This window comes from Corythoichthys intestinalis, chromosome 1 (assembly GCF_030265065.1).
Source record: "Corythoichthys intestinalis isolate RoL2023-P3 chromosome 1, ASM3026506v1, whole genome shotgun sequence".
Classification (NCBI taxonomy): domain Eukaryota; kingdom Metazoa; phylum Chordata; class Actinopteri; order Syngnathiformes; family Syngnathidae; genus Corythoichthys; species Corythoichthys intestinalis.
Window position 1 is genome coordinate 16,276,661 of NC_080395.1, and position 144,179 is coordinate 16,420,839.

General features: G+C 38.7%; 1 protein-coding gene across 2 annotated transcripts; it reads right to left on the minus strand.

Moving 5' to 3' along the window:
• Nucleotides 1-19,546: 19,546 nt before the first annotated feature.
• On the minus strand, nucleotides 19,547-115,967 carry LOC130922331 (collagen and calcium-binding EGF domain-containing protein 1-like). Of its 2 annotated transcripts, XM_057847062.1 has the most exons (11): nucleotides 115,864-115,967; nucleotides 114,235-114,315; nucleotides 32,161-32,213; nucleotides 29,538-29,672; nucleotides 23,556-23,693; nucleotides 23,226-23,347; nucleotides 23,033-23,150; nucleotides 22,539-22,678; nucleotides 22,394-22,429; nucleotides 21,935-21,970; nucleotides 19,547-19,799 (listed from the first exon to the last, which is right to left on the minus strand). In XM_057847062.1, exons 1-11 carry the CDS (start codon nucleotides 115,965-115,967, stop codon nucleotides 19,617-19,619), a joined length of 1,146 nt encoding a protein of 381 aa, XP_057703045.1. In that variant the 3' UTR covers nucleotides 19,547-19,616. The 2 variants fall into 2 exon arrangements, with proteins under 2 accessions (XP_057703045.1, XP_057703054.1); XM_057847071.1 differs by lacking the exons at nucleotides 114,235-114,315; nucleotides 115,864-115,967 and adding an exon at nucleotides 97,336-97,420.
• Nucleotides 115,968-144,179: the final 28,212 nt, after the last annotated feature.

The following is a 144,179-nucleotide window of genomic DNA, read 5'->3' on the forward strand; positions in this document are numbered from 1 at the left end:
GGAATTTACATTGCATTGATGCCATTGACGGCCATGCATGTCGAATCTACTGATGCCAATGTACTTGGATTCAAGTGACTATATGGATGTCGATGCCATTGACTGCCATGGACGTCCAAAATTTTTCCCATTCATTTTCAATGGGGAAAAAACAAAATTACCCCAAATCAACAGAAAATGACCAGATATCAATAGGACGTGTCCCCCAAACTTCCCCAATTCCATTGACGCTTATGAAGGGTGCCGCCATTGACTTACATGGACGTCCAAAATTTTTCCCATTCATTTTCAATGGGGAAAAAACTAAATTTCTCCAAATCAACAGAAAATGACCAGATATCAATAGGACGTATATCCCAAACGTCCCCAATTCCATTGACGCTTATGGGGGGTGCTGCCATTGACGTCCATGGACGTCCAAAATTTTACCCATTCATTTTCAATGGGAATTTTTTTTTTTTCCCCAAATCAACAGAAAATGACTACATATCAATAGGACCTGTCCCCCAAATGTCCCCGATTGCATTGCTGCTTTTGGAGGGTGATGCCATTGACATCCAGGGACGTCCAAACTTTTTCCCATTCATTTTCAATGGGAAATTTTTTTTTTCCCCCAAATCAACAGAAAATGACTAGATATCATTAGGACGTGTCCCCCAAATGTCCCCGATTGCATTGCCGCTTATGGAGGGTGATGCCATTGACGTTCATGGACGTCCAAACTTCCCATTCATTTCCAATGGCATTTCTTCATGTTTGTTCATTCTTTTGATGCCAATGTACTTGGATTCCATTGACGCTTATGTAAGTTGATACCATTGACGTCCATGGACGTCCAAAATTTTTCCCATTCATTTTCAATGGGAAATTTTTTTTTTCCCCCAAATCAACAGAAAATGACTAGATATCATTAGGACGTGTCCCCCAAATGTCCCCGATTGCATTGCCGCTTATGGGGGGTGATGCCATTGACGTCCATGGACGTCCAAACTTCCCATTCATTTCCAATGGCATTTCTTCATGTTTGTTCATTCTATTGATGCCAATGTACTTGGATTCCATTGACGCTTATGTAAGTTGATACCATTGACGTCCATGGACGTCCAAAAATTTTCCCATTCATTTTCAATGGGATTTTTTTTTTTTCCCAAAATCAACAGAAAATGACTAGATATCATTAGGACGTGTCCCCCAAACTTCCCCGATTCCATTAACAATTATGAAAGGTGCCGCCATTGACGTCCATGGACGTCCAATTCTCCCATTCATTTCTAACGGCTTTTACTTTGTTTTTTGCCAATGACTGGCATTATGATCCATTCTATTGATAGACCTGAGTGGGGCTAAGATCTGTATCTCCACAGAGGAAAGACCAAGGTGTGTAATTTCTCCCGAAATTGCAGTTTCTAGTTTCTCCCGAAATTGCAGTTTCTAGTTATTCATCTTATTCTCCGCGTTTTTTCGTCCCGCCGCGCAGCCCGAACCGTTGCACCGATCGGCACCGTTCAAGTATCGGCACGACCGGAATTTTCGTGTGACCGTGGCTTTTTGTCAAACGGCCCCGAAAAATTTTCCGTTCGCCCGTAAACGGCAATTTTCCGGAAAAAAAAAAAAGTTTCAAAATGTATCTAGTCCTACAATTTTTGACCAAATCAAATAATTTGGGCATCAAAAATTCCGGGACGGTGAGGGGCATAAAAGTTGTATACAGAATTTGGAAAAAATTTACGGTTCCCCGGATATTTGCCAAAAACTATCCCATTCATTTCTAATGGGAAAAGTTCCCATTCACTTTCAATAGGATTTCCAATGGACTTTACATTGCATTGCCATTGACGGCCATGCATGTCGAATCTATTGATGCCAATGTTCTTGGATTAAATTGACTATATGGATGTCGATGCCATTGACGGCCATGGACGTCCAAAATTTTTCCCATTCATTTTCAATGGGGAAAAAACTACATTTCCCCAAATCAACAGAAAATGACCAGATATCAATAGGACGTGTCCCCCAAACGTCCCCAACTCCATTGACGCTTATAGGGGGTGCTGCCATTGACGTCCATGGACGTCCAAAATTTTTCCCATTCATTTTCAATGGGGAAAAAACTACATTTCCCCAAATCAACAGAAAATGACCAGATATCAATAGGACGTATACCCCAAACGTCCCCAACTCCATTGACGCTTATGGGGGGTGCTGCCATTGACGTCCATGGACGTCCAAAAATTTTCCCATTCATTTTCAATGGGATTTTTTTTTTTTTCCCCAAATCAACAGAAAATGACTAGATATCAATAGGACGTGTCCCCCAAATGTCCCCGATTGCATTGCTGCTTATGGAGGGTGATGCCATTGACGTCCACGGACGTCGAAACTTCCCATTCATTTCCGATGGCATTTCTTCATGTTTGTTCATTCTATTGATGCCAATGTACTTGGATTCCATTGACGCTTATGTAAGTTGATACCATTGACGTCCATGGACGTCCAAAATTTTTCCCATTCATTTTCAATGGGAAATTTTTTTTTCCCCCTAAATCAACAGAAAATGACTAGATATCATTAGGACGTGTCCCCCAAATGTCCCCGATCGCATTGCCGCTTATGGAGGGTGATGCCATTGACGTCCACGGACGTCCAAACTTCCCATTCATTTCCAATGGCATTTCTTCATGTTTTTTCATTCTATTGATGCCAATGTACTTGGATTCCCTTGACGCTTATGTAAGTTGATACCATTGACGTCCATGGACGTCCAAAATTTTTCCCATTCATTTTCAATGGGAAATTTTTTTTTTCCCCAAATCAACAGAAAATGACTAGATATCATTAGGACGTGTCCCCCAAATGTCCCCTATTGCATTGCCGCTTATGGAGGGTGATGCCATTGACGTCCATGGACGTCCAATTCTCCCATTCATTTTTAATGGCTTTTACTTTGTTTCGTGCCATTGACTGGCATTATGGTCCATTCTATTGATAGACCTGAGTGGGGCTAAGATCTGTATCTCCACAGAGGAAAGACCAAGGTGTAATTTCTCCCGAAATTGCAGTTTCTAGTTATTATTATTATTATGCAATGGTTTCTCCGCGTTTTTTCGGCGCGCCGCGCAGCCCGAACCGTACCACCGATCGGCACCGTTCAAGTATCGACACGACCGGAATTTTCGCGCGACGATGGGAATTTTTCAAACGACCCCGAAAAATTTTTCGTTCGCCCGTAAACGGCGATTTTCCGATTTTTTACAACTTTTTCAAAACGCTACTTGTCCTACAATTTTTGACCAAATCACATAATTTGGACATCAAAAATTCCGGGACGGTGGGGGGCATAAAGATTGTATACAGAATTTGGAAAAAATTTACGGTTCTCCGGATATTTGCCAAAAACTATCCCATTCATTTCCAATGGGAAAAGTTCCCATTCACTTTCAATAGTATTTCCAATGGACTTTACATTGCATTGATGCCATTGACGGCCATGCATGTCGAATCTATTGATGCCAATGTACTTGGATTCATTTGACTATATGGATGTCGATGCCATTGACGGCCATGGACGTCCAAAATTTTTCCCATTCATTTTCAATGGGGAAAAAACTAAATTTCCCCAAATCAACAGAAAATGACCAGATATTAATAGGACGTATACCCCAAACGTCCCCAACTCCATTGACGCTTATGGGGGGTGCTGCCATTGACGTCCATGGACGTCCAAAATTTTTCCCATTCATTTTCAATGGGGAAAAAACTAAATTTCCCCAAATCATCAGAAAATGACCAGTTATCAATAGTACGTCTCCCCCAAACGTTCCGAACTCCATTGACGCTTATAGGGGGTGCTGCCATTGACGTCCATGGACGTCCAAAAATTTTCCCATTCATTTTCAATGGGGAAAAAACTAAATTTCCCCAAATCAACAGAAAATGACCAGATATTAATAGGACGTATACCCCAAACGTCCCCAACTCCATTGACGCTTATGGGGGGTGCTGCCATTGACGTCCATGGACGTCCAAAAATTTTCCCATTCATTTTCAATGGGAATTTTTTTTTTTTCCCCAAATCAACAGAAAATGACTAGATATCATTAGGACGTGTCCCCCAAATGTCCCCGATTGCATTGCCGCTTATGGAGGGTGATGCCATTGACGTTCATGGACGTCCAAACTTCCCATTAAATCCCAATGGCATTTCTTCATGTTTGTTCATTCTATTGATGCCAATGTACTTGGATTCCATTGACGCTTATGTAAGTTGATACCATTGACGTCCATGGACGTCCAAAAATTTTCCCATTCATTTTCAATGGGAAATTTTTTTTTTTCCCCAAATCAACAGAAAAGGACTAGACATCATTAGGACGTGTCCCCCAAATGTCCCCGATTGCATTGCTGCTTATGGAGGGTGATGCCATTGACATTCATGGACGTCCAAACTTCCCATTCATTTCCAATGGCATTTCTTCATGTTTGTTCATTCTATTGATGCCAATGTACTTGGATTCCATTGACGCTTATGTAAGTTGATACCATTGACGTCCATGGACGTCCAAAATTTTTCCCATTCATTTTCAATGGGAATTTTTTTTTTTCCCCAAATCAACAAAAAATGACCAGATATCAATAGGACGTGTCCCCCAAATGTCCCCGATTGGATTGGCGCTTATGGAGGGTGATGCCATTGACGTCCATGGACGTCCAAACTTCCCATTCATTTCCAATGGCATTTCTTCATGTTTGTTCATTCTATTGATGCCAATGTACTTGGATTCCATTGACGCTTATGTAAGTTGATACCATTGACGTCCATGGACGTCCAAAATTTTTCCCATTCATTTTCAATGGGAATTTTTTTTTTTTCCCCAAATCAACAAAAAATGACCAGATATCAATAGGACGTGTCCCCCAAACTTCTCCAATTCCATTGACGCTTATGAAGGGTGCCGCCATTGACGGCCATGGACGTCCAATTCTCCCAATCTTTTCTAATGGCTTTTACTTTGTTTAGTGCCATTGACTGGCATTATGGTCCATTCTATTGATAGACCTGAGTGAGGCTAAGATCTGTATCTCCACAGAGGAAAGACCAAGGTGTGTAATTTCTCCCGAAATTGCAGTTTCTAGTTATTATTATGCAATGGTTTCTCCGCGTTTTTTCGGCGCGCCGCGCAGCCCGAACCGTCCCACCGATCGGCACCGTTCAAGTATCGACACGACCGGAATTTTCGCGCGACGATGGGAATTTTTCAAACGACCCCGAAAAATTTTTCGTTCGCCCGTAAACGGCGATTTTCCGATTTTTTACAACTTTTTCAAAACGCTACTTGTCCTACAATTTTTGACCAAATCACATAATTTGGACATCAAAAATTCCGGGACGGTGAGGGGCATAAAGATTGTATACAGAATTTGGAAAAAATTTACGGTTCTCTGGATATTTGCCAAAAACTATCCCATTCATTTCCAATGGGAATAGTTCCCATTCACTTTCTATAGTATTTCCAATGGACTTTACATTGCATTGATGCCATTGACGGCCATGCATGTCGAATCTATTGATGCCAATATACTTGGATTCATTTGACTATATGGATGTCGATGCCATTGACGGCCATGGACGTCCAAAATTTTTCCCATTCATTTTCAATGGGGAAAAAACTAAATTTCCCCAAATCAACAGAAAATGACCAGTTATCAATAGTACGTCTCCCCCAAACGTTCCGAACTCCATTGACGCTTATAGGGGGTGCTGCCATTGACGTCCATGGACGTCCAAAAATTTTCCCATTCATTTTCAATGGGGAAAAAACTAAATTTCCCCAAATCAACAGAAAATGACCAGATATTAATAGGACGTATACCCCAAACGTCCCCAACTCCATTGACGCTTATGGGGGGTGCTGCCATTGACGTCCATGGACGTCCAAAATTTTCCCATTCATTTTCAATGGGGAAAAAACTAAATTTCCCCAAATCATCAGAAAATGACCAGTTATCAATAGTACGTCTCCCCCAAACGTTCCGAACTCCATTGACGCTTATAGGGGGTGCTGCCATTGACGTCCATGGACGTCCAAAAATTTTCCCATTCATTTTCAATGGGGAAAAAACTAAATTTCCCCAAATCAACAGAAAATGACCAGATATTAATAGGACGTATACCCCAAACGTCCCTAATTCCATTTACGCTTATGGAGGGTGATGCCATTGACGTTCATGGACGTCCAAACTTCCCATTCATTTCCAATGGCATTTCTTCATGTTTGTTCATTCTATTGATGCCAATGTACTTGGATTCCATTGACGCCTATGTAAGTTGATACCATTGACGTCCATGGACGTCCAAAATTTTTCCCATTCATTTTCAATGGGAATTTTTTTTTTTTTCCCCAAATCAACAAAAAATGACTAGATATCATTAGCACGTGTCCCCCAAATGTCCCCGATTGCATTGCCGCTTATGGAGGGTGATGCCACTGACGTCCATGGACGTCCAAAATTTCCATTCATTTCCAATGGCATTTCTTCATGTTTGTTCATTCTATTGATGCCAATGTACTTGGATTCCATTGACGCTTATGTAAGTTGATACCACTGACGTCCATGGACGTCCAAAATTTTTCCCATTCATTTTCAATGGGAATTTTTTTTTTTTCCCCCAAATCAACAGAAAATGACTGGATATCATTAGGACGTGTCCCCCAAATGTCCCCGATTGCATTGCCGCTTATGGAGGGTGATGCCATTGACGTTCATGGACGTCCAAACTTCCCATTAAATCCCAATGGCATTTCTTCATGTTTGTTCATTCTATTGATGCCAATGTACTTGGATTCCATTGACGCTTATGTAAGTTGATACCATTGACGTCCATGGACGTCCAAAAATTTTCCCATTCATTTTCAATGGGAATTTTTTTTTTTTCCCCAAATCAACAGAAAATGACTAGATATCAATAGGACGTGTCCCCCAAATGTCCCCGATTGCATTGCCTCTTATGGAGGGTGATGCCATTGAGGTCCACGGACGTCCAAACTTCCCATTCATTTCCAATGGCATTTCTTCATGTTTGTTCATTCTTTTGATGCCAATGTACTTGGATTCCATTGACGCTTATGTAAGTTGATACCATTGACGTCCATGGACGTCCAAAATTTTTCCCATTCATTTTCAATGGGAATTTTTTTTTTTTCCCCAAATCAACAGAAAATGACAAGATATCAATAGGACGTGTCCCCCAAACTTCCCCAATTCCATTAACAATTATGAAGGGTGCCGCCATTGACGTCCATGGACGTCCAATTCTCCCATTCATTTCTAATGGCTTTTACTTTGTTTCGTGCCATTGACTGGCATTATGGTACATTCTATTGATAGACCTAAGTAGGGCTAAGATCTGTATCTCCACAGAGGAAAGACCAAGGTGTAATTTCTCCCGAAATTGCAGTTTCTAGTTTGTCTTGTTGTTTATGTTATTTTGTAGAAGGAAAACATAATTCAGATGTTTGGGATGTCACAACAGCAAAAAAATAGCTGTGTTATAGTCAAAGTTATGTTTGAAATGTATGCTTTTACAAAAAGCTCAATTTCTCTGTTTTTTCATCAGAAATTGGAAAATTGCTAAAACTAAGCTATTTTCTAATGCTGATTTCTAAAGAATGGAAAAAGATATGAACTAACATTTTTTCCTACTGAAAGAAGAGAGTCCAATCTTTCTTTTGGTGGGTTCCATGTTTATATAGCAATAGAACAGAATTTTTTGTGGGCCTTGCAAAATCAGTCAAAACGGCCGGGAGCGATGGGGGTTGCACCAGTGAAAATGGCTGGGAGTGAATGAGTTGAATTACTTTTTAAAGTGTTCTGTGACAACACTAAAAGCAACATTGTTTATTCTCTCTGACATTCGTCTCGTTATGTTTTAGTCCCCAAAAACTCGTTAACGTCATGTCAACGTCATGAAAAAGTGTTCGTTGATGAAATATTTTTGACGAAAACAACACTGCCATCCATTTTCTCCTGCATTAAATAATTTTCAAGGGATATAAAGTAGTTGTCTATCATATCAAAGAAAACAACACTGATACGTTTGTTCACTTGTTTAGGAGATTTAACTAGAAAAAGATGATAGAAATTACGTGACATTTCATAAGTAGTTGAAATAGATACAGTGTAAACAACATCATTTGTCATCCATCTTACTTTGAACTGGAGGTGTGGCGCACCCTGACCTCGTAGCCAGCCAATCACAGTACTTCTCTTACTATTATCATAATTTTCACAGTCCCTCCGGCACCCCCGCAGGCCGAGAGGCACACCTACAATCCCATAACAAGAGGCCCACCTGAATGAGCTCACCGCTTGTGTTCCTCCTGCCGTGTGACATGCTTACTTACTTACTTAGCGAATTATTTCCTGTTGTTTTGGGGCCCTGACTGTTGATCGCCATGGCAACCAGTGCAATACGCCTGTCATGCATGGCACACACACGCACATACATTACACAAAAGCTTATATTTAATGTCAATATTACTCAAATGTATCTCCTGTCAGGCTAATGCAGGTTATTTTATTACACATGCACTAGGATTAGAAACAATATTAAGCAAACAGGCCGTCACGTATCAGACATTGTGTGTGCTTGTGTGTGTATTTTGAGGAGTGGTGGGTGCGTGTCCGGGCAAGCCCCCTCCCACCTTTCTCTTTGTAATTATCCCCCCAGCTGTTCTTACCTCTGACCTTTGCTACCTACACTTTTCATAATGACACCTAGCCATGCTATGGTTCAACAGCATGTGAAGATTTACATGTTTTTGGAGAAGAAGGGGAATGAGTATATATGGCCTGTCATTGGTGATGGCAAAATATGCACATATGGTAGGGTGGGAGTTTTCTCCTGCATTTCTTCGGCTGAATTTGAAGTAACGTACAAATACTATGCATTGATAAGAAAAATGGAATGAAATATATATAATAATATTAATTTGGGCTGTCAAACGATTAAAATTTTTAATCGAGTTAATTACACCTTAAAAATTAATTAATCGTAATTAATTGCAATTCAAACCATCTATAAAATTTGCCATATTTTTCGGTAAATTATTGTTGGAATGGAAAGATAAGACACAAGACGGATATATACATTCAACATACGGTACATAAGTACTGTATTTGTTTATTATAACAATAAATCAACAACATGGCATTAACATTATTAACATTCTCTTAACGCGATCCACGGATAGAAAAACTTGTAGTTCTTAAAAGATAAATGTTAGTACAAGTTATAGAAATTTTATATTAAAACCCCTCTTAATGTTTTCGTTTTAATAAAATTTGTAAAATTTTCAATCAAAAAATAAACTAGTAGCTTGCCATTGTTGATGTCAATAATTACACCATGCTCACTCCCCAAACCCATAAAATCATTTGGACCCAAGCGCCAGCAGAGGGCGCCAAACAACAAAAAACAAGTAACAAGCGGACATTACACTGCTGTCATTTTAATCTGTTTGAGCGGGGTATGTGCGTTAATTGCATCAAATATTTTAACGTGATTAATAAAAAAAATTAATTACCGCCCGTTTTCGCGATAATTTTGACAACCCTAATATTAATAAGAATTAAAAATGCAATTTCTGGAGAAAATGCGATGGTAACTTTGCTGTGTTGGTTGGTATATCGCGTAATTTCCTGTTGATTTGGGGGCATTTTTGAGTGACTTCCTGTAGATATCGGCTCACTTGGGTTTGAAATCAATAGGAGTGAATGGAAGTTTTTGGGCTGTTGAAATGAATGGCGAACAAGGGCCCTGGAAATCAATGGGAAAATTTGTCTGATAGAAATGAATGGGTAAATTTTTGGTAAATTTTGGCCGAACCGTATGTTTTTGGCAAAAGTTTAATAGAAGTTTTGAGCCCATGAATGCATGTGTCCTGATATTTTTTTCTAGGTATATATGATGTGATTTGGACAAAAAATTGTGGGGCAAGTAGCATTTTGAATGTCACTTTTTTTTTTTTTTTTTCAACAAAACCCGTTGTGATTTTTGGTGTGTCAAACGAAAGAGAGCCCGCGTCGCATGGGACCGCTGGTCGTTTTGGTGAATGCACGGTGTCGGTCGGTCAAATGGTCTTGACTGTGCGGCGCACCGAAGAAACGCCAATAGTAGCTTTTGCATCACTTGCAAAGCAATGCTAGCTTTTGCATTATTTGCAAAGCTACCATCAGTAATGTATATTGTGAAAAACACAGAAAAGGCTGAAAAAGCAGTTTCTGCTCTTGCACCCCTCTTTAAAACAAAATGCTGTATTTTAAGCCAAAAGACCTGTTATGTTTGATAGAAAAATATGTCTATATGCTGCCATAGCAGTTTCATGGCGCATTAAGCCGCCGAACTATTCTTAATTTGTCCGTTTTACCCTGGAGACCCCCGTTTACAGACATCGCGCAACCACATTTGTTTCAACCGAGCCATAAAAAGAAGGTAAGCAATTATATTTTTTATTTGAAATTTCTATCATATTTAGCTTAGAATCATTCATGAGTGTCTAATATTGAGTTAAAAAAAAAAACTACTTTATAAAATTACTCACTCGCGTATTTTAAACTTTTAAACAAATTACATCACAATTTAAAAAAAAATAGTTTCTGTAAATGGGTCACGGATATCTACCTCATAACAATCGCTTAATTGTATTATATATGGCGGAAAACACAGACAAGACTGAAAAAGCAGTTTCTGCTCTTGCACTCCTTATTAAAAGAAACTGCTGTATTTTAAGCCAAAACAAATGTTGTGTTTGATGGAACAATATGTCTATATGCTGACATAGCAGATTCATGGCGCATTAAGCCCCCAAACTCTTTTTAATTTGTCCGTTTTACCCTGAAAACCCCCGTTTACAGACGTCGCACAACCGCTTTTGTCTCAACCCAGCCATAAAACGAAGGTAATTAATTATATTTATTATTCAAAATGTCTGTCGTTTATAGCTTAGAATCATTACATGACGTCTCATATTTCGTTGAAAAAAAAAAAACGACTTTGAAATATTATTCAGCCACGTATTTTTAAACTTTTAAACAAATTATGTCACAATGAAAAAAATGGCGTCTGTAAAAAAAGTCACGGATATCTACCTCGTAACTATCACTTAATTTTTTTTTTTTTTTGTTACTGTCGCATTTTCTCCAATATGTTAGATGATAAATAATCAATCCAAACAAAGAAAAATTGAAAAAAAATGTTTAAAAGAGTAAATATATGAAAAAGAAAATCTCGACCACTCCTTGATGTCTGCAATTTCTGCATCGCGACCCTTGTTATATTACCGTGTTTCACCCATTAAATCCCTAAAAAGTCCCGCTGTGGCCATTCACAGCTGTGTCTTGACACTCGGTGAGACATGCTACATGAGGTTTTTGGATTAAAACAAGGTAAGTACGCGATAATATCTCGTTAAAATCATGATGTTTTTAATTATGCTATCTCATGCTCTCACCTCGAGTTAGGGTTTAGGGGTTAAAACATTAAAACAAATAAAAATGCCCTCCTGTTCAAAATTTTTCTTCCCCCCCAAAACATTTTTAATGATGTATCACACATGCATATCGGACAATTTGAAATTTGGCCAAAATTAGGGGTCTCACAGCAGAACTTCAAGTCACCTGAGTGTTTTCCGCCATATACAATAATTTTACAAATAATGAAACTACTGGAACATTAACTGAAGAAACATTTATCACAAACCAGGAGGTTTGGATGTTATTTACATCTGTAGTACTGCAATGCATGCTGGGAGGCGTGTCAGACAACAAGTTTTGGCAGTAGAAGTCTGTTTCTCCCAAGGAAGCCGTGATTGTTTTTGCTAGCCCTTTTAATTTTCGTTAGTCATATTTTACTCATTTCAAAATGCGTTCATCTTCGTTCACTTTTTGTCAACAAATATTAGAAACGTTTTTCTGTAGTTTTAGCCAACGAATACTTAAAATGCTATCGTCTATTGAAATTCAAAGGTTGTCGTCAAAAATAAATAAATGTTTTCCATTAATTTCAAATGACCATTGACAGACAAGCACATATTGTTGTGACTACAAGGACAACGCCAAATTTGCGACAGATTTCCAAAGGAAGCAATTATACCGTAAACTGTAGTCGACACCATCAAAACAAAGACAACACAACACCAATTTAGGAAGATGCCCGCTATGCTAATGCTAATGCAAATGTAAATGTCATGCTAATGCTACGAGGCACATTTCGTGTGTGACGATCACTCAGTAGCCATTTAAAGGCTAAAGAACCATTGCATATCCTCTCTCTTTCTAAAAAGTGGAGGATAAAAGGTGTACATTTACGTTTAGTTTTTGCTTTATTTTCCAAGAATTTTTTTTTTTTTTTTTGAGAATTTTGAGAACATTTCAAGTTTAGTTAACTCATTCACTACCAAAGACGTATAAACAATGTTGTTTATGATGTTCAACTGCTCATAACTCATGACCAGAGTGTAGAAACAAACTTCTTTTTTATTTTGAAGGTTTGGAATCAAAATTTTATTTTTGTAAGTTCAATGTTATTGTTGAAATACAACACAATTTTTTGTGGTGCTTGAAAGAAGGGGATGTCATGTGACATGATGTTTGGAAGTGAATGAGGTAAGAGTGCTTTTTCTTATTTTTTCAAGATTTTCTTTCAAGCTGACAAAAATAGATTTACAAGCTTGTAAGGAAAATATGAAATGTGTAAAGTTACAGCAAAATGTCAAGGAAGAGGTTAGCTTTTGCCATAAATAATACAGAAGTGTCAACATCAACTTTGCCGTGGGCCACATCGTATTTATGGTTTCCTTCAGAAGGCCATTAATTTCTTTTTTTTTCTTCATAAAAAAATTGTATGGGCTCGTCCGATCGTGGTCAGACCAACCAGTCAAAATGGATTGGACACCTACCGTCATCCATGGCAGTGAAACATGGTCACGCAATGCCAGCTATAGACCCCAATCACGTGACGTCACAACTCCGCCCCCTGACTGGTGTGGCCATAATGTCCATCAGCTCATCGTGTTTACATATTACCGCTACGTACATTTCTCCTATTACTGCGTGTTTTTCTGCTTGTCTAAGAAATCACCGTCTAGCAAACGAACCCAAAAACCTTCCTGACAATCGTTAACATTTATTAATCAAAATGGTGAAGGCATGTGTGGCGGTTGATTGCAGTAACAGAGAAGATAAACGGTCATTTTAGTAGTTGCTGTGTGCCCATTGTTAAAAGGGCAAATCTCGAAAGCAGCACGGTTTGTTTATCTCGGTCCATGTTGCGTTTGTGTCGACAGCCATTAGACAGCGGCGAAAACATCAATATGATGCCAACACGATCGCAGACATCATCAGACGGAGAGTAGAAAGTTAATTAAAATATATTTTTAAAATAAGAAATCATAATGATAAATCATAAGGAAGTATCATAATAAAATACATACAATTTTGCAAATTATCAACAGTAAAAAAAATGAAGCTGCTGTGATCTGGAATGTGAGATTGATTTTGTTATAGTGAAATGTATCTAATTTTAAAGAAAAACTGATCAATTATCAAGAAAAGAAAAATCCCAACCATAATATTGTTTGTATTATAAATAGTATTTTCAAGACCGAAATGGGAAACGTTCTTTTAAGAATAAAAAAGCTACAACTTTACCAAAAAAAATTGCATCAACCAAAAAGTGACTAGAAAAACATAGTTCAACAAGAATAAATTAACATTTCATAAGTAATTTTAACAATTTCATGGGAAAATAAGTTTTAAAATGTTGAGGGAAAAAATGCATCTCCTCTTTTTTGGGATATTTACATGTTGAATTTGTCATACCAGACTTACAACAATATTTGTTTTTATTATTATCAGCCATACTTGTTGTTTCGTTCATCCTGACAAAAAGCAAACAAATCAGTGCAAAACATTTCCTGCGTCAGCCCTTCAATTTGTTGTTTGGCTTGGGGAAAACAATGATTTTAGTCTCAGTCTTCTTGATGGTCACTGATGAAAGAGCAGAATGTTTAAACCACTGAAAACAGGATGTCAACGACATCAAATCTATCTGAGTTTTGTCTGCAGTGCTTATCTACAAAGCTGTATGTATGTAATTTACAGTACATTTTCTTCCGATGTTACACCACCAAAGATATGAACACACTTAAAACACTGAAAATTTATTCATGAAGCATTTTTCTCAACTTTTTTTCCGCTGTAAAAATACATTATTATTGTGGATTTTTTAAATTTCAGATATGTATATGTATATAAAATATGAGATTTTCTTTAAAAAAAAAAATAGCCACTTATTCTTGAGCAAGGAAACATTCACATCCTGTAATAGTAATTGCATGTACTTCTACTACAAATATGTGAACTTGTGTGTATTGGTACTACAAATACGTGTACTTGTGTGAAACTATTAAGGGTGTAACGGTACATGTATTTGTATTGAACCGTTTCGGTGCGGGGTGCTCGGTTCGGAACGGAGGCGTACCGAACGAATTTCTGACGTAATGTAACCCTTACTTTTTCGAGGCTGTGAGTCGACTATAATGAGGACCAACACGTTAGGACAGTATAACCCAGAAACGTCAACGGCGCGACAACGTGGCCGCCGCGAGAACGCAGTGAAACGCGGGCGTTAAAGTCAATCAGCCAATGCACACCAGTCGCAGTGCGGCCGCGTGTTAGACGCGTCCCAGAAACAGCTCAACACGACGCACGCGAAAAGAACGGCAGAGTTTATTATTTTATGCGAGACGCAACCCTCCTGCGTCAATACTACTACCGGTAGCTAGGATCGGGCAGACCGGAAGTCACTCGTGTAAAAATACGGTGGATCCGGTTGATTTTCAAACTAATACGCAATCGTAACCCACTTTTTGAGTCCATCAGATCTCTTGAGTGGTAGATCCGGGCACATTTGACTTGTCGTTGTTGATTTACTGCTGTCTTCTCTGCTATAATTAACATATAGCTAACAAAACCCTCCTACCACAACAAAACAAGTAGGAACTAATATTCACATAGGAACTAAAGTTATACAACATAAAATATACAATATAAATGAATAATACATCACATTTGTAAAATGTAAACACATAATTAAATAAATAATAACCCATTTAAATAAAATAAATGGAAATGAGCTAAAACACCTGTAATTAAATAATAAGAATAATACACAGATCCTGCTTACACAATTAAATTTATTAATTTCTGTGTGGCGCTTTAACTTGAGAAAATCCACCAATAAAGCTTTTGAAAACCGTTCATAAGAAAAAAGAAAATGATTCATCGAGGCATTTCATTTGTAAAATACATGTTAAAATCTTTGTCATTGGGATTGCTTTTCTCTTTAGCACAGGACTTCTTTTTTCTTCTTTCCTTCAGAAAGAAAGCTGACCCATACGCGGGGCCTGAATGGCAAATTGTTGTTGGATTTTGTTTAAATACCCGCAACTTTTTGAGCAGAATTCTAGCTTTGTATAGGCTAATGTTCCTGCTGTTGAAAGCACAAAGGTGTGTAATAAACAACTCGCAATTTATATTTTGCATTTTGTTTTCTCACTGTACCGAAAAAGAACCGAACCGTGACCTCAAAAGCGAGGTACGTACCGAAACAAGATTTTTGTGTACCGTTACACCCCTAGTAACTATACTAAAAAATACATGGACTTGTGTGTAATGAGACTACAATTATGTTTATTTGCGTGTATTAGTATTACAAGTACAAGTACTTGCGCGTACTTGTAGTTTAAGAGCTTGTACTTGTAGGTACTACTAAAGATATGTGTACTTGCGTGTACCTGTTCTACAAGTACATGTCCTTGCTTGTACTCGTACTACAATTACAGTATGTGTATTTGCATGTATTGGTATGACAAGTACGTGTATTTGCGTGTTCTTGAACTATAAGAACTTGTACTTGTGTGCACTACTATGGATATGTGTACTTGCGTGTACCTGTACTACAAAATACATGGACATGTGTGTAATAAGACTACAATTATGTGTATTTGTGTGTACTTGTACTATAAGAACTTGTACTTGTATGTAGTACTATAAATATTTTTACTTGTGTGTACCTGTACTACAAATACATGTCCTTGCGTGTACTGGTACTACAATTATGTCAGTTTGCGTGTGTTGGTACTAAAAGTATGTGAATTTGCGTGTACTGGTACGACAATTCACATGTATTCATGTGTATTGTTACTACAAGCATTGTTGTTAATAATGGCGTTAGAATATAACAGCGTTACTAACGGCGTTATGTTTTTTCAGTTGTGAGTAATCTAATTAATTACTTTTCTCACCTTGGAAACGCCGTTACCTTTACTGAGGTGGGAAAGGCGTTCGTTACTATGCGTTACTATGTTGGTTGAATGACGCAAGAAAAGTCTGAGACAGACGGACTCACGGAGACGAGAGAGCAGAAAAAGAGTGGTGAGGAGGCAAGGGAGTTGTGACGCCGTTGCAAAAGCGCTGCTAGGTGCCAATAATACCTGACTGTAGCCGATAGCCTTCAAACTACGCCCACATGATGCTACGGTAGATATCAGATATTATAGAACTAGATGCAAATGGCAGACACGGCGGCATTAGCAACATGTATAAAGAACTAGATGCGTTAGTAAACAGCCGCCTTCTTAAAGCAGTAGACTTCTCAGGAAGGCTCTGTTGTAGAGAACCTTCCTAGCGAACCTAAGTAACTTTTGATCTAAAATGCTCCTAAATCGGCAAAATCTTGACTTAAATCTATCTTTAAATGGTGAAACAGTTTTAAAACTTACACATGTTGAAAGTAGACAGAAGGGAACTAATGCAATAACGGGAGCAATTTTAACAACTTTAACGATTGATTCACAACATTAAATGACTTCCACACATAGCAAAGGTTACTATCTAGTTATCGCAATATCCGCAATACCCCTGTGTCTAGTTAAGTTTAGGGTAAAGAATTGGGCTAGGGCCAATTGTCCCAAAAACCCTTTAAACTTCACATTGTGTGACCTGTTTTATTTTATTTTTATTTATTTATTTTTTTCATAAAAATTGTCACCAGTTACTTTGCCAAGTAACTAATTACTCTTACATTCAGGTAACTGAGTTACTAACGCAATTACTTTTTGGGAGAACTAATTTGTAACTGTAGTTAATTACTTTTTTAAAGTAAGATTAACAATACTGAATACAAGTGCGTGTACTTGCGTGTACTGGTACTACAATTACATGTATTGGTATTACAAGAACTTTTACTTGTGTGTACTGGTACTACAATTATGTATACTTGCATATACTGGTACTACAATTATGTGTATTTGCATGTATTGGTACGATAAGTGTGTGTATTTGCTTGTTCTTCAACTATGAGAACTTGTACTACAAATACATGTACTTGCGTGTACCTCTACTAGGTAGCAAGGAAACATTCACATTTTGTGATCGTAAATGCATGTACATCTATTACAAATATGTGTACTTGAGTGTATTGGTACTACAAAGACGTGTATTTGTGTGTAACTGTACTGCAAAATACATGGACTTTTGTGTAATGGGACTACAATTATGTGTATTTGTGTGTATTGGTACTACAATTACTTGTATTGGTACTGTCAAGTTCTAACACAAATCATTAGGAAGACAGTATTACAAGAAAACTTGTACTTCTTTGTACTGGTACTACAATTTACATCTTGCGTAAACTGGTTCTACAATTATGTGTATTTGCACGTATTGGTACAGCAAGTACATGTATTTGCTCTTGAATTATAAGTACTTGTACTTGTGTCTACTACTACAAATATATGTACTTGCATGTACCTGTATTACAAATAAATGTTTTTGCATGTACTGGTAGTACAGTTACCTGTATTTGTATGCATTGGTACAACAAGTTTGTGTACTTGTGTGTACTGGAATGACAATAACATGTATTTGCGTGTACTGGACTGCAATTGTGTGTACTTGCTTATACTTGAAATTAGAGATGTCCCGATACGATATTTGGATCGGATCGGACGCCGATATGGGCAAAAAATGCGGATCGGTATCGGATCGGCCGACACGGAATAATTCCGATCCAGACTTCCAATCCAGTTTTTTTTTTTTAATCCGGTCCGGGTTTTCCAGCGCACCGATGTACATAATCTATTCCAGTTTTTGCTTCGGTTTCCCTTTCCGGTTTCCCGGTTTCCGCATTTTACAGCACACCTTCAACACACTACATTACCGTCTCCCAATTTACTGAGAGACTTAATCTGTAAAAATGTCAGCTGTGTGGGATCATTTCACCTTAAAGGACGACAAAGACGAAGAGGCAGAGTGCAACATATGCCACAATAAAGTTAAGCGTGGTGGTAAAGCTGTAAGAAGTTTTAATACAACCAACCTAATCAAGCATTTATCGACATACACATGCATTGAAAACTAGGTGCGTTAGTAAACAGCCGCCATCTTAAAGCAGGAGACTTCCCTTGTAGGCTGTTGTAGTGAACCTTCCAAGCGAACCTAATTAACTTTTTATCTAAAATACTCCTAAATCGGCAAAATCTTGACTTGAATCTATCTTCAAAACAGTTTTAAAACTTTTACATGTCAATAGTAGACAGAAGGGAAATTATGGAATAACGGGAGCAATTTTAACAACTTAAACAGTTGATTCGCAAAATTAAATTAACTGAATGTAGTTCAAAGCTGCTGATACAGAATGGGGACTTGAGTAATTTATTTACTGTTTTAAAATGTTAACTTGATACTGAAATAGTCGTTTATTTAAACCTGAGAGGCTTTTTATACAATTTTTGTAACTAATGCACGAAACATTAAAAACATCTAATAGCTTGGGGGGTTTGTGGGATTTTCCACAGACAGTTTACAATATTATTTGCACGTTTTACTGAGTGACTATGCCATTTCTGTTTGTCATTTGTAATGTTTTGTATTTGTCACTGAATAAACAGATCAGTTTCTTGTTACCAACCATTGTGTGTTATTCAAACTCACCTAATTCAGCTGGCTAGTTGTTATCAAGAGTACTAAAACCCTTTTCAACATGAGTCTGACAACTAAGTAAGGAGGCTAAATAACTTTAAACTTTAATACATGCTCAGATAGGCCGGTATCGGTATCGGCCGGTATCGGTATCGGATCGGAAGTGCAAAAACCTGGATCGGGGCATCCCTACTTGAAATATAAGTGTATACTTGTACTACAGGCATGTGTGCTTGGGTGTACTTGTACGAGTTGCCGACACGCTCAGCGAAGGTAACCATGCAATTTCTCCAGAAATTACATTTTCTGTTATTGCAACATTTTTTTTTTTTATAAGATATGCTGTATTTACATTTACAGTTTTTGCTGGTAACATTTTTGACTTAAAAAAATATATAACTCTGAAAATATGACTTTATTTCCCCTCCCACTTACACACACACACAGATTCATTCCCATTTTGCATGATAATCTGCAGCAGGAGGCGTTAAAATGAAGCGATGCTTGTCCTTTCAAGTCCTTTTGTCCTCCATGGCTTTTCTTTTAATATTGTCACTTGTAGAGTTCCAAAAAGTTTATGTGCTGAACATGAGGTCCCCTTGGCCGGACCCCCACTCGGTAAAATCGGGCTCCCCGCCAGAGGGAGGAGAGTCCAAGATGGTCCTCTTCTCTCCAAACACCTTCTCCTGCAGCTCGATGATGTCATTGCGGATGTCGGCCATCATTAAAAGCAGAAAGTCGAACGAGCCGGGAGGGCCCTGAAAAATACGTTGGTGGGTCAGTTGGCTGCCATTGACGACGGGAAGTGTTTACTCCATTCTAACTGGTGGGCATATTTATTTAAATCAAGTACAATAGTACCGTAATTTTCAGACTATAAGGCGCACCTGACTACAAACCACCACCCACCAAATTTGACACAAAACAACATTTGTTCATAAATAAGGCACACTGGACTCTGAGCCACAGCTGTCCTCAATGTATTATGGGATATTTACACCAAAAGATATTAACCGGTAACACTTTTTTTGACAGCGGTGTCATAAGACTGTCATAAGACCGTCATAATCATGACATGACACTGTCATGAGCCCCATGAAGCTCTGAACCACTTGGCAGCAAAGCTTCATTGCTTCAAGAAGCTTCATTTGGCTGTCACTGCTCCCCAGTTATCCTCTGCTGCCTCCAGCTGTCAACACTGTTATCGTCCCACATGCCTCCTAGCATGCATTGCAGCGCTACAGATGTAAATAACAATCAAAATTCATGTTATGTACTAATTATTTCTTCAGTTACTGTTCCAGTTGTTTCATGAATTGCTAGTCATGGTATTTTGGTTACACATTTGACCGTAGCGCCATAAGACTGTCATAAGAACATCATAATTATGACATTTTGAGTCATCCGGCAAATGATCTCACTTTTGAATGGATGTAAAAGATGGAGTTAGTGACATAATTTGCTGGATAACACTTAACGTCATCTGTCATAAGCATTCATTAATGCCCATGATATTGTCATAATTATAATATATCATAATTATGATGGTCTTATAGCAGTCTTATGACGCCACTGTAAAATAAAGTGTTTCCTATAACCCAAGGAAAATAAACAAATAAGCCGGACTGGACTATAAGCCGCAGCATTCAAAATGAGGGGGAAAAGTAGCTGTTTATAGTCCGAAAATTACGGTATATTGATCGCACCCTTCAAAAACACATGAAATTCTATTAAAGTAGATACTCAAATTGTAAATTGATGTACAGTGGGGAGAACAAGTATTTGATACACAGTCAATTGGAAAACCCATTGGCAGTGTATCAAATACTTGTTCTCCCCACTGTATGTATACAAGAGGTGCAACAATTAATCCATTAATCACCAACTCATCGATTAGCAAATTAATCGACACCTATTGTGATAACCAATTAATCGTTTAGAACCTTTTCACCTGAAACGTGTTCAAATTTTTGTAATTATACCTATAAGATGTCGGTTGTTAATATTAGAGTTCTTCATTATATTTTTGTTCAGTCAAAGAAAGATGAACAAAAATCTGCTTTTACTTTGGAAAACAACAATTCACATTTTTGGACATCTTAAGTTTCTAAAGTCTAAAGTTTTTTAACATGGCTGGAACAGCTACTCGATTAAATTGATTAAAATCCTCAACGAATTTGATAATTGATACAAAAGCTGTAATAAAATATCATTTTTGAAGGAAATAGTCATCCATTTTGTCTTCATTGTTACTTACAACCTGCTTAAAAGAACTTCAAGGTAAATTGTGAAGGTATTTGAAAAAAAGTGACATTTATCCGACTGATCGATTAATTGTTTAATTACTTGTCCAATTAATCGATTATGAAGATAATCGTTAGTTCCAGCCCTAATTGTATAGCATTTAAGCTAGCAAACATTTGCTATGCAAGTTAGCTAATTGTTCTTTTGTTGAACTTAAATCCTCATTTATTAATTATTTGATACCGTTTAAGGATAAGCTCAGGTATTTTAATACGTTTTTGGATGAAAGTGCAATCCTGCATAGTTTGAGGAAACACTCGGGAATTTTATTTTGTATTCGCATTTAATACTGTTTTGAAAGTGCAATCTTTGCAAGCCTTTGTTTTTCTCCTAAAATCTATTCTGCAACACATTAAATGTTCCTAATCCGATGATTCGATTTTTTTTTCAACAAACTAGTTGATAGATTAATGGACTACTAAAATAATTGATAGCTGCAGCCCTAATGTATACACACAATAGATGCCTTTCAATTTGAAATGTTTGAGTGTTTTCATTTCAGTTTTGGTATTGCAGCAATTCTACCCTTACTATCACACATACTGTACACAATATAACACAGTTCCATTCAAATGCATGATAAACTTACAGGGGGACCACTGGGACCATCAGCTCCTCTGTCACCCTGAAAGTAGGAAATGTTATACAGGTCATGTCAAATTATTCTGTTTGGCACTAAATCAATATCCCAAAGGCCTTCACAGACGAGTACCAACAAAATGTCAACATTTAAATGTTAAAGAATTGATTAACAATAAATCAAAACACGTAAATATTAGAAATTCAAACAATAAAAAATGACATCTCATGATCTAAACTCTATTAATAACCTGACAAAAACATATTGCATAGATAAAATGAGTGAGCTTTGAGTACATATGGACATTTACGATGGAGGAGTAGGAATAAATTTTTCTTTGTGGCTGTTTTTTAGCTGATGTTGTAGTTGTCAGTTTGGCCACCAGAGTGAAGCAGTGCATCTCAAAAGAAATGGACTGACCATAAACATGAGAGTATTTAAATACAGTATATATATGAGTTTGAATACCTTTGAGCCGTTTCTTCCAGGGGCCCCAGGTGGTCCCTTCAAACACAAAATCCATATCTTAATACATCTCAATCCCAAACTTTTTTCCAATATTATTACTACACCAATGATATAATGTATATATATATATATATCATTGTTTTACCACTGGTCCTCTGCGACCTCTTTTGATGTGCCTTAAATCAGGCTCTGGACCCATTGGCCCAATGTCCCCACGAGGACCCCTTGGCCCTGGGGGGCCTCCCCCGCCTGGGTCCCCTCTAGCTCCTGGCCCACCTGGGTGACCTGTAGAATATTATAGAATATAGAAAATTCTTTAAAAATCAAACAATGTGATTTTCTGGGGGTTTTTTCCACATTCTGTCCCTCATGGTTGATGTTTACACATGTTGACAATTACAGTCCTCTCTAATATTTTCAAATGGGAGAACTTGCACAATTAGTGGTTGACTAAATACTTATTTGCCCCGTTGTATTATAGTTTTGCACAACATCTTACCTTTATTTTTGGCACTCCCCTTGCCCAAACATGCCCTCTTTACGCCCGGAAACCCAACCCCCTAGAGACTCGGGGGTGGCCGTACCCCCGCCACCCCCCCCCCCCCCCCCCCAAGCTCCACCCCTGGTAGAAGACATCACCTGGGAGCCCAGGAGGTCCCGGAGGTCCAGGTAGACCAGGACGACACGAGCTGTCGAGACTTTTTCCCGGCCTCCCGAGAGGAGGTTTGTCGCTGCGGTTGGCCCGGAGATCAGGAACCTGCTAGCACAGCAACCATTAATATTGAATAAACACTACAAACTAGTAGTACCATTGACTCCCTGCCAATGCTACCTGCAGACCCGCTAGTCGCAGTTTTATTTGCAGCAGGCTGCTTTTCATGCTGATGAAATCCTGGCAGGTAAAGGAGCAGGTGCCCGCGCTCATCAGCGTGTCAGACTTTTCTGATGAACTCACTGAAAACATTAAATGGATGAAATATTATCATTTCCAAATTGTTGACATCGGCCTAATTGTTGTTACGTTAATTAATGCTGACATTAAAACAAGAGATAACAGTTTAGAACAAGGGTCGCTTAATTAACATTAGTCAATGTATCATTACCAAGCACACCCATGAGATTGATATGCACATCTTATTAGCATATTAGCTTAACATCTTACTGTTGTGCACTGCAATGCAGGATCGCTGGTCAGGAGCCAGAATGTACCCACTGTGGCATCGACATAGGAAACTGCCACCTGTGTTGACACACTCGTGCTCGCACACGTCGCCGCTAGAATCTTCGCACTCGTCGATATCTGTCCCAAGTGAAAGAAAAAAAAAAAAAAATCACAACTTTCATATGGAAACAAGAGTTAATTAGGGGGCTTCTTTAAAGTGCATGTGACACGAAAAAGCATGTTTATTTCATAATACATGATGTATTTTATGCTCCTGAATGATATGGACCGATTGGATGTGTGTGGAAGCGATGGCTATATTTATTTAGTTTTTTGAATCCCGCGCCATGAAAATGAGTGACTTCCGTCTTCGGTCTTGCATTGAGGAGGAGGGCGCTGTGACGTGTACGGCTGAAGGCGTCCTCTTCACTTTCCAGCCGTACTGTTGTGTATGAGGACTAAGGATTCAGCTGATTTTGCGGATTAATACATTTATTTTTCGCATCACGCAAGCCAAACTGCTGCAAAAAAATCTTGCTGTATGAGGGAGAGACGTGTGCGCCTTTTTGAAGTTTCAAAAGGTTCCCATTCACCGTGGATATTGGCAAAAACAAGCCCGACTACTGTGGGACCATTGGACTTACGAGGAAGTGAGTAAACATCTAGTTTTGTATTATGTCAAATACGAATACAGCGATTACAAAGTAAACACTACAAACTTTCTTTGAATAAAGGACTACTTACGTTTGATCATTGATAGGCATGTAAAAAGCTCTCCTCGTGCACATTAGCTGCACAACAACTGCAGCCTCCCTCCTCCGGGGAACGAGCTGTAAATTGCTCTCCACCGGGCGGTTTGCCGGTCCGCGAAGACAATCGACAACCCAGTCGTCATGTCAAATAATCCGGGCTAGTTATGTGTGATTTTCCGCTTCGAAGACTTTGAAACATCACTCGGTTTGGGTTAGCATGTCGGCTAGCTGTCACGCCTCTTGATTTGTTTACATCGTTTACATTTACAAGGGAAATGACATATGTCCGATTTAGGTGTCATAAAATATCGTTCGGGAGGTGCGACAGTAAAGGTGAAGTCGACAGTTTTGACCATTATGGCGTAATTTTGCCATGTCGTCCTGAATAAGTGCATTTTTATGATTTCATATTCCATTTAGCACAAGACTGTTATTTGTCATGACTATGCCATTTATTTAGCAATTGGGGAAAATACTTGGATACAAAGAATATCCTGTAAAAATATTGAAGTAAAGAGACAGAAACAATGACATTTTGCAGCTCTCTTCGTTGCGTTTTCTTCGTTGTGAATACTTCCCCCTCGATGGGCTGACTGGTCCTTCTCAAGCCATTTATTTAGCTATTGGGGAAAAATACTTGGATAAAAAGAATATCCTGTAAAAATATTGGAGTAGAGAGACTGAAACAATGACATTTTGCGGCTCTCTTCGTCGCGTTTTCCTCGTTCTGAATAATTCCCCCTCAGTGGGCTGAATAGTAAAACCGATGAGCCCAGTCTCCCGCTGACGTCATCCACCTGTTGGGGACGCTCGAGCCCTATAACGGTAGGCGTGGCTAACCGGCAGATTAAAAGACTAATTTCTCGTCATCTGCGCTTTGCTGAATTGTTGTATATAGTCGAATCGTCTCAAAATATGATTCTAATTCACATAATAATGCTATTTAAGACTTTTTTTCTCCTGTCGTATGCTCTTTAAAGGGCACTAGTTTAGCTCATTTGCTGCCATTGATAGCACTAGACATGATTACAAGCGTTAATCCTTTATATGACACTCCTTTAACTCACTGGCTGCCATTGACGGCATTAGACGTCCAATCCGTTTTGACTGTGAGGCTGCCAACTTCTCCCACACATGTGTATTCACGACCCCACCCCCTTTAAAAAAAAATCAACTTTAGTGTGTTACTGGGGGCGATAACCAGATTTTTTTTTTTTTTTAATTTAAATTAATTTTAATTAACATTTTACTAATGTATGCATTTATTTATTCTTTAACAATTATAAACAATTAATACTAAAATGTACAGTAATGATGAACTTTTTCATGTACAAATTATGTGTTTTTCTCTTAAATGTTTTCAAACATGCAACCCAGGGGCCAATTGTGGCCCATGGGCCAATATGTTGTGGCCCCCCGTTTGACATACAATTGTAGTATTGCTGTTGTCTGCACGTAATTTATTTTAATCAAATCAATGAATGAATTGAAGGATCCGTTTGAGTGGGGGGGATTTAAATAAATTAAATAATACATTTAATTAAAAATCAATTATTTAAACAGTCATTAATTCATTTGCTCCCAAAAACGTATAAATACATTGTATTTTTAATTGTTTCAGTGTCTCAAAAACGTATTTATACGTCTTTTACATTTTTTCACAAGAGACATCTCTAGGTTCTGATGCACCTTGCTCCAAAACACAGCGCTCAAAATCCATTTTAAAGCAATAAAACTGGCCACTGGAGGGCAGTAGCGCATTTGGTAAGAACTCATATCGGACCATGAAAGATAATAAATGAAGAGAAATAGTCAGAAAACGGAAGTTGGAAGAAGTAAGAAGCGTGAGAAAAATGTGGAGAACGATGTAAAACACAAGGCATATGCCCCACACAAGTTCCCTAGGTGAATTATGTTATGAGTTAGTGGTCACTACAAAAGAAAGATAAAAAAAAAACTATCTTGATGAGACAGGCGGTGATGGGAAAAAATTTACCCTGTCTGCCGATACAGCCGCGACCACAACAGCGTCATCTCTCAGTTCAATAGTTAAGTTATGTGTAAATAAATTGTTACTTTGCGATCAAAAGCTCTATTTGTCTGGTTGTTTATGTTATTTTGCAGAAGGAAAACATGAGTCAGATATTTGCGATGTCACAAAAGCAAAAACTAGCTGTGTTAAAGTCAAAGTTATGTTTAAAATGTATGCTTTTGCAAAAAGCCAAATTTCTGTTTTTTCATCAGAAATTGGAAAATTGCTCAAACTAAGCTATTTTCTAATGCTGATTTCTAAAGAATGGAAAAAGATGAATTAACTTTTTTTTCCTGCTAAAAGAATAGAGTCTGATCTTTCTTTTGGTGTTTATATAGCAATAGAACAGAATTTTCTGTGGGCCAAGCAAAATCAGTCAAAATCCAGTAAAACGGCCGGGAGCGAAGGGGGTTGCTCCGGTGAAAATGGCTGGGAGTGAATGAGTTGAATTACTTTTTAAAGTAATCTGTGACAACACTAAAAGCAACATTGTTTATTCTCTCTGACATTCGTCTAGTTATGTTTTAGTCTCCAAAAACTCGTTAACGTCATGTCAACGTCATGAAAAAGTGTTCGTTGATGAAATATCTTTGTTATCGCCATCATTGACGAAAACAACACTGCCATCCGTTTTCTCCTACATTAAATAATTTTCAAGGGACATAAAGTAGTTGTCTATGCCCAATGTAAACTTGTGCATTTATTGAAGATTTAACCACAGCCATCTTCCCAGTGCCTTTGCCTGACATGCAGCCCTATATCATCAAGGACTGAGGGAATTTTGATGTTTTATTCAGGCAGTCATCTTTGAAAATCTCACTGGAACAGCACCAAACCAAAGTTCCAGCATCATCACCGTGTCTTGACAAGGTGTCACCTTGAAATTTTAGATAGATTTCTTATCCCTTCAATTTAAAATATGTTTGTCATTTTTCAAGATGACAATGCATCATGTCACAGAGCTAAAACTGCTAAAGCATTCCTTCGAGAAAGACTCATCCAGTCAATGTCATAGCGTGCAAATAGCCCAGATCTCAACCCTATTGAAAACCTTCGGTGGAAATTGAAAAAAATCTTCCACACAAGGCTCCGACCTACAAGCATGATCTGGCAACTGCAATCAAAGAGAGTTGGCAACAAATTGAAGAAGAATACTCACCAAGTGCATGCCTCAGAGACTGCAAGCTGTCATAAAAGCCAGAGGTGGTGCTACTAAATCCTAGAGATGTGTTTTGGTTGTTATTTCATTGTTTCTTTCTCATGATTCCACATTTTTTTCCTCAGAATGGAATGATTCCATAGATATTTCCCCGCACTTTTTCTGTAAAAGTCACATTTACTGAACACCACAATGTTTTTTATCTATTTTTTAGTGTTTCTCAATGCTAAAGAGTTGTACTTTTGAACTAATTCATTATTTTTCAAGCTTTTTATCTGAGTTGGTTCTACATAATAAAATGTCTGAGTTAGTGCTCGTCCGAGACTGGTGATTCCATACTTTTTGCTAGTGGATATATATATATACAGTAAATGGCGGAAAACACTCAAGTGACTTGAAGTTCCGCTCCGAGACCCCCAAATTAGCGAACTTTCAAAATTGTCCAATATACATGTGTGATATATCATTGGAAAGTTTAAAATCTCTATTTTCTGGGGGAAGTAAATTTTTGAACAGGAGAGCTTTTTTTTTTTTTTTTTTTTTTTTTTAAGTTTTTTAGACAGCAAAACCCCATCTGGAGGTGAGAGCACACGAGAGCAGAATTACAGACGCCATGACTTTAACGAGATATCGCGTACTTACCTTGTTTCGATCCAAAAACTCCATGTAGCATCCATCACCGAGTGTCAAGACACAGCTGTGAATGGCCACAGACGGATTTTTGGGGGATTTTATGGGTGAAACATAGTAATATAACAAGGGTCGTGATGCAGAAATCGCAGACATCAAGGAGTGGTCGAAATTCTTTTTCATATAATGACCCTTTTAAAGTTTTTTTTTTCAATTTTTTTTTTTTTGTTTAGATCGATTATTTATCATCTAACATATCGGAGAAAATGCGACAGTAACGAAAAAAAAATACAATCAAGCGATAGTTATGAGGTAGATATCCGTGACTTTTTTACGGACGCCATTTTTTTCATTGTGACATAATTTGTTTAAAAGTTTAAAATATGTGAGTGAATAATTTTTTTAAGTCGTTTTTTTTTTTTAAACGAAATAGGAGACATCAATTAATGATTCTAAGCTAAAAACGACAGACATTTTGAATAATAAATATCATTAATTACTTTCGTTTTATGGCTGGGCTGAAACAGAAGCGGTTGCGCGACGTCTGTAAAGAGGGGTTTTCAGGGTAAAACGGACAAATTAAAAATAGTTCGGGGGCTTTATACAGCATGAATCTGCTATAGCAGCATATACACATGTGTCAGACCAAGACGACGAGGCAGACTCAGCTGCGGAGGTTCAGGCAAAACTTTATTTTGAAAACACAAGTTCTTCCGCTGACATGCGGGGATGAGAAAAAGTACAAACAAAAAGCGCTCCAAAGGAGGAATGAGTCAGGATGACTAGAAACAAAATAAGGTTTCAAACACAAAGCGCTCCAAAAGGGAGGTAAGGCAAAAATATAAAGCGCTCCAAAAGGAGGAAATATTCAAGATGGCTAGGATCAAAAGCTACAAACACAAAGCACTCCAAATGGAGGATAATGTACAGAATAACTATGATAGCTATGGCGAGAGGCTGACGTGACTGACCTTAGATGAAAGACACTTCTGCACAATATAAGGGAAACTAAGGCAATATATACACAGGGGGTAATTGGGAACAGGTGAAAACAATAGGTGATTAGGTGACCAGAGGAAGGGCAAGTATGCAGACTCGAGGAGGGTGAAGCCTTCAAAATAAAACAGGAAATGACATGACATGACAACATGTTGTTCTATCAAACACAACAGTTGTTTTGGCTTAAAATACAGCAGTTTCTTTTAAAGAGGAGTGCAAGAGCAGAAACTGCATTTTCAGTCTCGTCTGTGTTTTCCGCCATTATATAATTTACACCAATTATTAGTATTGTGGCCTACATGACCCAAAACATATGTTGCCACCAGGTCCTAAGGAGTTTTTTTTTTCTACTAAAAATAATCTTACCTTGTAAAAGCTTAAAGACCGTTTCTATGGCAACTGATACCTACCCAGACAATACGGAGACTTGTGGCTGCGGTGTCTCTCCCGGTTGAAGCGATAACCCGGGTAACACGTGCAAACCACCCGTCCAAAGTTGTCGGTGCACTGTTGCTCACATGGCGATGTGGCACACACGTCCACGCCTGCATTGGATTCAAAATATATATGAATATATATTTGGACATAGACTTCACTATCAGTTGATGGGAAATCGGGTCTAGGGCCACTCCGTAGGGGGCCTATTGCCAAAAATTTTAAATTCAAATATTTTCAAAACCGAAGCCGCTAGTGGCCTAAAACCAAAACAGGTACCTCTCTTAGGCATATATGAGTCTCCATGAGCAGCGGCATAAAAAAAAATCAAAGTCGTTCCCTAATAAAATCCCAATTAATTATTTTTTCAAGTATAACGAAACTTAAAATGGCAATAAAATTCTCAGATTATACGCTAGAATCACAAAAATCAATGAATTCAGAAATAATCGCCTATATTTTCAGGATCAATAGCAATATTTAACATATCATATAAATTTTTGCCTGAAATAGCGACTTTTATTCTGTCAATTTACATAAACTGTGACTTAAAACAGTGTTAGAACAATAAAAACACAAATTCACAAGTTTGCTGTTTTTTTCTATTTATTTTGCACTTAATAAACTTATCGTTTTAGCCAATAGAACAAATTTTAATTTTCAAATGCCATAATTTTAAAAAGCCTTGTTGTTTTTCCTGTTTTATAAAACCCGTACCGAACCGCGACCTTTGTACCTACATAATGAACAAGTGTCAGGCCCTGGGCTGGGTAAGTTTGTGGGTATGTCTGTCATCCCATTACAGAACCAGCACCTGACGGGTGGAGCCACAGCAGGTGTCAGCTATCATAAACTGCCAACATAAGCCAGCCAGAGCTCCACCATGTCGCTGGATCAGTTCTCTTTCAGTTCACTGTCAATGCTCGACCTTTCTTGTTTTGTCCTTGGATCTCGCCTACGCCTCATGTATATTTGTACCTTTGCCCATAGGCGGAGTTTGACTTTTGGGGTAGAGGGGGCACAACATGTTGATGACCCCGAAACGCAGTGTCAGCAATAAAATTAACTTACAAGAATATAATAATAAGTTGACAATGAACGTTTTTTGTTCCCATCATTCTTGAGGGGAATTCTAAATCAGGCTGCTTAGGCAATACTTCTCGCCAAGATCGTCATCGATAGAATATGGTACGCCGGTGTTGTGCCAATGTAGTTACCCCAGTCAAAAAATGTATCCCCTGGGCGGAGCCATATGGAGGTAGATTTGTGTCTTTATTATTCAATCAAAAAAAGTTGCTTCAATCAAAGAAAAAAAAAGGGTCTTCATTCAAAATTAGGGCTGTCAAACGATTAAAATTTTTAATCGAGTTAATTACAGCTTAAAAATTAATTAATCGTAATTAATCGCAATTCAAACTATCTATAAAATATGCCATATTTTTCTGTAAATTATTGTTGGAATGGAAAGATAAGACACAAGATGGATATATACATTCAACATACGGCACATAAGGACTGTATTTGTTTATTATAACAATAAATCAACAAGATGGCATTAACATAATTAACATTCTCTTAAAGCAATCCATGGATAGAGGGACTTGTAGTTCTTAAAAGAAAAATGTTAGTACAAGTTATAGAAATGTTATATTAAAACCCCTCTTAATGTTTTCGTTTTAATAAAATTTGTAAAATTTTCAATCAAAAAATAAACTAGTAGCCCGCCATTGTTGATGTCAATAATTACTTACACAATGCTCATGGGTGCTGAAGCCTATAAAATCAGGATATGGGTAGGACATTTGTGTCTAAATCATTCAATCCCCCCCCCCAAAAAAAGTCGCTTCAATCAAAAGAATATATTTTCAATCAAAGAAAAAAATCATTTGAAAAATAAAATTGCCCTCCCCTAATTTTTTTTTTTTTTTTTTTTAAGCAATGACCGTTTAAGTTGCTGCTAGTCACACTATCTGTTCAAAAAATAATTTTGACTCATTATGAAATTATATTTTTTGTTCATTTCATTCATTTTTGTTGCAGTTTTATTGCTTTACAACTTTTATACATATAGGAAAGTCAATTACATGCAATGACACTTTCCGGCCACAAGGGGGGGCTGACACCCCCCCCCCCCCTTAAAATCCGCCTATGCCTTTGCCCAGGCTCTCCATGCCAAGGACCCCACGACTCTCGATTAAATAAACTGTTTTACTTCCTACTCTCGCCATCTCTCGTACCTGTTTTGGAGTTCTTTGCTCACGATCAGAACAACCAGACCTATTTCTCATTTTATTTTGTTCTCTGTTCCGTGTACTCAATGTGAATCATCTCAAAAGGACCAAAGCACATTATGATTTATGATATATCCCATATGAATCAACAATATGAGCGTTCAGCTGCTTGCCGGCTTTGTGGTCAACGCCAGCGATGAGCTAATTTGGCTTACGACATTGTTGCAAAGTGACAGGAACGCAATCATGTGGAATTCTATGGGACAGCACGCAAGTCAATGTGGTCTGCAGACCATGCTTTGGCTCGCTAATGAAGACTGCGGAAAGAAAGGACGAGATAGGAGCAAAGAAAGTGTGTTTTACCTACTTTCAGGTATGCACTGGCCCATCACAAATCTGAAGCCTTCACAGCATTTCCTCCTGGAAAGATGAAAAAAAGACACAAAAAGAAAAAAAATCAGTGTTATTGCGACATTAAGATTAAAAGTTTAACTCAGTGGCTGTCATTGACGGCGCTGGACGTCCAATGTATTTTGACTGGGTGGGTCAAAATAGATTGGACGTCGAGTGCCGTCAGTGGCGCTGAAAGATGAACATTCACAGACAATCAGTTTAAATGAACTGGAGAATTGCACGTCTAGTGTTGTCAATGCTAAATTGAAAACATTCTAAAGTAAAAAAATATATATATATAAAATATATATTTAAAAAATATATATATATATATATATATATAAATATATGAAAATAATAAAATAGATAAAGGATGCATAGATAATTAATTTAATATATGAAAAATAATATTGAAATTGAAATTAAACATAGTATTAAAAAATATTATTATTTAAAAAAAATACTAAAAATAGGAAATTGAAAAATGAAGCCAAAAATTTGAAAATTCTAAAATCATAAAAATATTAAATATATACATTTCAATAATAGGATAATTAATTTAAAATGCATATACAATATACATATATTAATATGTATCATACTAATATTTATATATATTAGAAATTAATTTAAAATATAAAAAAATATATTAAAAATGAAAAAAAAAAACTTAGCAATTAAAGAATCATATTAATTGAAAATACTAAATATAGAAAATTAAATTGTAAAAATACAGCACAGCCAAAAAAATGGAAAATTCGAAAATAGAAAAATCATGAAGATTTTTTAAAAATAAAATAAAATAGACAATTGATAGAAAATTAATTTAAAAATGAAAATATAGTATTAAAAATAGTATTCATTAAAATAAATACTCAATATAGAAAATTAATTTGTAACATACAGGAAAAAAATTAAAAATTTATAAAATAAAAAAAATATATTTAAAAAAATACATATAAAATACATTAAAATATAGTATTAGAAAAAGTATTAAATACAAAAACAGTAAATACAGAAAATTAAATTGTAAAATGCATCCAAAAAATGGAAAATTCTAAAATAGAAAAATAATTTAAAAAGTGAATATATATATATATATATATATATATATATATATATATATATGATAATAGATATATAATTCATTTAAAATATTAAAAAAATATAATAAAAATGAAAATATGGAATTAAAAATTGTATTTAAAAAATAGTCACTAAAAAGAAAACAATATCGGAAATTTAACTGTGAAATGATTTTAAAAATTTAAAACAAAAAAAATCATAAAAAGATCAAATGTATACAGTATATAAAAATAGATAATGGATAGATTTTAAAATATCAAAAACTGTATTAAAAATGAAATATGTAATGAACTTTAAAAAAAATAATAATAATAAATAAAGGATAAATTTACCAATACATTCCTCTGTATGTTCTTCCTAGATTTTCTTTATATTCTATTTTTTTTTTAATTTATTTTTATAATTATTATTTTATGTACTGAAGTATTCACATAACAATGTTCAGATATATTTGTTAACTTATTGGCTGCCACTGACAGACGTCTGATCCATTTCCGTTCGATAGCTGTTTGACCCCCAGTCAAATTAGATTACACATAAATCGCTGTCAATGATAGTAAAACATTTTCAATCAATCCTAGCCATCATAGTTAAAATGGATTTAAAGCAGGTGATCATTTGATCGCTGCCGACCCCCAGTCAAACTCGACTAAATGCCAGTAAAATGTTGATTCAGGCGTCAAGAAGTTAATCTCATTCATGTATTTAATTTCTTGTAAACGTAACTTCCAATGTTGCCCTAACACTTTGTGTTACGACACTCATAATGCAAACACTTGACAACATCTGTAATGTTTTTAAAAATATCATTCGCCAAACGCAAACGCCATTTTAATTCATTCATGGAAGCCATTATCTCCCAACAAGTGATTTACGGCATTCGTCACATATGGCCCAACACGTGTCACGCACATCACAAGAGGAAATGACTGAAGCGGTGTGACCGCACAACAAATATCACACCAAAAGGAAGGAAATGTGTAAGAAAAGTATGCAATTCTGCGGTCTGAGCGCTTCCACGACAAGTTGCTTTTTATTCATCTGCAGCCTCCGTGCAGCGTCACTCTAAATCACCAACACCCCCTTCCCTCGCGTACGTCTCCCCCCGGAGTGAATAATCACTCATAAACCGTCGAGACAGGCCTGAACTGATGAGATCCAGATGATTGTGCCGCTTTAATCCCAAACTGAGGTGGAGACAGGTGGGTGAAAGTTAAGATGAAAATTGTCACTACTTCATTGAGTCCGTCGACAAATCAGTCAGTGGAGGTAATGACTTACAGATGGGAGCTCGGTCCCACCGGGAGAAACTCATACCTTTTACGCCGCTCGCATTAAAGCGAACTCAAGGATACGTGTCGTGAAGATTCCAATAGATATGATTCTGATGTTACAAGCGACGTTAAATCAGGCCGAAAACAGCTCTTTATGCGGATGACCTCATTTCTAAGAGACATGCGTGAGTCGGGAACTGTTCAACATCGTAAAATAGGGATTATTGTGAGGAAACAACTTTATTTAGGAAGGAAAGAGGCTGTAACAGAACGCCTAAAATGGGACATACCGTATTATGTTACATTTATTTTCTATTAATGGCCTAAAGGGGTTTTTGATCCAACTATTTACCAGTATTAGCATACCATAGTTCAATGATAGGAAACAGCAACTTATGACTTACTGTATACACTGCTGGCCAAAAGTATTGGCACCCTGGCAATTCTGTCAGATAATGCTCAATTTCTTCTAGAAAATGCTTTGGTAGGAATATCTTCATTCATGTTGCTTGCAATGCAAAAACACAAAAGAGAATGTAAAAAATATATATATACAATCATTATTATTTTACAAAAAACTCCAAAAATGGGCCGGACAAAAGTATTGGCACTCTCAGCCGAATACTTGGTAGTACAACTTTTAGACAAAATAACTGAGAACAACCGCTTCCGGTATCCATCAATGAGTTTCTTACAATGCTCTGCTGGAATTTTAGACCATTCTTCTTTGGCCAACTGCTCCAGGTCTCTGAGATTTGAAGGGTGCCTTCTCCAAACTGCCATTTTCAGATCTCTGCACAGGTGTTCTATGGGATTCAGGTCTGCACTCGTTGCTGGCCAGTTTAGAAGTCTCCAGTGCTTTCTCTCAAACCATTTTCTAGTGCTTTTTAAAGTGCGTTTTGGGTCATTGTCCTGCTGGAAGACCCATGACCTCTGAGGGAGACCCAGCTTTGTCACACTGGGCCCTTCATTATAGCCTGGTACTCCAGACTCACCGCTGTTCCAGCTATTGAGTCTGGCCACCATTAAGCGGATAAAATTTCCAGGGCGGAGCAAGCCACAGCAAACAGACAGCGGAGCGGACCATTCAGCGACGGGCGGGACGAGGGACTTGCGCGCGGAAGTAAACATACGAGGAGAGCGGAGTTTATTCAACATGGCTAGCGCGAGACGGACTGATGTCAATGACTTGTGTCGATGTGGTTTTGGTCATTTAAAACTGATTTTACCGTGGATTGGAACATATTCTCGGCTCTCCCGTTCGCCATCTGTGTTGTTGTGGGGACGACTTCCGACGCGGAAGAGTGACGTTGCTCGTTAAGAACACGTCACGCAAATGAACGAATCTGAGTTGTCGATTGATTTTGTACTTGCTCGAGAGGCCTTTAACGGGCTGGGTTCCAGACCTATACTCTTAGTGTTTGAAAAACACAAGGAGAACCGTCTTCATTATGCTGCAAAATTTGTTGGTAGTCTTCAGACTTCATAATGCCATGCACACGGTCAAGCAGTCCAGTGCCAGAGCTAGAAAAGCAACCCCAAAACATCGGGGAACCTCCGTCATGTTTGACTGTCTTTGAAGGCCTTGTTTTTTTTCCCGCTTAAACTTGTTGCCTTTTCCCAAAAAGCTCTACTTTTGTCTCATCTGACCAGAAGACATTCTTCCAAAACGTTTCGTGTCCCACAACCAGCCAGTAAGAAGCCATAGCAGATATCTGGCGATTTCTGATGGTAAACACGTTATCATAAAAGCACAGAGGGACACTCAATCAGTGATAATATGTATCAAGTGTGTAAACTGTCTGTTGTTGAAAATTAAACATCAAAACAATGCTTTTGACACCAAACCTGTGCTTTATTTTTTTATATACTTGAAGCTTAAAATGTAAATAATTCACAGACTTACAGCAAACATATGTACAAAATAAATGATAAAGTGCACCAACCAAAAATACGACATAAAGTGACAAAAAGCTGGTAGTTTTTGGTCGGCTGGGTCACCGCTTCGTGTGGCTATTCGCTTTCGAACACACACACACATACTTGCCTCGAAGGTTCTTCCATTTTTATATGCATTCGCTGACCTCCAGTTTATGAATGGCGGTGATTTCACACTGAACCGGAAACAAGTCTGAGCGGACCAATCACAGTCCATTTGCATCGCGTCCCCACACATTGATGCGACGTGAAGTCAGAATTTTGTGGAGGTGCACGTCAGGCTATGGCAGAGGGTCGTAAATCGGGTCTGCCTTAACGGTGTAGGTCTGCCGCAGAAGCATATCTCAGCCTTTATGCCAAATGATATTAACCGGTAACACTTTATATCAGTGGTCTCCAACCCGGTCCTCTGTGGGTGCAGGATTTCATTCCAACCAGACAAGATGACAACTTTTTCACCAATCAAGTGTTTTACAAGTGCAATCAGTTGGTTCCAGTCAGGTGCTGCTTGTTTTAACAGAAACCTCATTGGTATAACTATCTGTGCTGGATCGGCAGGAACAAAAACCACAACCCACAGCAGGCTTTTGAAGACCGGGTTGGAGACCACTGCCTTATTTGACAGCGGCATCAAAGACTGTCATAGGACCAAATGAACCACCATGAAGCTTTGAACCAGTTGGCTGCAAAGATTCATTGCTTCAAGAAGCTTCATTTGCCCATCACTGCTCCATTGGAGGAGAAAGTCAACCTATACTGTCAACACTGTTGTCAACCAACATGCCTCCTAGCATGCATTGCAGCGCTAGAGATGTAAATAACAATCAAAATTCATGTTCTGTGCTAATTATTTCTTCAGGTACTGTTCCAGTTGTTCCATTAATTGATAGTTATGGTATTTGGTAACATTTTATTTGACAGTGGCGCCATAAGACTGCCATAAGACCAAATGAACCACCATGAAACTTTGAACCAGTTGGCTGCAAAGATTCATTGTTCCAAGAAGCTTCATTTGACCCTTGAGGGAGACAGTCAACCTCTGCTGGCAACACTGTTGTCGTCCAACATGCCTCCTAGCATACATTGCATTGCTATAGATGTAAATAACAATCAGATTCATGTTCTCTGCTAATTATTTCTTCAGTTATTGTTCCAGTTGTTTCATTAATGGCTAGTTACGGTATTTGGTAACACTTTATTTGACAGCGGCGCTTTAAGACCATCATAATCACTATCTTAAGCATCAACGAATGCTTAAGACTGATGTCATTTTGTCTCATCCGGCAAATTATGCCATTTTTGGATGGATGTAAAAGATCTGAAATGGACCTAAATGGAGTAAGTGACATAATTTGCCAGATGACACATAATGATATCTGTCATAATGCAATGATAGTGTCATGACATAATTATGACGCCACTGTCAAATAAAGTGTTGCTTATTAACCCGAATAAATCAACAAATAAGCCGTACTGGAACATAAGCCGCAGGATTCAAAATCATGGAAAAAAGTAGCGTCTTATCGTCCGGAAATTATGGTAGGCATCAAATAACTTTTTACTATATTTTATTGAAATTTACACAAAACATAAGGTATATTGGTTATATGCATGGGATGTGCACTGCTTGTGTGTCTCCAAACAACAAAATATATTTTATAATGATTAATGGTCATCCACAACGCTGTCATAAATCGTTGTCAAAATTTTACATCGGATGTCGAAAAGATCGTATGTTGAGGTACCACTGTATAAGTACAGGTAGCCCCGGGTTACGACGTATCCGACTTACGATTTCACGACACCACCATGAAATTGCTGATATCCAGTGAATAGAAAAACTAACGTCAAAGACTTAAGCTAACCCTATCAAGGATGAAACGAACTACAGCTTGAAAAAAAAAAACGAACAGAATGATGCTGGTGTAGGATTGCCAATAATTTGCTTTACCGTGATATACGTAGTTCGAGAGTGAATAAACTGAGTTTGGAACTGCAACCGTGAACACAAACTGAGCCGGCAGCATGTCAGCAAGCAATTCTGCATCAACGTCGGCACATGTCCCATGGGTGCTCCAGAGGGAGAACTCAGAGGAAGCCGTGGTGTCTGGACGAGCAGATGAGGGCAGCAGGAGAACTGACCCGTGTGTTTTTGTTTTGCTGTGTAAAAGTATGTCGAATAGACAGGAAACAGGCCCCTACAAAACATTGACTGTGTGTTTGTGGATTCTGCGGAGTACTTCTGCCTTGGCATAATTTCAGGAACCATCTCCAGAAACTCATCCTATGGTCCTTATATCCTCCACTTCCCACCGCAGTTTGACGTTAGTGCTTATTTGACAAGATGGCTTAATGGAGTGCTAATGCCTGCTTCTGGTTACAAAACTCTGAACTGTCAACGCAAAGTCTTTACATTGTCTTATGCCATAAGTATGTTCTACCATCTGGTCTTAAGGACTTCCAGTTGGTCATGTTATGTTACACATTTTTTGAGCAGGAACAGCCTCACACTTAGCCTTGTAGGGAAAGACTGTACTTCCTGATTCATTGAGTGATCATGCAGTCTTGTAAACTTCAACTGTCCAACCACTTCCCCAGTCATCTGATGGTCGAGCCAATCGGGAGAAAGAGGCAGGAGCTGCAGACCAGGGAGCAACTCTCTGCTTGAATGTCAGAATGCAAAGTTGTTCTTCTAGATAGGTCATTATCTGAAGTTTTGTTGGAAAGGCACTTTATTTCCTCATTAAAAGACGAGCAAAGAACATCAAGAAAGTTTTTTTAATTTGTTTGACGTGAAATGATGTTTTAGCACTACCGCGAGCAAATACGTTATACTTTGGCTTCATGTGGATTGGTCGCCTTCTAATGGCAAGTCAATCAGGGGAATATAAGTCGGACCTACAGATGTGACCAATCTGCTTGAATACTATGGCAGAAAGATAAATCAATTTTTTGTCTGAAATATTTTAAAAAACCAAAAAGTCCAGTATCACATTTTTACATGATACTTATGACGTTTTTACATGATAGCATCATGTTTTTAAATGATAATTATCACATATTTAATTGATAGCTATCGCATTTTTACATGATAGTTAGCATGTTTTTACATGTCATGTTTTTACATGATAATTATCAAATTTTTACATGACAATGAGCACGATTTTACACGATAGCACTTTTTTATATACAGTGCCTTGCAAAAGTATTCGGCCCCCTTGAATCTTGCAACCTTTCGCCACATTTCAGGCTTCAAACATAAAGATATGAAATTTAATTTTTTTGTCAAGAATCAACAACAAGTGGGACACAATCGTGAAGTGGAACAACATTTATTGGATAATTTAAACTTTTTTAACAAATAAAAAACTGAAAAGTGGGGCGTGCAATATTATTCGGCCCCTTTACTTTCAGTGCAGCAAACTCACTCCAGAAGTTCAGTGTGGATCTCTGAATGATCCAATGTTGTCCTAAATGACTGATGATGATAAATAGAATCCCATGTGTGTAATCAAGTCTCCGTATAAATGCACCTGCTCTGTGATAGTCTCAGGGTTCTGTTTAAAGTGCAGAGAGCATTATGAAAACCAAGGAACACACCAGGCAGGTCCGAGATACTGTTGTGGAGAAGTTTAAAGCCGGATTTGGATACAAAAAGATTTCCCAAGCTTTAAACATCTCAAGGAGCACTGTGCAAGCCATCATATTGAAATGGAAGGAGCATCAGACCACTGCAAATCTACCAAGACCCGGCCGTCCTTCCAAACTTCCTTCTCAAACAAGGAGAAAACTGATCAGAGATGCAGCCAAAGGCCCATGATCACTCTGGATGAACTGCAGAGATCTACAGCTGAGGTGGGAGAGTCTGTCCATAGGACAACAATCAGTCGTACACTGCACAAATCTGGCCTTTATGGAAGAGTGGCAAGAAGAAAGCCATTTCTCAAAGATATCCATAAAAAGTCTCGTTTAAAATTTGCCACAAGCCACCTGGGAGAAACACCAAACATGTGGAAGAAGGTGCTCTGGTCAGATGAAACCAAAATTGAACTTTTTGGCCACAATGCAAAACAATATGTTTGGCGTAAAAGCAACACAGCTCATCACCCTGAACACACCATCCCCACTGTCAAACATGGTGGTGGCAGCATCATGGTTTGGGCCTGCTTTTCTTCAGCAGGGACAGGGAAGATGGTTAAAATTGACGGTAAGATGGATGCAGCCAAATACAGGAACATTCTGGAAGAAAACCTGTTGGTATCTGCGCAAGACCTGAGACTGGGACGGAGATTTATCTTCCAACAGGACAATGATCCAAAACATAAAGCCAAATCTACAATGGAATGGTTCAAAAATAAACGTTTCCAGGTGTTAGAATGGCCAAGTCAAAGTCCAGACCTGAATCCAATCGAGAATCTGTGGAAAGAGCTGAAGACTGCTGTTCACAAACACTCTCCATCCAACCTCACTGAGCTCGAGCTGTTTTGCAAGGAAGAATGGGCAAGAATGTCAGTCTCTCGATGTGCAAAGCTGATAGAAACATACCCCAAGCGACTTGCAGCTGTAATTGGAGCAAAAGGTGGCGCTACAAAGTATTAACGCAAGGGGGCCGAATAATATTGCACGACCCACTTTTCAGTTTTATATTTGTTTAAAAAGTTTAAATTATCCAATAAATTTTGTTCCACTTCACGATTGTGTCCCACTTGTTGTTGATTCTTGACAAAAAAAAAATTAAATTTTATATCTTTATGTTTGAAGCCTGAAATGTGGCGAAAGGTTGCAAGGTTCAAGGGGGCCGAATACTTTTGCAAGGCACTGTATATTGTTAGCATGTTTTTACATGATAATAAGCATGTTTTAGTTATGTTTTACATTTGATAATTATCACGTTTTCACATGATAAGTATCACATTTTCTCATGATACTTATCACTTTTATACATGACACTTATCATGTTTTTTACGTTTTTACATGACACTTATCATGTTTTACATATTTATGTTTTTAAATGAAAATTATTCATATATGATAATTATCACGTTTTTGCATGAGAATTATCACATTTCTACATGATAGCACATTTTTGCATGATAGTTATCACATTAGTACATATTAATAGATAGTTAGCATGTTTTTACATGTCATGTTTTTACATGATAGTATCATGTTTCTAAATGACAGTTATCACATTTTTACAGATCATTGTCACGTTTTTACATGATAATTATCATGCTTTCACATGATAATTAGCACCTTTTACATATGTTTGCATGTTTTACATTATAATTAGCACATTGAAGTTGTTTTACATTTGATAATTATCATGTTTTCACATGATAATTATCACATTTTTCCATGATATTTATCATGTACTTACATGATACTTATGTTTTTACATTATATTTATGTTTTTACATGAGAATTATCAAATTTTTACATGATTGTTAGCACATTTTTACATAATAATTATCACATTTATACATGAAAGCTATCACATTTTTACCTTATAGCTAGCATGTTTTTACATGATAATTATAACGCTTTTTAAATGAAAATTACCACGTTTTTACATGATAGCACGTTTTACATGATAGTTGTCACATTTTTACAGATCAGTGTCACATTTTTACATGACAGCAAGTTTTTACATAATAATCGTCACATTTTTACAAGGTAATTGTCACATTTTTACATGAAAATTATCACATTTATCCATGACAGTTATCTGTTTTACACGATACTTTTCACATTTTTACATGATAATTATCATGTTCTCACATGATAATTATGGCATTTTTCCATGATACTTATCATATTTTTACATGATACTCATGTTTTCACACAATACTTATGAAAATTATCGCGTATTACATGATACTTACCATGTTTTTGCATGACAATTATGTTTTTACATGATAATTATCACCTTTTTATATGACTATCTGTAAAAATCTGATACTGGACTTTTTTTGGGTAGGAGACGCTTCGATCGATATAGACTTAATTTGTTCATTAATTTCCTCATTAAAAGAGTAGCTTTTTTGGTGAGAAACAATGTGTTCGCGAGTGTAACGAGAAGAGCCATCGTCCAATAAGCAGCCGATACATTTTGAAACAGGTCACAATTGGATCTTTCCCAGATTAATATGTGGAGTTTATTTGATACATGGAACAATCAATCAGGCGTGCCAGGTTAGCTCACACTTGTTTATCTCGTAAAGTTTAGTCCAACCAATGGTTATCAAACACTATCATTGGTCAGTATTACCACACAAATCATGTTCCTTAAATTGCCAAATGGTTACTTGTCATGTCCTGAATGTTTTTTTTTTTTTTTTTATAGTGCTTTAATTGTTGGTATACTAGACTTTTCAACATGATAAACATGATTCTGATTCGGAGAGTCAGTCTGAAAGGATTGTCCTTCTCATACTACAGTATGTCTTAATAGTAGCATAGGTCCTCTAACACGACCTGGTTTTCAACCAGGTGGCAGACAGACACATTCCCAGCCATGTAAATCACGGGAACACATAACTGTGAGCATTTTAGCCTTCATCTACAGTGAAAACTGATCCAAGTCCACTTTCCGCAGCGAGTTTCTGCTGCTTTTGGCAACGAGAACCCTCAAAGTGATGGCAGCGTTTGAAGGTTAGAGATGAGTAGTTCAGGACCCCCCATCTAACACCTCCACAAAAGGTCAGTTTAGCTTGTAGACATTCGCCGTCATCACTCCCAAATGGTAATTTTTTTCCTCCCGTCATCCATCAACGAATGGGATTTGTTCTGCCTGTTCACTGAACGATTTGAAATCCTCCCTATCGCTCCTCAGCCAACTCCCAATGATTAGTTGCCGGGAACAGACAACAGATCTGTTTAAGACACGCAATGCCATGTTTACTCTAGAGTAGAGGTCGTCATGAAAAAAACAATCGCGAGTCGCTGGGTGGAACGAACTTCATTTATGGTTTGACTAAGCCTGCTTGAAATTTAGCGACTTGATTGTTTGGATTTTCTGTCGTGTTTGAAACTAAGGTTAACACTTGACTATTCATGACCCACACATGTGACTAATTCCCACGTCTGTCAAGAAATGACGGGTTCCAAAACCCAATGTGTCATGCACAGTCAGAGGATTCCCATAAGAAACGATGTAAAGTGAATTCTTCTGCTTCTGGCTCAAACTATCGTAACTTTGGTGTTAGGATTAGCAACTACATAGAAAAAACTAGAAGATACAATTTCTAGGGAATTTGGATAAGGATGCTTTGCTCTCTCTCCAATGGGTCACCTTCTTTTAATTATGGGGCATTTCTTCTCTCACCTATTGGATGCCATTGACGCCTCTCTCAGTCAAAATGGATTGGACGGCTAGCACCAACAACAGCCCTCAATGAGTGCCCTATAAAGACGAAAACTTTTCCATGCTTTTTCGATTTTTCACAATTTTTAGGTTTATTTGTGTATTTTCATGTTTTTCAGTTTTGTCATTAAAAAATAATAACTCTTGTAGTTTTGCAATTTTTTTTTGTTTTTTTTTGCTGTTTTCACAGAATTTTTGACATATTAGCTCCATTTCTGTGGTTATTAACTTTTTTGCATGTTTTTTATTTTTGAGATTTTTTTGTGGTTTTCGAACCTAAATTAGATGATTTTGTCAAAATTTGGTAACACTGTACATTTTCAGTAAAAACTGTATACAATTTTTAGACGCCTTGATTTCCTGAATTATGTGAAAATTATGTGAATTGGATAAATAATGTAGGAAAAGATCGAATGTTTTACTCATTGGAAATAAATTGACTTCTCGGGAAAAAAAAATGCGTTATTGCTGCAACGTGTGGACAGTAGGCATGTGCCGGTATGAGATTCTGGCAGTATGACAACCTTGAGCAAAAATATCATGGTTTTACGGTATCATGGTATTGCAATTACAGCTCTAAAATGTGTTACTTTGAAGTATCTGGGTTAAAAAAAAAAAATCCACTGAACAGAATTTTTATTTTTCAAAACAGATTACCAAATGGGAACATTAAAAAAATCCATTGAACAGGATTTTAATTTTTCAAAACAGATTAGCAAATTGGAACATAAGTATAATGTTAAGTTAAATAAAAAAAATTTTTAAATAATGGAAATATTCCAAATAAAATTCAAATAAAATGCAGTCCTTTAGTTGAGCCCAAACACAGCCACAGCTCAACATTATTACCATCAGAACAAAAATAATTAAATTATTTAACATAAGAAGCACATGTGTATGACTCGTATCATGATTACATTATACACACACTCTCTTTCTCAACACAGACAGTTACCAGAGAGAAAAATTCACCATGTTTTACCACTGCTAGACACACTAAAAACGAAAGAGGTAACTCTAACTCGTAGCTGGTGGGAAATGTTCATGACAGTGTTTAGTAACCTTTAATTTTGTATAAATACGAAATCATATTGGAGGTATGGCCTCCTCGGGAACCACCCTCTGCAAACATGGTTTACATGTCGGTTGGCCCTCCTCTAAGCTGCGGCCATCTGTAACTTTTCTGTAGACAAAGTATTCCCATTCCAGCGATTCTGTTTTCTTCGATGGGGGGAAAAGTTGTGGTTTCACCTCCTCCAGCCATCGTGTAGCACAGATGACTCATTGACACTGAGCAACAACCAGTGGGGGAGGGTTGAGCCTTGCAGCTGCAAGCGAGGGATTTCTCCCTGAATTTTTGGGACATAAAAAATAGCTCATACTGTTGGGACAGGATGATGAATAATTTTTTGAAACGGTGACGTTTTCATACCACGGTGTACTGTGAAACCGGTAATCGACACATGTCTAGTGGACAGGGGGAAAAAATGCTTTCCAAAGCATCCTCACAATAAGGATGTTGACTCGCTAATTCTCACAAGTGATTTGTGTTCAATAGCAGTGGTGGATAAGGTACTGACTTTTTTTTTACTCAATTAAAATTAGAGATACAGGGGCAAAAAATACTTAAGTATAAATACAAGTACAGTGTATCACAGAAGTGAGTACACCCCTCGCATTTCTGCAGATATTTAAGTATATCTTTTCATGGGACAACACTGATAAAAATGACACTTTGATACAATGAAAAGTAGTCTGTGTGCAGCTTATATAATAGAGTTCATTTATTTTCCCCTTAAAATAACTCAAAATATAGCCATTAATATCTAAATCCCTGGCATCAAAAGTGAGTACACACCTTAGAAACTACGTACAGTTGTGGTCAAAAGTTTACATACACTTGTGACGAACATAATGTCATGGCTCTCTTGAGTTTCCAGTTATTTCTACAACTCTGATTTTTCTCCGATAGAGTGATTGGAACAGATACTTCTTTGTCACAAAAAACATTGATGAAGTTTGGTTCTTTTATGACTTTATTATGGGTTAACAGAAAAAGTGATCAAATCTGCTGGGTCAAAAATATACATATATGGATCTGATAAAGCGAATCATTGACTTGAACAAGTCAGGAAAGTCACTTGGAGCCATTTCAAAGCAGCTGCAGGTCCCAAGAGCAACAGTGCAAACAATTGTTTGTAAGTATAAAGTGCATGGCACTGTTTGTCACTGCCACGATAAGGAAGAAAACGCAAGCTATCACCTGCTGCTGAGAGAAGATTGGTCAGGAGGTGAAGATTCAACCGAGAATCACCAAAAAGCAGATCTGCCAAGAATTAGCTGCTGGAACACAGGTGTCAGTGTCCACAGTCAAGCGTATTTTGCATCTCCATGGACTGAGAGGCTGCCGTGCAAGAAGGAAGCCCTTGCTCCAAAAGCGGCACCTTAAGGCTCGACTGACGTTTGCTGCTGATCACATGGACAAAGATAAGACCTTCTGGAGGAAAGTTCTGTGGTCAGACGAAACAAAAATCGAGCTGTTTGGCCATAATGCCCAGCAATATGTTTGGAGGAGAAAAAAAGGTGAGGCCTTTAACCCCAAGTACACCATGCCTACCGTCAAGCACGGTGGTGGTAGTATTATGCTGTGGGGCTGTTTTGCTGCCAATGGAACTGGTGCTTTACAGAGAGTAAATGGGATAATGAAGAAGGAGGATTACCTGTTAGGTCCTCTTCCCCTTCCTTCTGAGACATGCCCACCTCCAGCAGGTGTGCATGTTTTTAGTGATTACAGGTCAGACGAGTGGAGCGGCCACACCTGAGGGCAATTAACATCAGCCAGCTTTAAAAGCCAAGCAGACGCTCCACCTCGTCGCCCGATCAACTCGTCTGGTTTCGCCGTCAGTTGCTTCTCGCATTCTTTATATGATATCACTGATTCCCGGCTCACGACTACTTTGCTCTCGCCCCAGGTCCTGTCTTCTGCGCGCTCCTTGTCGGATTCTACGCCTGCCTCCTTCCGAGCTTCCACGCCTGCCTCCTTCCACGCTCCCACGTCTCACGCCGGCTCACGAAGCAACCTCCATCCACCACGCTATCTCTGGTGTCTGTAAATAAATTTTACTCACCGCAACCACCGTGTGTCTGCACTTAGATCCCTCCTCGTCGCACACCCTAACATTACCTTCAAATTCTTCAAGATAACCTAACGTCATCAGCCCGAACATTGGGTCTTCGGCGCAGTTGGGTGTTCCAACAGGACAATGACCCCAAACACACATCAAAAGTGATAATGGAATGGCTAAATCAGGCTAGAATTAAGGTTCCCAAAGTCCTGACTTAAACCCTATTGAGAACTTGTGGACAATGCTGAAGAAACAAGTCCATGTCAGAAAGCCATCAAATTTAACTGAACTGCACCAATTCTGTCAAGAGGAGTGGTCAAAGATTCAACCAGAAGCTTGTGGATGGCTACCAAAAGCGCCTGATTGAAGTGAAAATGGCCAAGGGACATGTTACCAAATATTAGCGCTGCTGTACGTATATTTTTGACCCAGCAGATTTGATCACTTTTTTCTGTTCACCCATAATAAAGTCATAAAAGAACCAAACTTCATGAATGTTTTTTGTGACCAGGAAGTATCTGTTCCAATCACTCTATCAGAGAAAAATCAGAGTTGTAGAAATAACTGGAAACTCAAGACAGCCATGACATTGTGTTCTTCAAAAGTGTATGTAAACTTTTGACCACAACTGTACATCACTAAATGTCCAAATTGAGTACTGCTTTTCATTTTCCCTCCAAAATGCCATGTGACTTGTGACAGGAGTGCTGTCAGCATTGTTGCAGATATTGAAGAGGTGGAGGTCAGCCTGTTAGTGCTCGGACCATACGCCACACTCTGCATCAAATTGGTGTGCATGGCTGTCACCCCAGGAGGAAGCCTCTTCTGAAGATGGTACACAAGAAAGCCCGCCCGTCTCATCAGACCATAGTTCCAGTAATCCATGTGCTTTGTTGACATGTCTTCAGCAAACTGCTTGCGGGCTTTCTTGTGTACCGTCTTCAGAAGCTTAAAAAGCTAAAACAAACTCCAAACATAGCTTAATGCCGGAATGCAAGTAACTATCAGGTGCCTACCACCACCTACTGTACAAGAGTGTGTGGAAGGCGCTGCTCTCACAGTTTTTTTATTTTTTTATTTTTTTTGTCAATATCTTGTTCACTTATAAATAATAATAATAATACATTTTATTTATAACGCACTTTACATTTGAAAAACAAATCTCAAAGTGCACACTACCATTTAAAAAATAAAATAAAGCCTAATCCTACTTGTACTTGTGTTAATGCGCACGGATAATTTGAAAAGTAGCACAGTAAAAAGTACAGATACTAGCTCTAAAATGTTGTGAAGTAAAAGTAAAATGTACGACTTCATATTTGCACTCAAGTAAACTACAGATACACAAAAAATGGACTTTACAGTAATGAAGTACTTTTTCTTTGTGACATTCCACCACTGCTCAATACTGTTTTCCCCGCGACACATCATTAATACTGTTTGCATATTCAACCTGCCCTATTACACCCTAATCTGTCCTGTCTCTCCACTTCCTTTCCGATCAGTTATTACAGTGCAGGCCAAAAGTATTGGCACCCCTGCAATTCTGCAATGCTCAATTTGTCCCAGAAAATGATTTCAATTACAAATGCTTTGGTAGTAATATCTTCATTTATTTTGGTTGATATGAAAAATCACAAAAGAGAATGTAAAAATAATTCAATCATTATCATTTTACGCAAAACTCCAAAAATGGGCCGAACAAAAGTATTGACACCCTTTAAAGAAATCATGTGATGCTTCTCTAATTTTTGTAACTAACAGCACCTGTTACTTACCTGTGTAACATAACAGGTGGTGGCAATAACTAATTCAAACGTGCAGCAAGTTAAAATGGATTAAAGTTGACTCAACCTCTGTCCTGTGTCCTTGTGTGTACCACATTGAGCATGGAGAAAAGAAAAAAGACCAAAGAAATGTCTGAGGACTTCAGAAGCAAAATTGTGAGGAAGCATGGGCAATCTCAAGGCGACAAGTCCATCTCCAAAGACCAGAATGTTCCTGTGTCTTCCGTGCGCAGTGTTAAGCCCATGGCACTTTGGCTAACCTCTCTAGATGTGGATGGAAAAGAAAAAAAGACGAGATATTTCAACAAAAGATTGGGCGGATGGTGGATAAAGAACCTCGACTAACATCCAAACAAGTTCAAGCTGTCCCGCAGTCCGAGGGTACAACAGTGTAAACCCGTACTATCCATCGGCTTCTGAATGAGAAGGGACTCTATGGTAGGATACCCAGGAAGACCCCACTCCTAACGCAGAGACATAAAAAGCCAGGCTGGAGTTTGCCAAAACTTACCTGAGAAAGCCAAAAACATTTGGGGGTAATATTCTCTGGTCAGATGAGACAAAAGTAGAGCTTTTTGGGAAAAGGCATCAGCATAGAGTTTACAGGAAAAACACAAGGCCTTCAAGGAAAAGAACACGGTCCCCACAGTCAAACATGGCGGAGGTTCCCTGATGTTTTGGGGTTGCTTTGTTGCCTCTGGCACTGGACTGCTTGACCGTGCGCATTGCATTATGAAGTCTGAAGACTACCAACAAATTTTGCAGCATAATTTAGGGCCCAGTGTGAGAAAACTTGGTCTCCCACAGAGGTCATGGGTCTTCCAGCAGGACAATGACCCAAAACAAAAAGCACTACAAAATGGTTTGAGAAAGCACTGGAGACTTCTAAAGTGGCCAGCAATGAGTCCAGACGTGAATCCCAAAGAACAACTGTGGAGAGATCTGAAAATGGCAGTTTGGAGAAGGCACCCTTCAAATCTTAGAGACCTGGGGCAGTTAGCCAAGGAAGAATGGTCTAAAATTCCAGCAGAGCATAGTAAGAAACTCATTGATGGGTACCAGAAGCGGTTGTTCGCAGTTATTATGTCTAAAAGTTGTGCTACCAAGTATTAGGCTGAGGGTGCCAATACTTTTGCCCTGCCCATTTGTTGAGTTTTGTGTAAGAAGATAATGATTTACCGGTAATTTTTCTTTTCTCTTTCATGTTTTTTTTTTTTCTATTACAAGCATAATAAATGAAGATATTACTACCAAAGCATTTGTAATTGGAATCATTTTCTGGCCAGCACTGTAGGTTTATCCCCTTCTCCACAAACCCTGGAAAATGTGTTTAAAGACCACCCCTAACTCAAATTTTAAGAATTGGCATGTCTATCATAACAGGATTTACAAAAAAAAAAAAAGGCCCAAGATCCCATGCCTGAATTATGCCAGCTGTGTATTGTTTGTGGACACAACTCTTGTATTGGCTCTGGTAATAACTTGGCCCTTCGGTATAAATCCCAACTGCAATTTGCAGAATTCTCGTTCATGTCAGCATTATATTTTGTTTATGTCACCACATGTGGTAAATCAGGCGCCATCGTTGAATTTCTGGTCTTGGTGAAAGCCATTTGACGAAATATTGGTGCAATATTTAGATATTTTTACAGTTCTGTTGACAACCTAAGTGTGTGGTCATCAATTTATGTACAATAAATTCCAGATGCTGCTGGTACGACTCAAGAATACTACTGAATTTGAGCATTGAAAAATCTATACATACGCGCGGGTGCGCTCATGCTATAATTGATGTTTTTGTTTAACAGACCTCAGAGACTCCCTTATAAAGATGGATTGCACTTTAGCCATTCAAATATTAAAATATGCTTTACAGAAAATACATAAATACAGAGATGTATATTTTCCACATCACTTGGGACCATTTTTTCTTTTTTTTTTTTTTTTTTTTAATATTTGGATCGGAACCTTTGCTAGGGAGGATTTGTTTTCCTTGGAGTGACTCTTTTCGGTAATCATTTGTCCTTATTTCTTCCTAGATTAGCCATTGAAATCCATATGTGATGATGTTATGTCTATGTAAACGTAATAGCTTTTTTTTTTTTTTTAATCTTTTCTTTTTTTCTAGTCAAAATCATTAAAGATGCAATATGGAGCTTGAACTTTTTTCACTCGCTGCTGCCACATTCGGCCTAAAGCAGACATGTCCAAAGTCCGGCCCGGGGGCCAAATGCGGCCCGTGGTCAAATTTCATCCGGCCCTCAGCCTCTGTCATAAAATCAATAACATCTGGCCCGCACACAGACTTAATAAATTGGTCAGCAGTACTGCAACCGGCATATGAAGTAGCTTATACACTAAATGCTGCTCCTCATTTACCAACTAAAAGGCAGCAGCACTTTAACCCTTTATTGCCAAATGTATCGCATTTGATACACCTAAAATTTCATGATTTCACACTAATTTATAATTTTGACATTTCTTTTTGAAAAAAAAAATGATGGATGCAAGTCGACACATGCATCTGCAGGTTCCATGAGAAAAAAAAAACATGATTTAGCATGGGTTAGAGATATTAGAGCGCTTATTACACATATTCATTTTGACTTTTCTTTTCACAAATTTGAAAAAAAGGTTTCATTAAGACCTTATTTTTCAAATTTTGGGATTCTCTGATAATTGCTTCATGTTACAGGTATTTAAGGGCTAAGCAACATTACTCCGTGTGACCCTCTACTTCCAATTTTCTAAAATGGCGACAATCAACTAAAAAAAGTTGACTGTGACGGCCGACGCTTCAAGGATAGGTGGAAATTGGACTATTTCTTCACTAAAATATGCAACAACTGTGTCTTGCCTCATTTGCAAAGAGACAGTTGCTGTTTTTAAAGATTTCAATGTGAGGCGATATTACCAAACAAGACATGCTGACATGTACGACAAGATTACAAGGAAGGTACGCAGCGAGAAATTGAAGCAACTTGAAGCTAGTTTAATTTCACAGCAGTTGTATTTCGCAAGAGCCCGAGAGTCGAAAGAGAACGCCGCAAAGGCTAGTTGCGAGATTGTTGAAATTACTCATTTAAAAAATAATAAAGCAAATGTGACACACTGAATGGCTTGCTAAATTTTGCTTAAATATATTGTTCTACGTAAAGGACGTCAGCCAAGGTCGGCCCCCCACATTTTTACCACGCCAAATCTGGCCCCCTTTGCAAAAAGTTTGGACACCCCTGGCCTAAAGCGTAACTGCAGCCTGCGTTAAACTCATATATGCTTGTGACCAGAGGTGGGTAGTAACGTGTTACATGTACTCCGTTACATTCACTTGAGTAACTTTATGAAAAAAATGTACTTGTAAGAGTAGTTTCACAAAGCCATACTTTTTACTTTTACTTGAGTAGATTTGTGAAGAAAAACGCTACTTTTACTCCGCTAGAAGTCGTTACATTTTTCCTCTTTATTCTACATATTAGATTTTTTTTTCCCCAACGATGCCAAGATTAGCTCTACCAATTTCACCAATGAGACAACAAGAATAATCACATGACTACAATATATACCAATCAGACGCAAGCTTGCCATTCTATGATCAGGCCAGCCTGTTCAGTCACATGGCAACCTTGCAAAAAAGTATTTGACATAGAGCACTGCCCTCAACATGACTCAAAAGCGCCGATTTTAACCTCTCTCCTAGTCTTTATTTGGCACCGATTGACCACGGAAAACCAGAGATATGATCTTTTTAATTTTTTTAATTTCATAATAGTAACCAAGACTTACAGTATTCACTATTCAAACTTTGAACTATCATCTCCACTAGAGGGCACTCATGCTCTGTTGGACATGCTTCATTTCTGTCATTTTTTTCTCTTGCCGGAATTCAATTCAATTTTAAATTTTTTTTTTTTTTTTTTTTCGTATTTCTTTGGCTTAATGTGGTTCTGTAATGGATTATTGTACAGTATCATTGTAACAACAGTTCATATACATAACTTTGTGCTGAGAAAAAAAAATACCATTAACCATACCATAAAAATATCATACCATTAACAAAAAATGTTATTCATTACTTGAGTATTCTTTTCACCAATTACCTTTTTACTTGCACTTGAGTACATTTTTTGGATGACTACTTTTAGTTTTACTTGAGTAATATTATTTTGAAGTAACGCTACTCTTACTTGAGTACAATTTTTGGCTACTCTACCCACCACTGTTTGTGACCCATCAAATCAGTTTACTACTCAAGTATTGCAGGGTAGCAAGTTCACACAGTTTAATTTCATGCTAACTCTGATGCAGGGCAGACTTTCAGGAGCAAAATTAGTGGTGTGTTTCCCACCTTATGTTACTTACAGTGGCTAATGCTGCTGCTGCTGTTGGCCGAAAAAAGCTTCTTATATCCTTCCTCCTCGAAGGGGGCGGTGGAGGCGGCATGATGCCGACACTTTTTTTCTTTCGGGGCTGTGGGCAGGCGTGTGTGTGCGGGGGATCATCAAGTAAGTCATCAGCCAATCAAACGTGCGGCACATTTAGCAAGTGAAAAGGGGTAAATGTAAGTCTGACCAAAATGATGGTAGTGTTATGTCCCTACCGGCCCTGTGCAAACCTACGCCCTTGTCAAATACAAATTGTTCCTTTACACACTTTATATTTGAAAATCACATTGGTTCTTCTGTTGTTAGGCTCTTGGTAGAAAGTCTTAAGTGTGTTAGAAAAGTGTTTTTGTCAAGTGGAAACTAGGCGGAGGCTCGGTGAAACACGTGGACATGCACAGGCACGTGTTCACTCAGAGTTTCCGACATGAACACTCTCTATTGAAGTTAAGAAAAAAGGGCTTTTTTGGACAGTCTCAGTTAAAATGTCAGGGTTCTGTGTACTCACTGTGTCCTTTATACTATTACAGCATTACAGCTTCATCTCTAGGGAAAGTATGTTTTATCTGCCAATCAGTTGCATTGCGTTCACGTGACATAAACCCGAGTGACGCCGAGCCATACTAATAGTTAGGTCTATTTAAATCTTTTTAAATATCAGGCACAACCTTTGTTGATTGCCTTTTTTTCAGTTTTGATATTTTATTGTTTCTACACAATGTTTTTTTTTTTTTTTTTTACTTCTCATTCTTTCAATTTACGTCACAGCATCGTTACATGACATAATTTATGTTATTCCTTCTATTTAAATTTGATTGCATCGAACATGTGATTTGTTTTTGTGTTTTTTTTTTGTTTTTTTTTTAAACAAGGAGGTGTTTGTGTAAATAATACGATCAGCATGTTTTATGAAGGTCTTTTCCCAAATCAGTTTTCAACAGCATTTTTGGTGTTCTTTCATAACCACATGCGTGTTTGTGCTATTCTTGTGTGAAGGTGTTACATGCCAAGACCTCCCCCAAGGCTTCTTCCTCCACTGTTTATTTGCCCTGCCAACCCACCATACGATTCCTCTGGGGAGACATCAGAAGTTTGCTTCTTCACAGAGGAAGCTTTGACTAGAGGAAGCGGACGCCCCTCCGGACCTCCGCCGCCAAACACGTTTGACCCGCACTTCCTGCTTCACTTCCCATGTTTTACCCCCCGAATCACCTGTCCATCACAATCCTATCATCCTTAAAACAGATCCCCTTCATACCGTGTGACACATATTGATCAACATACCCCAAGCATGGATAAGTCCCATCAGACATCACATGACGAAAAAAAGCAAGCCCCCATGAAAGCACTTAATGGGTAGTAACGTGTTACATTTACTGTGCTACATTTACTCAAGCAATTTTTTGAGAAAAATTTACTTATTAGAGTAGTTGTACCACACCATACTTTTGACTTTTACTTGAGCCGATTTGAGAAGATGAAATGCTACTCTTAAGGCTGGTTTATATCGGACGTATTTGCATGGTCCGCACAGCTTCACGCAGAAAAATGACATCATATCTGTGACCACGCCTTTCCGCGCGACGCACGAACACGTCAGATTTCCACACCGCGTACCTGCTGAAATTCGTAAACCATACGGGTGTTTCCACTTGGAGACCAGTGTTGGGCACGTTACTTTAAAAAAATTAATTAGTTACATTACTCACTACTTCTTCCAAAAAGTAACTGAGTTAGTAACTGAATTACTCTATAGTAAAAGTAACTAGTTACCAGGGAAAGTAACTATTTCCGTTACTTTAAAAAGAACTTGTTGTATGTCAAAGAATTTGAAATTTTCTGAGCAGTATTCGAGTCAGTGGAATAGAGAAGAACAGACAGGTAGTTAACTTGTTAGGTGCTTCAACAGATTTGAATTGCTTACCACAGATGTCGACAAAAGATTTGCCCCGGGACATAAATTACACATTACATGCAGGTTCTTTCCTTTAAACTTGAAATTATATCTATATCTCCACCTCTTAAAGGACATTTTTTCTTCTGAATGCTCTGCCATCCCGACCCTGTGCATGTGTTTTGCGTATGTGTGTTTGCCGCACGCGCTGTTCCGGTTTGCTTGTGAAATCACCGGCTCTGATTGGCTTACCACGACACATAACTCTAACCCTCAGCCAATCACAATCACTTCCATCGCATCTCTCGAGGGGCTGCATTTAGGTAGGCTCCTTTCCCGACAATTCACGTCACCTTCAAAGCGCCTGCCGTCCTCAAGATGGAATCAGAATTATTGCTGGCTGACAGTGGGAGATGGGAACGAGGCTAGCATCAGGTGTAGCAAACAGAGAAACGTTACCAAACTTTGGAAAGCATTGTCTAATTGAATGAGCAGGGACAAACAGCTTGGAGTCAGAAGTACGTGCGCTATTCTCGAACCTGAACGCACCTAAAGTCTTGGATGACCCTTCCGGGTTCGTCCCCTTTCAGGCTCGAACTTCGGAAACGCGATTATTTTGTCAAATATACAACATATACATTATTTTTTCATGCTTTATTTGTTGGACAATGTTTAATTACTTTACTTGTGACCCTATTTGGCATGTGAAGAAATTACTTCACATTACTGCTTTAAAGTTAACGATGGTTTTGATCTGGCCAAAGAAGCCGGGCAGCAATCTGTCAATCATCGTTTAACTTGTTAAACAGTTTCTGCAAGGAAGCGTGGGCTGGAATGAATGTGTGTGTCTGTGGGGGGAGAATGTGGAGACGTTCGAGACGTATAAAATAAACGCCAGAAGTGGTTATGAGGAGTTTGTAATTTCTACATGTCACTCCAAGAGTCACAGCCATGTTAGGTAAACAGAAGCATTTAATAAAGCCAAGCATTTTTCGACTACAGTACTTTATTCTTGTTTAAAAATGATTCAGTAGGACAGTTATTTTTAAAACTGATCATAATTATTACATTTGAAGTGCTTAAAAAGCATTTATTAAAAAAAAAAAAAAAAAAAAACATTTTTTTAAATCATACTTTGGGGGAATAAAGTGAGAAAAACATGTCTTATATGTATCTCTTTCCAGTGCTAGATCTGAATAAATACATTGAGCACACACACACACACAAAAAAAATGGGGGTGGGGGGGATGTTATTCGCTACTTTGCGGTTTTTCCCTTATCGCGGCGGGTTCAGGCCCTATTAACCGCGAAAAACGATGGAATACTGTATACTGTGGTCATGGTCAAGTCATGTAGTAAAAATTTATTTTAAAAATATATATATCTATATATTTTTTTTAATATCGCAATACATCGCAAACCCCCCAAAAATCGCAGCAATAGTTTTTTCCAATATCGTTCAGGCCTATTAAAACCATTCGATGTTTCCCACATGATCTGTTGTCAGTGTGATTGCTCCCCTCAATGATCGCATCATTAGGCTGCATTGGCTTTTGTTTGGGCTCAAATTGATAACCGAAAACACCAAAGAAAGGTTCATAACTCTCTTCGTCACCATTAGAAAAACGTTCGTTACGTCGGATTCGTCGCTGGAACTAGAAACAAAATTGTCCGCCATCATCGCCACCATTCAGTACTTTGTCAGGACAAAGCACTGAGTTGTGTTCCTAGTTCCTAGTTGTGACGTCACGCACACAATATGCTAGATTTCGGGGATCTCTGGCGCCCGTCGTTTTAGCTTGACAAGCGATCCAAATTTCTATCATTTTCTTGGTGTTGCGATGTGTGTAATTACACGAAGTGGCATGATATGAATCCAAAAGGCATGCGTTTATGGATAAATGATGGAATATTAGCATTTCTCCAGGTGTTTTAATACTCGTTAAGGGACGAAACACTTAAGACCCTAAGACACCTGCTGATGATGTGAAAGGGTTCCAGAAAAGTGGAGGCTCACAAGGATCACCACCACAGACAGCAATCCGCATTCCCATTTTCAGTGTAGAGTGGGGCAAATAAGTATTTAGTCAACCACTAATTGTGCAAGTTCTCCCACTTGAAAATATTAGCGAGGCCTGTAATTGTCAACATGGGTAAACCTCAACCATGAGAGACAGAATGTGGAAAAAAAAAACAGGAAAATCACATTGTTTGATTTTTAGATAATTTATTTGCAAATCATGATGGAAAATAAGTATTTGGTCTATAGAGCCTTCCCACGTGACGTCACAACTCCTTCCTCCTGACTGGTGCCGCCCAATTGTCCGTCAACACATCACGTTTACCTGTTACGGCTATGTACATTCCTCCTATTTACGACGTGTTTTTCTGCTCGTTAACATTAATAATCAAAATGGTGAAGGCGTGTGTGGCGGTCGGTTGCAATAACAGAGAAGATAGACGGAGAAGACGGAGAGACTTGAAGTTCTACCGGATTCCGAGAGACCCAGAGAGAAGAGAGCGAGATGGGCTGCTGCAATTCGACGAGAAAACTGGGCTCCAAACGATTACCACAGATTATGTAGTAGTCATTTTATATCTGGTAAGATGCATTTAATATATATTTAGAGGGTTTTGGGCTGACAACCACAATTAAGATCATTGCTAGGCTAATCGCCGACAACATACACGCATGTATGTAGTGAGAGTGCTATCGCTAAACCATATAAACATTAAAAGCCCTAACTCCATTGACAAACGACATGAAATACATTAGACTTGACAGTGGATGTTAGCAATAACAAGATTTTGAATTGAAAATTTCGTAACTCACCTTTCCAAGCACAAGATAGATTCCTGCCGAATTTTCGTGGACGAGGACCTGTTTCACCCAACCAGCAACGAAGTATTTATAAGACTCCAAGCTCTTCAAGTTTTTCAAACTTTCATGAGAATAGGCTGATTTTGTGTGGACAAGATAGTTGTACATATCAGGCTAGCTAGCAGATGTCAGGCAAATACGGCAGAGACAGCGGGTCGAAAAACATCGATTTAGGCATCAAATATGGATCTGGCGAATGGATAAACTGAAGCTTTTCCACATAACGCCTTTTATGCAACGCATCAAGTGAGTTTACGGCATCCGAAAGCACTGGGTCTTCCATGAAATGCATTATAAATTGCTCAATCAATTGAGACCATTGATAATACAGACACAAAATGACGGACAAGGGGGCGGAACCATACAGCGAGCACGTGATTTTGTGACGTCGGTGGGTAGGGTCTATACCAAAAGTTCATCTCAATATTTTGTTATGTACCCTTTGTTGGCAACAACGGAGGCCAAACGTTTTCTGTAACTCTTCACAAGCTTTTCACACACTGTTGCTGGTATTTTGGCCCATTCCTCCATGCAAATCTCCTCAAGAGCAGTGATGTTTTGGGGCTGTCGTTGGGCAACACGGACTTTCAACTCCCTCCTCACCCCGTGGCGTCAAAATGATAACAAGAACAGTGAGCAAAAATCCCAGAACCACAAGGGGGGACCTAGGGAATGACCTTCAGAGAGCTGGGACCACAGTAACAAAGGCTACTATCAGTAACACAATGCGCCACCAGGGACTCAAATCCTGCACTGCCAGACGTGTCCCCCTGCTGAAGAAAATACACACCCAGCCCCGTCTGCAGTTTGCTAGAGAGCATTGTGATGATCCAGAAGAGGACTAGGAGAATGTGTTATGGTCAGATGAAACCAAAATAGAACTTTTTGGTAGAAACACAGATTCTCTTGTTTGGAGGAAAAAGAATACTGAATTGCACCATACCCACTGTGAAGCATGGGGGTGGAAACGTCATGCTTTGGGGCTATTTTTCTGCAAAGGGACCAGGACGACTGATCTGTGTAAAGGAAAGAATGAACGGTGCCATGCATCGAGAGATTTTGAGTGAAAATCTCCTTCCATCAGCAAGGGCATTGAAGATGAGACATAGCTGAGTCTTTCAGCATGACAATGATCCCAAACACACAGCCAGGGCAACAAAGGAGTGGCTTCGTGAGAAGCATTTCAAGGTCCTGGAGAGGCCTAGCCAGTCTCCAGATCTCAACCCTATAGAAAATCTGCAGAGTTGAAAGTCCGTGTTGCCCAACGACAGCCCCAAAACATCACTGCTCTAGAGGAGATCCGCATGAAGGAATGGGCCAAAATACCAGCAACAGTGTGTGAAAAGCTTGTGAAGAGTCACAGAAAATGTTTGGGCTCCGTTATTGCCAACAAAGGGTATATAACAAAGTATTGAGATGAACTTTTGGTATTGACCAAATACTTATTTTCCAACATGATTTGCAAATTATCTAAAAATCAAACAATGTGATTTTCTGGGTATTTTTCCACATTCTGTCTCTCATGGTTGAGGTTTAACCATGTTGACTTTCAAGTGGGAGAACTTGCACAATTAGTGGTTGACTAAATACTTATTTGCCCCACTGTAGTTCCAGCAGTTGAAGCTTTTGGCTATGCATCTTTGATGTTTACTTCATCAAAAATGCCTCCCGTAGATGTAAATACGACAAGATCACTGATTCGCTCAATCAAAAAGAGATTCTGCCTCAGACAGATCATCCAATCATCATGCAGAGCAACAGAGCATCCGGTCCATCCGAGCCCTGCCCACCGCCCATAGACCCCAGAGACACACAGCGTTTTATGGGCAAATAAACCCAGGCTTTAGCCAATGTCTCATTTCACTGTAGTTGAGCAATGCACTCTCAACTCTGGAGACGCACAGCGTTCACACTGTTTAAAGCACTGTAAAGCTGCGCGGATGAATGAAAAGCAAGCCCCATCTTAACCAGTGAGAACCTAATTATGACCAAAAGTTGAGCATGTGCATATTTAGTCAATAACATGTACACAAAGAACAATACATTTGACCACTTATTTTTTTGACATTTTCGGGGAAGCTGTGCTTCCCTTGCAATCTTACAGCAATCGCCTCTGGCGGAGAGGATTCATCAACTCCTGTTGCAAAACATAGCAGACTACTAATAGTAGAAGTTCACACTTATGTCATTCAGCTGTGAAAAGAACACTGAGATGACAATACCATCAAACAACAAAGAAGTTGTTACTCCTCGATGAGAGTCACACGATCCCAGATGTTGCGGGAAAATGGATTTTCTTTCTCTTCAATTCTCTCTCTATAGTGTGAAGTTGCTTGTATGGCATACACACATTTTGCTGACTCCTGTAGCCTGGGAGAATATTGGTTTCACCACTGGGGTAAACTGCACAGAGCATATTCCTGAATACACCGTATTGGCCCGAATATAAGACGGCCCTTATTATAAGATGACCCCTGTTTTTCAAGACTCAAGTTTGAAATTTTTTTTTGTGAAAACCAAATTAATTTTATACAGAAAATAATTACAGTACATCCAAAACAAATGGTTATAACTAGGGTTGTTCCGATCATGGTTTTTTTGCTCCCGATCGTTTTAGTTTGAGTATCTGCCGATCCCGAAATTTCCCGACCCGATTGCTTTTTTTTTTTTTTTGCTCCCGATTCAGTTCCAATCATTCCCGATAATTTTTCCCGATCATATACATTTTGGCAATGCATTATGAAAAAAATGAATAAAACTCGGACGAATATATACATAAAAGTTTTTTTTTTTTTTTAATTTTACGAGAAAGAAATAATACAATTATGGAGCAGTAATGTTGTGGCTCCATTGCTTTAAAAATTGTGGATTTTAATGGAGGCACAACCATAACCGCTACGTAATTGTATGACTATTTTCTAGTAGTAACAATTGGACTTTTTTTTTTGTACTTTTACTCCGAGAATAAAAGTCGTATTAGTTCGCAGGGCCATTATAGCTGAATAAACTGCTGCTTACTTTATGTAGCGCTTCCGCTCTGTTAAAATCCACAAAACTGAAAACATCTTGTATTTTAGAATTGTCTTTACAAATAAGGAAAAGGAAATCCTTCATATTTTGGCTCATCTACATCAAATCATTATCAATAGAATTACTTATAGGCTACCGACATTTCGTCATAGCTCCCAGCTACTGTACGTAGTAGCTTTACGACGTAAGTGAATTAATGGCGAATTGGAATAATGTGCATCTCCTGAGTCTGTATTTTAGAATCTGCTTCATAAATAAGGAAATATTTTAGGTCATCTACATCAAATTATAATCAATATCTTTATATCGATGCTTTTTCATAGCTCCCGGCTAAGGTACATGTATGTAAAGTGCGTAGCGGTTTACCCTATGTAATAATATGACTTTTTTCTCATAGTACCAGTACGACTTTAATCTGATAGTCCTTTTTTTTCTCTCTTCTCCTTTAATTGGCCCGAATCCTTCATCGTATAAAGGTTTTCAATTCAAGGTTTTTGGGAAAGCATCTCATTTAACATCCCCTCTTTAACACAGAGCTAGTTTGCAATACCTTTAGATGTCCATAGGGGCAAGTCGGTGGCTAGGAGAAAAGCTAACCTGATTATTTTTCTCACACTTGCTTGATTTCTTTCAACGCCTCCATCATTCTCCAAATCGTTTTACAAGGCCTTTAGAGTCACACTTCCTGTCTTTAATGGAGGCCTAATTGTCTTGGTAGGGGCTGTGGATAAGAGGAGTCGGTTTCCAACACACAAACGCATGAAAAGCTAGTCATCTTTTTCTGATTAGTGTGCACCTGAACGCCCCTCTGGAAAACCACCATGGCAGTTTAATTTTTTTTTTTTTAAACTTTATGCAATATGGTCTTCATTAGCTTTGTTCAGGCTGTCAGTGTGTATGACTCTGCACAACAAATCAGCAGGACAATATAACACACTGTAACAACTATGTTGCCATGCTATTGTTTGCCTTGGGCGTGTAAAGTGGGGCAATTCGCATCAAACTGTCATGTAATGGAATATTGTGATTAAAATTTGAAATGAAAATAATTAGCTTGTACTCACAAAACAAAAATCAGTAGAAAGGCTAGCATTTGCTTAGCTTATTGCTCATCTTTAGTGTTTCAAAAAATAACATTTGGACATTTTGAATTTTTAAAAATGTTTTCATTGCATTCACATAGGAGGGTCTCAAACATGCGGTCCAGAGGCTAATTGCGGTCCACTGGACAATACTTTACGGCCCCCATTTGACATCCAATTGTAGTGATGGTGTTTCCTCCGTGAATTTTGCGATGAACAATGAATAAAAATGTATACATTTAAAATAATATTTTGGGCAAAAGATTCTATAGATAGCAATAAAGAAATGCTTAAAAAACACGCACACAAATTTAAATTTAATTTTAAAAAAGCAATAACTAATACAAAATACAAACAAATGAAAATAAAATAATAATAAGAAGAAAAAAAATCAAACTTCAAAAAATAAATTAACGAAATTGTAACAAACTGAAAAAGAAGAAAAACATGAATTCAAATAAGTGTGACCGGTACTTTGCCGTGTCTTTTCTTTATTTTTTGTTTTATAAAACACTTGTGACCTCACATAGCTTAGTGCTGGCTGCCATCTACGGTGTTTTCAATATTAAGACACCAAGAGTCGGGGCAAACTGCCCGTATGTGTGTGTGACATGCACGGACAGTGTGTGCATGCTATCGATCCATATAAACTTTGACTATAAGCCTTACCGGGGATTATTTATGTCTGTTATTTGTGCCCTCTTTTTGAAAAACAAAATATAATATCCCTGGAATGGCAGATGACGTGTGTCATTTATTTTGATGCTTCTGCGCATGCGGGTCTTCTTGCTCAGTGAGTGTCGGACTCCGAATTAGTGTGCATGCGTAATGCTTAAATGGTTTCAATGGACAAAGGCAGTCTGAACGGGCACGCCAAAAAAATGGATATGACAAAAAATCTGATTTGTGCATTAAGACTTGTAGTATGAACGTAGCCTAAGTGACTACTGTCCCTTTTAGGGAAAGGGTTAATCAGTTAGAAAAGACAAAAATGAGCAGAAATGCTAACATTAGCTCAGCCTCGGGCTCATCTTTAGTTGCGGGAGCTGCAGTATTACGACAGACTTCAAGACCAAGCTATACTGCAGCGCTATTAAAAAAAAAAAAAAAAAAAAAAACGCATGCTAACATTAGCTATCAATATTACTCAGCTGTGAGTGTAGCAGTTTCCTACTCCAGACTCTCTACTCTTTTGTGTTTGGCTTCCCTCCCTAACGCGGGGTTTCTGGCCTGGCAAGAGAAGTAAATCACACACATCATTTTGAAGCATTTTGAAGGATTCGGGTTTGTATAACTTTACTGCTTTTACTCACCCACCATCTGGCACTCTCCACCTTCTAATCTACTGTCTGCAATTCAAAGTTCAACACGCTGTCCATCATCTGTATGGTTATATGTACCGAAGGACTAATACCAATAAGGTGTCTTAGATTCACTGGGAATATCCACAAATCTCATCCCCAGATAATGAAAGACTTTCCTTATTAATTTTTACATTTTTTTCCCAGCGATATTTTCAAGCATTTTTACTTGTTTGTAATAGGGCATTTCAGGTCTGATAGACACACATATTTCCAATGCAAGCACGCTTGTCTGTCAAGGTGGGACATCAACGCGATGAGTCCCAGTGGACAAAGACCATCACAAGCGCGTGAGCGTTTGCTCGTATTCCTGTGTGTGCCGTAGTAAGATGCTCAAAGGGTCACCAAAGCCAAATTCCTGTGGTGACACTGAGGCCGGGGTCAGGGTTACATTCCAAACTCTCATCATCACACGAGTTCTCGCCTCTTCTTTCGTCTACCTTCATGTAGAGATCAGTAGAGTAGTCAAAAACTTTACTCAAGTAAAAGTAGCGTTACTTCAAAATAATACTACTCAAGTAAAAGTAGTAGTTGTAGTACAAGTAAAAATATATGGTGAAAATATTACTCAAGTAGTGAAACATAGTGCGTAACTGCTTACAATGTAAGATTTAAAAAAAAACATAAAAACAATGGTAGAGATGTCCCGATCGATCGGGTCCGATCACGTCATTTTCAAAGTATCGGAATGGGCAAAAAATATCGGACATGCCTTTTTGTAATATATATATATTTTTTTTTAATTAAATCATTTCCTAATTGTATTTAACGTTACACACATAATATGTTACACTCATCCAGAGTCTTTAGTTTAGGCTTAAGGTAGGGTTATCAAATTTATCGCGTTAACGACAGTAATTAATTTTTTTCTGAATTTATCACGTTAAAATGTTTAACGCAATTAACGCATGTGCTGCACGACCCACTCACGCATTGTCGCGTTCAATCTATAATGGTGCTGTTTTACCTATATATAGAGCTAAAAGGCAGCGTTAAATGAGTAGAGTGAATTTTGGCAGCCTTTGGAGCCTTTTTTTATTTGGCTAAAGCCTTACAATCCCTCTCCCACTGATTAGAAATATCGTGGGACGCAATGTTGGGAAGAACGGTAGTAGTTGATCTTTTTCTTAACACCCTATGTTATTTCCCAACGCAGAGAAGATATATCAATTGGTACCACTACGCACAGTCATGGTTGCACTTCCCATCATGCATTTGGGCAGAATAGTTAAATGGCTACAGGATCATTTACTGAAAGCTCAAAAAATACACTAGATGGCAATATTTAGTCACAATATACCAAGTCACAGTTATCCTTTAAGAATTACAAGTCTTTCTATCCGTGGATCCCTCTCACAGAAAGAATGTTAATAATGTAAATGCCATCTTGAGGATTTATTGTCATAATAAACAAATACAGTAGTTATGTACTGTATGTTGAATGTACAGTACTGTGCAAAAGTTTTAGGCAGGTGTCCTGCCTAAAACTTTTGCACAGTTCCCTATATCTATATATCTATAGATAGATAGATAGATAGATATATTTCAATCAATGATTTTTATGCACTTCAAATGTAATAATTATATGTTGTAAACATTTTACTGTCCCACCGAATTATTTTTAAACAAGAATAAAACAGAAAAATGCTTGTCCTTCTTAAATGCTTCATTGACTGAGTCCACTTAAATCCGCTCAAGCTGTTCACTTACACACGAGTTGCCACAGCAACTGTTGAACAAGTTAAACCAGTGCTTCTCAATTATTTTCTGCTACGCCCCCCCCACGAAACCTAAGCGTTTCGCGCCCCCCAAACTCTCTGCCGCCACTGTAAATATTACTATTTGTCTCGAAAAATTATTATTATAAGTACACCTCTTCATAACATTGTCTTTTTATATTAAAGGAAAAAAAGTCATATAAATCAACTTAGAATAAAGTACACTACCGTTCAAAAGTTTGGGGTCAACGCAACCCCGGTTCAAAAGTTTGGGGTCGCTTAGACCTCAAACTTTTGAACGGTAGTGCATGCCTTTATTAATTCATTTGCTCCCAAAAACATATAAATACGTTCTATTCTTAATCGTTTCAGTGTCCCAAAGACGCGGAAGACGACCGAATGAACGTCCAGGATGCCAGATGGCGGACGACCGAGCAGAACAACCGGGACCACCAGTGCAGCGGACGATGCCGTTGAGTCCGTGCTGCTCGCAGAGCAGAGCCCGCGCCGCCGTGCTCGGCCGCTCGCATCCCCCGTACCCTCCAGTGTCCCGCGACTCAGCGGGAAACGCACACGGCCAAACCAGTTCCCCCCCAGAAACACAAGTTCCCCAGGTGAACTCAGTGGTCACCACAAAAGAAAGACTCAAAAAATCCATCTTTATGAGAGGAAGGTAAAGTTTACCCCGGCTGTCAAAACAGCGTCATATCTCAGTTAGTTATGTGTAAATAAATTGTTACTTTGCTATCAAAAGCTCTATCTGTGTTGTTCTTTATGTTATTTTGTAAAAGGAAAACATTATTCAGAAGTAACTAACGAAAAAAATAGCTGTGTTAAAGTCAAAGTTATGTTTGAAATGTACGCGTTTACAAAAAGCTCAATTTCTCTGTTTTTTCATCAGAAATTGGTAAATTGTTCAAACTAAGCTATTTTCTAATGCTGATTTCTAAAGAATGGAAAAAGAACTAAATTTTTTTCCTGCTGAAAGAAGATAGTCTAACCTTTCTTTTGGTGGGTTCCACGTTGATATAGCAATAGGACAGAATTTTCTGTAGGCCTTGCAAAATCCAGTAAAACGGCTGGGAGCGAAGGGGGTTGCACCGGTGGCTGGGAGTGAATGGGTTAACATTGTTTTGTTTGTAACAGAAAATAGTTAAAGCGCATCAATTTGCCAAAATAACAAAATCACATCCAAACTGTAAAAACACACTCAAGGTACATTTATTGACCAATTGACACTGAAAAATAAATCTTGATAAAATCAATCATTAATAATAAATTCAAATTAAACGACAGTGTTATTGGAGGGCGGCACGGTGGCTGAGTGGTTAGCACGTCCGCCTCACAGTTCTGAGATCAAGGGTTCAATCCCGGGCTTCAGCCTTCCTGTGTGGAGTTTACATGTTCTGCCCGTGCCTGCGTGGGTTTCCTCCCACATCCCAAAAACATGCATGATAGGCTGATTGAACACTCTAAATTGTCCGTAGGTATGAGTGTGTGCGGGAATGGTTGTATGTCTCCTTGTGCCCTGCGATTGGCTGGCAACCAGTTCAGGGTGTCCCCTGCCTACTGCCCGTAGTTAGCTGGGATAGGCTTCAGCACCTTCTCGTGAGGAAAAGCGGCATGGAAAATGAATGAATGAATTAATGTTATAGGACAGAGGGACAGTTTTTATTTTTGCTGCAAGCAGTATCAGCTTCTTTGCTATGGTGTTGTTGCCTGGCACGGCCAGACTGTTCTCCCTGTATTTTTCAAACACTGAGAGAAAAGTCTGGGACCCAGCCCATTAACGGCCTCTCGAGCAGGTACAAAATCAATCGACAAATCAGATTTGTTTATTTGCGTGACGTGTTCTTAATGAGCAACGTCACTCTTGCGCGTCGAAAGTCGTCTCTACAACAACACAGATGGTGAACAGGGGAGCCGAGAATACGTTCCAATCCACGGTAAAATCAGTTTTAAATTACCAAAAACATATTGACACGAGTCATTGACAACAGTCTGTCTCGCGCTAGCCATGTTGAATGAACTCCGCTCTCCTCGTTGGTTTACTTCCGCGCGCAAGTCCCTCGTCCTGCCCTCGTCGTTTTACTAACGTCACGTCTGCCCGTCGCTGATTGGTCCACTCCGCTGTCTGTTTGCTGTGGCTTGCTCCACCCTGGAAATTGTATCTGCTGAATGGTGGCCAGACTCAATAGCTGGAACAGCGGTGAGTCTGATGTACCAGGCAAATGGTGTTGGGTTATTTTGCACTGAGCATGCTAACAGTGCATGCTGGTTTCCTGCTGTAATATTGACAAAGAGGGACGATTGCTGGCAATATTTGGCACGTTTTCGCTGAAAAATAATCAAGCGGCTTATCAATGTGATCGGGTTCTAATGTCTTTAAGTGGTGTCTTAATTGATTTGACTTCCCGCTGTCCATTGCAAACATTTTTACGCACAGTAAACAGACTGGTCTTTACTCGTCTCCTACTGTATTCTATTCTGTGTGCTCTTATTCTGTTCATAAATACTGCGCACACTATGAAAATCAGAGCGCCACCGCCACCTACTGAGTGGGTGCGGAAGTACACTTTGTTCTCATACGGCTAAAAAATTGTTTCCCTGAAGTCAGATGCGCCACCTCCGGCATGGCGCCTCCCACTATTTGAGAAGTACTGAGTTAAACGATAATTGACGCATGCAGCATTTTGAAGTTTCGGCTTCCAGGCATCTCTGTCAAGATCAAATGTAAATCAGGGAGTGTGAGACTACATGATCGAATCGGGACAGGGCATTTGTATTTATTTTTCTCTTTTTTAATTGGGAAAAAAAATCCACAATGGACTGAGGGCACGAAGTAGCAAGGGATCACTGTATTTTGTACCAAAATGCAATTTCTATACATTTTTCAGGATATCTAGATTCAATTCATTCTTCCAAAAAAGTAACTTTTGGCACAAATATTGCTAAAACTAGATTAAACAAGACTAATTAATTACATTGTCTGTAATAATTTGATTTTTTTTTTTTTTTTTTTTTTTTAATCAAATCCTTTTCTGTTATGTCAGGAGGGCGCCATTGTGTCCGATACTGCCCTACGCTTAACGTCAAAACTATCACGTTTTGGTTTCAGTAAATACATTTGCAGTTGAAGATTCTGGGTGAATATTTGGTGGGCGCACATGTTAGCATTTAGCGTCTCTCATCAGACTCAATAGCAACGGACGTTTGCAAGGAAATACGACGCACCTCCTCGTCTTGGGCATGGATGATATCATCGGTGTGCACCTGCATGCCCACACACACACCGTCCATAATATGATATTCAATCCTGACCGAGCAGGGTAACACAACCAGAACAAGGAAATGTCAACAATAGAAGAATTTGGCATTTTTCAATTTTCTATGAACTGGGGGTCAACGAAGAAAACAATGAGGAGTAAATACAGTTAAAATAGAGAAGTGGATACACACGCTATGGGTGACGTGTTCGCTTTGGGAATACAAGAATGGAAGTATTTTGGAAGCATGCTGGATTTCTTCATCCAGATGAAACAAAGATACTCACCAGTGGGGGCGAATTCAGTTGGTTAGCCAATCCGACGAACGAATGGCAGCCTGACACAACAATTCTCTTGAATGCTCCGTTATGCTGTCAATATTTGATTTTATTTCACTTTCTCTGGCTTTGTTTTGGGCTTCCAATGCCAGACATTTATATGACTGCACCTCCCCAGAGTTTTTACTTGCTTTCCTTTTATACTTCCCGTCGTCTCTTTCCACCTTCTCAGTTATTCTGTCACTCTTCATCTTCTGTTCCATGCTTTTTATGCAAAAAGGCAATATTGAATGAAGCTGGTGCATGGATTAAATTCGCAAAAAGAAAGCTTTTCTGACTTGTTCACAAAACACTGGCTACGTTTACATGGACACTTTTAATCAGATTAAAAACTTGATCAGAATGAAAATGTCCGATCGGCGCGCATGAAAACATTTTATTTAGGGCTGTCAAACGATTCAAATTTTTAATCGAGTTAATTACAGCTTAAAAATTAATTAATCGTAATTAATCACAATTGATCGCAATTCAAACCATCTATAAAATATGTCATATTTTTCCTGTAAATTATATATATATTCTGTAAAATAAATTGTTGGAATGGAAAGATAAGACACAAGATGGATATATACATTCAACATACGGTACATAAGGACTGTATTTGTTGATTATAACAAAAAATCAACAAGATGGCATTAACATTATTAACATTCTATTAAAGCGATCCATGGATAGAAAGACTTATAGACTTAGATAAATGTTAGTACGTTATAGAAATTTTATATTAAAACCCCTCTTGATGTTTTCGTTTTAATAAAATTTGTAAAATTTTCAATCAAAAAATAAACTAGTAGCCCGCCATTGTTGATGTCAATAATTACTTACACGATGCTCATGGGTGCTGAAGCCTATAAAATCAGTTGCACCCAAGCGCCAGCAGAAGGCGGCAAAACTCCATAAAACACAATTAACAAGTGGGCATTTCACTCTACTGACATTTAAATCTGTCTGAGCGGGACATGTGCGTTAATTACGTCAAATATTTTAACGTGATTAATTTAAAAAATTAATTACCGCCCGTTAACGCGATCATTTTGACAGCCCTAGTTTTATTCCAAGATTTTGGAATAAACCTTCTTTACCGCACATGTCGGTGACGTCACTACAGTAGTCCAGTGTTTTTCAACCGGTGTGCCACGGCACACTAGTGTGCCGTGAGAGATCGTCAGGTGTCCCGCGAGAAATTATCTAATGTTGCATTTATATATATAAATATTGCAATGTTCATAACTGTGCGGGCCCTTGAAGGGGGCATCAGACTGCAGAGTGGTGACATAGCGGGAAGCAAGCAAGGAGAGAGGGAGAACGGCATGAGCCGTGAGAGCGGAGTTAGCCAAGCCAGAGAGAGAGGCGGGCTGCAACCAGACTCCTCTCGAGTTAGCGGTCGCATTTTGCGGATGCTGCTGTTATTTTGTTTATTATTTTCCATTGTCGCCACAATAAAGTTGGAAAGTCGTCACCGACTCCTCTCCTTTCTATTTCCCCATTCGGAGCTATTACAATGATTTTTTACGTCGTCGGGCGGATTTGCAGTAGTAAGGTAGGAAGGAGTAGGTAGTAAGGATGGGCGGATCGATACCAAAATATCGATATTTCGATCCAGTGCGTTAAGTTTTAGGTATCGATCCCCAAGCAAAAGTATCGATATTTGGAATAAATATATTTTCTTTGTCTGTTTTTTGGGTATATTTTTGTGCACTGTTTGTACAACTTTTGCCTTTCGCGTTCTACACGCACGTAAGCAGTGCACGGACATAAGCAGAGCACAGGTGTCTGCTCCCGCCCCCATTTACGTCCCTATCATATGTCGATCAGCATGCTTTTCCTCCACCCGTCTCATGAGGCACCAACACAGTCACAACAAACAAACATTAGGAAGCTAGTGGTAGCATGGCTGCGGCATCGACGACGGATCGTAAAAGAAGTCTGGTTTGGACATATTTCATTTTAATAAATAGCAACGAGGCTAAGTGCACAGTTTGTGCCGAAACTGTCAGATATTCTGGTTATTCCAAAAGCCTCACGAAACACTTCAGAAATGTGCATCCCGAAGCACACGACGAATTAAATGAAAAACATGCCGCTCAAGCCGAGGAGGACACGATAAAAGACAAGAGCATGCTGCCGAAGCAAAGCAAAGTACTTTAGAAGGGGCGATTGCAAAAGGCAGGACTTATCCAGGTAACGTAGGTGCTAATAGATAATCACAGACGATATAAGCATTAGTGGCTGATGTGCAATATGAAATGATAAATATGGCGTTTTTGTCATCTCACATAAAAAGAACTTTGCAGCACTATTGAATATGCTTTGTAATGGAAAGTTATAGCTACATCTTGTTTGTGAAAAGCAAAGTTCATACCGCATTATATAAAAATGGTAAAATGACCATAGTGACATATTCAATAGTGAAGTATTACTGTAACCTAAATGTGAGTCTCCATTTTATTAATTTTTGATACAATGAGGACAAATCAGCCCACATCACATTCCATAGGATAGTCAAGTGAACTACTAGCAAGCAAGTTGGGTATAAAAAATATATGAATTATTACTTAACATTTTAAATACACACATCTCCCCTTACTGTATTTCTAACATTAGCTATTATTCCTTTTGTTTGTTTTTTTTTTGTTTTTTTTTATTGCAAGTGACTTTTGCTTATTGGATTTGTTTTTAATGATCTATCATTAGAGGGCGGTAACATGCTACTATTAATTCCTTCTTTAATTAGATTCAAAATATTTAACTTAGGTAGATTAAAATTTGATCAAATACAACGTGTAGCAGGAAAATGTTCTGTGTATATGAATTTAAGGGTCATGTTTAAAGAGTGAGACTGACTAATCAGATTTTGTTGTTGATGGATTGGTTTGTTAGTTTGTAGGGAAACTGCTTTGCTAGTTATTAAAAGCAGCAGTTTTTCCATTGCAATGCATATTTGACAGAAAGAGACTTTTATTAGTTTTTGAGTGCTTGCTGTTGTTGTACATTAGATATCAGAATGGCTGAGAACTCTGCAGGATATATATATATATATTATATATATAAAATATGAACTTCCGGTATCGATATCGGATCGGGATCGAAATATTTAGCCTTTGTATTACTTGGTATCGGATCAAATCCAAAATCACTGGTATCGCCCATCACTAGTAGGTAGAAAGATGCAGATGAGCGCAATATTTCTCGTGTCGCGTTCAAAAACTGCTCGGATTTCTAGCCATCAACGACCTTGTCCGCGACAATGTGGACCCCAGCACGTCTACTGCACATTATTTGGTTAGACTCGTCATATGTCAATATACTCGAAAGAGTCCTTTCTATTTCATCCATACGTGACAAGCGTCAATCCTCCTCCTGTGTTTTATTCCCACACATTGTCAAGAAGAGCAAAATGGCTGATGGCTAGAAATCCGAGCAGTTCTTGAACGCAACACAAGCAGCTTTCCTAAACGTCATCTCCAAACGAAACATCCGTCACTCCAAAACTACTCGATAGACTATTTTGTTCACCTTTGTGAAAACACAGAGAAACAGGCAAGTTTTTTGATAAAAACTACAAAGGTAAATGAGAAAGCCCTTAAAGCCAGTTACCTTGTTGCTAAATCCAAAAAGTCCCACACCGTGACTGAGACATTAATACTACCTGCCTGCAAAGCCATTATCTGCTAGATGCTCGGCCCTGATGTGGTTAAAGACATTGCTCAAGTCCTCCTGTTTGATAATTCTGAGCTTTTTCAAGCATCGCTGCTAAAAAAATAAAAACAGAGAAAGACTGAGAGCTGTTGAAGAATAAGGATATCGACTTTGTGTTCATCTAAACAGGCTCAAGTTTCACACTGAGTAAGTATACATTCTGAGAAATTCGTTTATAATTAAATATACTGTACGGAAAATAATTTTGGAAGATTTTTGGTTTGTGGTGTGCCGCGAGATTTTTTCCACTGTAAAAATGTGCCATGAGTCAAAAAAGGTTGAAAAGCACTGCTGTAGTCGACATACGATCGCTTCGACACACGATCTTTTCAACATGCGACGGAAACAATGAAATTGCAACGCTTTCATAAATCGTATTTCAAGCATGTCGTCATATGACGAGTCAAATTTTACGTCGGATGTCGAAAGGATTGCATGTAGATTCAATCGTATGTCAAGGTACCATTATACAAGTAGCCCCCGGATTACGTGGTTTCGATTTACGATGCCACCAGTTTTGTCCACCAATTTGTCTAGTCTTTTTTTTTTTTTTTTTTAATAATGTTGACTTTTGGTTTGTGATGCATGCTTTTATTCTGGCGCAGGAAGCGTAGAGCAGGTAGTACTTCCACACGCGAGTACGAGCGCATGGACACACGAAGAAGAGCGCATTTGCTCCCACAAAGAAGTTGGGTAGCCAAGTGAGAGAGAGAGGGAGAAGATTACAGTTGCAAGGCTACGCGCACATCTATTGCTTGTGAAGCATCCACAGAGGCAACACCTGTATATAACACCTTTTTTTACTGTTTATTGTGCGATTTCAATTTCGGTCGAATATTTGGGGTGAGTTTGCACGGTTGTTTTTGATGATGTGCGGACGCTAACTGATACATGCTAATCATTTGTGTGTATTGTTATTGCTGTATCAGCAGGAAATAAACACTTTCCTGTTTCCTGTTGGTGTTATTTAAGATGAAACTAATTTAATGTCATTTATATCTTAGTTTCATTCTGCAAATGGTGATGTCATGAGCAGCTGAATAAAGTCAGCAAACCACACAGATGTCTGACATAGTCATGTCGGACTTCAGTTCACTGTCTAGCTAGGACTTGGCTAGGACAGTACAGTGGCGTATCATAAATGTTTTTGCACAGTTATTTTAAGATTCAGAGGGTATTTAGGGGTACTTAAAGGGTTAAATCCAACTTACGCGGAAATTCAGGTTACGTCACCGTTGCTACCTGTACGTCCTTTTTATGTGCTTTTGCTGTCATAGACAAAAAAACATAACAGATAAGGACTTCAGTTTGGTTTTTTGCGTGGGCAAAACTGTTTTAGCCCCATTAATTAATCTACTAGAAGAGAAGGCATCAAAAATTCAAAATGTTTAAAGTTTTTGAACATTTTAGCAAACTTAAACTTAAAAATAAAACCTTAATAAAAGTTTACACTATGTTATTATTGCAGCCATCAAAAACATGTGCCAATCGGTAAATCTTGTTTAAAAACGTATCGTTTCTTACCATATTTACCATAATTACGACACCACATAAAGGTAGCATCAATCTGCACCTATCAAAAAAATCTGTTGCGACCAGTCTGATGCATGAACATGCAAGTCCTAACCGGATCAATATTTTTTAGTTAGAGTTGTCATATAATTACATTTAACCAATAACCGATATCCTGATATTGTCCATCTCCAAAAATCCAATACCAATAGCAACCGATATACGCGGTCATGGATTTAACATATTATGGCTAATTGTATTGTGATACCGCACCAGATGTTTTAATAATGATAAATGTAACAACTTCAAGGTTTTCCAAATAAACATTCTATTGAAAAATAAGAGAACTTCAACTGAACTTACGAAAAAAGGGCCTATATTGCATTACTATATAAATACGTATAATTGCTGTGCTAACGTGTGACCAGCCCTTGTACAAAGGCAGATGGCTTCTACATTCACTTTGAAAGCAAGATGCATATTGGCCCAAAAACAAGAATAAAAAACAATGTCGATATTATCCAATATCATTTTAAAATGCTTTTATGGGCAGATATTATCAGCCAACTCTATTTTTAGTGTCCATGAAAACAGGGCATCCTATTATAGTTTCAATCTAAAATCTGATCGGAATAAGGAACTCATGTCCATGTAAATGTAGCAACTGTCACAATGTTGAAGAATGCACAGGACTTCAAAGATTCGAAGGCAGTCCACCAATTGAAAGGATTGTAGTTTAACTTTCTTGACTAATCTTTCATTATTCATTATGCCTCCAATTAGTAAGCCTTTCACATTCATCTCTGGTCTTCGTGTTGCTTTATCTTTTCTGTTTGCACTTCCAAGTGTCTTGTTAGCCCCTCTTTCCCTCTGCACTGTTTGCTTAGCTGGACAACTCATTAACTCTGTTTGTTTTCAATCTAATCTGCTGTGGAGCCCCCTTGCCCTCATCTGTCCTTCTGCACAGCTTCATTACAATTGCTCTTGTTTTCTCACTAACGGAACGAAGTCTGATCTGTGTGTTTATGACAGCACGGTTAGTAGATTTTTAAAAAAGGACTGGGGTTAACGCCAAGTGCAATGCTATAAAACAGATGAGTAAGAAGAATTGGAGGTATTCCGTGTGGGATAATCATAGGCGGAGTTTGACTTTTGTTGATGACCCCAAAACGTGTTACAAGAATATTTATAATAATAAGTTGAAAATGAGGGTTTTTTGTTTCCCATTATTCTTGAGGGGAATTCTAAATCAGGCTGCTTTGGCAATACTTTTCGCCAAGATCGTTATCCACTGAATTTGGTACGCCTGCCGGTGTCGTGCCAATGTAGTTACCCCAGTCAAAAATTGTATCCCCTGGGCGGAGCCATATGGAGGTAGATTTGTGTCTTTATTATTCAATCAAAAAAGTTGCTTCAGTCAAAATATGTATTTTCAACCAAACAAACAAAAAAAAAAGTCACGTCAATCAAAAAAAAAAAAAAAAGTGTTTGAATGCAAAAATAAATTTGAAAATGGAAAAAATGCATGTGAAAGCTATTTTTCTTTGATTTCTTGATTTCTTGTTTGGGCCACATTTTGGCTAGGACAGTTTTGTCATTATTCAATCAAAAAGTAAGTTGCTTCAAAAAAAAAAAAAAATCGAAAAGAAAAATCACATCAATCAAAAAAAGTTTTTGAATGCGAAAAAATGTTTGAGATTGAAAAATTTGCATTTGAACACTTAAATTGTCATCGTAAAAGTTTTCTTTGATTGAAGCAATCCTTTTTGTGTTTGGGCCATATTATGGGTAGGACATTTGTGTCTAAATCATTTAATCCCTAAAAAGTTGCTTCAATCAACAACAACAACAACAAAAATCAATCAAAGAAAAAAATCATTTTTTAAAATATTTTTTCTCTAATATATATATATATTTTTTAATTATATGCAAAGCAAATGACTGTCTAAGGTGCTTGAATTTTTTTTTTTTTTTTTACCTATTATAAAAATACGTTTTTTTGTTCATTTCATTCATTTTTGTTTCAGTTTTATTGCTTTACAACTTATAAATATACAGTGGGGCAAATAAGTATTTAGTCAACCACCAATTGTGCAAGTTCTCCTACTGACTAGCAAGTTGCTAGTCACATGATGTGTTCATAAAATAATTTGACCCATTATTTAAAAAATTGTTTTTGTTCATTTCATTCATTTTTGTTGCAGTTTTATTGCTTTACAACTTTTATATATAGGCTAGTCAATTACATGCAATGACACTTTTCGGCCACCGGGGGGTGCCTGGCCCCCCTTAAAATCCACTTATGGGGATAATCCCCCTTTTTATGCAGCCTAAAAACCAATTGACAATACACAGAATCAGCACTTAAGCCATTTGTCATTAAAATTCATCAGTCAACATGTCAATGCGTCAGTCGTCAAACCAGTTCATCTGCTACGAGTTCGGAAATTGTTGCCAAATTGCCAGCTTGACTTCAAATTTCATCATCTCAAAGCTGAAGCATCATAGCAAGAACTTTGAGATACCTTGAGGCAGGGGTGGAGCTATTGGGGGTACGGGTGGTTCGGCCACACCCGGGCCCAGGCCTCTGGGGGCCCGGTTTGGTGGCGTAAAGGGGGCATTGTTGTGTGACGAGAGGGTCAAACCGAAAAGTAAGATCATGTGCGGAACTCTTAATTTAGTGTTTAGGTTTTTAAATATTTCTGCCAGCAAACACCCCACCCTCCCCTTGCTCAGACAATAGCGTACCGCACAAATGCTTCTTTTAACCCGTGAGGTCGCCATCATAACACGGAAGTGGGACATTATACACACGCCCTCGCGTACAATCCATTATATTTCTGCTTTTCCCCGGCAATCTTACAAAAATAAACATGCCGATCAAACACTGCTGCTATGGAACTTGTCAAAACAACTCTAGACATTACGACATATGAAGGATGTTTTCTTCATACGTTTTCCGAAACCAAAAACTCAGAGGAAAAAATGTGAAGAATTGATCAACTTGCGTGGACGTCCAAAACACCAGTTTAATGCCAGCAAGGTGAAGCCATTCACATTTCATATGCAGTAAACCATATGGTCCTTCAGAGGACAAAGAGGTAAGCCATTTTGATTTTCTTTTTTTTAATTATTTTTTAGCGTGGCGTTTTGCCGTGCTGCTTCTGTCTGACAATGAATGACCTGAAAAAAATTAAAATGGTATCTGACTGCCACTATTACATTTTCTGTTGTAAAAAAAACAACTTTAGTAAGGGGGAAGTGTAAATACATTATAGAATTAAGAGTTGTTATTAATGAAAAAAATTAAAAGTGTTTGTTGGCTGTCACTAAGTAGCATTTGCGGTCGCTACACAAAAATAGCTATGTAAATTGCCCCCAAGAATGGTCAGAGACGTAAGACAACCAGAGGATATAAAAAATAAGAAAGACAGGGCATATGGTGGTAAAGGATAGATTGTTGAAACAGGAAAATGTCTCTTGATCAGGTCGGCTCTTTTTCCCGTCTTTTTCAGCCCTTGACACTCAAGCCATCTCTTTAACCCAGTACTTCTCAAATAGTGGGGCGCGCCCCCCCAGGGGGGTGCAGAGCGATGCCAGGGGTGGCGCATGTGACCTCGGGGAACATGCCTTTTTTTTTGCCGTACTACTGAAGAATAAAGTGTACTTGCACATCCACTCAGTGGGAGGCAGTGGCGCTCTCATTTTCAGAGTGCGTGCAGTATTTTTTTACTTAAGCAAGAGCACACAAAAAAGAGATGAATAGATGTGCGGTTTTCGAAAGCCGTTTTCCGGCCAGACTCACGCAGCGACCCACTGTTTTCTCTGGTTCTCACGTGTTCGCCCGAGAAGTGCCATTTTCGTCTTGGGATCGTCACGACGACCGCCCTCGGCCGCCGAGAATGCGCTTTTTTCCGGGCCGTTTGCCTTTTGGTTTTGACTTTTAATACAGTGGGAGATGAGAAAAGACCACTGTTTACGGTGTCTAAAAATGATTACAGCGGACAGCCTGAAGCCAAATCAATTAAGACGCCACTTAAAGACACTAGACCTCAATCTCATTGATAAGCCGATTGATTGTTTTTCAGCGAAAACGTGCCGAATATGGCCAACAATCATCCTGCTTTGTCAGTGTTATATCAGTAAACCAATGAGCACTGTTAGCATGCTCGGTGAAAATAACCCCACACCATTGCAAAGGAAGTGAAACTGTGAGCAGCGAAAATAAAAACTGTCCTTCTGTCCAAAGACACTTTTTTTTTCTTCTATTCAGTTTTGTTTTTTCGGTCAAATATTTTTGGCATATTGTCCTCATGAGTTAATGTTTCTAATCAATTTGAATTTGTTATTCATTCATTCAGCTTTATTTACTGATTTTATTACATTTTATCTTTCAGTATCAAATGGTCAAAAATGTACCTTCAGTGTATTTTTACAGTTTGGATGTGACTTTTTTTAAATTCAGGCAAATTGATGTGCATTAAGTCTTCTGTTACAAACAAAACAATGTTGATAAAGTTATACTTTATTATAAGTTTATCTATGTTATTTTTTTGTCTGTAATTGAAAAAAAGGACAATGTTTTGTAGAGGCGTACTTATAATAGTAATACTATAGACAAATGATACTATTTACAGTGGCGGCAGAGAGTTTGGGGGGGCGCGAAATTTTTACGTCTTCCTTGGGGGGGCGTAACAGAAAATAATTGAGGAGCACTGCTTTAACCGAACATTTGTATGTTCTTCCACATCTTTACCAGTGAATTTGGCACCAAGGACATCATTTTCGGACAGAATTGGTAGGTTTAGCTTAGTAAACCTCTTGTTCGTACACTATTTCCATTCATTTACTATTGGGGACAAACTGGAGGTTAACACGCCTAGCCACAATTTCTAACGTCATGAATATTAATAAGCAAAAGTGACGTGTTGCTTGCGATACGCCATTGACTGGAGGGGCCCACAAGTCATGAACGACTAGCGGCCCCCGCAACCCCCGCTCAGATGGTCGTTTGGAGGTGCCCGCGAGTCATGAACGACTAGCACCGACTAGCACTAGTGCCGCTGCCATGAGGAAACCTGCTTTTGCGTTTTACGCAGATGCCAAACAAGAAGTGACATCTCGGCGACTGTATTTTTGAGCTTTCACACAGTGATATAGTTTTGCACCTTTACATAACCTTGTGTCCTGCCTGTTTTTGCTATGACACCACCTACGAAGGCGAAAAATTGATTTTCTGTGTCTTTGCCGTTTGTATGTTGCAAAAATATTGGAAAAGGCAGACGCATAGTTTTAACAAGCACTATAAAAAGGGCTGACTTGGAAAATTTCCTGGTCAGGTTTTTTTGTAATTCCATGTCAGTGTTATATATAAATGGCATAAATACAGAAAATGGTGGAGAATGTATTACACTTTAACACATACAGTGGTTTCTGATACTTTCGCTCAAGCAGGCAGTGTTTTTTGGCAACCCTTTTATTTTTTTGTCTTGTCTTTTGGATGAAAATACTTGTTAATCATATTTTAGTCATTTCAAAATGGCTGTTTTCGTCTAGTTTTGGTCAACGAATACTCAAAGTTTACATATAGTTTTAGTCGACGAATTCCTAACATATTGCAACATTTCAAAGGTTTTCGTCAGAAAAAAAATTTTCAAACAACTTCAACAGCATACGTTTTGAAAAATGGATGCAAACTGTGAAACTCAAAAACAGGTTCACATCAGCACTAAATCAGGAGCAGGGCTGTCGAAACAACTACCATTTAGCCCTGTCGCGATAAAAAAAAATTTTGTATGCGATATATTTTCTCATAAATTATTGCCGGTAAGTGATATTATTGTCAAATTTTTTAAACCAGTTGAACCACTAATGTAGTATAACACACCGTAATAAATCACCTATTCAAATTCAATAAAGTGTTATTCTTAAATCAAACTCAAACTATATATTAAAAACAATAAATATTTTAAAAAAAAAACACACACACAATGCATAATGAGTCATTTGAAAGCTAGCGAATTGCAGAATATGAAATAGGTGAAAAACCCAATGGTTCTCTACCAATTAGAGCCCATTTAAAGTGTTTTTTGATCCAAAATGACTGTCACCTTCTCCTGCAAAGTGCACATTAGCAAATCTGAAGCCAAATTATTCATTGTCAGATTTTTTCATAATGGGTATCATTTTAAAAATATTCTTAGTGTAGAATCTGAAGTGTGTGAGGTTAACTCCAGATATCTTTATTTACTGTACATGTTGAACATGCACGCTTTTATCTTGAAATGTTCATCAGAAGTACGTTCGCTAAGCCGTTAATCGTAAGCGTTACTCTCTGTTATTAAAAAAAAAAAAAAAAAGTGCACTACTCTTTTCGTCATGCATGTGGTGTTAATAATAGCTTGTTTTTCTTTTTTTCTTATCAATTGCATCTGCTGTAAACCGGCAATTTTTCATCTTTGAAGCGTCACCTTTTAACCTCAATTTTGGAGGAGGCTAATGTTTTGCAGCAGGCTAAAATGGTAAGTACATTGACTTTTTTCCCATTAGCCTCAAAGTAGCAATACAGTACATTATTTTGAATTAATTATACAGACCTGGACGCCACGGATTATAAACTTTACGCTTACCATGCTCAAGCTAATGTAATATGAACATTTAGTGTATGATGATCATTCAGCACAGACCATTAAAGGCTAAAGCAACATTGTATATGGCGGAAAACAAGACTGAAAAAGCAGTTTCTGGTCTTGCACTCCTCTTTAAAAGAAAATGCTGTATTTTAAGCCAAAACAACTGTTGTGTTTGATAGACCAATAATGGCTATAAGCTGCCATAGCAAATTCATGGCGCATTAAGTTCCCGAACTATTTTTAATTTGTTCGTTTTATTCTGGAAACCCCCGTTTACAGACGTCGCGCAACCGCTTTTGTTTCAACCCACCCATAAAACGAAGGTAATTAATTATATTTATTAGAAATGTCCCGATCGATCGGCATCCTGATCGATCGGGTCCGATCACTTCATTTTCAAAGTATCGGAATCGGCAAAAAAATATCGGACATGCCTTTTTTGAATACGTATATATATATTTTTTTAATTAAATCGTTTTCTAATTGTATTTAACGCTACAGACATAATATGTTACACTTATCTAGAGTCTTTAGTTTAGGCTTAAGGCAGGGTTCTCAAATTTATCCCAAGCGGTAGTTAATTTTTTTAGAAATGTATCACGTTTCATATTTAACGCAATTAATGCATGCACTACACGACCCACTCACGCATTGTTGCGTTCAATCTGTAATGGCGCCATTTTACCTATATAGAGAGCTTAAAGGCAGCATAAAATGAGTAGAGTGAATTTTGGCAGCCTTTGGAGTCTTTCTTAATTGGCTAAAGCGTTACAATCCCTCTCCCTACGATTAGAAATATCATAGGAAGCAATGTGGGGAAGAAAGGTGGTAAATGATCTTTTTCTTAACACCTTATGTTATTTCCCAACGCAGAGAAAATATATCAATTGGTAGCACTACGCACAGTCATGGTTGCACTTCCCATCATGCATTTGGGCATGGCTACAGTATCATTTACTGAAAGCTCAACAAATACACTAGATGGCAGTATTTAGTCACAATATCCAAGTCACATTTATCCTTTAAGAATTACAAGTCTTTCTATCCGTGGATCCCTCTCACAGAAAGAATGTTAATAATGTAAATGCCATCTTGAGGATTTATTGTCATAATAAACAAATACAGTACTTATGTACTGTATGTTGAATGTATACAGTATATTCGTCCGAGTTTTATTCGTTTTTTTCTTAATGCATTGCAAAAATGTATATGATCGGGAAAAATTATCGGGAATGATTGGAATTGAATCAGGAGCAAAAAAAAGCAATCGGATCGGGAAATATCGGGATCGGCAGATACTCAAACTAAAAGGATCAGATCGGGAGCAAAAAAAACATGATCGGAACAACCCTAATATTTATTATTCAAAATGTCTGTCATTTTTAGCTTAGAATCATTACTTGATGTCTAATATTTCGTTTAAAAAAAAAAAAAACGACATTAAAAAAATTCATATTTTGAACTTTTAAAAAAATGACGTCACAATGAAAAAAATGGTGTCTGTAAAAAAGTCACGGATATCTATCTCATAACTTTTGCTTAATTGTATTTTTTTTTTTTTGTTACTATTGCATTTTCTCTGATATGTAGGATGATAAATGATCGATCCAAACAAAGAAAAATTGAAAATAAAATTACATTTAAAAGGGTAAATATATGAAAAAGAAAACCTCGACCACTCCTTGATGTCTGCCATTTCTGCATCGCGACCCTTGTTATATTACCATGTTTCACCGATAAAATCTCCAAAAAATCCAGCTGTGGCCATTCATAGCTGTGTCTTGACACTCAGTGATACATGCTACATGGAGTTTTTGGATCGAAACAAGGTAAGTACGCGATAATATCTCGTTAAAGTCATGGCGTCTGTAATTCTGCTCTCGCGTGCTCTCACCTCCAGATAGGGTTTAAAAATCTTTTTTTAAAAATGCCCTCCTGTTCAAATTTTTCTTCCCCCAGAAAATTGAGATCTTAAGCTTTCCAATGATGTGTCACACATGCACATAAGACAATTTTGAAATTTGACCAAATTGGGATGTCGGAGCGGAACTTCAAGTCACCTAAGTGTTTTCCGCCATATACAGTATTCTCTCTTGCTAAGATAAAAAAGCAAATCTTACCATATATTTCAAAACAAGCAAGCCTGAAAGCGAAGCCTAGTTTGAAGGACATCAGTTAGTGTGTGTGGGGTGGATGCGCAGCAAGTCATGCTAATTACACATACATTAAGAAAATGTCACACATTATGAACATATGACAGAAACTATAGCACATTTCCGTCTTGTTTGTCTCGTCAGATGAAAACTGGCATTCGTCTTATTATGTGTTAGTCACCCAAGACACGTTTTTAGACAGTTATCGTCTTGTCACCGTCATGAAAACAGTGTTTGTCGATGAAATGTTTTTGTTATCGTCATCATTGATAAAACAACTACACAAGCAGGGGGGGAAAATCCCAGCTCAGCTTAATGCCATTCACATGCAAAAACTAAAAAAAAACGCAGAAAAAAAGTAATCTTTTACCAACAGTAAGAGACCAGTGTGGTTGTGTTTTCCCCCTCTGTTATTGATGGACACTAAAGTCAAGAGGGCATGTATACTTTACATGCAGACTTCGACACTTCATCTCAAAGGACTAGATTTACGCCTGACCGACAACCTCTGACGACCTCATCTCCTTAGCGCTAGCGTCACACTTACGAAGCGTACCGTTTACCCCACCTGACCTGACGTTAACATTACGGCTACTAGACAGACGTCTGGCTTGTTTCACTGTCCAGACAATGTGTGGGGACAGGAAGTCTCAGACCTGAAGATGGAGTCCAGGTGTACACTTCCAGTGACTAAGGACCACTTGACATTGACCGACAATAACCAAAAAAATGACTCATTCTCAATCCATGAGAAAAGTTGTGAGAAGCACGCATGACAAACGACAACATATAACAGTTCCCAGGTGCGTACGACAGGATAAAAAAAAGTCTTAAATAGCATTATTACGTGAATTAGAATCATATTTTGATACGATTCGACAATTTACAACAATTTGACAAAGCGAAGATGACGATAAATTAGTCTTTTAATCTGCCCTTTAGCCACGCCCACCATAACAGGGCTCTAGCATCCCCAACAGGAGGATGACGTCGGCAGGGTCATGGTTTCATCTGATGTAGAATTCAACCCATTGAGGGGGAATTATTCAGAACGAAGAAAATGCGACGAAGAGAGCCGCAAAATATCATTCTTTCAGTCTCTCTACTCCAATATTTTTACAGGATATTCTTTTTATCGAAGTATTTTTCCCCAATTACTAAATAAATGGTATGGTCATGACAAATAACAGTCTTGTGCTAAATGGAATATGAAATTATAAAAATGCATTTATTCAGTAAGACATGGCAAAATTACTCCATAATGGTCAAAACTGTCGACTTGACCTTTACTGTCGTACCTCCCGAACGATATTTTATGCCACCGTAGTTAGTCAGGCTTTTGTCATTTCCCTGCCCCGGCTTCGGAGAATGTAAACAAACCAAGAGGCGTGACAGCTAACCCGAACCGAGTGACGTCTCAAAGTCTTATTTTCGGTTTTCGGAGCGGAAAATCACAAAAAACTGGCCCGGACCATGTCACACGGCGGCAAGGTTGTCGATTGTCTTTGCCGATCGGCAACCCGCCCTGCGGCGAGAAAGTTACAGCTCCTTCCCCTGCTACGGACAGGAGTGCTCGCCGGAGAAGCAGCTGGAGAGTACCGCTGGAAAAACCGGCCGACGTCAGAGGAGCGCATAGCTGCCACATGGTCAACGCGAATATGGTACAAAATAATGCTTTACTACACGGCGAAGACGTAAACAGAGAGCGGCGTGCAGTTGTTGTGCAGCTAACATGGCAAGGTGTGTCTGATGAGAGCTTTTCTAGGAAAGTAAATAGTCCTTTATATAAAGAAAGTTTGTAGTGTTTACTTTGTAATCGCTGAGTTCACGGCCATTTTTAACACAAAGTTGCCATTTCTGATGGGGTTGAAAATTTGACAGAACACTGGGCACACAAATAGGGCAATAAGCCAAGTATAGCGCTCTCCCGTCGGTGGGGTGTGCGACAAGCCACCGGTCGTCGGCCGAGTGGCATTTTTGGTGGACAATCAGCCACAAAATGCAAGCCCCCTCTGTATTAAAACTGTTGCCATGATCCCAGTTGACATAATACAAAATATGATGTTTACTCACTTCCTCGTAAGTCCCATGGTTCCACAGCAGTAGGGCTTGCTTTGACCCATATCCGCAGTGAACGGGAACCTTTTGAAACCCTAAAAATGCTCACACGCCTCTCCCTGGTGCATCAACGATTTTCTGCAGCCGTTTGGCTGGCGTGATGCGAAAAATACCGTAATTTACGGACTCCAAGCCGCTACTTTTTTTTCCTTATTTTGGGTCCTGCGGCATGTGCAATGATGCGGCCAATTTGTGTATTTTTCTGACGGCCGCCAGGGGCGCTCGAGCATGGAATGTGGGAGTGAGACACGTGGAATATATGTGTGGAGGAAGACGCTAGTTTGCACTATTACCGGTAGTTTAATTTTGTGCGTTGTGCATCCGCCTTTGTGCATGAGTAGAATGGGCATACCTGCATCATGGAAAATGCTCGAAGAAATTAAATTGGCCATCCGAGTTGTATGGGAAGCTTTGACATTGACGAGCGGCGAGAGATCGTTTGCCAAGACTCGCCGCATGCAAAGAGCAGCTTTTGCACAGGTTTGCCGGGGGAGCCTGGCAGCATGAAGCGCTGTGAAAGAGTCCGCCATCACCACCGGATTTTGAAGGGGGCATTCTGCTGCGTTACGAGGAGGACAGCATGGGCTAGGAGTGAATTTGCTTCATTATGGGAGACATTGAAGGCGACAACGAAGAGACAGTAGGTGCGTGGCGAAGTGCATCTGAGCGTCTTCATATCTGATACTGAGGGTGAAGACTTCCATGGTTTGAATGCACAGGAGGAAGATGAAGATTGCTAACAAAGACTTTTATTTTTTTATTAACCAGCACAAGTAGTGCTGCACCGCCATGCTGATGCTATGTAAATTCCGTGCCGCTGCTATATAACTGCCGTGTTTGCCGGCGCTGTTTGGAACGAAAAGTTAAGGTGTGTTATTAAAATTTTGAAAACTGTATATTTCTTTGTCAATGTCTCTTGTTACTAAGTGGTCACACGTGGCTTATAGGCAGGAGAGGCTTATGTATGTACAAAATGGTTTTTCCTTTAAAAATCTACTGGGTGAGGCTTGTAATCAGGGGCGCCCAATAGTCCAGAAATTACGGTAAACGAATTAATCCGCAAAATCAGCTGAATCCGCAGTCCATCTGCATGCTACAAAGCAATGCTGTATTGTGAGATGCTGACCCGGGTGACGTCACATTCGCATTCGTCCTAAACCTGTTACTGAAGCCGGAAGTCACTCATTTTCATGGCGCGGGATTCAAAAATTGAATATACTGTAAAACGATCGCTTCCACACACATCTAAGTGGTCCATTTCATTCAGGAGCATAAAATATCACGTGAAATATGAAATAAACGTGCTTTTTGGTGTCATACGCACTTTAATATAGTTTAAGTATCAAGAATTAGATTGCCCTCTCCATCATATTTAGTCGATCCTTGTTTTATTTCGTTTCCATGTGTTTCTTGTCCTTGACTTTTGATTTGTTTATTTGCTCCACCTGTTGTTAGCCCATTTCTTTGTGTTTCATCCAGTCAGCTTCCCCCAGCCACTCTTGTCCAGGTGTTACTCGTTGTCACGTCACCATGTTAGTAGGTAGTTCCCTGATATCAGGCGCTAAAGTTGTCAGCTAATGCTAATCTGTGCATCCGACTAAACTCAATGCAGCTGTGTTTAGCTTTCAGCCTTGACATTATTCCAGACTGAGTAGTCTAGCCATCGTGTGAAACTGAATTTTCAGTTCACTGACAATTTTGAGAGCTCAGCAGCTCACAAGATTTACTAGCGTGTCTCATTTCGCACTCGATTGGTCAGCCGCCAGTCTAGAAACCTTACTAACTGTATACAAGCTGTTAATGTCAATATCAGTTTTAAATCGTGTACATTTTGATAAATGCCAACCTACACATTACTAAAATACAAGAAGACTCCAAATCCAAAGTGCACTCTAAATCTGTAAACCGAGCCAGCAATAGCATTACCTGACCACATTGGTATTTCTCAGGGTACTTTACACACGAAACAATGAGTAAGCAAGTGGTAACAATAATAGGTTGTAAGGCAAGTAAATCATGAACTAAATGTTTAGAAAAGACCACAATCGACACACAGACTGGACAATAAAAGCCTCTTAAGTTTACTTTAGTTGGGTTTTGTGCCAGTATTCATCACCTCTGCCAAGGAGGTTTTAAAGGCAATGAAACAGTAAGTCATCCATATGATTAACACTGCGGGATATCAGTTCAAAGCTTACAAAGAACAGGAACAAAAACTAGGATACAGGTATGAATACAGGCAATCGGACAGAAGAAAAACTCAAAAGTACTACACACAGCGGTAGCAAGACAACAGAGGTGGGTAGCGTAGCCAAAAAGTAACAGTGTTTGTTCAAAATAATATTACTCAAGTAAAACTAGTCATTCAAAAAAAAGTCCAAGTAAAAAAGTATTCGGTAAAAAGAATACAGGTAGTCCCCGGGTTACGAACAAGTTCCGTTCCTACATGGAAATTCGGGTTACATCGCCAACATAAATCGGAATTATATTGTATTTTGTTTAATGATGGAGGATACACTGCCCTCTGGTGGCAGCAGTGGGTGTGGCTTGGCTTCTATGACTGAGTAGGAGACTCGTCTGAAATGGATATAGGACAGCTGCCCTCTCGTTTGGCCCACATTAGGCTGTAAGTTTTTTCAGCTAATATATGTTTTTGTATGCAATTATAATAAAGTTTATAGCTACAGTTTGTGGAGTTATGTGTGGGCAATTTGCTATGAAAATTGTAAATGTGTTAGCATTCGTAGCATTTAAGCTTTTGCCAGGCAAATTAGGCTAATTAAATCTACTAAATATACATCTTAATCAGACGAGATGGACGTTTGAACACCAATTGTTTTGTGTCAGGTGTTTTATTGTGAAAATGTGTGTCGTTTTGAACATAAGTGTACATACAATGGGGCAAATATGTATTAAGTCAACCACTAATTGTGCAAGTTCTCCCACTTGAAAAATATTACAGAATCCTGTAATTGTCAACATGGGTAAATCTCGATCATGAGAGACAGAATGTGGAAGAAAAAAAAAAACAGAAAATCACATTGTTTGATTTTTAAAGAATTTATTTGCAAATCATGGTGGAAAATAAGTATTTGGTCAATACCAAAGGTCATCTCAATACTTTGTGATGTACCTTTTTTTATCAATAACGGAGGCCAAACGTTTTCTGTAACTCTTCACAAGCTTTTCACACACTAATGCTGGTATTTTGGCCCATTCCTCCATGCAGATCTCCTCTAGAGCAGTGATGTTTTGGGGCTGTCATTGGGCAACAAGGACTTTCAACTCTCTACACAAATTTTATATGGGGTTGAGATCTGGAGACTGGCTAGGCCACTCCAGGACCTTGAAATGCTTCTTACGAACCACTCCTTTGTTGCCCTGGCTGTGTGTTTGGGATCATTGTCATGCCGAAAGACCCAGCCATGTCTAATCTTCAATGCCCTTGCTGATGGAAGGAGATTTTCACTCTAAATCTCTCAATACATGGCCCAAATCATTCTTTCCTTTACACAGATCAGTCGTCCAGGTCCCTTTGCAGAAATATAGCCCCAAAGCATGATGTTACCACCCCCATGCTTTACAGTGGGTATGGTGTTCTTCGGATGCAATTCAGTATTCTTTCTCCTCCAAACACGAGAACCTGTCTTTCTACCAAAAAGTTCTATTTTGGTTTCATCTGACCATAACACATTCTCCCAGTCCTCTTCTGGATCATCCAAATGCTCTCTAGCGAACCGCAGACGGGCCTGGACGTGTACTTTCTTCAGCAGGGGGACACGTCTGGCAGTGCAGGATTTGAGTCCCTGGCGGCGCATTGTGTTACTGATAGTAGCCTTTGTTACTGTGATCCCAGTTCTCTGTAGGTCATTCACTAGGTCCCCCCGTGTGGTTCTGGGATTTTTGCTCACCGTTCTTGTTATCATTTTGACGCCACGGGGTGAGATCTTGCATGGAGATCCAGATCGAGGGAGATTATCAGTGGTCTTGTACAGTGGGGAGAACAAGTATTTGATACACTGCCAATGGGTTTTCCCATTGGCAGTGTCTTCCATTTTCAAATAATTGCTCTCACAGTTGATTTCTTTACACCAAGCATTTTACCAATTGCATTGTCTTCCCAGCCTGGTGCAGGTCTACAGTTTTGTCTCTGGTGTCCTTCGACAGCCCTTTGGTCTTGGCCATAGTGGAGTTTGGAGTGTGACTGACTGAGGTTGTTGTGGACAGGTGTCTTTTATACCGATAATGAGTTAAAACAGGTGCCATTAATACAGGTAACGAGTGGAGCCTCGTTAGAAGAAGTTAGATCTCTTTGACAGCCAGAAATCTTGCTTGTTTGTAGGTGACCAAATACTTATTTTCCACTCTAATTTGGAAATACATTTTTTTTTTAATCAAACAATGTGATTTTCTGGTTTTTTTCCACATTCTGTCTGTCGTGACTGAGATTTACCCATGTTGACAATTACAGGCCTCTCTGATATTTTTCAAGTGGGAGAACTTGCACAATTTGTGGTTGACTAAATACTTTTTTGCCTGACTGTATGTGTGCTATAGCTTTACAAATTGTCAAAAATGAAGGAAGGAAAAAACTTCAAAAAACACAATTGCCTTGTTTGCTGTCTGTCAAGCTGAACAACTTCACATTTAGTGAGGCCAGAACACGTCAAGTTAATAAGATACTTTATGGTACAATAAGGTACTGTTTACGAAGCTTAAATACGAACAGCTACACAAACTAGAAAGTGCAATTTCTGGAGAAAACTACAATGTTAGCTTTGCTCTGATGGTTGGTATGTCCGGTCACTTCCTGTTGATGTTGAGGAATCTCGGACTTCCTGTAGATGACAGGTCACTTGCCGTTGATCTTAGGGCATTTTGGATTCATTTATTGTACAAATTGGGCCCCTTCCTGTTAATTTTGGGGCATTCCTGCATCACTTCCTGTAGATTTTTGGGCATTTCAGGGTAACTTAAGTGTCTTTCGCACATATGTGAACACCGTTAAAATCCCTGGATTTAAACAGGTAGCCCTTTTGTGTGAAAGCAATTTTCCGGGTCGACTAACACAGAGATTACGCGTACATTTCACGGGACGCGTCTTAGTTTTATGTCCAGGACTTTCCCGGGTTGAGGCACGTGTGAAAGCACGCGTTTGATTTCCGGGTCACAGCACGAAGGCTAATGACATAAATATCATGGCGGGCCGAACGTCATTTCCTCTTTCTTCACAGTAAGACAAAAATCGGTAAAAAAAAAAAACATCACAATTATCAACATGGCAAACTGGAAATGGCAATATAAAACTGAAAACATAGCAAAATTAAATTGCTACTGGATGTAGAGCCGAGGAAGAGTCCATCGTCCATCTTTGGAAATGTGTGGTTTATTTCGTTGCCGATGTTAGGGTCCGGAACTGCGGGAACAAGGTTGTACCTCAAAGCAGACAACAACGGAGGGATGCGTTCAAAGGTTTATTAAATACAAACAAAAATAGACGCGATTGCGGAAAAGGGGGATTAACACAATGGGTTCGTGACAGTGGCGGCAGACGGACAAGCTGGAAAAAGCACGAAATTTGAGAGTACAAGGTGTCGGATGGCGCCCAGAAAGTTAATGTCTCGGCACCCATCTCTTGGATCGCCTAGGCTTAAATACAGCCTTGATAAGCTTGAATTGGCTGCGGGTAGATGACGGGAACGCTCCCACAACCGGCTCGGTAACAAAACGCAAATCTGACCAACAGAATGTGACGGCCAAATTTCAGACCAGAAATGACATAATGTCCGGGTTATAAAATCGCGCCAGCTGCCTTCCCAGCACAGACTAGCCAACCCTGGATAAATCAAGCCACTTTCACACATACAGCCCATATTTTTCCAGGGACGTTTTCACATGTGTGAAAGCCATGACATGGCCATATCCTGCATCACCTTACACGGGAATTTACCAGGATGTCTGAAAAGAGTATTCTTGTTTTGTTTTTTTTTTGTTTTTTTTTTCTTTTTTTTTTTAAACCTGTCCTGTTCAGCTGCTTGACACGGAGAATGGAGATCTGAATGTCTGATTGGTCTGAACAGTTTTAATGTAGCACATGGGAGTATGACATACAGGGTCACTTGCTGTTGATTTGGGGGCATTTCTGGGTCACTTCCTGTTCGTATTGGGTCACTTCCTATTGCTTTGGTGGGATTTCGGGGTCACTTCCTGTTGATATCGGGTCACTTGGGTTGGACACCAATAGGAGTGAATGGAATTTTTAGTGCTACTGAAATGACTGGTGAATCGGGCCATTGGAAATGAATGGGAAATTTTGGCCATAGAAATGAATGTGTATCTTTTTGGCAAATTTTATATGAACCATACATTTTTAGCAAAAACTGAATGAAACTTTTGTGCCCCTTAGTGTCCTGATTTCTTTAATGTATAAATGATGTGCTTTTATTTTATTTATTTATTTATTTATCATTGCAGGACGAGTAGCATTAAAAAAAAAAAATAAATATATATATATATATATATATTTTTTTTTTTTTTATTTAAATGCGTTTTTGTGCCGAATGGTCATTAATGGGGTGTCAAACGAAGAGAGCCTAGGTCGAATGAGAATTTCTGTCTAAAAATATAGGGAATCTAGACCAGGGATGGGCAAACTATTCCACAAAGGGCCGAAGTGGGTGCGGGTTTTTGTTCAAACCCATCATGAGGACAGCCTTTCACCAATCTGGTTTCTTACAAGTTCAATCAGTTGATTGCAGTCAGGTGCTTCTTGTTTCCACTGAAACCTCATTGGTTAAACTGTCTGTGCTGAATCAGTTGGAACAAAGACCAGGACCCACTGCGGCCCTCGAGGACCGGTTTGCCCACCCCTGATCTAGACCATAGGCGGAGTTTGACTTTTGGGCCAAGGGGGGCACAGCATGTTGATGACGTCAAAACGCAGTGTCAGCAATAAAATTAACTTACAAGAATATTTATAGTAATAAGTTGAAAATGAGCGTTTTTTTTTTGTTGTTGTTTGTTTGTTTCCCATAATTCTTGAGGAGAATTCTAAATCAGGCTGCTTAGGACAGCTATACTTTTCACCAAGATCGTTATCCATTAAATATGGTACGCCCGCTGGTGTCGTGCCAATGTAGTTACCACAGTCAAAAATTGTATCCCCTGGGTGGAGCCATATGGAGGTAGATTTGTGTCGTCATTATTTGATCAAAAAATGTGTTTGAATGCAAAAATTTTCTTTGATTTTTTTTTTTTTTTTTTTTTTGATGCAACTTTTTGATCGAAGTAATGTTGTTTTGCGTTTGGGCCACATTTTGGCTAGGACATTTGTGTCTTCATAAGTATATATTTTCAAACGAAAAATTACTTCAGTCAAAAGTAGAAAAAATTCAATAATAAAAAAAAAGTTTTTGAAAGCGAAAAAATATTTGAGACTCAAATATTTGCATTTGAACACTTAATTTTTAATTTAAAAAGTTTTCTTTGATTTTAGCAATCCGTTTTGTGTTTTGGGCCATTTTATGGGTAGGACGTTTGTGTCATTCAATCCCCCAAAAAGTTGCTTCAATTAAAAAAAGTATTTTCAAACAGAGAAAAAAAAATCATTTGAAAAATCAAATTGCCCTCCCATAAGTTTCTTTTTATTTTTTTTATTTTATTTTTTTTTTAAATAATATGCAAAGCAAACGACCTTAGGAGCCAGTCACATGATCTGTTCGAAAAATAATTATGACCTATTATAAAGATTTTTTTTTTTTTCATTACATTCATTTTTGTTGTTTGCTTTACAACTTTTATATATACATAGGAAAGTCAATTACATGTAATGACACTTTTCGGCCACCAGGGGGGACCTAGCCCACCTGGGCCCTCCTTAAACTCCGCTTATGAACTAGCCGGTTGAAATTCTTTGCTCAGTGCGAATGATGATTTAATCATGAATCTTGAGCTATAATAAAAAAAAAATCATCATCTTTCATCATTCGTCAGTATTGATTCGAAGATATTTGCTCTCTGGGTTGGCATGTCAACAGACAGTAGTACTTGTATTAACAGGAGGACAATTTGATCATGATGTCCTGAAGAATGATAGCTCGTCCTTATCTTTACTGAAATAGTCACCATTTTTTGTTTGGTTTGTTTTTCACATTTGTTTAACTGCATTCTCATCTTTTGGTGATTCATGAACATAACAGAATATTACCAAATGCCGATTTTGACATTTGAACACCTTGTGTGCGAAAGAAAACTAGCGGGTTCATAGAAAGGTTGTTTGCAGTCATTTATGAGTGGAAATGAACATGCGCGTGAGAAAGTAGACGTATTTGGAGTGGAATATATCATGTTCACAGAAATATCTGCCTGAGGTTTAGGTTTATAAAATAAGCCACAGAGAACAAAGTACATGATTCACACAGAAATAAAAATAACAATGTTCCCCAAAAAATTTCTGACTGATCATCAAAAATCTTAAACGACACATGTAAATGCTAAGATACGCCAACAAATACACACATGCAAACTCTCAAAGCGCGCACTTTTATATTAAACGCAGAATCCTTCCTTTAGGGATACAGGATGGAAACTCCTGGCTGACATTCCTACACGGGCGAGGATGTGAATGCATCTAAAGTATCCCTGATGGCGACACAGTCCAGACTTGACATGCATGGGAATGCTTCCTGGGCATGTTCGGAGGAGGGGGAACGCTGCACGGGCGCCCTAATGATTCAAGACAGGAAGCGGTTGCGGTTAAAGTGTAAGGTCAACCTCTTGTCGCCAAAGTCCCGAACCAGAGGAGCTCTTTAGAGGTCATTAAGACCCCAAAATGTCTGCTTTTTCTCATCCGTGGTGATTTGTTAGCTTGGCCGTTTTGATGTTAGCGCTTTCAAACAAAATGGGATTTAATTAGTAACGATGAATAAATGCTAAATAGAAGTGAATTAGGAGATTGTTAAATCTTTAAATATGAAAGACGCATATTTAAAAACAATTTAGAAAGGACCGTGTCTGGATGAATTTTTGGTCTAGCTATTAGTGTTGCTCCAAAACCATTTTTGGCACAAGATTGCATTATCGATACACATTTGTGCTTTAACAGGCGAATTCCAATACTGTACTAATACCCGTGCTGTTCGAAATTTTTACCCAACGTTTAAAAGTGTGAAAGTTGAGGTCCATGCCCGTTTTTACTTGAAGTCAGTTGACCAAGTAAAACGGGAAATAATGTCAAATGAGTTTTATAGTTTTATCGCCCTCATTAATACACATTAAAACGCTGCATGGGCCATGTGTTTATGTCCATATTTCCATCTTTTCTTGTCTTTTATCAAAACGGAAAGCACCACAAAAAACTACATAACCAAGGAGAAATTCTGAGTTCACAAAGGAAGGACGTCATCCGAAAACTTTTAAATCATTTACTCCCAAAAACGTATAAATGCGTTCTAATTGTTTCAGTGTCCCAAAGACGTATTTATACGTCTTTTTTTTTTTTTACTACAAGAGACATCTCTGGGTTCTGATTCAATTTAGCTCCAAGCACAAAGCTCAAAATCCATTTTAAAGCAATAAAACTGGCCACTGGAGGGCAGTAGCGCATTTGGTAAGACCCGCAACCCGATTCAACGGCAATGAACGGGGCGCCGGTGGAAGACGACCGAATGGAGAACAACCTAGAGGACGCCCGGCGCTGGACGACCGAGCAAAACGACCGGAACCACCAGTACAGCGGACGATGCCGTTGAGTCCGTGCTGCTCGCCGAGCAGACCCCGCAGGGACTCAAAAAAATCCATCTTTATGAGACAGGTGGCGATGAGGGAAAAGTTTACCTGGCTGTCGCTGCCACAACAGCGTCATCCCTCAGTTATGTGTAACTAAATTGTTACTTTGCTATCAAAAGCTCGTTTTGTCTTGTTGTTTATGTTATTTTTTAAAAGGAAAACATTATGCAGATGTTTGGGATGTAACTAAAGCAAAAATAGCTGTGTTAAAGTCAGATTTATGTTTGAAATGTATGGTTTCACAAAAAGCTCAATTTCTCTGTTTTTTCATCGGAAATTGGAAAATTGCTCAAACTAAGCTATTTTCTAATGCTGATTTCTAAAGAATGGAAACTCTTTTTTTTTTTATTGAAGCAACTTTTTGATTGAAGTAATGTTGATTTGTGTTTGGGCCACATTTTGGCTAGGACATTTTTCTCTTTATTATTCAATCAAAAAATAAGTTGCTTCAAAAAAAAGTACATTTTCAAAAAGAAAAATCACTTTTTCACAAATTTTCAGTCATACAAAAAAGTTTTTGAATGCGAAAAAATATTTGAGATTTTAAAATTTGCATTTGAACACTTAATTTTTCATTGAAAAAGTTTTCTTTGATTGAAGCAATCCTTTTTGTGTTTGGGCCATATTATGATTAGGACATATGTGTCTAAATCATTCAACCCCCAAAAAAGTTGCTTCAATCAAAAAAAAAAATTCAATCAAAGAAAAAAATAATTTAAAAAAAATATTTTTTCTCTAGTATATATGTATTATATATACTGTATATACAGTGCATATATACAGTATATATAAATATATATATATATGGCAGAAAACACTTGCTCTTGCACCCCTCTTTAAAATAAACTGCTGTATTTTAAGCCAAAAGAACTGTTGTGTTTGATAAAACAATATGTATATATGCTGCCATAGCAGCTTCATGGCGCACTAAGCCTCCGAACTAATTTTAATTTGTCCGTTTTACCCTGAAAACCCCCGTTTACAGACATCGCGCAACCGCTTTTGTTTCAACCAAGCCATAAAAAGACGGTAAGTAATTATATTTATTATTCAAAATGTCTGTCATTTTTAGCATAGAATTATTAATTGATGTTTTACACATAAAATCCCCCAAAAATCCGGCTGTGGCCATTCACAGCTGTGTCTTGACACTCGGTGATACATGCTCAATGGACTTTTTGGATCGAATATCTTGTTAAAATCGTGGCGTCTTTAATTCTGCTCTCGCGTGCTTTCGCCTCCAGCTAGGGTTTTGCTGTTTATTTTTTTATTTTTATTTTTTTAATGGCCTCCTGTTAAAATTTTTTTCTTCCCCCAGAAAATTGAGATTTAAAGCTTTCCAATGATGTATCACACGTGCATATCAGACTATTTTGAAATTTGGCCAAATTGGCCGTCTCAGAGCGGAACTTCAAGTCACCTGAGTGTTTTCCGCCACATATGTATATATATATGTGTGTGTGTATATATGTATGTATATGAAATTTAATTACATGCAATGACGCTTTTGGCCACCAGGGGGGCCTGACCCCCCCCCCCCCTTAAAATCCGCTTATGTTGATAAATATTCTCACGCTTCAAAACGTTTCATTGAGCATGTTTGGTTGTCAATGGGACATCAATATTACAATTTTTTTTAAAAATAATAATTTTTTGTCTTTTTGGTCCGAAATGTTGATTTTAATTGGTCAGTGAGGAAAACAACAGTTTGGACATGAAGGTTATGGTGTCCTGAAAAAAGGGACTCAACCAGGCCATAGTGAACTTTTTTTTTTCTTTAAAATATAAAGGCAACATCAAAGGCATGCAAATTCGAACAAAACAGGCCCAGCTGTTAAGGATTTAAATTGAGAAAAAAAGTTAAATATACAACAATCTTGTTTCTTTGCACGATTTCTCTCCACTTATTATTCACCTGTTATTTGCAGCAGATTGCTGTCATCACACTTTCTCATCTATTGAGTTGCATAGCTGCAGGACATCCAATTCCACTAGTTCGATCATTAAATCTTAACGAGTTTACGCTGCCTTCAATTACTGCTTTTGCGTGGGGTCCTTTTTTAAGACTTGTCAGTCAAACCGTAGGCGCTTGTTGTCTTGTTGTTCTCTCCAACTGTGGGAGCTTTCCACAGCTGAGAGCGTTTAGTCACAAAAAACACCCCAACAAAAAACTAAAATCATCATGTTTTCAATACAATACAATTGAAGGCAGACCCTTCATGCTGCACTCGTGGCTTCTTGCCAAGATCGAGTAATACGAGCGGGAAAAGACCACAACAATGAGAATGTTAAAAAATCATTTTTTAGCATCATTGCTGAGAAAACCACAGAAGGCAGGATAAAGTGGTTGTTTTGTCAGCGGGTGGCAGGGGGGCTTCACTGCGGTATGACGCTGCAAAACTCCTCAGAGACAAAAACATTGGATTTTGATTTAGAAAACCCATCAAAACAATGAAAGTGCTGTGAAGGAGAGCATGAGAATCAGGTTGCCTAAAGTGGCGTATCAAAATGAACACAAAATACACAAAGGATTAAGAATTACAACATACTTAAAGTCCACACTCTGGTACAAATTATTCATTTTACGACTTGACATTTTTTTTAAATCTGATTTGTGGCTCATCCAGATTGAAACCGGACAGGTCATTTGTAGTCTGAACGCTCACAAAGAAACCTGACTTTTACGAGACAGATTGAAACCACATACGGAAAGTAATTTCTTACCAGATATGGAGAAGATGCCTGTCAGTCTGAACACCTCAAATGGGTTTTTTGATTGTCTGTGACATCACTCAATGTTGGATGCTACCTTCATTGCTGCAGCAACCTGGCAGGTGTGTCAATAATGAGAGCCAGTCTGAACATGCCCAGATCTGATTTCTCTTGCTAGAAACAGTGTGAACAGTCATGCCCTAAAAATCTGATTTGAGGAGGACTCCGATTGGAATCAGATATGCCTGCAGTCTGAACGCAGCCTAAGAACAATCATCAAACAGTACATTTTTGTGAAATAATGATCGAAGGCCATTGTATCGAATCAACTTTTGGTAGACTTTGTAATAGCGAAATATGGGTGGCACCGTCTTGGAAAATGTCTGCTCTGAACTTGCGGTTTAGAACGAACAACATGAATTGCGGTTGAAGTAAGCAGTGTGTGTCCAAAAAGGGATTCAGCATGACGTAGATGAGACGTAGATGAGATTGTATGATTGTTCTTATCACTTCGTTGATCATTCATGGACAAAATTAAAACAACATGTCAGCCTGTGTTGACGTGAGGTATAGATTGATACGCTGGCCATTTGTGTGACCAAAATGAGGTGAAATAACAAATTATATTACATCTGCCAAATGCAAAAGCGCTGACACAGATTTTGTTGTTACAAGGAAATACTAAAAGGTATGTACATATAAACAGAAGTAGTATGCCATTCTATTTTGCAGATATGGATTGCAATAAAACATTTGGACAACATGATTTCATTTCTTGTTTTATTTAAAACGATTGGTGCATGTGCAAAATAGGTCAATAAATCACAATTTATAAAATTATTAGAAAAGTAGCATACGAGAATGTGATTTCAGACAGCAGATCTCTGGAGCCTCCCCACACCTGACATTACAGCCTAATTCCGGCTCCAATAGCGTATCTTAAAGTTGCTGCAGTTAAAAAACTTGTAGTTGGATCTCGGGGATCAAGCTGACGGTCGGCCACAAGGCCAGCCACCGCCTCCAGCCCCAGCCTCTTGGCCGCCTCCAGGTAGAACGACGTTGTCTCTATATAAAGTGGGGCATATAAGTATTCAGTCAACCACCAATTGTGCAAGTTCTCCTACTTGAAAAGATTAGAGAGGCCTGTAATTGTCAACATGGGTAAACCTCAACCATGAGAGACAGAATGTGGAAGAAAAAAAACTGAAAATCATATTGTTTGATTTTTAAAGAATTTATTTCCAAATTAGAGTGGACAATAAGTATTTGGTCACCTACAAACAAGCAAGATTTCTGGCTGTCAAAGAGGTCTAACGTCTTCTACCGAGGTCTAACGAGGCTCCACTAGTTACCTGTATTAATGGCACCTGTTTTAACTCATTATTGGTATAAAAGACACCTGTCCACAATCTCAGTCAGTCACACTCGAAACTCCACTATGGCCAAGACCAAAGAGCTGTCGAAGGACACCAGAGAAAAAATTGTAGACCTGCACCAGGCTGGGAAGAGTGAATCTGCAATAGGTAAAACGCTTGGTGTAAAGAAATCAACTGTGGGAGCAATTATTAGAAAATGGACATACAAGACCACTGATAATATCCCTCGATCTGGAGCTCCATGCAAGATCTTACCCCGTGGCGTCAAAATGATTACAAGAACTGTGAGCAAAAATCCCAGAACTACACGGGGGACCTAGTGAATCACTTACAGAGAGCTGGGACCACAGTAACAAAGGCTACTATCAGTAACACAATGCGGCGCCAGGGACTCAAATCCTGCACTGCCAGACATGTCCCCCTGCTGAAGAAAGTACACGTCCAAGCCCATCTGAGTTTCGCTAGAGAGCATTTGGATGATCCAGAAGAGGACTGGGAGAATGTGTTATGGTCAGATGAAACCAAAATAGAACTTTTTGGTAGAAATACAGGTTCTCGTGTTTGGAAGAGAAAGAATACTGAATTGCATCCGAAGAACACCATACCCACTGTGAAGCATGGGGGTGGAAACATCATGCTTTGGGGCTGTTTTTCTGCAGAGGGACCAGGACGACTGATCTGTGTAAAGGAAAGAATGAATGGGGCCATACATCGAGAGATTTTGAGTGAAAATCTCCTTCCATCAGCAAGGGCATTGAAGATGAGACGTGGCTGGGTCTTTCAGCATGACAATGATCCCAAACACACAGCCAGGTCAACAAAGGAGTGGCTTCGTAAGAAGCATTTCAAGGTCCTGGAGTGGCCTAGCCAGTCTCCAGATCTCAACCCCATAGAAAATCTGTGGAGGGAGTTGAAAGTCCGTGTTGCCCAACGACAGCCCCAAAACATCACTGCTCTAGAGGAGATCTGCATGGAGGAATGGGTCAAAATACCAGCAACAGTGTGTGAAAAGCTTGTGAAGGGTTACAGAAAACGTTTGGCCTCCATTATTGCCAGCAAAGGGTACATAACAAAGTATTGAAATGAACTTTTGGTAATGACCAAATACTTATTTTCCACCATGATTTGCAAATAAATTCTTTAAAAATCAAACAATGTGATTTTCTGGGGTTGTTTTCCCACATTCTGTCTCTCATGGTTGAGGTTTACCCATGTTGACAATTACAGGACTCTAATATTTTCAAGTGGGAGAACTTGCACAATTAGTGGTTGACTAAATACTTATTTGCTCCACTGTATGTCCATAAACGTACAGTAAATGTTGCTGTGAGGCACATGAACTTATCTTCCCTTGCCTCACTGTTTTCCACTTCTAAAAAAACGAACCAAAAACTTGTAACACTTGCATTAATGCGTTGACATAATTGAGCCATCTACACATACTGATTAGCAACAGGCTAGCAGCAGATACAGTAGTTGTAGTAAATAATATTAAAGACCATTATTATTACAATCATAATAACAATATCAAAGGCAACAAGTCGTTTCATGCACAAGTTTTTAGCTTTAGTATTTTTTGAGCACCGGTCACATAAAAATGCAGGGATAGGAAGACCACACCTTCCATAACACAGCTGCAACATGGCTACAAAAACACCCTGTCTTTGTGGTGGCACAAACTTGGATCTGCCTTCATTAACATGTGATCCTCCCCTGTCGTGATGATGGCAGATGGATGCGGTATTTCCAAATTGTCTTTTTTTAACGGATTTTGATGAGTAATGTTACTCCAGCTGTACTGTTGTTTTGGATGGAAAAATTCTAAAACGGAAGTTGTTTGCGGAAGAACCTCTGACACTTGCCTATATAGGCATCAATCTGGATCGGTACGTTGAGCGGTTAATCAATGATTTGATCGAATCAATTGAAATACAAAATATATGCTGTTTTGTTAAAAACAATTTTAATTTTTAGCAGAACTCAATACCCAGTCAGAACAGGCTCAGATCTGATTTGGACACTTGCTACTGCTAGAAATAGTGTGACAAGTCACGGCCTAAAAATCAGATCTGAGGAGGAATCCGATTGGAATCAGACATGCCTGCAGTCTGAACGCAGCCTTAGGGGCAGTTTACATGGTGACGCTGCGACACCAAGACGCAGCAATGTTGCAGAATGGCCTCGCCTTTATATGGTGACAGCGAAAACGCAAACACGCAAACCTTTGGTTCCGGGCTCCAAAGTGGAAGGATTGGATTGCTGGGTTTGCTCTGGTGGCCGAAAAGTGTCATTGCATGAAATTGACCTTCCTGTATTTATAAAGGTTGTAAAGTAATAAAACTGCAACAAAAATGAAGGAAATGAACAAAGAGATATAATTTTATAATGGGAGCAAAATTATTTTTCGAACAGATCATGTGACTAGCACTTTAGACGGTCATTTACTTTGCATATAATTTTCACCAAAAAAAAAAGAAATTAAGGGAGGGCAATTTTATTTTTCAAGTGATTTTTTTCTTTTTGATTGAAAATATATTCTTTTTTTTTTTTTTTTTTTTTTTTTTGATTGAATCAAATTTTTGGGGGACTGAATGATTTAGACACAAATGTCCTACCCATAACATGGCCCAAACACAAAAAGGATTGCTTCAATCAAAGAAAACTTTTTCAATGAAAAATTAAGTGTTCAAATGCAAATTTTTCAATCTCACATATTTTTTCGTATTCAAATACTGTTTCTATCATTGAAATTTTTCATTTTTTGATTGAAGTGATTTTTCTTTTTGAAAATATATTTTTTTTAAGCAACTTACTTTTTGATTGAATGATAAAGACAAAAACATCCTAGCCATAATGTGGCCCAAACACAAATCAACATTACTTCAATCAAAAAAGTTGCTTCAATTAAATTAAAAAAAAAAAAAAAAAAAAATCAATCAAAGAAAAATAGCTTTCAAATGCATTTTTTTTTTTTTTTGTTGCAAATTTATTTTTGCATTCAAACACATTTTTTTTCTTCTATTTGACGTGACGTTTTTTTTCATTGAAAACATATATTTTGATTGAAGCAACTTTTTTTTATTGGTGCAACTTTTTTTATTGAATAATAAAGACACAAATCTACATATGGCTGCGCCCAGGGGATACAATTTTTGACTGGGGTAACTACATTGGCACGACATGGGCGGGCGTACCATATTCAACGGATGACGATCTTGGCGAAAAGTATTGCCTAAGCAGCCTGATTTAGAATTCCCCTCATGAAAGATAGGAAACAAAAAACGCTCATTGTCAACTTATTATTATAAATATTCTTGTAAGTTACCGTATTGGCCCGAATATAAGACAGTGTTTTTGCATTGAAATAAGACTGAAAAAGTCTTATTTTCGCAGTGTAGACATTATACCCATTCACGACACTAGATGGCGCCAGATATCATTGAAGCGATGTTCTGTCATGACAGATCTCAGCTACTCTCAAGTTTAACCAGTTTGCATTATTTTATTGCAGTGTTTTTCCTTATTCAGATTTGTTTCAAGACTATAGTTACAGTTAGACTTCACTTTTATAGTTAATGCAGTTATTGCAATTTTGTTGTATTATCACAATAGATCGGTTTATTTACATTTCAAAAACCAGAACCCATTCAGTTACGAATGTGATTGCACTTTAGTTTACATATTTAAATGTTGAGATATTAAGATGAATGAGGAAATAACATGCTTTTTCTCTGAAATATGTTGTTATAATCATTTGTTTCAGATGCACTGTTATTATTTTCTGTATAAAAATGAATTTGATGTTCAAAAAGTCTTTTTCAAACTTGAGTCTTGAAAAAGAGGGGGTCGTCTTAAAATCAGGGTCGTCTTATATTCGGGCCAATACGGGTAATTTTATTGCTGACACTGCGTTTCAGGGTCATCAACATGTTGTGCCCCCCTGCCCCAAAAGTCAAACTTCGCCTATGACACAACTGTCATATTTTTGGCTCTAAACACATAACAAATCGAGTTCAAAGTTGGAACGGTGCGAATCGGTCAAAGTGTGTGGGCTGTGGAAAAATGGACGGGGAAAAAGAATCTTCATATCACATGCGGCTTTGTAAAACATCCCCACAATTATAAATCAAATTGTAAGTTTTAATGTTTTGTCACAAATATTTTGCAGTCAATGACAGCATGAAGTCCCGAACTCGTGATCATCACCAGGCGTTGGGTTTTCTCTCTGGTGATTTGCTAGGTCTCTGCTACAACTGTATTAGTATATCTGAAGAGCTTTGAAGCATTTCGCTGTATGTGGCCAGCTAACATTGCCTGAAACACTCAATATGTATTCCGCTGCTTCACTTTAACTTGACATTACCCAGAAACACTGTACTATTCCTGAAAACTCCAAAAAGAAGGTATAGTAGGAACATACAGTGGGACAAATAAGTATTTAGTCAACCACTAATTGTGCAAGTTCTCCCACTTGAAAATATTAGAGGCCTGTAATTGTCAACATGGGTAAACCCCGACCTTGAGAGAGAGAATGTGGAAGAAAAAAACAAAAAATCACATTGTTTGATTTTTAAAGAATTTATTTGCAAATCATGGTGGGAAATAAGTATTTGGTCAATACCAAAAGTTCATCTCAATACTTTGTTATGTGCCCTTTGTTAGCAACAACGGAGGCCAAACGTTTTCTGTAACTCTTCACAAGCTTTTCACACACTGTTGCTGGTATTTTGGCCCATTCCTCCATGTAGATCTCCTCTAGAGCAGTGATGTTTCGGGGCTATCGTTGGGCAACACGGACTTTCAACTCCCTCCACAGATTTTCTATGGGCTTGAGATCTGGAGACTGGCTAGGCCACTCCAGGACCTTGAAATGCTTCTTACGAAGCCACTCCTTTGTTGCCCTGGCTGTGTGTTTGAGATCATTGTCATGCTGAAAGACCCAGCTACGTCTCATCTTCAATGCCCTTGTTGATGGAAGGAGATTTTCACTCAAAATCTCTCGATATATCGCCCTATTCATTCTTTCCTTTACACAGAGCAGTCGTCTTGGTCCCTTTGCAGAAAAACAGGCCCAAAGTATGATGTTTCCACCCCCATGCTTCACAGTGGGTATGGTTTCTTCGGATGCAATTCAGTATTCTTCTCCTCCAAACACGAGAACCTGTGTTTCTACCAAAAAGTTCTATTTTGGTTTCATCTGACCATAACACATTCTCCCAGTCTTCTTCTGGATCATCCAAATGCTCCCTAGCGAACCGCAGACGGGCCTGGACGTGTACTTTCTTCAGAAGGGGGACACGTCTGGCAGTGCAGGATTTGATTCCCTGGCGGCGCATTGTATTACTGATAGTAGCCTTTGTTACTGTGGTCCCAGCTCTCTGTAAGTCATTCACTAGGTCCCCCCATGTGGTTCTGGGATTTTTGCTCACCGTTCTTGTTATATTTTGACGCCACGGGGTGAGATCTAGCATGGAGCCCCAGATCAAGGGAGATTATCAGTGGTCTTGTATGTCTTCCATTTTCTAATAATTGCTCCCACAGTTGATTTCTTTACACCAAGCGTTTTACCTATTGCAGATTCAGTCATCCCAGCCTGATGCAGGTCTACAATTTTGTCTCTGGTGTTCTTCAACAGCTCTTTGGTCTTGGCCGTAGTGGAGTTTGGAGTGTGACTGACTGAAGTTGTGGACAGGTGTCTTTTATACCGATAATGAGTTAAAACAGGTGCCATTAATACAGGTAACGAATGGAGCCTCGTTAAAAGAAGTTAGACGTCATTGACAGCCAGAAATTTTGCTTGTTTGTAGGTGACCAAATACTTATTTTCTACTCTAATTTGGAAATAAATTCTTTAAAAATCAAACAATGTGATTTTCGGTTTTTTTTTTTTCCACATTCTGTCTCTCATGGTTGAGGTTTACCCATGTTGACAATTACAGGCCTCTGTAATATTTTCAAGTAGGAGAACTTGCACAATTGGTGGAAACAAAAATGAATGAAATGAACAAAAAAAACATATTTTCATAATAGGTAAAAAAAAAGAAATTCGAGCACCTTAGACAGTCATTTGCTTTGCATATAATTTAAAAAAATATATATATATATATATATATATATATTAGCGAAAAATATTTTTTAAAATGATTTTTTTCTTTGATTGTTTTTTTTTTTTTTTTTTTTTTTTTTTTTTTTAGTTGAAGCAAATTCTTGAATGATTTAGACACAGATGTCAATCATAATATGGCCCAATCACAAAAAAGGATTGCTTCAATCAACAAAACTTTTTCAATGAAAAATTATGTGTTCAAATGCAAATTTTTCAATCTCAAATATTTTTTCGCATTCAAATACTTTTTTCTAGGATTGAAATTTTTCTTTTTTTTGATTGAAGTGATTTTTCTTTTTGAAAATGTACATTTTTTGGAAGCAACTTATTTTTTGATTGAATAATAAAGAGAAAAATGTCCTAGCCAAAATGTGGCCCAAACACAAATCAACATTACTTCAATCAAAAAGTTGCTTCAATCAAAAAATAAATAAATAAAAATAAAAATAAAAAGTAAAGAAAAATAGCTTTCACATGTATTTTTTTTAAGTTTTTTGAGTTTCAAATTTATTTATGCATTCAAACACTTTTTTTTTTTTTTTATTGAAGCGACTTTTTTTGGTTGAAAATATATCTTTTAATTGAAGCAACTTTTTTTTGATTGAATAATAAAGACCCAAATCTACCTCCATATGGCTTTGCCCAGCGGATGCAATTTTTTACTGGGGTAACTACATAGGCACGACACCGGCGAGCGTACCAAATCCAATGGATGACGATCTTGGCGAAAAGTATTCCCTTAGCAGCCTGATTTAGAATTCCCCTCAAGAATGAAGGGAAACAAAAAACGCTCATTGTCAACTTATTATTTTAAATATTCTTGTAAGTTAATTTTATTGCTGACACTGCGTTTCAGGGTCATCAACATGTCGTGCCCCCCCCCTTCCCCAAAAGTCAAACTCCGCCTATGTTTATCAACTTGTTAGGATAAACATTCAACAGAAAAAAATGAGAGTGAATAGTTTTATATTTGATAATTCAACAGAAGCAACAGGTATGGTCATAGGCATTTTTGTCCTATCTACATACTACTGTCAAAACAGGTTATATACAGGAGACAAACAGTGTAAAATATTGAATAGTGAAGAAAATAAGTCTTTGAACACCCTGCAATTTTGCAAGTTCTCTCACTCATTTTCTAATAATTGCTCCCACAGTTGATTTCTTTACACCAAGCGAAGAGTTACAGAAAACGTTTGGCCTCCGTTATTGCCAACAAAGGGTACATAACAAAATATTGAGATGAACTTTTGGTATTGACCAAATACTTATTTTCCACCATGATTTGCAAATAAATTCTTTAAAAATCAAACAATGTGATTTTCTATTTGTTTTTTTTTTCCACATTCTGTCCCTCATGGTTGAGGTTTACCCATGTTGACAATTACAGGCCTCTCTAATCTTTTCAAGTAGGAGAAATTGCACAATTGGTGGTTGACTAAATACTTATTTGCCCCACTGTATTTCAGTTGAATTATTTGAATTATTTTACCTCAAACTCAGCTGTGTGGAGCAACACGTCAATCGTATAACATGACAGCATGTGTCAGGTAATCGTCCTGAGTCAAGAGCGCTCATAGACGACTGTAATTGAAGCACCATAAGTGGCGTAATTTGGCCGACTGTTTGGATAGCGGCCAGGTCGCTGCTTCTAAGTGCTTAACACGTCAACGCCAATCACAAGGAAAAATAGATCCTGCGCCCCAGGCGATGACTGGACATATCGGCTCCAAGTCAACTGTGGTTGAACGGCATCGCTAACAAACGTGCGCTTTCTCTCTTGAGATGTGTCTGGGAATAACCTATGTGAAAGTGTTGAGTGGCCCTTTCGCAACCCCAGAATACGTCGCCACTGTTACATTTACATTTGTGTATGTTCTACTGACACGTGTGTTTTGTTAGCACGTCCTGGAGTGCAGGAGGGTGAAGCTAAGAACCTGTTCTTACTATTAGGGGGAATATCCTACTCATACTGTTTAAAGATACTTAATAGAAAAGACATTTAGGAGAGACATAACAACCAAGTGTTATTATGAATCTTGCTTAAATTTGACTGATGTGCAAGACTGACGAACGACTAAATAAAAAGGATGACAACTGCTGACTAATAACAGAGCTAAATGATAGGTAGACCAACCTAGACAGTAAAGAATGAAGTGGAAGAGAAGTGCTGCTCAGTCACTTTAATATTTTGATGCGCCAAACGATTCATGGATTTGCATCAATAATGATAACAATGCTTTGGATTTATATAGCACCTCTTTTAGACACTCAAATATGCTTTACATTGTATTATTCTTTCACGCAGTACTCAATGATGGTAAGCCACTACTGTAGCCATAGCTGCCCTGGGGCAGTCCAACAGAAGCAAGGCAGCCAATCCGCGCCATCTGCCCTTCCAACCACTTGTTCTCACACTTATTTCAAAAAGGAAAGTAGGGTTAAGTATCTTGCCCAAGGATACAACGACAATGTGTACGGTGGAAGCTGGAATCGAGCCAAAGATACTTCAATCAGTGGACAACCCGCTGAACCACTTGCGCGTCACCTCCGATACAATCAATGCATCGATGGTTTAAGCGCAATCGAATCGAAATACAGTTATTCCCTAGCTACTTCGCGCCCTCAGTCCATCACAGATTTTTTTTTCCAATTAAAAAAATAAATAAATAAATATAAATGATAGAGATGTCCTGATCGGGTCCGATCACGTCATTTTCAACGTATCGGAATCGGCAAAAAAATATCGGCCATGCCTTTTTTTAATTTTTTTTTTTCGTTTTCTAATTGTATTTAACGTTGCAGACATAATATGTTTCACTCTGGAATTCCAGAGTCTTTAGTTTAGGCTTAAGGTAGGGTTATCAAATGTATCCTAATAACGGCGGTAATTGATTTTTTTTTAAATGTATCACGTTAAAATATTTATCGCAATTAATGCATGCGCTGCATGACCCACTCACGCATTTTCGCGCTCCATCCGTAACGGCGCTGTTTTACCTATATAGAGAGATAAAAGGCAGCGTAAAATGAATAGAGTGAATTTGGCAGCCTTGGAGCCTTTTTTTAATTGGCTAAAGCGTTGCAATCCCTCTCCCTACGATTAGAAATATCATGGGAAGCAATGTGGGAAAGCAAGGAAGCAATTGATCTTTATCTTAATACCTTATGTTATTTGCCAACGCAGAGAAGATATATCAATTGGTAGCACTACGCTCGTGGTTCCACTTCCCATCATGCATTTGGGCATGACTACAGTATCATTTACTGAAAGCTCAACAAATACACTAGTTGGCAATATTTAGTCGCAATATACAAAGTCACAAGTATTTCTATCCGTGGATCCCTCTAACAGAAAGAATGTTAATAATGTAAATGCCATCTTGAGGATTTATTGTCATAATAAACAAATACAGTACTTATGTACTGTTTGTTGAATGTATATATTCGTCCGAGTTTTATTCATTTTTTTCTTAATGCATTGCCAAAATGTATATGATCGGGAAATAAAACGATTCGTAAAAATCACATTCAATCAAAAGAAAGTTAAAACCAAGACAACTGAAACAGGAAATAAAATTATACGTAAAAATCACGCTTAATCACGAACACAATTTAAAAATTTAATAATAGGAATTATGAAGGAATTATTAACTGTTCAACTATTCAAACTAGGAACTATTTTCTCCACTAGAGGGTACTCATGCGCTTTGAATGATGCTACAGTTCTACAGATTTTTTTGGGGTATTTCTTTGGCTTAATGTGGTTATGTGATCGGTTGTAGTACACTATAATAATAACAGTTAATATAGATTTTTTACGAATCAAATTTAAAAAATCAAACGTCGTAACTAGTCACTCACAATGTTACTCATGACTTGAGTATTATTTTCACCAAATACTTTTCAACTTCTACTTGAGTACATTTATTGGATGACTAATTTTCCTCTTACTTCAGTAATATTATTTTGAAGTAACACTACTTTTACTTGAGTAGAAATTTTACCTTCTCTACCCAACTATTACTATAAAAACTACTATTCATAGAAATATTAATATAACTAGTCGTGATGTTAGCATGGACACACATACTGACTAACTAACATTAATGACTGCATGAAATGGCATCATGAAGTGCTATATAGTGGATTACGTTTACCATTTTACTGCCAGCAACTCATTTGTAAAGCCTTTCTTAAATACAGTGGGGCAAATAAGTATTTAGTCAACCAACAATTGTGCAAGTTCTCCTACTTGAAAAGATTAGAGAGGCCTGTAATTGTCAACATGGGTAAACCTCAACCATGAGAGACAGAATGTGAAAAAAAAAACTGAAAATCACATTGTTTGGGATTTTTAAAGAATTTATTTGCAAATTTTGGTGGAAAAAAAGTATTTGGTCAAAACCAAAAGTTCATCTCAATACTTTGCTATGTACCCTTTGTTGGCAATATCGGAGGCCAAACGTTTTCTGTAACTGTTCACTCTTCGCTTGGTGTAAAGAAATCAACTGTGGGAGCAATTATTAGAAAATGGAAGACATACAAGACCACTGATAGTCTCCCTCGATCTGGGGCTCCATGCAAGATCTCACCCCGTGGCGTATTAATGATAACAAGAACGGTGAGCAAAAATCCCAGAACCACACGTGGGGACCTAGTGAAAGACCTTCTGAGACCTGGGACCACAGTAACAAAGGCTACTATCAGTAACACAATGCGCCGCCAGGAACTCAAATCCTGCATTGCCAGACATCTCCCCTGCTGAAGCCAGTACACGTCCAGGCCCGTCTGCGGTTCGCTAGAGAGCATTTGGATGATCCAGAAGAGGACTGGGAGAATGTATTATGGTCAGATGAAACCAAAATAGAACTTTTTGGTAGAAACACAGGTTCTTGTGTTTGGAGGAGAAACAATACTGAGTTGCATCCGAAGAACACCATACCCACTGTGAAGCATGGGGGTGGAAACTTCATGCTTTGGGGCTGTTTTTCTGCAAAGGGACCAGGACAACTGATTTGTGTAAAGGAAAGAATGAATGGGGCCATGTATCGAGATATTTTGAGTGAAAATCTCCTTCCATCAGCAAGGGCATTGAAGATGAGACGTAGCTGGGTCTTTCAGCATGACAATGACCCAAAACACGCAGCTAGGGCAACAAACGAGTGGCTTCGTAAGAAGCATTTGAAGGTCCTGGAGTGGCCAAGCCAGTCTCTAGATCTCAACCCCATAGAAAATCCGTGGAGGGAGTTGAAAGTCCGTGTTGCCCAACGACAGCCCCAAAACATCACTGCTCTAGAGGAGATCTGCATGGAGGAATGGGCCAAAAAACCAGCAACAGTGTGTGAAAAGCTTGTGAAGAGTCACAGAAAACGTTTGGCCTCCGTTATTGCCAACAAAGGGTACACAACAAAGTATTGAGATGAACTTTTGGTAATGACCAAATACTTATTTTCCACCATGATTTGCAAGTAAATTCTTTAAAAATCAAACAATGTGATTTTCGGGGGGGGGGGGGGGGGGGTCGCATTCTGTCCCTCATGGTTGAGGATTACCCATGTTGACAATAACAGGCCTCTCTAATATTTTCAAGTGGGAGAAAATGCACAATTAGTGGTTGACTAAATACTTATTTGCCCCACTGTATATGCAACATTCAGTAATGACTAGGAAACAACTGGATTTTCTTGGAAACTGCCTAGTAACAGTGGGAATTTAGTAAATTTGTTTACAAAACAACAACAAAAATAAAAAACAGACAAACAAAAGACAAGATGGCACTGTAACTAATGAAAAATGGACATATCTCTAGGTACCATGATTTGCTGTTGCGTATTGCCTTGTTTCTGCCTCCTGATTGGCGGAAACAGCCAGTTGCTGATATATGGGTTATAGCGCCACCTGCAACTTCAGAATGCCCTTGACAATATGTGTCTACATGGATCTGTTCTGGCTTTTATCTGACTATCATGAGCTACATGATCGAATGATACTGGTTTGATAAGAGAATAATTCAAGTCGCAAGTGCCAAACAATGACTGTAATAGAGTGCAATATTTTACATTATAAAACCTATTTTTCTACATTGGTCCACCAGGTGCGTGCTTCTGGTGTCAGCCAGTTAAAACAGGCCCCCAATAAACCCATATCTACCCTTCAGATGTGAGTTATTATTCAAAAAAGAGAGAATAATTTGATCCAAGAGGGAAAAAAATATTAAGATGACATCCATCTTCATGTTAAAGCGCCTCCCGCGGAGTCGTACGTCTTTCAACGAGCCAAGAAAGCAAACAAGATGCAGTCCGACCGCGACGGCGAGAGCATTCTGACTAAAAGCCAGCCAATTTTGCCTTCAAGGGGAACTTGTCTAAACAATAAAAAAGACTCACTGACGTGTTCCGCTGGCGTGTGGGAAGCACTGTGCGCTCATCATTCCTACATAAATCTATACTTGAATGCTCAGTTCTGCCTATTTTGCTCTACTAAAATTAAGTGTGACGGTAACCACAATGTAGAGAATAAAACTTATAGCATCTTGAGAAAAGATGTAAATAAGAAATACTGTATATGTCAAATACTGGTACAAAATCTCTTTTTTTCCTGTCCTCAATTTTGAGGTCAAGACTGTTATGGTGCTAAATTGTTAGCTCACAACTTAAACAGCTACTTGGTTGGCAAACAGCTAAAATAATCTAAACATGTCTATTGGTGGCCCCCAAAAACACACAAATAAACACAAACTAATTTAATAACCAAACTAATCTAGATTAATGGCACGAGCACACAGCTAGCTTGAATGCTAAAGAATTTTAGTCCGTAAGAATGCCCCTAAAACGAGGAGTTTGTTGAGTTGTTAACTTTGACAGCAATAAAAGTAACGAATCACATCCTCTGCTGTCAAATATCAAGAGGACAGGAAGTTGAGAGAAAAATGGATATGATGGTAAGGATATCAAACATGCCTTGGAATGCAGTCACATGAATTATGATCATATTAATGCCTTTTAAGTGGACTTCTTAAAAGCCACAATGCTTTCATGGATAATGATGGTTATTAGTACGTTTTCTTGGATGTATAAGCAGCCAATTGGACTCAGGTCAAACGGACTCAGACTCGAGTGGACTTGAGTCGCAAATTTGGTGACTCTCGGGGGTCCGATACTCGAGCCTCGATCTGATTCGTGGGGCAATAACTCGAAACTCGACAAAATGACTCGAAAAACTTGGTTCCATTTGCCAGTGATCCACTTGGAACACGGTTTATTCCCTGCAAACTAAAATGTATAGTTATTTTTTTACAATGACAGAAGGGTTTCCCGCAAAGATTTTGGGTGTGGGTGGGCTGTGGAACAATGGTGAAGGCCTTGACTAACTTCGCGACTCGACTCGGCGTAACCTCGCAAACTCGACTCGGCGTAACCTCGCGAACTCGACTCGTGCAACCTCGCGAACTCGACACGTGCAACCTCGCGAACTCGATTCGACGCAACATCGCGAACTCGACTCAACGCAACATCGCGAACTCGACTCGACGTTGCCTCGCGAACTCGACTCGACGTAACATCGTGACTCGACGTACCGTCGTAACTTGACTCGACATAACCTCGTGAATCGACTCGACGTAACCACGTGACTCAACACGACTCAACGTAACCCCATGACTCGGCATAACCTTGTGACCCGACTCGGCGTAACCTCATGACTTGACTCAACATAACCTTGTGATTCGACTCAACGTGACTTCGTGACTCGATTCGACATAACTTCGTGACCCGACTTGACGTAACCTCGTGACCTGACTTGACGTAACCTGGTGACTCGACTCGACGTAACCACATGACTCAACTCGACGTAACCTCGTGACTCGACTCGGCATAACCTCATGACTCGACTCGGCGTAACCTGGTGACTCGACTCGACGTAACATCATTACTCGACATAACCTCGTGACTCGACTCAACATAACCTTGTGATTTGACTCGACGTGACTTCATGACTTGATTCGACATAACTTCGTGACTCGACGAAACCTTGTGACCCGACTTGACGTAACCTCGTGACCCAACTTGACGTAACCTAGTGGCCCGACTCGACGTAACCTTGTGACTCGACTCAACGAAACCACGTTACTCAACTCGACGTAACATCGTGACTCGACGTAACCTCGTGACTCGACTGGACGTAACCACGTGACTCAACTTGACGTAACCTCGTGACTCGGCATAACCTTGTGACTCGACTCAGCGTAACCTCATGACTTGACTCGGCGGAACCTCGTGACTCGACTCGACGTAACCTCGTGACTCGACATAACCTTATGATTCGACTCGACATGAATTCGTGACTCGACTCGACTCGACATAACCTTGTGACTCGACTCAACGTAACCTTGTGACTGGACTCAACGTAACATCATGACTCGAAATAACCTCATGACTCGACTCGACATGACTTCGTGACTCAACTCGACATAACCTCGTGACCCGACTTGACGTAACCTCGTGACCTGACTTGACGTAACCTAGTGACTCGACTCGACGTAACCACATGACTCAACTCGATGTAACCATGTGACTCGACTCGGCGTAACCTCATGACTTGACTCGGCGTAACCTGGTGACTCGACTCGACATAACCTCGTGACTCGACTCAACATAACCTTATGATTCGACTCGACGTGACTTCGTGACTCGATTCGACATAACTTCGTGACTCGACGAAACCTCGTGACCCGACTTGACGTAACCTCGTGACCCAACTTGACGAAACCTAGTGACCCGACTCGACGTAACCTTGTGACTCGACTCGACGAAACCACGTTACTCAACTCGACGTAACATCGTGACTCGACGTAACCTCGTGACTCGACTGGACGTAACCACGTGACTCAATTTGACGTAACCTCGTGACTCGGCATAACCTTGTGACTCAACTCAGCGTAACCTCATGACTCGACTCGGCGGAACCTCGTGACTCGACTCGACGGAACCTCGTGATTTGACATAACCTTGTGACTCGACATAACCTTGTGATTCGACTCGACATGACTTCGTGACTCGACTCGACATAACCTCGTGACTCGACTCAACATAACCTCGTGACTGGACTCAACGTAACATTATGACTCGAAATAACCTCATGACTCGACTTGACATGACTTCGTGACTCAACTCGACATAACCTCGTGACTCGACTCGACATAACCTTGTGACTTGACTCCACATAACCTCGTGAATCAACATAACCTCGTGATTCAACTTGACGTAACCTCGTGACTCGACTCAACTTGACATAACCTCGTGACTTGACTCAAATTGATTGGACTATAGTGACTAGTGCAATTGTCTGCGTATTAGTGGGTAAAAAAACATTTGAGTGTTTGGAGCTGGTAGGGGCTTCTGAAAATGGAAGAACTTATAGGTGGCCTACCTGAAGCAGGTACTGCTTTTCCCTCCAGCTCGGACGCAGGGATATTCCAAGGTTAGGATTTTGTTGTCAGGACACTCACCTCTGAGGATATAAAAAGATGTCGATCAGTTGCATAATGTTTTTTCCACGATTTTACTGTTTTGCAGCTACCATTTTTCAAAGCAAAGACTGCTAAAGTGTACTCTGGCCAATCTAGTGGAGGAAACAGGACGTCAAAGTATCTGGCAGCACAATTTGGTAGCCATACAGTACAAGCAAGATATGAATGCTGTGGACTGACAGGGGGATTTGAACGGATTTAAAAAGAAAGCATTCATAAATTATAAGAATGCTTCTCACAATCTCAGAGTAGAGTTAGGACCTGAGGTTGAATTTCCAAATGCACTCAATAAATATTAGAAACTCTAGAGGCAATGTTCTTGTGATAATTACATTCACAATTTCAATGTGCTTCTTACTCAATGACAATGAGTCTGATTCTGGAAAAGGATACTTTAAATATATTTTATACATTTTTGGTTCATTTAAAAACAACACCAACAGCCCGTTTTGGGTTATGTAGACTGCAATATTAACATTTGGTATAAAAGTGTGACCAACATAAGTCTCAATTATGTGTATACCAGTATATACACACATAGAATACGCACTACGTAGTATAAAAGTGTTATGGTTAATTCGTAGTAGTAGTATTAGTAGAAAAGTACCTCTATATACTTTATTATTGTGTTCTTACAATATTGTTATATTATTATTAGTACACATTTTTATGAACAAATACAATTATATATGATTAACTTCTTATCAAATTAAAATGAATAAAAATAGAAATACACGCAGGTAAGTTTATTTTTTTTCTCCAGAATATTTAATTACCTTCCATTGACAACAACAGACATCAAATTCATTTGAACTAGTAGATCTGTCTGTGAACGCTTATCTTTCACTGCCATTCACTGCCAGTCTTTCCCAGTCAAAATAGAATGGACTTCTACCATCGTCAATAGCAGCCAATGAGTTCAATGAGTGCCCTATAAAAGTTAAAACACAGTTGTTTTGTTTTAACATTTTAAAATGGTGTACATCTGTTATGTTTAAATTTTTCTGACTTTTAATCATGTTATAAAATGCCTTTTATATCACATTCCCATTATATGTCACTGTATGTACTTTTATAATAGTCATTTAAGTTGTTTTATGTTACAGTGGTTACCCAATATTCCCAGTATTAATACTTTAAGATGTCTATGTATGGCACTTCCCTAAAAAAATCAACAAAAATGAGGTAGTTTTGAATTATTTGGCTTTTATTATATGGTTGTCACTATATTTTAAAAAATCGCTTATGTTAAAAAAAAAAAAATGCAATTTATATCCTTTAAATGTCATGATTCTATTATTAACCAATGAGTACTTTTAATTTAGTTTATGACACAATCATAATCCATTAACCAACCAATCAAAGCACTTATCTACCTGTCCATATCTTCCTACCATGAAATTATAATCCATCAATATATCAATTAAGCCATTTACAGAACATTTGATCAATCCACCTGTCCCCACTATTGATAGCTCTACCCATTACTGAATTACTAAAAGACCACCCAGTGGTTAAGAAGGACCTACTGTGAGGCATCCATCCCATGTGTGGTCCTGATGGAGCTGGCACCAAAGTCGCACAGCAGAGCAACACACAATGCTAGTAGAGTGGCACCATCAATGTGACCCATGTCCGATGCTCCTGAAGCTCCTTGGCGTCCTCACGAGTGGGCCACCTCCAAAAAAACCCAAGATGTCGTCCTCTCGCGGGACCGCACTGAGGTGACACACACATGTGAGCAGCAGTCCCTCCTCGCGCAGTGCCGTCAACCCCGACTTGACGCACTAAGGCAGAGAAGGAGGACTTTACAGACCAGTGCGCTGCCTCTAATCCCCCCCTTGGATTTACATTCCTGCCCCCAGCCCGCCCCCGTTGTTCTTAAGAAGAAGATGCATACCCTTGTTTTTGCCAGTAAAGACAAATAACAACTATTGGCTCATTACAGCTCATGATGACACTTTTTTTTGGTTTTTAAAACCCTTACAGGGTACTCATTTAACTCCCTGACTATAATTGACAGAGCTCAACTGATGTCTATCACCTTCAATGCCACTAAAAGATAAGCATTCTTGGCCAGTCCTTCCAGTTTAAATGAACTGGACGTCTATCACCGTCTTTGGCAGAGGTGTCAAACTGAATTTGGATTGCACCCACATTCATGGAAATTAGATCTCATGTGGGCTGGACCAGTTTATTTTTTTTGACAAATACGTTAGTTGTCAATAGCAATGAGAAAATTATTTGTCACTTCCCTGTAATTTTAGGGTACTTACGGGTCACTTCCTGTAAATTTGGGTTATTTCCTATTGATTTTGTTGGCATTTCTAGGCTGCTTCCTGTTCATTGATCGCTTCCTGTTGATTTTGGGTATTTCCAGGTTACGTTCTGTTGGTTTGGGGAAATTTTTGGGTCACTTCCTCCGATGTCAAAATAAAAGCATGTGATTCTGTATTTATAGCATGAACGAACTACAAGGTGCCTCTCTTCAACACCCCTGGGGTCTATGGCATGCAATGAGTTACATACTACTGCTTTTATTAAATGTGTATTCATTTTCATTTCACAAATATATACGTATATAAAAATACAATAATGATTTACAATAGGGTTGTTCCGATCATGTTTTTTTGCTCCCGATCCTACAGTGGCGCCACCAGGGGGTGGCCAGGGGCGGCCATGGCCACCCCTATAAATTGGTTGGCCACCCCACTGGCCACCCCGCTTGCCAGTATATCGTTAGATTGTTGTAGCATCAGTTATGCATTTCTTCCCAAATGAATGCATTTATTTTGTTTTGTTAAATGTAGAGTTTTCAAATTTATCACGTTAACGGGCGCACATTCATTTTTTTAAGTTAATCACGTGAAAATATTTATCGCAATTAACGCATTCCCGGTATGATTCATTCACGCATTGCCGCAAACAGCCTACAATGGCGCAGTTTTACTTATATACAGAGATAAGAGGCAGAGTGGAGTAGATACAAGCATCATTGGGGCCGTGCTTTTAATTGGCAAAAGCTTTGTCATCTCTCCCACAGCAGCTATAAATATTGTGGGAGGCGACGTGGGGAAGAATGACAGGAGTTGATCTTTTTCTTAACACCCTGTAGTGTACCCAACGCAGAGAAGATATAGGATTTGCAGCCACCACACACAGTTATGGTTGCACCACTTCCCATCATGCATTTGGGCAGAACAGTTAAGTCGCTACAGTATCATTTACTGAAAGCTCAACAAATACACTAGATGGCAATATTTAGTCATAATATACAAACTCACATTTATCATTTAAGAATTACAAGTCTTTCTATCCGTGGATCCCTTTCACAGAAAGAATGTTAATAAAGTTAATGCCATCTTGTGGATTTATTGTTATAATAAACAAATACAGTACTTACTGTATGTACAGTATGTTGAATGTATATATCCGTCTTGCCTTATCTTTCCATTCCAACAATAATTTACAGAAAAATATGGCATATTTTAGAGATGGTTTGAATTGCGATTAATTACGATTAATTAATTTTTAAGCTGTGATTAACTCGATTAAAAATTTTAATCGTTTGACAGCCCTAGATAAATGTACACCTTATGCCTAATAAATACATAACACAATAAAACAGAATTGTTGTGGAACTCAAAATGTTGACTGGACAGTTATGGACTATACACATCAAATCATTAGTAACATCAAATATTACACAATACACCAAAGTATATCAGTAGCCATGTTCTTAAATCTTTCTGATAATTTTCCCCCGACCTTTTTACTGCAATAATATAATGAAAACCTGAAATTATGGCTTTTAGTTTTGGCCACCCCAAGATTTTAAGTGGCCCCATCTGGCCACCCCTATGAAAAATTTCTGGAGGCGCCACTGCGATCCTATCTCGATCGTTTTAGTTTGAGTATCTGCTGATCCCGATATTTCCCGATCCGATTGCTTTTTTTTGTGTTCCCGATTCAATTCCAATCATTCCCGATAATTTTTCAAGATCATATACATTTTGGCAATGCATTAAGAAAAAAATGAATAAAACTCGGACGAATATATACATTCAACAAACAGTACATAAGTACTGTATTTGTTTATTATGACAATAAATCCTCAAGATGGCATTTACATTATTAACATTCTTTCTGTGAGAGGGATCTACGGATAGAAAGACTTGTGACTTTGTATATTGTGACTAAATATTCCCATCTAGTGTATTTGTTGAGCTTTCAGTAAATGATACTGCAGCGATTCAACCCAAATGCATGATGGGAAGTGGAACCATGACTGTGCGTCGTGCCATCAATTGATATATCTTCTCTGCGTTCGGAAATAACATAAGGTGTTAAGAATAAGATCAATTGCTACCTTGCTTCCCCACATTGCTTCCCATGATATTTCTAATCGTATGGAGAGGGATTGTAAGGCTTTAGCCTATTAAAAAAAGGCTCCAAAGGCTGCCAAAATTCACTCTACTCATTTGACGCTGCCTTTTATCTCTCTAAATAGGTCAAATGGCGCCATTACAGATTGAGCGCGACAATGCGTGAGTGGGTCATGAAACGCATGCATTAATTGCGTTAAATATTTAACGTGATACATTTTTAAATAATTACCGCCGTTATCGGGATAAATTTGATAACCCTACCTTAAGCCTAAACTAAAGACTCTGGATGAGTGTAAAAAATTATGTCTGTAATGTTAAATACAATTAGAAAACGATTTAATTAAAAAAATATATATATATTAAAAAAAGGCATGGCCGATATTTTTTTGCCGATTCCGATACTTTGAAAATGACGCGATCGAACTCGATCGATTGGGATGCCGACCTATCGGGACGCCGATCGATCGGGACATCTCTAATTAACAATTATATATTTTTTTAAATTATTAATACATTTTTTTTCTCCGACTTGAAACGGTCATTTCAGGTCATTATCTGTTCATTTTCAGTCATTTTCCTGTTGATTTTAGGGCATTTTATAGGTCACTTCCCGTTGACTTTGGGTTTCAGAACAGGAAGTGACCCGTGAATCTCCCAAATGAATAGGCAGTGACTCAAACTTAACAGGAAGTGACCCATAAATGCCCTAAAAGGAACAGAAAGTGACCTGTAAATGCCCTGAGAATAGGAAAGAGTGACTGTGAATGCTCTGATTTCGAATGAACAAACTTACATCCGCCCTTCCCAGTCTTAATGGATTGGGCATCGTGCGCCGTCAATGGCAGTCATAGGGTTAACTGAGACACTATTATGGAGGAAGATTTTGGTAGCAGGTTTGTTGTTGGCTTACAATGTCACCTGTACTTATTGGCATCTGGCCCAGCGAAGTACATGTGTTACTATGTTTTGTGATGGTCATGTCAATTAACCGACACTGACCCACATCTAACCAACAGTGCAAGACACTAAAAAAAAAAAAAATCGCCAATTTAGTGTTAGGTTTTGTGTTTGTTTCCTCCTAGTGTGACTTGTCCCTGTGATTGCCCATTGATTTCCCCTGTTGTGACTTCTATTGTATCCTCCAATCTGCATCCTCCTGTGTCACCCACCTGTTCCTCGTTGTCCCATTACCCCTAGTCTGTGTGTATAAAAGCTCCCCATTTTTGTTGAGTCTTGTCCCGACATTGTCCATGTGCACGTCAGCGTCATTTCTCGTCCATTTTCTCCGTTTAAGCCCTCGCATTCCTCTAAGTATGTTGTTGATGAGACGAAGTCATCTAAATCCTCCATGACTGCCCATGACTGACTGTGTTGCAAGTGTAGACTATTACATTCAAAGATTGATAGCAGTCAGCATTTCATAACTTTAACTTACTTGGAATGAAACAATGCTAGGTCACTAACGCAGGAGGCTGATGCTCTTCAACCATTAGTCCTAAAAGCCCCCCCTACCAAGAGTGACCACTGGGGTTGCCCGGTCAGAAAAACATTATTGAGCCCATTCACACCGTAAAACCCACAAAGTTAGATGAAAACATGTTTCATCCGAGTGAGCTCGATGAACAGTATATTTTCATATCGTAGACAAGTTTCCAGAGCGAAAGAGGGACGGCGCCATCTTATGGGGCGCCTTTTGTAAAGCGGCAACATGCTGAAAATTAGGAAAAACATTTTCTCACATTTAGCGCCACACAGTGTTTAAAATGGTGTGAAATTTTTAGAGTCACTTTTTTGGGCACATTTACAACATTATTTAGCAACTTAAATATTTATTCTTAAATAAGAAGTTTTGGACCGGATTCTTTAAATCCAGAACTAAATATTTAATTCAAATCCTAAATTTATATCCTATATCCTAAATGTTAAATCAGGAAACGGCCGGAACGAAATATTTAGCTTAATATGCAAATTCACATGACTGGAGACCGGAAAGAACAAAATAAAAGCTGGTGGAGCAGCTCAGCCTGTCTGTTTACGTTGCTTGAAAATGAATAAAACCTGCTCAACGGTGGCAGTCTGCTCTTAGACATATATAGTGGGGAGAACAAGTATTTGATACACTGCCGATTTTGCTGGTTTTCCCACTTGCAAAGCATGTAGAGGTCTGTAATTTGTATAATAAGTTCTCTTCAACTGTGAGGGATGGAATCTAATACAAAAATCCAGAAAATCACGTTGTAGGATTTTTAAATAATAAATTTGCATTTAATTGCAGGAAATAAGTATTTGATACATCACAAAAATCGAACTTAATATTTGGTACAGAAACCTTTGTTTGCTATTACAGATACCAAACGTTTCCTGTAGTCCTTGACAAGGTTTGCACACACTGCAGCAGGGATTTTGGCCCACTCCTCCATGCAGATCTTCTCCAGAGCCTTCAGGTTTCAGGGCTGCTGCCGGGCAACACGGACTTTCAGCTCCCTCCATAGATTTTCTATCGGGTTCAGATCTGGTGACTGTCTAGGCCACTCCAGGACCTTAAGATGCTTCTTACGGAGCCACTCTTTAGTTACCTTGGCTGTGTGCTTTGGGTCGTTGTCATGCTGGAAGACCCAGCCACGACCCATCTTCAGGGCTCTCACTGAAGGAAGGAGGTTGTCAGCCAAGATCTGGCAATACGTAGCCCCATCCATCCTCCCCTCGATACGGTGCAGTCGTCCTGTACCCTTGGCTGAGAAGCAGCCCCAAAAAATGAAGTTTCCTCCTCCATGTTTCATGGTTGGGATGGTATTCTTGGGGTTGTACTCATCCTTCTTTTTCCTCCAAACACAACGAGCCGAGTTTAGAGCAAAAAGTTCAATTTTGGTCTCATCCGACCACATGACCTTCTCCCATTGCTCCTCTGGATCATCTGGATGGTCAGTGGCAAACTTCAGACGTGTCTGGACATGCACTGGCTTCAGCAGCGGGACCTTGCGTGCGCTGTAGGATTTTAATCCATGATGGCGTAATGTGTTTCCGATGGTTTTCTTCGAGACTGTGGTTCCAGCTCTCTTCAGGTCATTGACCAGGTCCTGCCGTGTAGTTCTGGGCTGATCCCTCACCTTCTTCATGATCAGTGATGCCCCACGAGGTGAGAGCTTGCATGGAGCCCCAGAACGAGGCAGATTGACCGTCAACTTGAACTTCTTCCATTTTCTAATAATTGCTCCAACAGTTGTTACCTTCTCACCAAGCTGCTTGCTTATTTTCCTGTAGCCCATCCCATCCTTGTGCAGGTCTATTATTTTATCCCTGATGTCCTTACACAGCTCTTTGGTCTTGGCCATTGTGGAGAGGTTGGAGTTTGTTTGTTTGTCTGAACATGTGAACAGGTGTGTTTTATACAGGTAACGAGTTCAAACAGGTGCAGTTACTTAAATACTTATTTCATGCAGTTAAATACAAATTTATTATTTTAAAATTATACAATGTGATTTTCTGGATTTTTGTATTAGATTCCGTCCCTCACAGTTGAAGAGAACTTATGATACAAATACAGACCTCTACATGGCTTGCAAGTGGGAAGACCAGCAAAATCAGCAGTGTATCAAATACTTGTTCTCCCCACTGTACGTCATTGTGATAATAACAATACATAGGTAAAATACATATTTAGGAGAAACTATTTAATGGGTATTTTGTGTGCTCCAGCTTTTATTTTGTTACTTCCGGTCTCCAGTCATGTGAATTTTCATATTAAGCCAAATATTTAGTTCCAACCATTTCCAGATTTAGCATTTAGGATATAGGATATAAATTTAAGATTTAAATTAAATATTTACTTGTGGATTTAAACATTCAGGTACAAAACTTCTTATTTAAAAATGAATATTTAAGTTGCTAAATAATGTTGTAAATGTGCAGCACGACGCAGATGAGACTCAGAGACTTTATGTGCTGTGCGTGAACTCCTGGAAGCGCCCATATATATGGTTGGAAGTGGAATGTTTTGATGAGCGACCAGCTATTAGCTACAATACGCCAGGGTACTACCTCACCATAAGCCTTGAAAAGAAACCAGCTCCAGACAATAAGTTAAGAATGTGCTTTAAACCTTCCTAAAAGATTGTGTGTTCGTTCGTATCACTTTGTTGCTCATTCGTGGACAAATTATAACAACCTGTGTTAACATGAGGTGTAGATTGATACGCCGGCCACTTTAGTGACCAAAAAGAGGTGAAATTACAAATAATACTAGCCCTGCAAGCAGGACTGACGGGCCCTCGCGTATGGCGCAACTCGGACGTCAAACAAAGTCGGAGGGCAGGCAGGTCGGGGCGGTGGCAGTCGACAACAGACAGATATCCAGGCAGATATATTGCATGTCTGAATGTTCAGAATTAGTGGGGAGAGAAAATGGCGACGGTCATGATGACTTTCTTATCGGACCCCTCTGCTTTAACAAAACAAAAGTGTTTATTAGGCACCTGAACACGGTCATTATGACTTTCCTATTGGACCCCTCTGCTTTAAGGAAACAAAAGTCTTACCCGAGTATAAGTCGCATTTGTGGGTGAAATTTACTTGATAAAATCCAACACATAGAACAGATATGTCATCTTGAAAGGCAATTTAATATAAAGATACAATAGAGAACAACATGCTGAATAAATGTACAGTGTACAGTGCATAAACAACGAAATGCGAATATACTGTCCTCACCAGGACGCTACCGCTCGGTCCTGGCTATAGACAGCGAACTCCAAAAAGACAATTCTGGATGTCCGCATAATTTGTTGAATCAATTTGGTCCTCGATAGCAAACAGGTTCACATCACCGTAAATAAATGATAATTACGTACTATTACAGCAATAATGTAACAGATTAGCATGCGTTCGCTAGCATTAGCACACCATTCAAACAACCACACAACTGGCTGTAAGTGTCCGCTCGCGGGTGGAAAACACACAACAACAGAAAAGATGATACACGCAGGCGTTGCCTCTGTAGAGATATTTTAAAGGCATAAACAATGAACGTAGGTTCGCAGCCGTCTTTCTCTCTCGCTAACTAGTCCACTCACTCACTCACTCACTCACTCACTCACTCACTCACTCACTCACTCACTCACTCACTCACTCACTCAGAGCTACGTGGCTGTCTGTCTTCTTCTGGTGTGCGAGCGCTTATTCACATAAACAAGTGCGAGTGCGCTCCCAGGTGGGCGTGAAAGCGCCACAAACTAAATGCATCCATTTCAATATAAAAAAGTCAATTATACAATTGAACATACATTGCCAAAGGCAGAACGCGAACGTGGCCATAGCTATTAACAGTTATTCAGATAACTATAGCATGCTAACAAGTTTACAAAACCATCAGTCCAAAACACCAAAATAACACGGGAAATTATATCATAATGTGTTAATAATTTCACTCACCAGGGGGCACCAGGCCTAATGGTTTTGTAAACCTGTTAGCATGCTATAGTAATCTGAATAACTGTTAATAGCTATGGCCACGTTCGCGTTCTGCCTTTGGCAATGTATGTTCAATTGTATGATTGACTTTTTTATATTGAAATGGATGCATTTAGTTTGTGGCGCTTTCACGCCTAACTGGGAGCGCACTCGTTATTATTATTTTTTCATGGCAAATGAAAATGGCCATAGCTATTAAGAGTTATTCAGATAACTATAGCATGCTAACAAGTTTACAAAACCATTAGTCCAAAACACCTAAATAACATGGGAAATGTTATCATAATGTGTTAATAATTTCACACATAAGTCACTGCTGAGTATAAGTCGCACCCCAAACCAAAATATGAAGAAAAAAAAACACGACTTATAGTCGGAAAAATACAGTAGTCTTTTACTGAATTGTATTGTCAAAAATAAGACACATTTGCTCCCCTGCCCAGGAAAGGGCCGTGAATGAAATGTCACCATTTTGATAACCTAACATCTCATATGTGTCATGAACATTCATTCATTCATTCATTTTCCATGCCGCTTTTCCTCACGAGGGTCGCGGAGGTGCTGGAGCCTATCCCAGCTAACTCGGGGCAGTAGGCAGGGGACACCCTGAACTGGTTGCCAGCCAATTGCAGGGCACAAGGAGACATACAACCATTCACGTGCACACTCATACCTACGGACAATTTAGAGTGCTCAATCAGCCTACCATGCATGTTTTTGGGATGTCTGACCAATTTTGAGAAGCATTCAACTTACTGCTTCGGCGTAATGGTCTCAAACGTGCATGCAGGTTTTTGACAAAAATGCAAGATTCAATCCATAATACCCGATTTCCTGTTGGGTTTGGAATATGGGTGCAAGAGACTTTTTGGAGCAGTTTTGCACAACGTATCCACTCCCCAAATTTCATCACTCTACGTCGAAAAAAACTAATAGGACAGGCCTTTTTTAAAAATTGAAGGGGGCGCCACTGAGCCATTTTATTACATCTTTTGGCAATGTTGCTAAATTCATGAAATCTACATGAAGCCACATGTATGTGCACATTTTGGTGAGTTTTCGAGCATGTTCAGACCTTGAAATTTGCCATTTTGAGAGAAAATGCCGAGGGTCTTTTCACTTTCCTGTTTGGATACTGCAACATCAACGAAAACTCAATATTTTTCATCAGATACCTAAAGACATGTCTTAAGGCTCCCCTGATGCAGGTTTGAGATCAATTGATATTTTTCACCAGGAGGAGGAGCCTTTTTAGTAAAAAAGGGTGTTTCCTCTTCCCACAAGGGGGCGCCAGGCCTAATGGAAAATATTTCAATGCAGTCGTGTTCAGGTTAAGACACCTTACATGCATGCCAAATATGAAAAAGATTGGACCTTGTATCAGGAAGTTATTAATCATTTACTGAAATTGGCGCGTTGCCAAAAAAACACCCGACTTTGGTACCCCGCCCAGGTCAGGCCCGTGGACGAAAACTCACCATTTTCACAACTTAGTATCTCATATGTCTCATGAACACTTACACCAATTTTGAGGAAGATCCAACGTACTGGCTCAGCGCAACGGTCTGAAACGTGCATGCTGGTTTTCGCCCAAAATGCTATGTTTTTCAACATTCAATCCAGAATATCCCAGTTCCTGTTGGGTTTGGAATATGGGTGCTTTAGACTTTTTGAAGCGGTTCTGGACAACGTATCCACTCCCCAAATTTCATCGCCCTACGTTGAAATACATCAAAGCAAAGGGCATTTTGAAAATTGCAAGGGGGCGCCACTGAGCCATTTTTTAATTTTTTTTGCAAACGTTGCCAAATTATCGAAATTTTCGCGAAGCCGGATGTATGTGCAAATTTTGGTGAGTTTTTGAGCATGTTCAGGCCTTCAAATTGGCCATTTTCATTTGCCATGAAAAAAAAATAATAATAATAATAATAATCCTTCGAAGAACAATAGGGCCTCGCACGCTGAGAGTGCTCGGGCCCTAATTACAGTTGCTGAATGAAGAAGGGCTGACACAGATTTTGTTTTAACAAGGAAATACTACAAGGTATGTCCTTATTAAAAAAGATAGTATGTCATTATTTTTATTTGCGGATATTGATCGCAATAAAACCTTTGGACAACATCTATTATTTAAAACGATTGGTGCATGTGCAACAAATCACAATGTATGAAATTATTACATAAATATTAACGAAGGTGGAGCATACGAGAATGTGTTATCAGACATGAGAGCTCCTGAGTGGCTGAGGGGAGCCTCACCAAACTTTCACCAGACATTACGGGCACCCTCTGTGGCCTCCAGACGGGCTTTCTCCCGCTGTCCTCGGTAATTCCAGCTCCAAGAGCGTATCTTAAAGTTGCTGCAGTTAAAAAGCTCATAGTTGGATCTCGGGCGGACAGCCGGCCACGAGGCGAGCCACCGTCTGTCGATATACAGTGGGGAGAACAAGTATTTGATACACTGCCAATGGGTTTTCCCATTGTCAGTGTATCAAATACTTGTTCTCACCACTGTATGTTCATCAAAGTAAAGTAAGTGTTGTTGTGAGGCACATCAAGCTACCTTCCCTTGCCTAACAGTGTTTTTCACCTGTAAAACATCGAAGGAAAAACTTGTAACTCTTGCATTTATGGGTTGACATCCAACACGTACTGATTAGCAAACGGCTAGCAGCAGATAGCATGTGTTGCAGCCACAGCAGTACAGTAGTTGTAGTAAACAATATTTGACATGATAATTACAATCATCATTGTAATAACAATATCAAAGACAGCAAGTCGTTTCATGCGCAAGATTTTAGCTTCATCATTGTTGGAGCACCGGAAACATGAAAATGCAGGGACAGGAGGAACATACCTTCCATAACACCAGCGGCAACATGGCTACATAAACATTTGGTTTTTGTGGTGGCACTGCTTGGTTCCACATCTGCCTTCATGAACATGTTGTCCTCCCATGTTGTGATGATGGCAGATGGATGCAGTATTTCCAAGTTCTTTTTTGCGCGATTTTAATGGGTGATGTCATCGTAGCTCCACTTTTGTTTTGGATGGAGAAAGTGTAAAATGGACGTCGTGAGCTGAAATGCGGAAGTAAAGCGGAAGTACCTTGGAAACTTGTCTATAATCAAGAAAAAAGGCAACAGTTGGAGACACACTGTGGCACCATTTTTCCAGGGTTCACTGAAAAGCATCATGGGGGATGTAGTTAATATTAGAAAAGCTTCAAACTATTATATATAGGTCGACTTTATTATTTTTTTTTTTTTTTTATGTTTTTTATGTACTACAGTATATTCTGTCTTGTATACATTATATGGATAAAATTTTGAGAAAATATTACAAGCAAATACTGCTAAAATGTTAGGTCAAAATTTGTTGTGTTGAAGTTTTTGGTAGAGCAACATTTGAAATGTATAAATATCATACTTGAATAACATTACCGTTTACATTTTCCCTCTAAGTACATGGACTTGTAGTACAAGTACACGCACTTGTAGTACACTTACAAAGTACTTGTGGTAGAAGTACACACAAGTACACATACTTGTAGTATACAATGTTTACTTGTATTACAAGTACACGTACTTGTAGGATAGAATGTTTACTTGTATTACAAGCACACGTATGTGTAGTACAAGTACACACTTTTGTCATACAAGTATGCCCCAGTACACTTACTTGGAGTACATTTACACACGAGTCATGTCATAATTATTGCGGTTTTATGACGCCACTGTCAAATAAAGCGTTACCTATTGACCCAAATAAATCAACAAATAAGCCGCACTGGACTATAAGCCACAGGATTCCAAATGAGGGAAAAAAGTAGCGGCTTACAGTCCAAAAATTACTGTTTTCTGAGTCATTCATTATGGTATTTGCTTTGAGAATATTTCTAATAAAAAAATATATATTATAAAATATATATAAATAAAAAATACATATATTGTAAAAGATGGCATTCAGTACATTTCTGATAGATATCAATCTAGTCATTGTTGCTCTATACGCTGTATGTTTACATTAATATATTTTCATCTTAAATTAATGCAGAAAATGCACAAATTAGTGTGTAAAGATTCACCAGAATGCAGGAAATCACGTAGTTGATACTCTAAATGTGTGTGTGTGTGTGTCCCGGCACTGGTGGTGGGGCCCAAAGTGATATCTTTTTTAATGGGGCCCAAAATCCCTGGCTGCGCCTCTGGTGCAAGTACTTGAATCGTGACAGACTTTTTAATAACTGCAAATTTAATATTGTGATGAAATTGATGATTTACAGACTGCTTATACCTTAAGCCAATTTGTTGTATATAGTCGAATCAAAATGGGATTTTAATTCACATTATAATGCTATTTAAGATTTTTTTAATCGTGTCATAGGCGCTTCCGACTTACATGGAAATCCGGGTTACATTGCTAGCATAGGAACGGAACTCGTTTGTAACTCGGGGACTACCTGTGCTTCCAGAACCAATGATTTCGTAACTAGAGGTACCACTGTATACAGAACAATCAATCTGGCGTGCCAGGTTAGGTCAACACAATATTGCAGTTTTTTTTCCCCCCAATTTCATTTTATCTATTTTTTTTCATGTTTTTTGTTTTCCCCTCCATACAATTTAAACAGCTTGGTTCCAGCCAAAAAACCATGACTAATGCTGAGTTTGTGATGAAAACAAAACCCCGAAAATGCATGAAAAATGATATTTGGTATTAAAAAACATTACGGGAACACACACACTGTACATTGTGGTGAACGATAAGTGCGGTAACACTTTGGCGCTTTTCGCAGACAGATGGCTTGTGAGCCCCTCAACGACACCAACAACGAGAAGGAATTATTGCATCATTCTTCAAGGTTTCCTTTGTTGCTGGGAACAAGCTGCAAGTTATTAACTCTGGTCAGCTTCCAATATATTTTTTACAACCAGGAAAGTTGACATCCGCGTTCAGCTTTTTGGTGACCTGACTTGAATTGTTGTTTTTATTCACAATGAAACAAAAGTGAGAAACAAAAGGCTCTGTTGTTGTATGGCAGCAAACAAAACCCTTCACACTTTCATGATAGAATTATGGGGTCTTTTTTTCACCTTTACAGGGCACTCATTTAGTTTATTGGTTTCTATTGAACGAACACTCATTCAGTCGCACCTCCAGGTCAAAAATGGATTGGGCGTCTAGCGTCATCAACGGTACTGAAAGATAAGCATTCACAGCCAGTTCTAGTTTAAATGAGTTGGAAATCTATCCTTGTCAGTGGCATGCAATGAGTTAAATATGAAAAAAAATTCTTGAGAGCATTACTAGGGGACGCAAACTGTGTATTTCTCTTTTTATCCATTTAATTAATTCAGCTTTCATTAAAATTGCATCAATTAATAATATATTTTAATTGTATAAAAAAATAGGATTTAAAATACAATAATGATTAATTTTTTTTTTTTTTAAATAATGATATCATGACAATTGCTAATAAACTTTTCAAAGAGTTGTCAGTTTATATTAAAAAGAGTTTACCCCATGAGTAACCATCCACCCACCACCCGTTTGAGGTCTTTATTGTCACCCCACAGTCAGTCATAATCCAACTGCTACCATGGGCAATACCAGAGAGCTTTCAAAGGACACCAGAAAAAAATTGTTGAGCTCCACAAAGCTGTAAAAGGATATGCGACCATTATAAAGCAGCTTGATGAGAAAAAAAATCAACAGTTGCAGCAATTGCAGCAAAATTTCACACCTCTGCCTATTTTCTAACTGGTTGAACTTGCAAAATCACAAGGGGTGCAAATACTTCAGCTGGTCACTATATACATATTATTTATTTATTTTAAGAAATATTAAAAACTATGTTGATGAAATTACAATTACTAAAAACAGAAATACATGCTGATTACAATTCGAAGTGATGCTCAAAAGTTTTTTTTTCTTTTTAAAGTATTCAACTCATTGAATGCCATTTACAAAGACTTCCAATTCACTTAAACTGGGAGGACTGGCTTTGAACGCTAATATCTGAGTAAAATTGTCAGGGCTCTGTGTACTCATCAGGGCATTAGTGGCAGATGCGTGAAGTACGAAAGTATTTTGAATTAATATAAAAAATCCTGGTCTAAATGTCCCTGTCAGACCTTTAACCCTTTATAGGTAGGGATGGGAATCGAAATCCGATTCCAAACCGGTTCCTAGTGTTTCGAGGCCTCGACATCACAATGAAAAAGCCTTAAAGATCCCTTTAACGATTCCTAAAGACGCATATTGCGTCGTGACGTGTCTTGTTGTCCAGACGCATCAAGCTAGCATGGCGCCAAGAACCACTCGCTCCAAAGTATGGCTACACTTCAACAGGAAAGAGGGTGAAAATGAAAGGTTATGATGGTTTAGCACGAGCATTGCAGCCGTAAACATAACAATGACAGCACGTAGGTTCAAACGCTCGATTGTGTCTTCACTTCACAACTCTTCACTAGCTGACTTTATTCAACCATCACTTGAAGAATGAAACTAAAAATAGAAATGAAACAAATCAATTTCGTCCCCAATAACAAACAGGTTTGCATCAATGTAAATCAGCGATGATTAGCTGCTAATACATTAATAACACAAACTGTTAGCATGCGTTCGCTAGCATTAGCGCATCATTCAAACCACTACACAACTGGGTTTAAGTGTCCGATCGCGTGTGGAAACACACAACAACAACACAAAAGATGATACATACAGGCGTTGCCTCTGTAGATATTTTACAAACATTAACAAAGAACGTAGGCTCGTAGCAGTGTTTCTCCTCTCTCACTAACTCGCTTGGATGCGGCACTTCTTCTTCGCAAGGGCGCCCCCACTTGAGCGTGAAAGCACCATAAAAACTAAAAGGCATGTATTTCAATTTACTGGTAAATAATACACTTTAACACAGGGGTCCACATTTGGCCCGGCCCCCTGAACAATACCAGAGAGCATTTTGAATTTTTTTTTTTTTTTTTTCCCTCAATAGTGTTATTTATTTCTTGGCCTTTTTCTGTGAAGAACTCAGAGAGGGTTGTTTGTTTATTATCTATTTAATTAATAGTGTTATTATTATTTATTATTATTATATTATATTATATTATCATTTTTATTTTATTTACTTTTGTTCCGTGAATAATCCAAAAAGGGTTATTTGGTTGTAGCTTTCTGAAAAACAATATTTTTTTTACATTTAGGCACTCCCGCAATCGTCATACTTTTTCTGTTACAACAAAGGGAAAAGGTATGTGGCCCTAACAGGAAAAAGTTTGGGGACCCCTTTAACACATATTGCCAAGGTAGAACAACGTCCTATATGCCAATATATACCAATATTTTTTATTTCTATTAGAAAAATATTTCAGTAAAATGTTACACATTCTTGTGCCTATGCCACTTATTGCCACAGTTGACACTGAGGCTTTGGGCCTCTTTTGACCTCGTTGTGACTTCTGATTAAACAAACTCGATGCCAATCAAAACGTAATGTTCTTCTTTTTCCCCAAATTAGAATCGATAAGAGAATCGATAAAGAATCGAATCGTTAAGCAATATCGATAATGGAATCGGAATCGTAAAAATCGTATCAATTCCCATCCCTATTGAGCATTGTAGCTTTTTTTTTTTTTTTTTTTTTTTTTGTCGCCCCCCAGGTAAGACTAATGCCCACCCACACTGGCATCCTGATAGCACTACTGATTACAGGTGATTTTATTTTATTTATATATATCTATATCTATATATATATCTATATCTATAGATATATATATATATATATATATATATTTTTTTTTTTTTTTTTTGAGTCTGAAAGGTCTATCTCCGTCAAGTCATAGCGACCATTCCGCCTCCCCTCCACACAGGGGGGCTCTTGGCCAGTACTCAACACAAACATGTGCTTTTTATTCCGACTACAATGAAGAATACAAGCGCAAGTAAACCCGACCTAGTGCGACCGATTCAATTGTACGCTTTACTTTGGCTCCATGCAAAACAGAATAAATCTTTATTATATAAAGAATATTGAATATTCAAAAAAAAAAAATAGTTGTTAGAGGGGTGCAGCTGTTGCTGAAATGGCAGACTGGTCTTCATTATTCTCACCACACGGGTTCACTTTCCCATCATGGAGAGTCCCTCTGTGTTTCCCATTTATCTGCTTTTCATTTTATTCGGCATTCACCAGGATCAAACTTCCCCAATTAGAAATGCAAAGAATTCCTGCAAAACCTTTCCCGAAAGGAGCCGCAGGCTTTTTTTGAAAATCGAGCGCAACTCACCTTTGGCCATCATGAATATTCTTATAATGATAAATTAAATAGAGTCAAAGGAGGTCAGTCGGTCTCTGCGGCGTGTGGATTGACAGCCTCAATCGATCAAGATTTTTGTGATGTCGGATGAGAAGCGCCTTTGGAAAGGGTTCACAGTCGGGCCACAAATTGCAGGCTAAAATGACCCAATTGGCTTTACTTTTAGTGGGACCGTTTTATTATTTACATAGTTGACATTTAATGTATGGGAACTGCATCAGCAAGTGTGCAAAATTGCCTCACGTAAGAAACTGTTTAAGTTCTAGCAGACTTTCTGAATTGTGACATCACAGTGATGGTCATTTTAGATGAGGGTAGTTTCAGAAATGGATGGATGGATATTAGGTCTCACGCTTCAAATTTTAAAAACGGACCTCACAAAATACTCCGTTTCTGAGGAAATTGACCTGCCCTGCGACCAAATACAGTGATCCCTCATCATTGGAAAACCCTTTCCTCAAAGTATAATTCAAAAAATGTTTTAAACATGTTACTGTCCCACCGAATTATTTTCAAACAAGAATAACATGGCAAAATGCTTGTCTTTATTAAATGTTTCATTGCGGGAGTCCACTCAAATCCACTCACGCTGTTGAGACCAGCCTCTCGTCACTCTCACTCTCTTGCCACAGCACACTACCGCTAGTTTTTAACAAGCTAAACGATGATTGACAGCTTGGAAGATAGCTCCTAAGCTTCTCTGGCAAGATCAAAGCAGCACCCCTGTCACTCATTGTTAACTTTAGCAAGCAAACTCAGTCTCCAGCTGCCTGATGAGCAAGAAAAGCAGCAGGAGGGAGAGTGAGAGGCTGTACGTGATCGGATCGGGACATCTCTATAAAATACTGTGTTTTTCAATTGAAAAAAACGATCCGCATTGAAAAAAATGTACAAATTTCCGGAATATTACTAAGGGATTAATTTCGGCTAGATATTCAGACTGTAGCGACTGTTATTTATCATGTGTCACACCCGCAATGGTTCATGGGTAGTTTTGGTGGTTGACGTTGTTATGTAATACTGTACACAGTGATGGAAAAGCGATTGCGCATTAACCTCTTTGCGGTGTCCATTTACTATTACTACATTACAGCATTATTGTAGCTGCTGTATTTTTTTGCTTCATTGCAGTCTCTTGTACCTGTAGGAAAGTTTGTTTTATTAAAAGGATATTTTTAATACTAGAAGTTGCAATTTCTGAAACGTGTTTGTCATCGATTCAGTCAAAATGGATTGGACGCCTCGCGTCATCATTGGCAGCCAATTAGTACGTGATGAAAATGAAAACTAAAGCAAGGCAAGGCAAGGCAAGGCAAATTTATTTATATAGCACAATTCAACACAAGGCAATTCAAAGTGCTTTACATCACATGAAGATCATAAAAATCATATTTAAATCAACACAACGTAAAAACCAAGACAAAGATCGCATTTAATCACAGAATAAAAATAAATAAAAATAAAACAAAAACTACTACTAATAATAATAATTGAAATCAGCAATGGAGATAAGCACAAGAGGAATAGAAAACAGGTAGATTGAAATATATAGACAGTTATGGATATGCAGTGCTAAACAAAAGCGTTTTTAGCCCTGATTTAAAAGAGCTAACAGTTTGAGCATACTTCAGACGTTCGGGTAACTTGTTCCAGAGGTGAGGAGCATAATAACTAAATGCTGCCTCACCCTGCTTGGTTCTTGTTCTTGGAACATGCAGAAGACCGGTTCCAGACGACCTTAGGGGTCTAGATGTCTCATAGGAATCCAACAAGTCAAGTATGTATTTTGGTCCAAGGCCATTAAGTGTTTTGTAGATGAGCAGTAGTATTTTATAGTCTATCCTTTGACTCACTGGAAGCCAGTGTAGCGATTTCAAAACCGGTGTAATGTGGTCCAGCTTCCTTGTATGTGTGAGGACTCTGGCTGCAGCATTCTGTACTAGCTGCAGCTTCCTGACTGATTTTTTATCAAGACCCGTAAATATACCGTTGCAAAAGTCCAATCTGCTGAAAATGAATGCATGCATAAGTTTTTCCATGTCTTGTTGAGTCAAAAGCCCCTTAATTCTGGTTATATTTTTTAGGTGGTAATAAGCGGATTTAGTGACGGACTTTAGATGGCTATCAAATTTTAGGTCTGAGTCAATAATTACGCCAAGGTTTCTGACTTGATTTGTAGCTGTAAGTGACATTGTGTTAAGTTGGCTGCTTGTCTTTGACCTTTCCTTTTTTGGCCCAAAAATGATCACCTCTGTCTTCTCCACATTTAACTGGAGAAAATTCTGGCACATCCATTCATTGATTTGATGAATGCATTTACTCAGGGAGACTAAGGGACTATAATCATGTGGGGACACAGAAATGTACAGTTGTGTGTCATCTGCATAGGCGTGATAGGAGATGTCATACTGTTTTCCATTATCTGAGCTAACGGAAGCATATAGATGTTAAATAAGAGTGGTCCAAGAATTGACCCTTGAGGGACTCCACACGTGAATTTGGTTCGTTCTGACTGATAGTTTCCGATTGACACAAAGAAATCCCTATCATGTAAATAGGATGTGAACCACTGAAGAATAGTGTCAGTAAGCCCTACCCACTGTTCCAATTTGCTGAGTAGTAATGTTGTGATCAACCGTGTCAAATGCGGCGCTGAGATCCAATAGCAGCAGAACAGATGATTTGCCTGCATTGGTATTCCGACGAATATCATTTAGGACTTTGATAAGCACGGTCTCGGTGCTGTGTTGTGGCCGAAATCCAGACTGAAATGAGTTAAAAAGATTGTTTTGCATCATAAAAGTTTGGATCTGTTCGAACACAACCCTTTCGATAATTTTCCCCAGGAATGTCAGATTTGATATTGGCCTGTAATTACTAATGGTTGAGGCATCCAGATTAGGTTTTTTTAGGAGAGGTTTTATTACTGCAGTTTTTAAAGTCTGAAGAAACTCTCCTGTTTGGAGAGAAGTATTTATAATCTGAAGTATGTCTGAGGCTATGCAATGAAAAACAGTTTTGAAAAAGTTTGAAGGAAGAATGTCAAGGCAGCATGTTGTGGGCTTTAATTTTGACACAATTTCTGTTAAAGTGGCATAGTCCAAGAGGCTAAACTGTCTAAGATTGACGTGGGGGACATTTTGGGAGGCATTTAGTGTAACATTTGTTAATCTGGATTTGCACACAGTCTGTCTAATCTTTAGTACTTTGTGTGTAAAGAATGCTGCGAAATTATTACAGGACACCTCAGATGCCAATTCCTGAGGTATTGATGCTTGTGGGTTTGTCAGAAAATAGTGTGCGAGTATTGTTGGTGTTTCTACTAATGATCTCTGAAAAATATGACTGTCTAGCATTTTTCAGTTCCTGGTTGTATTTGCGAAGACTCTCTTTGTAGATATCATAAAAAACTAGGAGTTTGTTTTTTCGCCATCTGCGTTCTGCTCGTCTACAAACTTGCTTTTGTTTTATAGCTAGTATGGCATTTCTCCAGGGTGACCTCTTCTTTCTTGACAAAGTTTTTGTCTTAATCGGGGCAATAGTGTCAATTACAGTCATCACATCGCAGGTTATTTCTGCTTTTTTGTGTGTGTTTTTTGTTGTTGTTGGTTTTTTTTTTGTTTGTTTGTTTTTTTTTTTGCAGTTTTGCAAGTTTCACAGTATTACGCTTTTTTTGTTGTTGTTTTAACAGGTTTTTTCACTGTTTTTGCGGGATTATTTTTACTTTTTATCACTTTTTTGCATTATCCATGGTTTAAGAAAAAAAAATCTTATTTTTGAGATTTTAAGGTTTATCTCCCACAAAATGCATCCTTCCATTGATTCATTAATTTTGTTTAAAATTATTTTATTGTCCATCGCGAAATAAATGCTGGCACTACAATTGAATGTCAAATGTGGACCTGTAAAATGTTCTCCCGCAAATTTGAGACCTCTGTTCTATATCAAAATGCCTATGATAGGATTTTTTAAAAAGTCTTAAATAGCATTATTGTGTGAATTAGATTCATATTTTGAGACAATTGGACAATATACAACAATTTGGCAAAGCGCAGATGACAAGAAATTAGTCTTTTAATCTGCCGTTTAGCCACACCCACCATTACAGGGCTCTAGCGTCCCCAACAGGGGGATGACGTTGGCAGGGACATGGTTTCATCTGATTTAGAATCCAGCCCATTGAGAGGGAATTATTCAGGATGAGGAAAATGCGATGAAGAGAGCCGCAAAATGTCATTGTTTCAGTCTCTACTCCAATATTTTTACAGGATATTCTTTCTATCTCAGTATTTTTCCCCAATTGCCAAAGAAATGGTATGCCCATGACAAATAACAGTCTTGTGCTAAATGGAATATGAAATATTAAAAATGCATTTATTCAGTATGACATGGCAAAATTACTCCATTATGGTCAAAACTGTCCACTTCTTGCACCTCCCAAACTATATTTTATGCCACTGCAGTTAGTCGGCTTTTGTCATTTCCCTGCCCTGGCTTTGGAGAGACACAGGAGGCGTACTAACCCGAACCGAGTTATGTTTCAAGACAAAGTCTTTTTCTCAGCTTTCGAACCGAAAAATCACAAAAAACTACCCAGGGTCATGTCACACGGCAGCGGGGTTGTCGATTGTCTTCGCCGATTGGCAACCCGCACGGCAGTGAGCAAGTTACAGCTCGTCGGACGGGGGCGGTCTTCTTAAATCAGCCACAAAATGCAAGCCACCTCTGTATTAAAACTTGTGCCATGATCCCAGTGTTTGACATAATACACAATAACAATGTTTACCGTATTTTTCTGACTATAAGTCACAGTTTTTTTTCATAGTTTGGCTGGAGGTGCGACTTATACTCTGGAGCGACTTATGTGTGAAATTATTAACACATTAATATATTATTTCACATGTTATTTTGGTGTTTTGGAGTGACACTGATGGATTAGTAAACTTGCTAGCATGTTCTTAATGCTATAGTTATCTGACTAACTCTTAATAGCTATGTTACGTTAACATACTGGCCACGTTCGCATTTCGTTGTTCATGCATCATGTAACATTACCATACTGTACACTTATTCAGTATGTTGTTCTCTATTGTAGAAAAATGTTCTATGTGTTGGATTTTATCAAGTAAATTTCCCCCACAAATGCGACTTATACTCCAGTGCAACTTATACTGTATATGGTTTTTTTCCTCTTCGTCGGGCATTTTATGGCTGGTGCGACTTATACTCAGGTGCGACTTATAGTCCGAAAAATACAGTACTCACTTCTTCGTATGTCCAATGGTCCCACTGTAATAGGGCTTGTTTTCGCCGATATCCGCGGTGAATGGGAACCTTTTGCAACCCAAAAATGCTCACACGCCTCTCCCCGGTGCAGCAACAGTTTTCTGCAGCACATTTGGCTGACATGATGCGAAAAATAAACAAATAGATCCCCAAATCAGCTGAATCCGCAGTTCATCTGCATGCAATAAAGCAATGCTGTATTGTGAGATGCTGTCCCGAGTGACGTCACATTTGCTGGAAGTTACTCATTTTCATGGCGCTGGATCCAAAAATTGAATATATAAAACGATCGCTTCCACACAGATCCAAGCGGCCCATTTCATTCAGAAGCATAAAACACCGCCGGAAATATGAAATAAACATGCTTTTTGGTGTCATACGCACTTTAAAGTCTTGTTTTTCAAGAATTCTAAAGCTAAAATGTCCCCCAATTCTACAATGACCCAAAACTGTGGCTTCACACCTTGCAGTTAAGAACCATTTATCTATTTCAGGAGACATGCATCAGCACAAACAAGTGTAATCCATGACATGTTTATGAAGTACTACATCTACTAGGAAAACAAGCCATATCATTCTTCACGGACTGAAAGATACACAGGCAGATATCGAGAAACTGGAAGTGACTGCTGAAATTTTTTGACTGTGAGCGTGATAGCTTGAACAGGCGTTGCTCTTTAACCAATGATGACAACATTCTCTCCGATCGTTAAAACTTTGACAGGGTGGGCTTTCCTTTGCTCCAGACCAAATAGGTGAGGATTTGTAAAAACACAGCAGCATCACTGCTTACTGTTCCATCAAATGGTAAACCCCAGAGATGTTTGGAGGCGGGTTATATATGGAACTCTGCCAGAATGAAAAAGGATTACTTCATATTTAAACGTTATCATTACCTTAACTCAATCACTGCTCGGCAGTGTTGTTTTTGGCAGACCTTTTAATATTCATCTTAAACTTTTGGACGATAAAACTTATTAGTGTTGGTCATATTTTAGTCATTTCAAAATGGGTTTGTCTTCGTCTAGTTTTTGTTGACGAAAACTCAGACTAATTTTGTCTAGTTTTAGGCGAAGTTTACTCAAAATGTTTTCGCCTGAAAAATACAAAAGTTTTACTCCAAACATGAATGAACATTGACGGATGATCACATTTGGGGTTGGTGGTGCGTCCCCTCTTACCATGCCTGAAGGCCGGTTCGTGGGTGCGCGGGTGGCTCGGAGGAGCACCCTGGATCCCGGGGGGGACGATGGCTCCTTTGCTGGGCTGCGGGAGGAGGGATGGGCTGCGCTTACCCCCACCCGCCCTCCCTTCCTGGGCTGGCTGTGTGGGGGCTGTGGCCCTGGGTTGGCACCCATGTGGCGTCTCTGCTTGTCTGCGTGGCTGTTGCGCGCCTGGCGGGGCTCGCATGCGGCTGGATGTGATGGGGCGCGCTCGGGTGGGAGGTCCCGGTGCTGGGATTGGCCATTGGGCGGCGTAGGGTCGGTCGCCAATGGGCTTACACTCACAAGGGATTCACGCGATTACTGGGTTCTAGATCACAGAGCTGATTTGTGTACAGTCTACCCCTTTCAATCACTTAGCTTATAGACCCCCCCACCCCATCCCCCTCTTTCCCTGGTCAACAGCCCCCCCCACATGGTGTCAACCGGAAATACATCTAGCTGACGATAGTACCAACATATTAGTAGTTAGTGTAGACGTTCAACGTCACATGACTAACATTTCCAGACACTGCTACGATGCAGGCTAACTACACATAAAAATGTTACACATTGTGAACTTGTGACAGAAACTACGGCACATTCTCCTTTCGTCAGACGAAAGCTGGCATTCGTTTTATTATGTTTTAGTCTGCCAAGACACATTTTTAGCTCGTCATCGTCATAAAAAAATGTGTTCGTTGAAGAAATATTTTCATTATAGTCATCGCTGATGAAAACAACACTGCTGCTAGCCTAGGTCACAGAGTATGTGTTGTCGTAGTTAGTAAAAGAGGGAAGTTGATATTGAGAACAGCTACTTGATGGCAAGAGATGTCCAATTTATTTTAACTGGAAGCGATCGCATGACATGATTTGCCATCAATGGCAGCCAAAGAGTTAAGCCGGGGGTCAGCAACTCTAGCGCTGCCTTAGTAGCTCCCTGGAGCATTTTCAAAAATGTTTGAAAACGGAAAAAGATGGGGGAGGGAAATATATTTTTGTTTTGTTTTGATATGGTTCCTGCAGGAGGACAAAAATGACACAAACATTCTTAACGTTTTCCAATGCTGTAAAACTGTGTAAAATAAATATTAAATTTGAACATTTCTGTCAACGAAGATTTGCGTCATAGCCTGCGACACACATTTCTATCAGCAGGGCGGGATGCCAGGCAGGTGGCTATTGTAAACAAGCCGGAAGCCGAGTACCCAGTTGGGAGTGAGAGAAAAAGTGTAATTCCATTACTTCTGAAGAACAGAGGTGCGCAAAAATAGATTTAAGAAGGGGCTTACATCAACAAACTCCACTACTGATGCAAGTTTTGTTGCAACCTGGGAGATAATAAAGCGTGAAAAAAATGATAAGTACATGAAGGAGACATTCATCAACATATCAGAACACCTATTTGCAGACTTCAAAAACAAAACCGAGAGTATAAAAAAAAAATCAGAGACATGCCCAAATAAGGGGTATATCATGAACGTTCCATTTTGTTGTTTTTCGAAACCTCCAAATATAAATGACAGCAAAAATTGGATTTCTTTATTGCATTTCTTTAATTTAATAAAAGCAATTAAACAATTAATTAATATTTAAATGAAGTTAAACTTGAGGTGGCATCATACGACAGAGTAGTCACGTGTTGCATTGGATGCCCTACAGGGAAAATAAACATTAAATCATGAAGGTTCATTATGCATTTTTAGCCAACTTAGTCATTTTAATAGTAGGCTAATATAGCTAATATAAAGAGATACAGCATGTGTTGCCTTCATTATAAGGCTTATGTAAGGCTTTTAATTTTTTGCGGCTCCAGACATATGTCTTTTTTGTTTTTTTTTGTCCATTATGGCTCTGTCAACATTTTGGGTTGCTGACCCCTGAGTTAAGCTATGTGAGGTTACATGAGATTTATAAAACAAAACAAACAATAAAAAAGAATACCTGGTGCAATATATACACGGGCCACAATTATTTGAAATGATGTAGTGATCCCTCGGTACTTTGCGTTTCAAACTTCACGCCCTCAGTCCGTCGCAGATTTTGTTTCCAATTGAATTTTTTTTTTTTTTTAATGTTAAGTTAGATGCATGTATACATGTACAAATCATTTTCATATATACTGTATATATATCTCATTCATATCATAATTATTACATTTGCAGTGCTTTAAAAAACATTCCCATTGCTGCTAAATCTGAAAAATTTTCAACTTTCATGGAGAGGTCCCCATTAACCGTAAAAACGAGAGATCTTAAACTTATTGTTTTCTCCTTTTTGTTGTATTTTATAACTGCTCAAACTAAAAATCAAACAATCATCTTTTTTTTTTTTTTTTTTTTTTTTTTTTTATTATTATTATAGAGGGATCACACTCCTCAGCCTCCCTGGTGAAGTCTATTCAGGGATACTGGAGAGGAGGGTCCTTCGGGAAGTCGAATCTCGGATTCAAGAGGAGCAGTGTGGTTTTCGTCCCAGCCGTGGAACAGTGGACCAGCTCTACACCCTCGGCAGGGTCCTCGAGGGTGTAGAGCTGGTCAGCGAGGGTGAGTTCGCCCAACCAGTCTACATGTGTTTTGTGGATCTGGAGAAGGCGTTCGACCGTGTGCCTCGGGGAGTCCTGTGGGGGGTGCTCCGGGAGTACAGGGTACCGAGCTTGGTAAGGGCAGTTCGGTCCCTATGCAGCCGGTGTCACAGTTTGGTCATCATTGCCATCAGTAAGTCGAATTCGTTCCCAGTGAGGATTGGACTCTGCCAAGGCTGCCCTTTGTCACCGATTCTGTTCATAATTTTTATGGACAGAATTTCTAAGCGCAGCCGAAGCATTGAGGGGTTCCGGTTTGGTGACCTCTGCATTGCATTCCTGCTTTTTGCAGATGATGTGGTGCTTTCGGCTTTATCAGGCCATGACCTCCAACTCTCACTGGAGCGGTTTGCATCTTAGTGTAAAGTGGTTGGGGTGAAGATTAGCACCTTCAAATCCGAGACCATGGTCCTGAGTCGGAAAAGAGTGGAGTCCCCTCTCCAGGTCGGGGATGCGATCCTGCCCCAAGTGGAGGAGTTCAAGTACCTTGGGGTGTTGCTCACAAGTGAGGGTAGGAGGGAGCGGGAGATCGACAGGCGGATCGGTGCCGCGTCTGCAGTAATGCGGACTCTGCACGGGTCCAAAGTGGTGAAGAAGGAGCTGAGCTGAAAGGTGAAGCTCTCGATTTACAGGTTCTTACCCTCACCTATGGTCACGAGCTTTGGGTCGTGACCGAAAGAACAAGATCCCGGATACAAGCAGCTGAAATTAGTTTTCTCCGCAGGGTGTCCGGGCTCTCCCTTAGAGAAAGGGTGAGAAGCTCGGTCATCCGGGAGGGACACGGCGTCGAGCCGATACTGCTCCACGTTGAGAGAGCCAGCTGAGGTGGCTCGGGCATCTGGTTAGGATGCCTCCTGGACGCCTCACTGGAGAGGTATTCCGGGCATGTCCCACCGGCGGGAGGCCCTGGGGAAGTTCCTCGACACGCTGGAGAGATTATGTCTCTTGGCTGGCCTGGGAATGCCTTGGGATCCCGCCGGAGGAGCTGGTTGAAGTGGCTGGGGAGAGGGAAGTCTGGGCTTCCCTGCTAAAACTGCTGCCCCCGCGACCCGACTTCAGAGCAAGCAGAAGATGATGGGATGGGATGGTATTTTCTTAATTTTCTAATATTTACATTTATATATGGTCTTTATTTCTCATGTTTTTTTATAATTGCGTTTTATCATTTTTATTACATTTTTTTTTTCATCAAAAATGTATCCTATAGTTAATACATTCATTTTATTTAAATTATTAATATATTTCTTATGGTAACCACAGCAAAATACGCGCAGGCAGCACTGATGCTCCAATATGATGTCAATAGAGGGTCACAAAATATTTTCCCATGGGATACATCTATGGAAGAACAAAATAATTCTTGCATGAAAGGGTTAAAATTACAGGTGCCGGCAACATTTAAGCAGCTGGAAACACATGACCTAAAAACATGTTAGCTTTTCCTAGCAAAACCTTCCCCTCATAGCCTCAATCACTGTCAGCTGTGAAGCGCTGCAATGTAATAAAGATTCTGAATTGTCTTCAGCGTCTCTGAAAAACACATTTGTTTTGAGTCACTGCCGATTCCGACTTATTCAATGTTTCCAAAAACAAATTGGCAAGATGTTGGTCCAGAGAAGACTCAAATACAACAAGTTCAATAAAGAAAATTGTCACTGAAGTTAATGTAAACATGCGTGTTAGGGTCAGTGAACTCGGTTTTCATGTTTATAAAACATGTGTAAATAGTTTTCATGTTCACCCAAACACATACAGACAACAAAATTACCTTTGACTTTGGTGAAAACAACATTTGTTAACAGTGTTTGATATTGTAGTAAAAACATTTTGGTTCAATGAGGAATATTTTCTTTGTTCTTTGTGGAAACATGACAAGGGAGGGTCTGAAATGTGCGGCCTGGGGGCCAATTATGGCCCCGACATTAAGATAATTACAAAAAAAGAAAATAGTACAAAGCTTTAAGAGAAAAGGTTTTAATTTTACAGTTAAAAAGTGTCGAAGTGTATACGAAATGAATCAGACCTTTGCTAGAAACTCATAATTTGACGGAAAAATTGTACTTTATGAGTAAGAATTCTGGAGTTTACCGATAATCTGTCACCAATAATATTCCAACTTTACAAAAGTATAAACAAAATACAGTGGCGCTTCAAGATACAAAATTAATTTGTTCAAGAGTGGCTTTCATATCATGATTTCTTCCGTGTTTTACTTGTAAATCACCCTAATTCATTCCAAGCTCTTCTAAAAGACCACATTCGATTTAATAATCAGGGTAAAACCAGAGTACAACAAGAGCCAAACACATTTGAATTATTCAGTATACCTAACCTAAACGTTAATACCTGTAATACAGTCGATAATAGAACATAATGCAAAGGAAAAAAGAAAGAGAAAAATACTAAAATTTGGAACCTTTCGAGTGAGGTGACATCTAAAAGCAAAAGTGAAACCAACAATAGGTCAACAGGAGAGAAAATTCTTGGTAATGAACATTATGGGAAAGATTCTGACCCATAGGGAAGCAGTCATGTCCTCTGATTGCCTGTCTTTATTTATAATGCTTGGTCTCCCCCTGCTGGCGCTTAAGCGTA

Coding starts and splice junctions, on each gene's coding strand:
- LOC130922331 (XM_057847062.1), bottom strand. CDS start 115,967: ATGGGTCACATTGATGGTGCCACTCTACTAGCATTGTGTGTTGCTCTG. Junction 29,673..32,160: donor GGGCCAGTGCATACCTGAAA/GTAGGTAAAACA, acceptor AATCCAATGCAG/GCGTGGACGTGTGTGCCACA. Junction 22,679..23,032: donor GGGACCTCCTGGGCTCCCAG/GTGATGTCTTCT, acceptor AATATTCTACAG/GTCACCCAGGTGGGCCAGGA.